This window comes from Oppia nitens, unplaced genomic scaffold (genome assembly GCF_028296485.1).
Source record: "Oppia nitens isolate AA-2021 unplaced genomic scaffold, nextdenovo-longstitch-racon4-pilon3 scaffold2_pilon_pilon_pilon, whole genome shotgun sequence".
NCBI classification, from domain to species: domain Eukaryota; kingdom Metazoa; phylum Arthropoda; class Arachnida; order Sarcoptiformes; family Oppiidae; genus Oppia; species Oppia nitens.
This window is the reverse complement of record NW_026533210.1, coordinates 8,389,043-8,521,163: the sequence shown is the minus strand read 5'-3', so window position 1 is coordinate 8,521,163 and position 132,121 is coordinate 8,389,043. Positions and strand designations below refer to the sequence as shown.

The 132,121-nt window shown below is 24.8% G+C and overlaps 15 protein-coding genes across 18 annotated transcripts; 6 read left to right on the top strand and 9 right to left on the bottom strand.

Moving 5' to 3' along the window:
• Nucleotides 1-1,882: 1,882 nt before the first annotated feature.
• LOC128956018 (equilibrative nucleobase transporter 1-like) lies at nt 1,883-5,490 on the bottom strand. Its single transcript, XM_054301698.1, has 6 exons — nt 5,044-5,490; nt 4,028-4,167; nt 3,865-3,911; nt 2,351-3,458; nt 2,162-2,282; nt 1,883-2,011 (listed from the first exon to the last, which is right to left on the bottom strand). The coding sequence occupies exons 1-6, from the start codon at nt 5,488-5,490 to the stop codon at nt 1,883-1,885; spliced, it is 1,992 nt and encodes a 663-aa protein (XP_054157673.1).
• A 5,617-nt stretch (nt 5,491-11,107) lies between these two features.
• LOC128956347 (frequenin-1-like) lies at nt 11,108-20,291 on the top strand. Of its 2 annotated transcripts, none has more exons than XM_054302064.1 (9): nt 11,108-11,171; nt 18,769-18,793; nt 18,908-18,926; nt 19,044-19,073; nt 19,287-19,376; nt 19,584-19,662; nt 19,785-19,818; nt 19,913-20,042; nt 20,145-20,291. In XM_054302064.1, the coding sequence occupies exons 1-9, from the start codon at nt 11,108-11,110 to the stop codon at nt 20,247-20,249; spliced, it is 576 nt and encodes a 191-aa protein (XP_054158039.1). In that variant the 3' UTR covers nt 20,250-20,291. The 2 variants fall into 2 exon arrangements, with proteins under 2 accessions (XP_054158039.1, XP_054158042.1); XM_054302067.1 differs by having other exon boundaries at nt 11,143-11,171; nt 18,908-18,945.
• Nucleotides 20,292-20,580: 289 nt separating this feature from the next.
• LOC128956017 (protein GPR107-like) lies at nt 20,581-23,595 on the bottom strand. The gene is made up of 9 exons (XM_054301697.1): nt 23,102-23,595; nt 22,895-23,005; nt 22,771-22,821; nt 22,579-22,682; nt 21,981-22,497; nt 21,573-21,902; nt 21,305-21,496; nt 20,797-21,227; nt 20,581-20,716 (listed from the first exon to the last, which is right to left on the bottom strand). The coding sequence occupies exons 1-9, from the start codon at nt 23,219-23,221 to the stop codon at nt 20,581-20,583; spliced, it is 1,992 nt and encodes a 663-aa protein (XP_054157672.1). The 5' UTR covers nt 23,222-23,595.
• Nucleotides 23,596-23,929: 334 nt separating this feature from the next.
• On the bottom strand, nt 23,930-26,899 carry LOC128956016 (protein GPR107-like). The gene is made up of 8 exons (XM_054301696.1): nt 26,547-26,899; nt 26,353-26,463; nt 26,228-26,278; nt 26,033-26,136; nt 25,571-25,943; nt 25,176-25,487; nt 24,937-25,104; nt 23,930-24,829 (listed from the first exon to the last, which is right to left on the bottom strand). Exons 1-8 carry the CDS (start codon nt 26,628-26,630, stop codon nt 24,386-24,388), a joined length of 1,647 nt encoding a protein of 548 aa, XP_054157671.1. The 5' UTR covers nt 26,631-26,899; the 3' UTR covers nt 23,930-24,385.
• A 1,321-nt stretch (nt 26,900-28,220) lies between these two features.
• On the bottom strand, nt 28,221-35,161 carry LOC128956261 (unconventional myosin-Ic-like). Of its 2 annotated transcripts, none has more exons than XM_054301954.1 (13): nt 35,106-35,161; nt 32,561-32,753; nt 32,353-32,468; nt 31,223-32,261; nt 31,007-31,088; nt 30,662-30,798; nt 29,729-30,529; nt 29,546-29,650; nt 29,298-29,475; nt 28,941-29,224; nt 28,736-28,839; nt 28,539-28,638; nt 28,221-28,427 (listed from the first exon to the last, which is right to left on the bottom strand). In XM_054301954.1, exons 2-13 carry the CDS (start codon nt 32,702-32,704, stop codon nt 28,410-28,412), a joined length of 3,108 nt encoding a protein of 1,035 aa, XP_054157929.1. In that variant the 5' UTR covers nt 32,705-32,753; nt 35,106-35,161; the 3' UTR covers nt 28,221-28,409. The 2 variants fall into 2 exon arrangements, with proteins under 2 accessions (XP_054157929.1, XP_054157930.1); XM_054301955.1 differs by lacking the exon at nt 35,106-35,161 and adding an exon at nt 33,010-33,039.
• A 4,540-nt stretch (nt 35,162-39,701) lies between these two features.
• LOC128956014 (TATA box-binding protein-like 2) lies at nt 39,702-40,244 on the bottom strand. Its single transcript, XM_054301695.1, has one exon. The coding sequence runs from the start codon at nt 40,242-40,244 to the stop codon at nt 39,702-39,704; it is 543 nt and encodes a 180-aa protein (XP_054157670.1).
• Nucleotides 40,245-42,274: 2,030 nt separating this feature from the next.
• LOC128956013 (uncharacterized protein F54H12.2-like) lies at nt 42,275-43,612 on the bottom strand. Its single transcript, XM_054301694.1, has one exon. The coding sequence runs from the start codon at nt 43,610-43,612 to the stop codon at nt 42,275-42,277; it is 1,338 nt and encodes a 445-aa protein (XP_054157669.1).
• Nucleotides 43,613-55,760: 12,148 nt separating this feature from the next.
• Nucleotides 55,761-59,704, top strand: LOC128955092 (putative glycerophosphocholine phosphodiesterase GPCPD1 homolog 2). The gene is made up of 11 exons (XM_054300728.1): nt 55,761-56,207; nt 56,322-56,644; nt 56,731-56,878; nt 56,990-57,180; nt 58,212-58,304; nt 58,383-58,475; nt 58,580-58,598; nt 58,696-58,835; nt 58,930-59,060; nt 59,166-59,462; nt 59,566-59,704. Exons 1-11 carry the CDS (start codon nt 56,114-56,116, stop codon nt 59,606-59,608), a joined length of 1,572 nt encoding a protein of 523 aa, XP_054156703.1. The 5' UTR covers nt 55,761-56,113; the 3' UTR covers nt 59,609-59,704.
• A 3,079-nt stretch (nt 59,705-62,783) lies between these two features.
• On the top strand, nt 62,784-67,646 carry LOC128954879 (uncharacterized). Its single transcript, XM_054300484.1, has 9 exons — nt 62,784-62,836; nt 64,913-65,203; nt 65,281-65,382; nt 65,474-65,710; nt 65,815-65,964; nt 66,039-66,134; nt 66,217-66,368; nt 66,439-67,059; nt 67,152-67,646. Exons 2-9 carry the CDS (start codon nt 65,000-65,002, stop codon nt 67,471-67,473), a joined length of 1,884 nt encoding a protein of 627 aa, XP_054156459.1. The 5' UTR covers nt 62,784-62,836; nt 64,913-64,999; the 3' UTR covers nt 67,474-67,646.
• Nucleotides 67,647-69,401: 1,755 nt separating this feature from the next.
• On the bottom strand, nt 69,402-71,357 carry LOC128955259 (crossover junction endonuclease EME1-like). Its single transcript, XM_054300908.1, has one exon. It carries the CDS (start codon nt 71,266-71,268, stop codon nt 69,460-69,462), a length of 1,809 nt encoding a protein of 602 aa, XP_054156883.1. The 5' UTR covers nt 71,269-71,357; the 3' UTR covers nt 69,402-69,459.
• A 581-nt stretch (nt 71,358-71,938) lies between these two features.
• Nucleotides 71,939-74,050, top strand: LOC128955459 (cell division cycle 7-related protein kinase-like). The gene is made up of 2 exons (XM_054301131.1): nt 71,939-72,219; nt 72,278-74,050. Exons 1-2 carry the CDS (start codon nt 71,964-71,966, stop codon nt 73,912-73,914), a joined length of 1,893 nt encoding a protein of 630 aa, XP_054157106.1. The 5' UTR covers nt 71,939-71,963; the 3' UTR covers nt 73,915-74,050.
• Nucleotides 74,051-74,108: 58 nt separating this feature from the next.
• LOC128956012 (nucleoporin NUP188-like) lies at nt 74,109-79,773 on the bottom strand. Its single transcript, XM_054301693.1, has 6 exons — nt 79,595-79,773; nt 76,367-79,531; nt 76,101-76,287; nt 74,602-76,032; nt 74,342-74,527; nt 74,109-74,264 (listed from the first exon to the last, which is right to left on the bottom strand). The coding sequence occupies exons 1-6, from the start codon at nt 79,639-79,641 to the stop codon at nt 74,109-74,111; spliced, it is 5,172 nt and encodes a 1,723-aa protein (XP_054157668.1). The 5' UTR covers nt 79,642-79,773.
• A 2,549-nt stretch (nt 79,774-82,322) lies between these two features.
• LOC128955460 (frequenin-1-like) lies at nt 82,323-116,568 on the top strand. Its single transcript, XM_054301132.1, has 8 exons — nt 82,323-82,502; nt 108,489-108,513; nt 108,916-108,964; nt 110,192-110,281; nt 111,014-111,092; nt 111,527-111,560; nt 111,760-111,895; nt 116,446-116,568. Exons 1-8 carry the CDS (start codon nt 82,439-82,441, stop codon nt 116,536-116,538), a joined length of 570 nt encoding a protein of 189 aa, XP_054157107.1. The 5' UTR covers nt 82,323-82,438; the 3' UTR covers nt 116,539-116,568.
• A 3,120-nt stretch (nt 116,569-119,688) lies between these two features.
• On the bottom strand, nt 119,689-122,274 carry LOC128955457 (very low-density lipoprotein receptor-like). 2 transcript variants are annotated; one of them, XM_054301129.1, is made up of 3 exons: nt 122,057-122,274; nt 120,014-121,976; nt 119,689-119,968 (listed from the first exon to the last, which is right to left on the bottom strand). In XM_054301129.1, the coding sequence occupies exons 1-3, from the start codon at nt 122,106-122,108 to the stop codon at nt 119,794-119,796; spliced, it is 2,190 nt and encodes a 729-aa protein (XP_054157104.1). In that variant the 5' UTR covers nt 122,109-122,274; the 3' UTR covers nt 119,689-119,793. The 2 variants fall into 2 exon arrangements, with proteins under 2 accessions (XP_054157104.1, XP_054157105.1); XM_054301130.1 differs by having other exon boundaries at nt 119,689-119,953; nt 122,057-122,273.
• Nucleotides 122,275-122,449: 175 nt separating this feature from the next.
• LOC128956011 (low-density lipoprotein receptor-related protein 4-like) lies at nt 122,450-129,177 on the top strand. Its single transcript, XM_054301692.1, has 3 exons — nt 122,450-122,453; nt 123,593-125,149; nt 127,349-129,177. The coding sequence occupies exons 1-3, from the start codon at nt 122,450-122,452 to the stop codon at nt 129,160-129,162; spliced, it is 3,375 nt and encodes a 1,124-aa protein (XP_054157667.1). The 3' UTR covers nt 129,163-129,177.
• Nucleotides 129,178-132,121: the final 2,944 nt, after the last annotated feature.

Sequence of the window (132,121 nt, the reverse complement as noted above, 5' to 3'; positions counted from 1 at the left end):
GTCTGAATCGCGAAATTCTTATAATTAAATGTTTAAAAAAAATTATTAATTTTTTTTTAATTATTAAAATATTCTGTATACTACTATATGACTAAAAAAAGTAAAATTATTATTATTTTTTCAAAATAAAAAATCAAATAAAAAATCTGATCCATACTATCGCACGAAGAATCGCAGAAATTGGTATTATTTTTGCGTCCGTTTGACTGACAAAACATTAGATCACTGATCTGAAGTATACCATAATTACTGCTGCCATCAAAGTTACCGATACGATGGGCTTTAGTATCCAAACCGCTTTCCCAAAACATTATACACAACCCTTAAAACCGATTAATAAATTATATAATAATAATAATTTATATTAATTTTCAAATAATATATAAAATTGTTTTTCCTCTCAAAAAAATAATTATAAGATAATTAAAAATAAATTAATAGACATTCAATCGGAGACATACAATCACCCAAATCTTCATCTGGTATCTCATGTTTGGTACTCAACTCTCTTAAGAGATCACATCGTCGAAAAATTTTACCACAAATTAAATTAATTTCGCAAACAATACATAAATAATAAATTATTAGTAATTTTCTGATCATTTTTTGTTGTTTATAAATATTTCAAACTAAAATTTTCATAAAATTAGTTATTAAATATACAACAAAAACTTTTTTTTTTTGGTGACAATTATGTGTTACACTTTCAAAAATAAATTTAACATTAATTTTTTGTCCATAAAAATTTGACTAATTTTTTTTTAATAAGTTATTTTAACTATTAATATAAATATTTAATTAATTCATAACATTATGTCTAACAAATATGTAGTAATGTACAGATCAGTATCAATGTTTTTTTTAAATAAATATTTTAATGATATAAAAGTAAATATATATAATAATGTTAAATACAAAATCAACAATAACAAAAAATAAAATATTCAATTAACCCATTTTAAGGATACACACAAAAAAAATTACAAAATTTTAATATTTAGGTATAAAGATGCAATAAAATGCAATAAAATAATTTAAAGGCAATTATTTTCTCATCTCCTGTTAATTTCTAAACAAATTTTTTTTTGTCACAAAATTAGATAACATTTAAAGCAATTCTAGTGTAACCAGAAATATGTAACATTTTTTTAATAACAAAAAATTATTAAATAAAATCATATGATTTTTGTAATAAAATAAAACCCAGTTTTTTGTTTGTTTCCACACCTAAATTATTCAATTATTATTAAATATTAAGTCAAACAACAAAATTCAGTTGTTAGTAATTACAATGATTATTGTTTTGAAACTAATTTTTTATTGATAATAAATATATAATATATATATATTGTATATTTAAAAATTAAGATAAATGTCTATAAATATTAATAATTATGTCTACTAATAATAATATTGATAAATTTTTGTTGTTGAATTATTAACAAATAATTAATAAAATAGATTTTTTGTTTTAAAAAACTACAAATATTTGCAAATAAAAAACAAAATAATAAAAGTTGTTCAGCTCTTAACTAATCTCATCAAAAAACAAAAAAAAACAAAACAATTATCAATAATATAATCCAAGTTCAAGGATTCATTATGCAGTATAATATAAATTTATATTAATTTTTTAATATTATTATTTTATAATTATTAAAATTTATTATTTAATATATTAAAATAATATTAAACATAGTTTTTATGACATAGAAAGTTAATAAAACAATATTAACATTTAAAAAATAAGTATACATGTACTATTAAATATAAAACATAAATGATTAATATATTAAATAGTATATTAAATATTATAAAAAAACAATTTATTTTATTTAAATATAATAAATAATTTTTAAAAATAAAAAAATCAATTAATTAATTAATTATATTTGGCTTCAGCTTCCAGTTCCTCCTCTTTTCGCAACAAATATGTTTGCAAAGGAGTTATTAATAAATATAATGGATTTATAAATGCAATTGCAGTACAAAAACAGTTAAATATATTCACCTAAAAACAAAATCACAAAATAACAGAAAAAAAACATTTGATTAAACATATGATTACCATAATTAAGGTCAAAATGTTTTATATATTATTTTTATTATCCTATTATATAATATAATATTATAAGTTAATTAATAGTAATATTATTGTTACCCATAATGCACTGCTGGGATATTGAGATTCCCAAACAAATAGAGGGAACTGGAGTATTGACACTATGGAGGCACTGGTGCTCATAATACCCAACAGTCGATTAAAATGTTGTCCATTAAATCTGTTTCAATTAAATTAAAATTTTAAAAATATATTTTTGATACAAAAAAAACAAAACAAAATTCAAACCTAATCCTGATATAAGATGTGGCGACGGCTACCATAAATGCCCGAAATATTGTCATAAATACAATCGATGTATAAATGGCAGACTCGGTGTCAAAGAATCGACACAACAGACAAACGCTGACAAACAAAGAGGTGGCAAACAGTGGCCAAAAGCCGGCTCTCACGCGCTTTAGTTTCCTAACAAACAGATCCGTCTCTTTGTTGGCTTTGTCGACACTCCAGTCCAACAGCAGTCCGGCAATCGGTGACAATACCAGTGCCAGGATTTGTGCGACTCCGTAGACTTTGACAAAATTACCGGCAATAGTCAAATCGGTGGTCACCCGCTGTAGCCAGAGATTCAGTGAACCGACATATAAGACCATATAAGTTATGAACCACGAGAACCACCAGTTGTGTAGATTGAATGCCAACGAATACAATGATATCTTAAGCGGAACACTGGTGTCAGCGACGGTAACAACTTTTTCCGGTACTGAAGACATCTTATTTGGGGTCTCTTTAATGTCATTATTATTGTAATGATTTATATTATAAATATGATTTTTACTATTAATATTATTATTACTATTGGTATTATTGTTGAAATAATTGAGATCAGAATTTTTTATATTATTAACATTTAATTCATTAATAGCCGAAAAATTTGTCAATTTTCTAGTAGCCATCGGTGACGACGATATAAATGTAAACTTTTCAAGAGTTACCGGTGCTATAAATGAAAGACTGGATCGCATATGATTTCTGGCAAATAGTGATAATTTTTGTTTAGTTTTTCCATCAGATTTGATATTGTTATCGTCATCTGAAGCATCGGCGGTCTCTTCGTGTATTTTATCGGCGGGTAATACCAGAAATGTAAAGACAAACATCGATAGACTGTATAGGAATAGCAATGAGACGGCAGAAAAATAGGAGAAGCCTATGTCGTACAGGTATTTGAGTCCGACAAATATGATGGCCGACGCACAGAAAGCACCCGAATATAGACTGATAATAGTTGACCGACGATTGGGGTATAGGTTAGCAAATTGCATGTTTGCTATGCGTAGGGGTACTCCACCCAAACATAACAATACTATTGCCGGAAATATTAGATGCGGTCTATCTATTAGATAATAAACATATCGATTATTTATTTTTTTTAATGGCTATCGCATGATAAATATTAAAATCTGACTAATATTATTAATAATCTAATAGTAAATAAATATTATATTAGATTATTTTTGATTTTTGTTAGTTTTTTTTAAATATACAAATATTTTTTTTTGTAATATCATGATTATATGTTTGTTTTTTTTTAAATACTACAGTATATACAGTGCATAAAGTAAAACAATTACTATGTTTAAACCATTGTACAGTAAAATCATTTATACAAATCAAACTAATTATTGTAATTTCAAAGTCAAATTATATATTAATATACATTGCATATACATGTACTGTACTATTATAATACCTAATATTTAATAAAACAAAAAAATAAATATAAATATATTTATAAATACCTCGATTTGTCAAACATAGAAACAATGATCCAAATGCTAGTAAACAACTAGAAATAATAAAAATAATATATTAATTATAATTAGATAGAAAATTAAGACAATTATTATTTAACATTATTATTAAATATATTATACTAAGTGTTATATAAAATAAAATGATTACCTGATAATAATCCTGACCACCCGGAGCCCCCATTTGTCGAGTAAAAAGCCCCAAATAAATGCAGACAATCCCATACAAAATATTCCTATAGTGAACACCAGGTTTAGCACTTTGTCTTGAGCTATACATCCCGTTTGTTTCTAAATTAATAAAACAATTAATTTATTTATGTTTATAAAATAATTGATTTTAGTTTATTATTATTTGAAAAAAAACTATTTTATTATACAAAAAAAGCATCTATATAATAAAACTAATTTTACATATATACTGATATATATATATATATATATATAAATTTATTTATACTGAATATTGAAATATTGATCAAATATAAATTTTAGTAAACGTTAGAAAATTGATTATTAATATAACAAAAAAATGGTTGCAATTACTACAATATATTATTACATATTATTAATCAATACATAAACTTATATTGATTAGTTGTCTGACTGATTGATTGATTGATTAGATATTTATGTGAACATACATTTTTATAGTAACAATAATTTATTTTTAAAATAACTAGTATTAAAAATTATAAACTATAGAAATGTAAAGTTAATATTTATATCGATTATTGCAATTTCAACAAAATTTATTACAATATATTAGCAAATATTTTTGACTTAAAAACTATTTAAATTTTTTAAAGAAATAATTTTGACAGTTATGTGACACTTTTGCATGTTTTGAGCAAATAAAGTAGTTTTTAGATATTTAATTTTGTTTTTCAAAAATTATATGCAATTCAGCAATTGATATATATATATATATATATATACAGTATATAAATATATAAATTGCAAATATAATATTTTCTAATTAAATAATTTAATTATAATAAATAATGCAATGTCCTAAAAAATTATTTATTGTAAATTTTAATAAATTAAAGTAAAAAAACAAAATTTGTGCATGTCCTTTTAAATTAAAAGGTCTACAATGTTAAATTAAAAGATAAATATTATTATATTAATAAAAAAATAACAAACAAACAAACAAATACTTACATATATAAGTGAAAATGTAGTCTCGACCTGATAGGCCTCAAATTGTTGCAATAGAGACCCATTATTATTACTATTATTACTATTATTACTATTATTATTATCAGTTTTATTATTATTATTATAATCATTGTCTTCATCGATAAGCAATAGATTTACAAACTCTTTATTCAAATTATTTAATGTTTGCATAAAACGATTGCTTCTTTCATCGCTATTCCGCTTCATTATCACTGCTTTTTCTGTTTCATTATTATTATTATTATTGAAATATTTGACATTTTTGTATTGAAATTGAGGCAATTGTTGATCACAGACATCCAGATAGATCCGCTCGGATTTAAGCATATAATTCATGGCAGACCAGCCAAATATAGTCCCACTAAACACCAGGTTCTCGATTAGACCCAACAATAATATTAATCGCTTTTTCCAAACAGGAGTCGACATAATTTATTATTAATATTATTATTAGTTAATGTAATTGTTTGCTAAAAAATAAATATATATATATAACGGTATAAACAAAAAATATTTAGTAACTTTATAACTAATAGTAACTAATTATAAACAATATTGCAATTATTATAATTAACACACAATTGGGACACTATTTTGAAGACAATCAGACACTTATTATTATTGTTGTTATTAATACCGGATCATCATTTTTTTGGTGATAATTTTATTATAGTATATGAAATATTTCACGAAAAACTAAAAAACCCATTGAATAGTGTGTTAACCCATTGAGGAGTTTTCATGTTGACTCAAAAAATTAACTTTATTATTAGTATTATTATTATTAATAGTAGCAATAATTATTGCAAACTTTATCATTATAATAGTTGAATATATTTTTAACTTAAATAATAAAGGATATGATTTAAAACATTTAGAAAATCGTGTATAAGTTAGAAAAGTTGCAGCAAAAAGATGCCTAACCGGTCAGCACAGGTAGTTGTTTTTAATTAGGTAGTGTTGCTTTCAGTTTAGCTAATACTGGGGATAATACTATATATAATATTATATTTATATATAAACTTTGCTTTTTCTTAGTATAAAACTTATCACTTGGATTTTGCATAAAATTAAAAAAATTAAAATAAATCAGCATCATATTATTAGTTATTAATTATTATTAAATAATTAAAATTCAATAAATTAATTGACATAAAATTTATTTATTTTTTTAAAGAATTAATTAATTAAAAAAAAATCTAACTAACTATGATAACTACATTGGGCTTAACTAGTGTGGGGTTCAACAAATTGATAGTCAAAAAAAACTACAGGTTTTTTTATTTGCTTGAAAATACTAATTTCTAAGAAACTTTTGCATTCAATATACAGACATACAGTATATGTATGTATTTTTTTGGGGATTTTTTGTTGTCGGTGTTAATTATGTCTCCTAATCGATGCAAACATTCAATTATTGTATGTTTGTTTGTATTTAACAAAACAAACAAAAAATACATTATTTTAAACTATTCAACAATGACTTTGAAAAGTGTAAGTAAATAAAAAAAGGTAATAATTGAAAAAATACTAATATTACTAATAATAATAATAATAACACATTAGGTGATAAAAATTTGTCACAATTGATTGGCGATGCATTAAAATTGGGTCATTTTAGGTTCAAATTTAATATTTTGATCAATTTTTACTATTTATAGCATATGTTTTTTAAATATTATATATATAATATATATATATATTAGTAAAATATATAGCAGTAGTTATATTATGCAAAGAGAGAGAAAAAATCACATTTAAATATACACTTAAAGAATATCAATACTAACCTCAATATTAAATGTGAATTAATTTTTTTACTACTTTTATAATAATAATAACACTATTGATATATAATTAAATTAATGCACTTTTTGTCATTTTATTGCAATGTCTATTAATATTTATTATTTGTTTGTTTGTATCGCTATTGTAAATCTTAAATATAGCAATAAATTTTGATATTTGAAAACTAAGCAACAAAAATAGTAAAAATATGCAAATATAGTTTATATTTTTATAAAAATAAATTGCCCAGGACACCTAATTTGACAATTAAGATAAAATTTATTAATTATAAATGTATTAATTAATAATTAATTATAATGACAAATGTGTAAGTGTAAATTAAAAAAAACAATTAAGTTGGAAAATAGCCAATTATTTTAACTTTATTTAAAAAATTAACTTAAAATATTTTATTTATTTATCTATTAATAGCAAATAGTTTTTTTGCAGACTTTTAAACAATCTTGTGATGTCTCAACTATTATATAATATTAAAAAACTTTTTATTATAAAATAAATCAATAAATATTAATTATTACTTTTAATATATGAACTAAAATTTAAGTTTTTAAAAATGTTATTTTTAATTTGTAATTAAACTAATAAAAAAAAGTCGTATATATTATTTTAAATATTTTTTATTTTTTTAACCAGTAGTTACTATTTTAAAAATTAAAGATAATAATCATAACTATTTATATATTACTTAATTTATTATATTGAATAACGCTATAAAATTTATTCAATTTAGTCATATCATACTTTAAAAAATATTTTAATGATTTAAACAAAAAAAAATTATCAATCATAATACATTTTTATATTCAGTATTTATAATTAAAAGCACCTATAATATAATTTTCTAAAAAATAAACAAAAAATTATTTATTTATTATAAAAGATTAAATTTTCATTATATAACATTGAAATTTAAATTATATCAATAGTAAAATTTTTATTTAATTTCAAAAATAGTAATTTAATTTCCTATTAAGATATCAATATAATAATTTATCTAAAAAACAAATATAATATTTATTTTAATTACAATTATAATAATCATTGGCATAATTACATATGATCAACAACAAACAACAAATAATAATAAAATCTTGAACTTGGACTGCAATTATTTAATATTTAATAATTACTTTAAAAAATCTACGATATCAATGTTAGATAACTTAAAAATGAGTAATTTAAAGCTATTAAAAAATATAAATATTTATTACATACTAGTGAAGAAAGATAATATCATTTTATTTTATTTTATTTATTTGCGTAAATGCTTATTATTTTAATGTAAAGTATATAACAATTAAATAATCAGTCAAACTGTAAATGCACTTTACTGTAATAATTAAGTGACAACAATATTATTAGATAGTATATTATTATCATCATTATAAAATATTATAAGATTTAAAATTAAAAACATCATTAAACATGGGTAAATTTTTCAACAACAAAAAAAAGTTATATAAATACACTAAAAAGTTTATACCAATTATCATCCAATCGTTCAAAATTTAATTTATAAATTGTCCTTGATTTAATGTTAGACTAATTGACGATTACTATATTTATATATTACTTATATACGGTATATATTGTATATTAATAGATATAGACAATTGAAAGTTTGTTTGAAAGTTTTATTAGTAGTAGTATAAAATAAATTGAAAATATAGCTAAAATACTATTGTATTTATCTAATGATAAATATATATAAATATAAAGTAAGTTATAAATGCAGGATATCTTTAGTCTTAAATTGTTTTATCTATATTAATGTGTATATACGTTATACACAGTATATTGTTTTAAATAAAATACTATTAAATAACTAACAAACAGATATTGCCTTCAATACCAATCACTTAATTAATTAGTGAATATACGGAAACTAAAACTAATTTATAAAAAAAAATCATTTCTAGTGGATAATATTTTTAAGTAATTTTTTAATGTTTCAAATATAATGTAACATGTATCTTTAAAATTAAAACAAAAACTTATATTAATCAATTACTTAGTGCAAGTTTATATTGCTATTTAGATAATTAAATTACTAAAATTACTTAAAAGTATTTAGACATTTAGACATTATAAATTGAATTTACTGTACAATTATTAATATATGATAAAATAAAAATTTAATTCATATTAATTAGTTGCTTAATAAATAAAAATTTAAAAAAAGATATTATAATTTGATTTAACACAATATTTTATAGTTATAATCTATTTTTATAATTTAAACTTATAAATATTCTAGACTACTAATAAAAATAAAAGCATTTTATCTAAATTAAAAATCATGTAAATTAAAATATTAAAGTCTATTATATATTTAAAAAAACAAATACTAACTTTAATTTATTTTAATTTATTTATGTTAAATATACATATAATATGTTAAAAATATAAATTGCATTCAAAATCTTATTATAATAATTATTTTTAAAATCTATTTAACTAATTTACTTTCAATATTGAAAATTACAAAAATATTCAATAAAATTATATAATTATATAAATGGGCTTTTATTAGTATAATTAAATTTGTGTGCATTTATTTATAAAAACATCTATAAAAATCTATTATACTGTATATATTTGCAAATATTTATGCATAAACATTATTATAAATATTGATTTTATTTAAAATGTAACAACAAATATATACATATATAAAAGGAAATTTTGATTAATAATGTAAATATTATTTTTCAACATTTTAATACCTAATATTATTTTATTATATAACAAAAAATATGTAGAAATGTAAATGTATTTATAATTTTTTGTTTTAAAACATTTAAATGTGATTGATTGTATTTTTAGACTCAAAATATATATACCTATATATAATAATATAACATGTATATTAAGTTTATACACTGTTATATACCGTATATATTTTATAAAGTTATAAATTATTTAGTACAAATACAGTTACCAAAAAAAAATCAATTGCAAAAATTTAATTGTTTATTAATTAATTATATTTAAGTGTATATGTATTATATACTACAATTGAAAATTAAATATATACAATATATAATGTATATATTAAACAACAATACACCTACATAATAACGTTTTATATTTGATAGTAATAATAATAATAATAATAATTGTTAAAAAAAAATAATAAACTAAATAATTGGTTGAAATATATTAGATTTATACGCATAACTAAAGCTAATATAATAGATTGGATAATATAAATATAATACAGTATTAAATACTGTATAGTCTATCATACAGTAAAAAATTAATATATAGTTTGAAAAAAACTTTAGTATACTGTAGTGTTCATGAAATCAATAAAATCTGACACAACTGGCAGTAACTATGCATTTACTGGTGGTATACACACCACTGACACACAATAATAATAATAATAATCTTAAAACACCAACAAAAACATCAGAAAAATATTTAATAAATAAATTCAATTCAATACCTTTAAGAGAGACTTAAAAAAATTATGTTTATATTATTATTTAGTAGAAGAGATAGTAATCATTCAGTCACTAGTAGTATAGTATTGTGGACACACCTGAAGACAATATAATCTAATAATAATAATAATATAATTATAAAAAAGTTTACAACAATCGATGTCATAATAATAATAATAATAAATTAAAGAGAAATTATTCATTGATTTTTATTTTATCATTTTTTATGATAAATAGCACAATCCTATTATCATTATTAAGTTACTATCTCTCTCTCTTTCTCTCTCTCTCTCTCTCTCTCTCTCTCTCTCTCTCTCTCTCTCTCTCTCTCTCTCTATCTATCTCTATCTCACTCACTCACTCACTCACTCACTCACTCACTCACTCACTCACTCACTCACTCACTCACTATCTATCTATCTTTTTATCGACAATAATAATAAAGTGCGAATAAAAATAACAATAAATGTCTAATTTTTTTTATTTAATAACTTTATTAAAATCTAATTAATAAATAAAAATAAATTCAAAATTAAATAATTATCTATTAATTTAAATTCATTTACTAAACAACTATTTATTTTTGTTTAAAAATTATTATTAAATATTAATTATTTAGATGTCTTTTGTTTGTGGATTAAAAAACAATGTGTTAATAATGTTGTTGTCGTTTGTTATTATTATTAGTTATAATTGTAATAATAGTAATAATAGTAATAATAATAACAATAATAAATATAAAAATAATTGTCAAAATCAATTGATTTAATTAATCAATGTTGAGATTAATGGGAAACAAGAGTAGCAAAGCTAAGAGACAACTGATCGTTAAGTTAGCGGAAGAAACTTATTGTAAGTAAATATGAAATATTTTTTTATTTCATTTATGTTTATTAATTCACAATTTATTTTTATTATTGTTTATATACCGTATATTTAATTATTTCAAACAAAAAAAACATTTCATTAAATATTTACAAAAAATTACTTATTGAGTAAAAAAGATTATTAGCCTTCAAATGAAAATTTTCTAAACAATTGATTGACTGACTAATTGTTTGTTGAATTTAGCCAAATGTTTTCAATGCACGATATATTTATAACCCACACTATGTATTGTTATATACACTAAACATACTATTAATAATATTATTCTCAATATATTAAAAAATATTAAATTACAATATTAAATATACATAACTATATATACTCTCACTTTTTTTTGTTTGATTATAATTTGAATTAAAGTCATAGTTATAATTAATAATAATTAATTCTTATTATAATAATTTCTTTAAAAATTATTGAAATAATGCACACTATATATAAAAACATAATGACTTAATTTTGAAAAATTTTGAATTTTATTAAACTATTTACATAAATAAATACAAAATAAATTAGTTTATAAAAAAGTAAGTCCTGTTTGTTTGTATCAAATATTTGCAAATATTAAATTTATCAATGATTTTAATTAATTAAAAAATAAAATTATTAGCCATTTATTTAACTTTTTACATTTTGGTATTAGTTATCTAATAAAACATAAAATTATAGATTATACATCAATTAAATTAATAAAATATGTCATCTTTATCTATTGCTTAATTATATTAAATTAACTGTATTTATAATATTTTTTTGATAAATCTAAAAAATTAATTTATCAAATTTATATTTAAAAAAAATTGTCATCAAAAATAATAAAATAATGTAAGCTTTTAGTGTTATTGCATAACTGATTGATAATTTTAGTTATTATAATGTAGTTTAAGTACAGAATTACATTGAAAAACAACAAAACTAAACAAAACTATTGAAAATAGTGACTAAATTTCTGTTTAACCACAAAAATTTACTCCACCTTTAATACAATAAATTATAAATAAATATCTTATAATGTAATAATACAACCAACTAAACAACTAATAAAACAACTTATAATACATACTGAGAAAATCATTTAAAATACATTAGCTATAAAAATATTATTATAAAGTTATATACTATACTGCATTTTTTTTATTAAATAATAGTCATTACTAAATAATATTACTGTATAACAAAATTAGATACCAATTAATAGTAATACAAAGTAAATAATTAATATTATCCTTAAACTAAAATGCTTAAACTATGTATATGATAATGATGATACGTTTTTTATAAAAAAAAATAATAACTAATATTTTGTTTTAACAAAAGCAACTCTCGTTAAAATATTTTAAATAACATCATCGCTAATAGTTTCCAATTCATTGGTATAATTGGTTATTATTATTATTTTTGATAAATGAATACCACAATAAAATAATAATAATAATTATTATTATTTCTATGATAGACGTATAGATAATAAAAATATATACAATAATAATAATATTATACTTAATTTAGTTATTAATATATACTATATATATAATATATTATTTTGTCTGTAATGATTGTTTGTCTAGAATATTTAGTAATATTAAAAATTATATTGTAATAATTACATTGGTTAAATTTAGGTATTTAATATATAATTTAGATATTGTATACAGTACAATTATTATTATTATTATTGAATTTAGTTAATGTTTTAGAAGTTTATATATTTTTAAAAAATTTATAAATAATTAAAAAATTACTTACAATTGATATCCAATTGAAACACCAGAAGCTCTAACTTATTAGTTTCGACACAAAGATCTGCTTAAAGATCTCTTGAGATTTTGGATGTTAACAAATGATATCAAATGTATAGTTGTTATCATAGTTTTAATTAAGAAAAAAAAATGATTATATACTCTGATAATTGGCTAAATATTGAATTAATTTAAAAAAAAAAGTTTGTTTCATAAATATCAAACACGTGTTACATATTTTTCTTTTTCAATACGATATATCATTGAATTATATATAAAAAAATAATTTTAACCGTATTATTATAATTTTGGACAAACAAACATTAAAAAAAATTATTAACTGTAATCAAAAATATCAAACAGTATATAAATATTTGTTTGTAAAAAAATTAATCTAATTTGTAAATTATTTTATAAACTTTAATTTTGTCTATTGAGATATTATTACATAATTATACTAATTATATTGACCTTGAACTAACAAAATAAGATAATTTTTATACATTTTGTTTGTTTGTATAGTACAGTAGATGTATTAAAATGTGTATAATTTCAGGGTCAATATCAACACAAAAAAAGATTACCCTTTATTTTTTAGTGCAACTTTATAATGAAAAAGTTTTTTTTAATAAAATTATTAGTACCCCAATAATTAGCATATAATTGATGATTAAAAAAAAATTATACTTAAATTAGAGTATAATTATGTTATTTTTGAAAAATTACTTATTTTTATAATAATAATTAATAAACATATTTTATGATAATACAAAATATATTATACAGACTTTATTTAAAATTTTTGTTGTTGTAAATCATCTGTCATGTAAATTATAATATTATTTTTGATTTATTAAAAAAAATAATAAGTTAGTTGATAATAATAATAGTAATAATAGTAAATATTTTATAATTAGATATAAATGTGTTTAATAAATATATTTAAAAATTAATTATTTATTATATAAATAGATTTATATTGATTTTGCTATTTTTATAGTTTAATTTACTTTATTATTACTATATTTTATATTTTTGTTTTAGTATATTACGATAAACTAATAGCAGAGTAGATCTAATTGAGGACACAATTTATAATATATATATATATATATATATAGTATACTGTATATATATATATTATACAATATAAAATCTATACTATAGGCATATAGATTAATAAAAATCAATTTTCATTTTGTTTATGGCATATAAATAAATTATATATAAGTTAATAATATGACACAAAAATACTTAACTAAAAATAAAAATTTGTCTAAAATAACGAAAAGCGCAAAAAATTGAAAGTGAAATAAATGACAGAGAAATGTGTAACTAATTGAGTTCCCGTCTTATTATTATTATTATTGTTATTATATATAATATTTTGATACATTAAAAACAAAAATAAAATATAACTAATTTTAGTTACAAATAATAACTAAATTGTTGTCATATTTTTATTTTTGTATTTTATTTTGAGATGTGATTCGCCACACAAACCTATTTGCTATACAAATCATTGTCACGCAATGTATTTGATATAAAATTTTTATTTTATCTATATTTATTGTACAAATATATATATATATATATATAAATTTTATGCTTAATTCATAGAAAATTATAGAAAATTGCATTTATGTTTAAACTACATTTTATTTTGATTATTGTTAGTATAGACCAAAAAAATTTCTATTGAATATATCGTATATTTTTAATTTTGAAATATCTTATATGTTTGATAATTAACAATATATTTGATGTATATTTAAATTAGATTTTGCACTCTTATAACAAATCGATATAAATATAAATTATATATTATAATAATATGTACTTAGAGTATGGCATTTACTTCAACACTATAATTATGACAAATTAATTAACTAATTACAGTATATTTGGTTAGATTTAGATAAATAACGAAAATAAAAATATATTATAATTATATTAAATTATATACTATAAATTGAAAACACAAGTGATTATTATTTTAAAATAAAAAAATCTTTTTTATTAAAATTTAAGTTCAAGTTTAAACATTTGCAAATTACAAATATAATAATATATACTAGAAAATAATATGTATTTATATGTACTGTATATACTAATATAGACTATCGTCAAAAAGCATTGAAATTTCAGTATATATTGAATATTTTAATTAATAGTTGACATATAAAAAAATTATGTATATAAATAGATTTCAAATAAAATATTAAAAATAAAATATATAATTTTTTTGCAGATATAATTGATTTATTATTGTTGTAATAATTATAGATTTTCAAAACATTTTAATGATAACTTTTATTGACAATATTTTATACTACTATTGCTAATAATTACTACAACTAATAATAATAATATAGTAATATAAAAACTGATACAATGTAGTAATTTATAATTTAATACTATATTGAGATAACAATAGTTTAAAAAATTACTTGAATGCGAAAAATTGCGAAAATCTATTGAATTTCTCGTGCAATCAAATAATCATTCAAATAAATAATTGTTATTTTATTTTTTTTATGTTAAACACATAGAAAATTAAATTAAAATATACAATATATATATATAGTACTATTTATGGATGTATTACTGATTGGTTTAAATTTAGTAAATATCATAATTTCATCATATTTTATGTACATTTCAAGAGTCTATTATTATCATCGATTGTCAGTATTATTATTGATAATTACTGTTTGTATCATTCAATGTCTACTAATACACACGTGTATGTAAACGTAAAACTTTTAATTTAATAGATATTTATAAGTTTTTATAAGTTATATATTATTATTAATAATAATTAATATTTTGTCAGTTGGCTCTCTGTTATTCTGTATTGAAGTGCACTTTCAGGTGTACTTAAAATAATAATAAGTAATATATTAACTCAATCTTATTATTATTATTACTCCTATTATATTCATTATTAAATAATAAAAATAACTTTATGAGTCAAAATCAATACAGAATAAAAACAATTGAAATGACAAAAAAATAGACATTAATAAGTAATATAATAATTAATATAATAAATATATAATAATAATTACAGCCGTTTTAGATAAAGTGAATACAAGTAACATATCTAAGCCATTGTTAAGTGTATTCAAACACCAAAATAGCAAACAAACAGATGAATGCATTTATATTCACAACACTCATGAAATAAATGGTAAAATCCAACAAAAAACACTTGAGATATAATAATAATAATTATTATTATTAATATTATTACCAAAATAACCAATTAATTGATTGTTTTATTTTTTTACAATTATATTGTGTAATCAACAAAAAATCTATTTGTATTTTATTTTTGTCGCTAAAATAAATTCAGACAACGATGAAAATCATTGTTCAAACAATGTAACCAAAAGAGAGGGCTTTTATCGGAATAGACTAATCAAATGGCAAAGAATTGTTAGAAATAAAAGACAAAGATTTCTGAATGCCATTCGTGTCGTTAGCATTATCTTTGCCATCACTACCATTGCGGCCATTGTTTCTGTTTGTTATGTCTTTTATAAGGAATTTCTTAAATAAATTCCTGATATAAACATACCGTAGATTTTTGTATATCATATTTGATATGATTTTATTTTTTAATTATTTTTTATTTTGTTTTTACTAAATAAGTACAGTATTTGTTCGTTAAGTTTTTTGTTTCATTAATAGTAATATAAAAAAAAGAAAATAAATTTTACTTAAATACTGATATATTTTTGTTTTTTTTAATTATTGCAAAGACAACTACTGAAAAATCCAGACACAAAATAAATTGTCTCAAACAGTGTAAGGGGTTGTTTAGCACTGGTATCTCTTTGTGCTACCAGTTCTATGAATCAGTTTATACAGAAACAAAAAATTTATTTTACAATTTCACAAAATTATGATATAATCTCCACAAAAAAATCTAAAATTCTAAGATTCTAAAGGATATCAACAAAAAATATTTCTAAATTTAATTTTCAAAAAAAACTAATTAAAGATTTCTAATTAACTTATTCATAATACTATAGTTACATAATATTTTTAATTAAATCAACAACAAAAATTTTTAGTGATAAAAAAATATAATTAATTATTTTTAAAATTGTGTGAATATTTTTATGAATATTTTTATTTTTGAAATAATTATATATTAAAACCTAAATAAAAAAAAGTATTTTTAACCACAAATTCAAGTTTTCAATTGATTATATAACAGGATCATCAAAATTAGATCATCATATGTGTGATAATTATAATGATTTATTAAATTTTAAAAATTATATTTATCTTTAGAAGTTATATGCTATAACTTGTAATATTAATAATTACCAAACAATATAAATAAATTGATACTTTATTTTTATGAACAATTTTTAAAAAATTATTTTTGACAATAATAATAATAAAAAAAATATTACTTACATTTGTATAAATAGATTGAATCAAAATATCGATTTTATTATTATTCTTTAGACAGAAAATGTCTCATTAATTAATATATGAAACTGTAATATACTTTTATATATATATATGAAAAGAAAAAAAAATTTCTGTAAGTTATTAAAAATTGCAATTAATTTGGTCTTTACAGACACTTATCCAACAAAAAGAGAGAAAAAGTTTTTAGTATTAGATTTATAAGTGAAGAGACTTATAGACAACGAGTGAGATGTCTGGATGAGTGTATCTTTTCTTATGAAACACTTGTAGCCTTTGATAGGACTGGTATTATATATGTAGTTATTATATATATATATAGATATTAACAAAAAAGGGAAATCCAATGCTTTATTTATATATAATTTTTCGGATGTTGTGATCATTTTTATAATGAATACATTTTTTTGTATGTATTTCTCAATAATTTTTTCAAATGTCATTATTATTGTGTTGCAAAAACTTATGTCTAATTAAAGCAATTAGTTTTAAATTATTTATTTAGTTTTTTTTGATAACGAATTCAATATAACTTCTATCCAGAAAAAAATCTAATATATAAATATTTATTACTTAATATACGGTATAAATAGTATAAATATTTTTAAATTTATAATTAGTTATTATATAAAATTGTTATATTGTAAACACTAAGTTTTCTGAGTATTATTTTAAAGTTGATAATAATACTGTACTAAATGATAAATAATGATAAAATAATTTTAATGATTGTAACTAAAAAATATTATCATATTAATTGATAAATTTAACTTTTTAAAATTTAAATATTTGTTACTAAATTTTATACAATTAATAATTATACTATTACTATATACATAAATATTGAATCATATTATCAGTATTTAAATTAATAGATACATAAATATGATATAAACATATTAATTATCGGTATATTAAAATAAAATAAAAAATATTTAATATTGTTATTGATGTTTTTCATTATTATAATTATTATTTATTTATTTCAATAATTGATGACAAACGATAATAATTTATATTTCTAGGAATAAAAAAAACATTTTGTATATAACTTTTTATGATAATATAATTTATATATAAAATTGAAAACAATTATATAGTAGTGAAATGTTTATCTACTGTATATTATTAAAATTTTATTGAATATATTGCCCTAAATTGTTTATAATTTAGAAATCGATAAATTATATCTAAAAAATAATAATAGTAAACAACAAATCATTATAAAATGATAAATATTTTCTAATAATACTAATAATAACAATTATTATTTATTTAAACATTATTTAATTTATATTAAGCAATAAATAATATTTTAAAATTAATTATTTTATTGTTTTTTTTTATTATTTTATATATTAAAAAACAAAAAGTTACGGAGGATGAAGTTAAAAAATGGTATGAATTTTATTTATAAATTTAATATTTTTTAAAAATGTAACAATTATTGATCTGTTTATTAGATTTTAATATTTTGTTTTCCCCTCTATTTATATATATCCATATATTAAGGTATACGGGATTTTCAAAGGTGTGCCAAAATTAAACAGGTATTACAATTGACGACAACTTAATCGATAACAAAATGTTTTTTTTGTGTGTATTTTGTTTGAAAATAAATGAAAAACACAAAACAAATTAACAATAGGATTGTCCTAATGGTCGGCTTACTGAACAAGTAAGTCATATATATAAGATATAATCATTATATACTATATGTATACCATATACAGTATATATTAATTGAATACTTAATTTTATATAACTTTTTAAAATAAATTAATATAAAATCTTATTGCATATATAATAAAATGATTTTGAAGTGTGATTTAGTTATTTATTCAAATAAATATAATATATATATAAATTTTTTATTTTCATATAATTTTAGGCGTTTTACAAAATATATCAACAATTTTTTCCAAAAGGAAACCCAAAAAAATTTGCATCGTTTGTCTTCAGGGTGTTTGATGAAGATAAAGTATAGTATTTATATTTACCCCCCGTTTTACCCCTCTAGTATTTTTAATGTACATTTGTATATATTTAGTGTATATTTATATAAACATAAAATTTATATAACAGTTATTTTATTTTATTATTTTTTGTTGTTGTTGTTGATAATCATTTTGTTATCAAAAAATCTTTTTTTTATTTTATTTTTTTTGATAAAATCTTTGAAACATAGGACGGAATGATAACGTTTGAAGAGTTTATTAAAGCACTGTCGACAACAACCAGAGGGACGTTAGAGGAAAAACTTTTGTGTCAGTGTCTCTCAAATAATATCTCAATTTATATTCATATATTTATAAACAATAGTTTTTATTTATATTTATAAAATTTATCATTTTATTTCTATTGTATTCAATAACAACAAAAAATTTAGGGACTTTTAAACTCTACGATTTAGATAATGACGGGTAAGTTATCTCTATAAAAAAAGTAGTGTCTAAAACATATATATATTTATAAAAATGATTTATAAAATTTGAAAACAAACAAACAAACAAAAAGGTATATAACTCGCGATGAAATGAATAGTATTATCGATGCTATCTATCAAATGTTGGGACCAAATATAGTGGACACCAATGATGACGATCCAGTAAAAAGAGTAGACATGATATTCACTCATTTGGATACTGTATGTCATATATATATATACATATCATAGCCATTAAAATTTAAATTTAAAAAAATTATTATTTAAGATTTTATAATAAATTTTTGTTTAAAAAAATCCTAGAATAAAGACAATAAGCTATCGATGGATGAGTTTATGGTTGGCTCACAACAGGATCCGAAAATAGTTGCCGCACTTTCTCTATACAACATTCACAATAATAATTAACTTATTATACCATATATTATAGATTGTAAATAATATATATAAATATATACTGTATATTAAACTTTTATCTCAATTATGATTACAATTTTACGAGAAAAATACAATTTTATTATTTTGTTTGGTTTGATTGCCTAACTAGTAATCAAATCAAAATTTTAGTGTTCTTCCAAAACGAATTAATAAATTATTATTAAATCAAATAAAAATTTTTAAAGACATATAATAATTTAAAATAATAATAAATAAATGACATATAATTATTTCATTTGTAAAACAAACAGAGAAACTAATGTATTATTATAATAAATAAAATACAATACAAAATAATTCACTAATCAAAGTCATGACTACTTTCCCTTTTGGTAATCAGCCGTTCCGTATCGGATGTGTTGGAATCGATCACTTCCCGGTCCTTGATATGGCCGCGTTTTTTAGTGTCGAACCCACTGCTCGGTTGAACAAATAAGCTGATAAAATAAACATAAATATATGAAAAATAGATAAACATTGATAAAAAACATTAGTCATTTAGATAGACTATACTAACACTTCTTCGAGTTCTAAGTCATCATCGCTTTGACCCAATTGAAAGTATGGATTGGTTGATGTCGGCTGAAAGTAATAGCCGGTTAATATGAAAAATAGTAGTGTAGCCGAATGCTCAAAGAAAACGTCGAGCCATTCGTACTGAAACGGAACCGTTATCTTCAACAGATAGACAATGATTCGGGTGAAGTAGATATAGCAGACAATCATTACGTAGAAATGGCGGAATAATTTGAGTTTTCGCAAATTAATGGCAGCCTTGCCGTCCGTTTGTGACGCCTCCTGCAGGTGGCGTATGGACCAAACTACTGGAAACAGTATAGCACCGCAACACAACAGATCCACTAGAATGAAGACTTCGCGCCACATATTATGCTTCAATTCTCCTTCTTCGCTCTCTTCGGTTATTATGTCAGCAATATTTGCCAAAACCTAAGATATTTTTGTTGTTGATTTAAAACTCAATTTAATAAACATTTCATAAATAATAATAAACAAAAAATTATTACTTGAAGTGGAATCACAATCATAAATATTTTCTTGTCTTTATCACTGAGTATATGCTTAACAAATGACCAGCCGGTGCCGATCAGTACAATGGTTATGAATAGTAGGGCGCCTTTCAGTAAATGAGTGACATAGTAGAGGACAGCCCACGTTTCCACTTGTGAGCCCTCAGTTGATATGAAATGATAGTTGATCTGTAAATAGATTTTTTAAAATCATGAAATTAATGGGACAGTTAGCTTAATATCATTGATATCAAATGAGACAAACCCCGTGAAACATTAAGGACAGCGCTTTGACAAACACAAGGCCAGCCATCAGGTAATGTAGTTTAAAGGCATCGTTGTGTTTGTTTCGGATAACGTTAAGCCATACAATTCCCAACAAGAAAAATATGACCGACAGTGCAAAATAAAGTTGCGGTAATGGTATCTCACCGGCCGATAGATAATTGCCTAAATTGTCTTCGTTTATAGTCATATTGAGATTGAAAGATGTCATATTGCGTCGGAATCCTCCGTGAGGTCTATAGTTGGGACAGTTATGAAAGAATAGACTATAGAGACCTTCCTGGGAGTCTTCGGCAATCACTGCCTGAATCTAATGATAAGTATATAATAAATTAAATCCAAAATTAATTTCAAATAACAGTCTAAAGTAAACCATTTAAAAACTAACTTTAAAACTATATTCTGCATGATTTGGATCACCACTTCTGATGAGTTTGACGTACGGTATTGAACATGATTTGTCTTCAATGTCTTCGTCATTATTGTCTTCACTTGGAACTGATTTTTTTTCATCGACAGGTAATGTCTTATCTTTTTCGTCGTTTTTGATGTCATCGGCATTGTTAAGAACATTAACATCATTTGCATTATTACCGATAATCTTATTATTATTATCACTTAAATTATCATTTTGTTTGTTGTCACCAATTTGTTTATCACTTTGATCCTTATTATCACTATTATTATTATTATTGGTATTGGTATTGATTTTTGTCATATTAACTGAAACTTTCGGTTTATTTTCATTATTATTATTATTAATTTCAGATTTATTAGAAACGATTGATTTATTTTTGACATCATTTAAGATATATGAGATTACTTTATCTTCGCGTTTAGGCCTTAAGCCGATCCCATCGGAAAATCTCAACTTCGACAACAATTTATTGCACTTCAATACAACACTAAATAAATTATTTAAATATATATATATATAACTAAAGTTTGTTAACAAATATGTTTTTCGTATACAAACAACTACTGACCGATTTTTCTTGAAATCAAATATCATTGAAACTAATCCAATATTTTCGTCATTATTAATGGTTACGACATCATCCTTGAGTAGACATCGGTCTTCATGTCCTTCCTGTTTAAGAGACATTAATTAAATAATAAAAATAATGGCATAAGTAATGATCCACAAAAAAAACTCCCGAAAAACAAATATCACTTACAAGATATGGTGTAAGACTATCGCTCATTGTTTTGGCTAATGTGAAGCCAAACTACAAAATAAATAATTTAAAAAATATCAATCAATTTCTGTAAAAAGTAATCACAAAAAGATAGATCCCATACAATAGAGTTGTCATTATGTGGTCGATCACTGAATTTGTTTACTTCAATACTGAGGTGACCGCCGATGAAATAGCCAAACGTACTGATAGTTATATACTTGCGCTCATCATTCTGTAGATTTGTTGGACAATAATAATAATAATAAAATAATCATTGAATTCATACACATTGTCTTCACAGACACAAAACAATTCATTAGATAATTACCGTCAAAACTAAATGATGTTTTCGGCAATCGGTCAGTTGATTCAATTGTAAAACAATTATCATTAATGTCACCAATATCTTCATATTTGTGTTGATAGACACGATGGCCGAGATATCCATATTTTTTGTTGATAATCGAAACAAATAATATCTTCAGCACTGAACAGATGATCCACAAAACTAATGAGTTAATCAATTGGTGGTTAAACACGCGGACGGGTCGGACGCGCGTCCAGTGATCGGTACAATTGTATGGCCCGATGTGTGTGTGTGTGTCTGCTTCAGTCAATTCAAATTACTAACCATCCGATGAATGTGTTGGCCAACGATGTGTGTGTTTTTGGTGGTCAAAGAGCTGATCCACAGAATGACAAACAAATGATTTTTATTGATTACATATCATATTATGTAATGAAATGTAAATCATATTTAAATGATAACAAAAACAACACAACTATTACTTGTCATTACATTTACAGTATATTTATGTGTCGATTGTCGCGACTATTGGCGACCAATTCAGGCAAAAAACAATGCATTCAATTCAATAACACTGTGTTTGCAATACATTAAACTTCAAACACACAGTATATTAGAGTCAATGATGGATACATTCAATTGACAAATACGTGACTTTTATTTAAAATAATTTTTTGATTATCCAACAAATTATTTATGAGATAATACTGTATAAATCAAATGTTTGTTTGTTTTTTTTAATAAAATACTTTTAATTAAATTAATAAACTAATAAATTGTTTAAAACATAGTGTAAATTATAATACTGTAGTGTAATAGTTACTACCCCTGGTATTTTTAAGCTACTTGTGTTATACATGTACATTTTTAATAAAGTTATAAATTTATGAATTTTTATAATTTATTCAAAATTAAGTAAAATATTAATTATTTTTTTTTTTGAAAAATAAGACTAATTGGCATTATTACCTTAGAGGGCTTCGTTTTTTATATTGTTTTTAAAGTGTAATATAAAACAATTAAACTTATCTTTATATTTGGGTTAGTTTGGGGAGTGGGTGTGGGAGGTTAGGAAGTGGTAGTGGGGTGGGTGAGGTTAGATAGTAGTGTGTTAGGTAGGGGTGGTGTGGAGTCATATTATGATTTTATTTTAAAAAAAAAATTTCTAATGTGAATACAATCGAGTGATTTCACGTGCAAATAGTTTTATTAATACATTTAATACAGTGTTGTAATACACGCGCAAACAATATAAAAAACGAAACCCTCTCTAAGGTAAGCGTTGCCGACTAATTATCATTAACATTATGATTGGATCAGTTTATAGTTTAAGTAATCATTGCTTTGATCCAATTGAAAGTATGGATTGATTGTTGATGTCGGCTGAAAGTAATAGCCGGTTAGTATGAAAAATACTAATGAAACCAAATATTGAAAGAAAATAATAAGCCATTCGTACGAAAACGGAATCGTTATCTTCAATAGATAGACAACGATTCGGGTGAAGTAGATATAGGAGACAATCATTATAAAGAAATGTCGCAATAGTTTCAGTTTTCGTAAATTAATGGCCGAATTGCCGACGGTTTTGGATGCCTTCTGCAGGTGACGTATGGACCAAAATATGGGAAACAATACGACACCGGAACACAACAGATCCACTAGAATGAAGATTTCGCGCCACATATTATACTTGAGTTCTCCTTTTTCGATCTCTTCGGTTATTATGTCAGCGATATTCGCTAAAACCTAATATAAAAAAATATTATGCGGTTTAAGACTCATTTGCTTTAAAACTTACGGTAAAATTTAATATAATAACAACATTTCATTAATAAAAACAACAAAATGATTACTTGAAGCGGAATCACAATCATTAATATTTTCTTGTCAAATGACCCGCCGGTGCCGATCAGTACAATGATTATGTATAATAGGATGCCATTCATTAAATGGGTGACATAGTAGAGGACAGCCCATGTTTCCACTTTTGAGCCCTCAATCGATATGTAGTAATTGTTGATCTGTAAATATAATGAAAAATAAAAATCATGAAATTAATTGGTTAGTTAACTCAGCTATCAATAAGACAAACCCCGTCAAACATTAAGCACAACGCTTTGACAAACACAAAGCCAGCCATCAGATAATGTAGTTTAAAGGCATAGTTGTGTTTGTTTCGGATAACATCAATCATTACGATTCCCAACAATAAAAATATGACCGACAGTGCAAAATACAGTCCCGGTAATGGTATTTCACCGGCTGATAGATAATTGCCTAAATTGTCTTCATTTATAGTCATATTGAGATTAACAGATCCTCTGTTAGGTCCATAGTTGGGACAGTTGTGAAACAATAGACTATAAAGACCTTCCTGTGAGTCTTCGGCAATCACTGCCTGAATCTAATAACAAGTTTAAGTGTTTATCAAAAATTAATTCCGATTATTCATAATAACAGTCTAAAGTAAACCAATTAAAAACTAACTTTAAAACTATATTCTGCATGATTTGGATCACCACTTCTGATGAGTTTGACGTACGGTATTGAACACGATTTGTCTTCAATGTCTTCGTCATTATTGTCGTCAATTGCAACTGATTTGTAATCATCTTTTTCATCGATTTTTGTGTCAATTGGTTTGTAATCGAAATTATTGATAACATTAATATCATTTGCATTATTACCGATAATCTTATTATAATAAATTAAATTATTATTTTCTTTATTGTTTTCATTATTATTATTATTAATTTCAAATTTATTAGAAACGATTGATTTATTTTCGCGTTTATGCCTTAAGCCGAAACCATCGGAAAATCGCAATTTGGATAACAATTTATTGCACTTCAATACAACACTAAATAAATTATTTATAAAAAATAAAATTTTAAACTAATATTTAGTTATGAATAATTATCGGTAATTAAAAAAACAGTAATTACTGACCGATTTTTCTTGAAATCAAATATCATCGAAACTAATCCAATATTTTCATCATTATTAATGGTTACGACATCATCCTTGAGTAAACATCTGTCTTCATGTCCTTCCTGTTTAAGAGACATTAATTAAATAATAAAAATAATGGCATAAGAATTGATCAAAAAAAAACTCCTGAAGAATAAATATACTGTCATTTACAAGATATGGTGTAAGACTATCACTCATTGTTTTGGCTAATGTGAAGCCAAACTGCAAAATAAATAATTTAAAAAAATATCAATCAATTTATGTAAAAAGTGATCACAAAGAGATAGATCCCATACAATAGAGTTGTCATTATGTGGTCGATCACTGAATTTGTTGACTTCGATACTAAGGTGACCGCCGATGAAATAGCCAAACGTACTGATAGTTATATACCTGCGCTCATCATTCTGTAGATTTGTTGGACAATAATAATAATAAAATAATCATTGAATTCATACACAAAATGATTATCAATTCATTAGATAATTACCGTCAAAACTAAACGATGTTTTCGACAATCGGTCAGTTGATTCAATTGTAAAACAATTATCATTAATGTCATCAATATCTTCATATTTTTGATGTGTTGATGTCGATGATGACCGATATTTTCATATATTTTTTATTTAATTATTAAATCAAATAACTTAATATAACTCAAATAATCTTCAGCATTGAAGTTGTGTCCACCTAATGACATATCATATGTGTGGCCCGATGTTTGTTCACTCAATTCAAATTACTACCGCCCGATGAAAGTGTTTTTTTTGGTGGTCAAAGAGCTGATCCCCAGATGACAAGTGTTTTTTTATATATTTTTTAGTGATTTTTTTTAGATTACATATTATTAAATTAATATTTAAATTATTACATTACTTATCATACATTATATTCATATGAAATGACGTCATTATTCTGTAATTATCATATATTTAACACTTTTACTAATATTATGATTGAATATAATGTAAACTTAATACATGTTTTTCCATACATTACATCCTTTATACACAAAAGGGATATAAAAACTGTTTTTTAAAAATTATTTTAAGTACTGTTTATTGAGATAATGATATCAAATGTTTGTTAGTTTTTGTTTTTTAAAAATACTGTTAATTAAATTAATAACTAATAAAATTATTTAAAAGTTTTAAAATAGTTTGTTAAAACTGTATAAACAAAGTACCCCTAGTATATTTTCAAGCTACTTGTGTTATACATGTACATTTTCAATAAAGTTTTATGATTTTTTTTATAATTTATTCAAAATCAAGCTAGATAATTTTCTAAATAAGACTAGCTAGAATTATCATTATAAATTAATTAATCATTAATTTAATTCTATTGAATAACTTAATTGTACATAAATAATAAAATTTAATTTATTCTACATATCTAACAACTCTAGTTTTAATATTGATCTAATATTTATTATAGATTGTAAAATAATTATTTTAAAATATTTGATTAATTTTAATAATAATGTAATAATTAAATTACAGTAAAATAATTTAACCTTGTGTAACTTATTATGTAGAAAAATTAGTATGTAAATTATACATAAATTACACATACAGTAAATTATCTAACGCTAGAAATATTTTTTTAAAAATATATACCAAATATTAAATTATATGAAAATTTAATATTATAATAATATACTGTATATATATATATATACAGTAATTTATTACAGATAACTTATTAATGTACTTTATTTATAAAAAATAATAGCATTAATATTAGGTAACAATTATAGCTAAAATAATAAAATTATTGTTTATTTATTATAATCTTTAAATAAAAAATTTCATTAGTTTTATCTTAAATATTGTAACAAATGATTCATCAATAAAATAAAAATATCATTTACACACCATATAAGGTATTTAAAAAAAACTATTTTTTATTTATACTAATATAATAAAGTTAATTAATTATTATTTTTTATTATTTGATAAACTTTTGATAAAATTTATACAAATTGTGTTGTTAATAATAACAGTTATTTTTTCGCAACTATTTAATTATAATTATTTAATTATCATCAAATTATTATTTTTCTAAATAAATCATTAAAATTAGAAATTAATTAATTTTTATTGGATTTAATAGTCTGGAATGCATATTAATTAGTTGAAACAAAAAAACATAATTATAGGTAATTCAGGTAATAATTAATAATAATAAATATAAATTTTAAATAGATTTGTAAATCAATTAATGTGTTTATTATAATATGTTTGGCACTAATCTCTTGTCTATAACGGTAGTGATAATTATTTTTTTAAAAATGTGTGCCTTTTTTATTTGAAGACTAGATTTAGTATTTTAGTAGAAAAATATGCGATTTTTATGGCGATTTTGATGTCTAAAAACAAAAATAAATAAATAATTTTAAAAATCACATTTTTTATAAATATTTTAAAATTATTATAAACTTTATAAATATTTAAATTTAAAACAAAAATATAAAACAAACCACTTGTAAGACTCCATCCTTTCTCTTAATGATACCGTTTTCAATGCCTTTACTAAACGAAATTTGTCCCACTTTTCCATCGCTACTTAAATGTGTAATACTTTTTTTTATTGTTGATTTGAATAAATAAATAATAATAATAAGATTAGTTAATAATTTTATTATTTAAAAAATAAATGAATCATTAAACTAAATACCTGCCAGTGTTGACAACATTTAATTTACTGTTATCTTTGTTCATAATAATGATTTTAGTCACCACTTCGATAATATGTTGCTTACAATCAAGTATTAGGTCTCCCTTTAAATTATTCAATTGATAAAAAAAAGTATTTAACAATTAATATCATAATATATTTTAGAGATATATATATATATATATATATATATATATATATATACCTTGTCTTGTTTAAGCTCAGCGGGAATTTTGATTATCATTAGGTCATCCATTAGATCGCTGACCACTATTTCGGTAATCGATTTATACGGTAACCGGTGTTTAGGTTTCATATCCTTTTCGTTTAGTAAATAAATGGCACTATTGGTCAACAATAATATCCGCGGCCTTTGTTTATAGCCGTGTCGATCAAATTTGACGACTTGTGTACAATAGATGGTCTTTTCGTCACTTCTTATATGTTTTGTTTCAAATATACTTCGTCTAAGTGTTTCCAATTCGGAACCTATTAATGATAATCAAAGATAATTAAAATCTTGTTTTCAAAAAAAAATAATAAATAAATTTAGTCTTTTTACTCAATCGATTCTCTTTAAACATATATCTAATACTCGATGGATAGCTAATCTTCTTTCCGCGGAACAGCTCTTCGGCCACAACTTTTTCATCCATCAGACGTTTCCTTTCGGGACTAATACTTTTGATATATTTCCTGACGAGCCATCGCTGATGCAATTTTCTCAACAATTCCGATGTCTTAATAATAATAATTAATTAATTTTTTTAGAAAAATAAAATCAGATATTAATATCAGATAAAGTCATACTTCTAGACAACATTTCGGTGCATTTGACCAACTCTTATCCAAAACACTTTTCGGCAATTGTTTTGATAATCTTTTCAACCACTCGGCCCTTACATTCTTCACAAACTATCAAAAAAAAGTTATTATTGGTAATTAAAATCATATATCTATATAAATAAAATATATTATTAACAAATAACTCACTGCACGGTTGCAATCATTTTCGGGTTCATTGCGTGTAATAAAACCCTTAATAAACGTCCGAATAATATGGGCGGCCAGTCGTCTTCTGGCCAACAATTTGATGGCCAAAAATCTACGCCAATAGCTGGCTATCACAGTAACGGCTTGTCTCATCTCCAGATACCTCTTTCTCTGTTGTCTACCCTTAACTCTTGCCTGTATTATAGCCACCAATTCGTGTTTCTTCTGCTGGAATGCGTCTTCGATGTCGAACAAAGTTCTTGGAAATCGTATAAACAATTTGGTTTTACCCATACGATATTGATCCAGGTCATAGCCCAAGTAATTGACTAACACGCGAACACCATCTTTGGCCGTACCGTTAAAGTGTGGCCAAGTCTGTGGGCATAGACTTTTGTAGCGATGAAGAAACGCATCATAAGTGCGCCGATAAGCAAAACCGGCTCTTCTGACTCTCAGATTCTCAATCAGTCCCAAGTACTTGACCTGATGTCTGACCACTTGTTCGTCAAACTGATTGGGCATCTTATTGTCGTTAGGTTTGATACATCGGACATACCAGGGCTCCTTCGATAACAGTGCGTCCATCAGTTTAGATAAACTATTCTTGAATTGAGTGCCAGCAGTCAACGGCCGCTTTTTGCTATTGATTTCATTTTGTGTAAACACTTTCTGTATAATCGGATTACCCGATGAATTCATGGCTCGTTTCAAATCCCTGTACAATAGGTCATTGTTTTTGTCGAGAAAACCAGATATATTGTAGACAACTTCGCCCGCATAGTGACTGAGTCTGAATTGCTATATTTATAAGTAGTAATAAATCAATCATAAAAAACAATGGTGTTTATTATGTATGGTGTGTGTGTGATATTAATATCTAAATATAAAATTTGATATATTATATAATTTTTTTTTAATAAAAACACATACATTTCTTTCAATGATTTTCTTGGTTTTGTTGTCACCGGTATTATGGCTACAGAAGTGTGGATGAGTGCCAACATTGAGCTCCAACTTCTCTAAAAAGGTATCATCGCTGGCATCTCCGGGACGAAGACATTCCTCATCTGAAATTATAATATTGAAAAATACATAAAAACTTTTTAAAATTCATTATTCAATATTTATGGGTAAAAGAAAAAATTAGTTAAAATATTGTGTAATAAATTATAACTATTGATAAAAATATAGATATATATATAAATTATGTAATTATAGATTAAAATATCTAAAAAATTATTAGTCTATTATATTAGTGTACAAATCAATTATTACCCAACAGTGCTATAATTCCTTTATGCCGTTCCTCAATGAGATCACAGATAATGCGATTATTGAAATACTCGATTGGCTCCCACTTTATATATAGTAGTAATAATTACATTAATATAATTAAATTTTGCGAAAGAGAGAGAGAGAAAGAGAGAAAAAATTAATAACAATTTTTGCAATCATTTAAAAAAAAAACAAAATTCACGGATGAATTCATACTTCAATTTCTTCGCGTCGATACTCTTCCTGTTCTGATTTGAGGGTCAGTTCGATAAACAATTGCTGAAGTTTTTCATTACAATAATTGATACAAAACTGTTCAAAACTATTTTTCGTAAATATTTCAAAACCATAGATATCAAGCAAACCCATCAGTGTTTTTCGTGACCGATGACCCTTACTTTCCAACGATTCGTTCAGTTTGTTCACCAACCAAGTGAACAGTCTTTCGTAGACAGCCTTAGCCAATGCATCTCTAGCATAGATAGCCTGATCTCTGGTTAATGGTGTACTCACGGACTCACCTCTGGCCTCAATTGTCCGATTGGTCAGAGCTTCCTGTAGTAAATCTTCTTTGCATTTCAATAGTTTGCAAATATGCGACACAGTCTTCAACTGTGCGATCACTGCTTCGCCGTTCTCTTCGTAAAACCCGGTGTTTCCCAAATGAAGAACTGAGGCCACAATCGACAACAGATTCATTTCGTCGTTGTCTTTGAAATCAAATGCTTTGAACGCATTCGTGACAATACTGTATTGTTTTGCATCGTCGGTACCGATGATGTCATCACTATCTCCTTGATTCAGATAATAATAACTTTGAGGATCTCTTCGGAGAAACAATTGACCCAAAGTCTCATCGTCGGCACCGTTGATGAGCTGATAGAAAATATGGAAATTTCTTTCACCCTTATTCTGGTGAATAACTCTTGACTTTTCCAACAAATAGTTGTTGATATGTCCGCCCAAAGGAGTACCCAAATAGTCAAACTCGATGTCCATATATTTTCCAAAACGACTCGAGTTGTCGTTTCTGTTTGTCTTTGCATTGCCAAACGCTTCCAGTACTGGATTAGATAGAAGTAGTCTGTCTTTGACCGACTCGACAGTGGGATTGTGATGACTGGCGGCCGCCAAGAATTGCAATATCTTTTTCGATGCCTCTGTTTTGCCGGAACCGCTTTCGCCAGATATTAGGATACATTGATCTCTGCATTCTTCACGCATCAAACGATAAGATACGTCGGAAATGGCAAAACTATTTACAAAAAAAAAATAATAATAAAATAAATAAATAAATCAAATTAAAGATATAATAAATAATTAGATAACTTTTATATATCACATACATATGTGGTGGCAGTTCATAGAGATTGACATTTCTGTACGTCTCTATCATATCATTTGAATAGATATCCAAATTTTTGTACGGATTAACCGATACTAATACTTGTCCGATAAATGTCTAATTAATTAATTAATAATAATAATTTGAAAATAAATTTTTAGTTTTTTAAAAATTTTGATTAATAAAAGTTTCCTTTAAAAAAAACTTACATAAATCAAGTTTTCTTTGGACCGTTTCTTAAGATTGTCCATAAAAGCATTCGGATCGGTATAATCCTCGAGTAGGACAAAGTCTTCGACACCGACCCGATCTCTGGCGTGTAATTCACTCTCCATTCGTGTTAATAAAACCATTTTTTTGGTTAGTTGTTATTATCGACTAATTTACTGATTATAACAATTGCTATATTAAAGAGTAAAAAAACAACTTATTTTTAAAAAAATAAATTCAAGACAATAGTCACATATTGTTGAAAAAAGTGAGAGAAAAGAGAGTGAGAAACTATTCCGTATATATAAAAAAAAAAGTTTAAGTACTTATAACACACTAATTATAATACAACTAACTATTGATATTATGCTCAGTATTATTGCTTACACAGAAATAATAATAATTATTATTTTTTATATTAATATTAGATTAAAGATAAGACACATACAGAGAAAATTTGTTGGTTGCCGTCGATACAGACTATTAATATTGAAGTGTTTTTTATCACAATTAACGCAAATGAGAGAAAGAGAGATAAGAAACTAAAAAATAGTAAAATATTTTTATTTCTTTATATTCCCTATAATAAAGTGAAAATTGCAATCAAATAAAAAACTTGATTATACATTATATATATATATATATATGAAATACAAAAGTTATAATAAAATACAAATATAGTTTTAAGAAAATAAATGTTTGAATTTAGTTTTTTAGTAAGAGATTATAATAACAATAAAATAACAATAACTAGTTTATCAATTAATAACAAAAAATAAAGTTAACATATATTTAGATTTTCACCAACAATAACAACAACAACAAAAGCAAAATTATGATATTAATATTATTTCAACATTATAATAATAATATCACCATAAATAATATCACTTAACAATAAAAATAATTATTTGCATAATAATTATAATTTTTCTTTTAATATTTTTTTATGAATATATTTAACTATAATAATAATAATGAACACAGTGTGTAGTCCACAAAGTTATTAAATGATACAAACTATATATATATTTATTATGATTATTATTATTAATAGTAGTTAACATAAAATTATATAAATATAACTAATACATAACTAGTTATTTTAGAAAAATAGTTCAAAACAAGATATAATACAATAGCAACAAAAAAAATTATGCATTAATTTTTTTATGTATGTATTTAATAATAACACCTGTAGTTGTGAAATATGGGATAAATGTTATAGATAAAATTTATTTTTTTAAAAACGTATCAATTTTTACGTATTATATATGTTATTAAAAAATATTTTTCAAATAAAATAAACAAGTATTTATATTTTAAAAGTCAATTGTATTTTAAAATTTTTATGGATATTATATTTTTATTCATAATCAAAAAAAATTTTACGGTATATATATATATTACTTATATTTTTTAAATGCAATTTCCTATGCCTTCCCTATAAAGCTAATCCTTAATTTACTGTGAAAACACAACTTATCAAAACAATGCATTATTTCCTTATAAACAATATATATATTAAATTATAATATATATATAATAATAATAATTTTTGTCGGTTTTTAATTGCAAAAACATTGCAAACATTTAGCTTCAATAAAAAAACACTGTTGTATCAAATTTGAATAAATTTCCTTAACTCAATACAGTGTATATATATATATTATATATATTATCAATCATTGTGTTAATAATTTTTATATTAAAAAAAATTATAATAAATTGTAATTACATTGCACGACAGTAAAATGTTAATATTTAAATTTATATATAAAAACAAAATTTTATATAACAACTAAATTAATAGCTTAGATATAATCAAATATATATTCAACATAAAATAGTTTGATAATAAATTATTTTATAAGCTAATAATAATAATAAAAATATTTTTACTATTATTATATTATAAATGTCACAGTAATGTATATCTATTAAAACATTTGTTTTGGCACAATAATTGAGATATTAATATTATCATTATAAAAATAACACATTATTAACACATTTTTTTATATATAAGTTATTTAATGTGCACACACAGTATTATATACATTATGTATTATTTATGGCATTATATATATAAAAAATAAATAAATACAGACAAAAAACTTTTAATTAAGCAAATAGTTTTAAAAATTGTTTGGATATATCATATTTACTATAATTACAATACTTACTTATATTTTTCAGAAAAAAAATTATTAAAAGTTATTTGTAATAATAATCAAATTACAAGACACGATTAACTACATATAAGTGAAAAATTTAATTACTAAACATATTTAACATTAAAAAATATTATAATATTTTATATATACTGTATATAATATATATAAGTATTTTAACATAATGTTTAACATTTTAGACAACAAAATATTTTAATTTTTTTTGCAAATAAACATCATTACAATGCAATTATCTATAGTAGTAGTGTATATCTATACCTATGTATAATAAACGTTAAAAAATATAATGATATAGCTTAAAAAAAAGTGTAGACAACAATAAAAAATAATAATATTAGTAAAAAATTACCTTTATAATTAGTTGAATTCAAAAATTTAGTTATTGCATTTGATGAATAATCACATATAGATTTTTTTTATAAAGTTTAAAGTCACTTATATAAAGTCACATATAAATAAATTTTTAAAATATTAAATTATTATACAAATGATAATAATTGCAATATAATTAATAATATTTCTAGTAGTAATCATTAGTATAAAATGTAATGATAATATTACATTTATCGTATACACACACACTTTTTCCAATAGCGCACAATTCAATAGATGATGATTTTAAAATCTAAAAAATATCATAATAAACAATAATATGATAATAATAATAATAATTAAACACTTTTAACATCATATTCACAGATAGTCATAGTTTGGTTCAAATCTAGTATTTTGTTTCAAAAAAATATGTTTTTCACAAATATAGTAAAAATTTCATAATAATAATAATAAAGTTGAAAAAAATATAAATTATATAATTAAATTACATTAACACCAATTTATGTATATAATGTTATATATAATATATCATGTATGAAAACAAATTGAATAATTTTTCCAAACAAAATGGGTTTACACTGTGTGTGTGTGTGTATGTTGTTGTTTAAGATACCCCACGCTTATAAACTACACAAACAACACACACACTCACATTGATATACATGTATATATGGTATATATATATATATATAAACATTAATACAATTTTTTAGAGATCAAGTATTTTTAAAGAGAGAGAGAGAGAGAGAGAGAGAGAGAGAGAGAGAGAGAGAGAGACTGTATGGGCTGTTATTGAGATGATGTTTAAAAATGTCTTCAAAACACACACAAGATTTATATGAATATATTTATATATACATACATACAATAAATATAGTTATATTTTGGTCACGTTTTTTTGTTGTTGAGAATATTTTTTTAAAAAAATTAAAAAAAAGTTTTTTTTGGCATACAGTGCCAATATATATATATATATATATATATATATATATATATATATGGATACAAAACACTTATTATACCCTAAAAAATTTCTATTATATAAAACTTTTGGCGTTTCTTTAGGCCAAACACACTGCATAACACAAGCACAGGGAGTTTAAGAAAAAGGGAGAACACATTTTATGATGATGGCTGTAGAGGGGGATTGGGACTCAAAATACAGGCACACATAGTATCATAGAAACATTGAGCTCTCTCTCTCTCTCTCTCTCTCTCTCTCTCTTCCAGACACCCTTTTCCTCTACCAATAGGCACTGCATAACTATCCACCGCCACCACCAACTCTACACCACCGACACCACACACACAACAAACTGGCAATGGATTATCAAAAAAAAAATTGATGAGTAAACAGAAAACCGGTGTTTCAAAATACGACTGTCCTTGACTTAAAAAAAATTCAGTTTACCTAAACTTTTTGAACACTTAATAACCGAAACTGAATATATATTTATATATTATTAATAAAAATAAAATTTACTTTCTGTTGAAAATCTCTTTATATCTATTAAAAGCCAAATATTATAATCTCTTTAGTTATTTGTTTGTAATATTATTGTTTGTTTAAATAATTGTAAGCACTTTTTCAACAACAAAAACAAATATACAATAGATATAATGAATATATAAACTGTGAATATATTATTTATTTATTTTTTGTTGAAAAAAACCAACCAATTATCAATATTTAAATATATATATAATTTTATTGATAATAATTTATATAATAGTCGGACGAAAAATAAAACTAAGACATTGTGTGTTCTCATTATATTTGAATGCAATGAAACTTTTGTTTTGTCTACTATTTTTAAAAAAAAATTTCGCTTATTTTAAAACAGATATTTTACTTAACAAACATAAATGTTAATTTAAATTGAAATCATTTACTAACAAATTATTTCATACATCAAAGAGTTTTTTTTGGTATTCAATACTACTACTACTACTACTACTACTACTAGAAAATCTAATGCTAAAAATATATATCATATGAAATAAGTAGTTATTTTTTTCAACAAAAAAAATTTAGTCATTTATTTTCATAGCTCGTACCGCAACTCAAATTGCGAAACATCTGCTCTGTTACTGAGGAATTGACATTCAAAATAAATATAGATATATATTATATATTATAGATATAAATCATTATATAGTTATTATAAGTTAGATGTAATTAAAATTACAATAATTAAAGCAATTTTAAAAACGCATTATATGTTTTTTTTTGTTTAATGAAATTAATCGCTAATTAAAACTGCTTTCCTGTGACTCCTATTTTTTTTGAAAAAAAACAAAACAAAAATAGAGTTACAAATTAATTCATTTGTAAAATAAAAAAAAATAAACAAACAACTCAGTCACACACATATATATACATATAATCTATTATATCATATATATACACATAATTTACATACACACGCACACGCACACACACACACACACACACACACACACACACACACACACACACACATACATACATACATACATACATTCACACACATACGCACACATACATGCAGTACTACACATGCATACAATTACATATACACATAATTTACATATACACACACACATATACACACAAATTATTGGCACCAATTGACGAAGTGTTTTATTTGAAAATTATAATATTAATATTGAAATTATAATAATGTTTGCCTAATGTGTGTCTGTCTGTCTAAACTACAGTATAGTCTTTATTCTTGATATTCCCATAATTTTGAAAATAACTTCCACTTCAGAGAGTGAGTTGAATGACTTGAAGAATAAAATATATATAAAAAACATTAAACAAAGACAGGTCTTTCATCGGATATTTTTATGCACTTATATTATATATATATATAAAGAGATAATCATTATATTTAACACTAACAGCAAACTGTATAAATCTGTGTGAATCTAAAAAAAATTAATTTGTTATTTAAATTTATTTAAACAACAAATTTTGTTTTGTTTGTTAACTTCATTGTTGTTATTGTTATTTAGCTTTCTTTCTCTTTTCACTTCACTTATAATAATAACTCTTTTTTTGTGTGAATTATTTTCTTTGAAAATTATTTGCTTAAAAAAAAGAAATATTTAAAAAATAATAAAAATATATATAATTTATAAATCGATTCACTAGTCGTTGTCGTTGTTGTTAATCGTTTCTCATTTAGAAATATCTATTCTAATCAATCATCCGCTGTTTTAATCGTATATATAAATACTTATTTATACTTAAAGTTAAGTTAAAAGTTAAACTAATTTAAAATACATTTTTATTTATTTATTGTTAGTTTTTTTTGTTAAACATTACGCCTGATTTGCCAGTGCTGTCTGCAGTACTGTATATTGTAGAGTATATACAGTATATATACTGTATATTGTTTATGTCAAATGACATTATCGTTAATTTTTTTCAAAACAAAAAAATCATTAATATATAAATTTATGTGCTTTTAATATACCTGTTATTATTCAATTTTAAGCACTTTTAAGTACAGTACAGTCAGTATATATATATATATTAAAAATATTATTAATATTAATGATATAATGTATTTAAGAGGTCAATGCCGCTATGGATTCAGACAAATTGAGTGCCGAACCTCTCATTTAATTATTATTAATATTATTTTTTTACAAAACTAAAACCAGAAACCAATAACACTATACTTATTATAAATATTATTATTATTGTCTGCTTAAGGATAAGTACTGTATTTCTTCATATAATAACTTATAAATAATAAATTATATTATAATATATAAAGTTATAATTCATTGGTTTAAAACTTTTTTAACTCGTTGTTAGGATACTTAAATAATAATAGTAGTTACGACATAAGGGTGACGGAAGGGGAAAGCACAGTGCTTTCCCCCATATAACAGTATGACGGAGAATAGGTGACGGAGATCACGTGACTCCACCTAACCTAACCTAAGTGTACTACACCAATGACGTCACCACTACCTCTACCTGAACCTTACCTACCCGAACTGACCAATTACCCGAACTGACCAACTACCCGAACCTTACCTACCCGAACTGACCAACTTACCGAACTGGCCAATTACCCGAACCTTACCTACCCGAACTGACCAACTTACCGAACTGACCAATTACCCGAACCTAACCCAACCTAAGTGTATATCAATGACGTCACCACTACCTTTAACCGAACCCAACCTAACCTGACCAACTAACCGATCTGACCACCTACCCGATCTGACCAACTTACCGATCTGACCAACTTACCATACTGGTCAACCTTCCGATGTATTAGCGGAGAGGGGATAGCGGAAATCATATGACCTAACATGAGTGTAGATGTAAACAAAATAAATATAAATACATTTATTTTTAAAATAATATTTATAATTTATTTGCATTTTATTTATTTACAAAAGCGTTCATTAAATATTTTCTCTCTAAAATTTTTATCTAATACATATGATATATTTTCTTCAATTAGTTTACACTTATATTCATGAATACGTCTGTTAAAAACTATCCAATGCCAGTTAGATATACGAGCCTGTCTTGAAGCATATGACCAAACATACATAGTCTTTATCTGTATTTTGTCATCAAATCTAACTTTCTTCATATTTATTTGTTTATTAAGTAATCAAAGTATTTAAACATAAACTCTTCATATAATTCATTCAATGCTTTTCTAGTATAAACACCAGTCAATATCATTTTCCCTTTTCTAGTGAGAGTTATATGTCTTTTATTACCACAATTGATCCTCAAATGTGGAAATATTTCCAACTCATAATTACTGCTCCAATTAAATTGATTCATCAGTTTCTCTACATTCAAGTCGTTTTTCAGGTTATGTGACGCAGCAATGTTAGTCACACGTAAGTTATGTAATTTGATATCATATCCGAGTTTTTGTATTATGCGAGCAGTCTTTCGTAATGCTATTCGACCATCATTTTTTGATTTTGCACCCACACATACTAGTTTACCAGAGTCGTATATCATAACCGTGGCATTAGGGTTACGATACCGTTTAATTACTCTCACAAATGGGTAATTGTGATATACACAATTACAACAGTTGTTACACAATTTTCTTAAATCAATAAAACCAATCATATCAAAGAGATCAGCAGTCATCGAAACATTAGTTATCACAGGCATATTGATAATGCAAATTGTATTACTATAATAAATGTTGATGTAGTTATAAACTCATAAACTATTGCATCAACTATTACAAAAACAGTTGAAACAAGTTGTTTAACAACTATTGCTTCAATTATTGCAACATCTGTTGCAATAAGTAGTTTAACTACTATTGCAACAACAAATAGTGTATTACACTATCGTAAATCCTGTTTACTCTATAAAATATTAACTTATAAAAGCAAAGTGTATACACTATTATTGTATTAGTGTTTATTAGTTTTGTTATAACTGATTATTATTGTAAATTAAATTTTTCATCATCAAAATGGTTGGCAAAACATTGTTTCAAAAATCCATTTTCACCAAATCTGATGGTGAAAACAAATTTGACAAATTTGTTCGTGTATTGGAACACGAAAACGGTGAAAAATTTGTGGACATCCGACTGACTGTTTGCAATGATGGAGAAGATGTCTTCTACACCAAACATGGCGTTTATTTATATGGTAATGAATTCAAAGAATTGTTGAAAAAGATGGAAACCCAAGACTTTGGTTCTTTTGGAGATCTTCGAGTTATCTCATTCATGCATTTGAAAAAACAATTGTATTGTTTTAGTATCATTAGTAATGGTAACATTAAAAAATTAAATGTCATATTCCCTGAAATTGACATTATATTGTCATTGAAAGATGAAATCATTAAATATCTTAATTAAAGTAATTATTGTATATTATAAAACAAATATTGTAATAAATAAACAAAACAAATTAATTGAATAAAATAAATTTTATTAATAAATAAAAAATGTATAATTATTTACATTTTAATATGAAAACAAATAGTAATTTTTAATCCATTTCCACAATAGCTCACATTTGTGTTGAGCGCATCTCATATCTGATTTATCGGGTATGATACGTTCATGAAAATGACATGAACGGCCTCCATACATTCTCTTTAATGTCTTAAGACTAGGACATCTATACTGATCCAATTCAACGTAAGGTATAGCGCACATGTCCAATAGATCAGCCAATTGTAGACACTTAATACCAATGTATGGCTTTTCTTTGCTTTTGATTTTCTCATACATCTCAATAATTATCTGTTTGGCATCCATTGTTGAGTTTTGTGTAATCTCAGTGTTCACTGTACGTAACGATAGTCCCAATAAGTTGTTGGCCAAATAAAGGTTAGTAATCCGATCTTTCAATTCCATATCTCTATAAGTTAGGTTTGTCTCACACAACTCAGACATTTTACAAGTGTGAGATATTATTGCAATCTCACGCGGGACAAAGATATTGTTATAAACAAAGCCTTGTGCGTCCATTACACCACAGATTTGATTAATTTTACTCATTTTAGAGATTAAGTTTGTTTACTATAAAAAGTAAATCGTGTTCGTTGTTGAGGGGAAACCCTTCTTCTATAAAATAGCGCTCAATGCGATGTCTATATGTTGACGCAATATTTGCTAACGTACCATTAATTACGTTTACATTAGTCATAACAATAAGAAACTTTTCATTATAAATATCTTTTATTTTAATGTATATTCTATAATAATCACTAAAATTTTTATACACATCTGATAAATGACATTTACCAGTTACATAATAATTTGGCAACACAATCATTAATGTGAGGATTAAAACCAAACACAGTTTGGATTTGTTCAAATGATCCGCCATTAAAATAATTAGTTAAAAAATAAATACAATATAATCCACAAGTATTAGAGTATACACTTTGAAAATTAATACAGTTGTAATACCAACCGTTTACAGTATTGTCTTTTATAAAATTTAAGATATCATTATGTAGTGGTTGTAATCCAAATGAATCAAAATATATAATGCTATCATTATTTGTTTTGTATACACTAACCCAGTGTTCACCAGCATCACTAGCTTTATCTGTATTAATAATAACACCACTATCTTTTGGTATAATATTTGGTAACATATCTCTCGGATATGTACCATAATATTTATTACAATTTTTAAAATAGTTATTTATTTGTAATGTATTCATATTTATTGAAAATTTTTAATAGCAAATCTTGAGCTCTCTATTTCTACACAACTATCATATTCGCAGAATATGATTGCAGTTACAGTCTCTTGTATAGGGTAGGCAAACTTTAGTTCAACTCGTAAGTTACCTCTAACCACAGTTGATACATAACCACTTTTTGCTACTCCATCAGATAAATCCGGTGTAAAATTGAATCCAAATAGTGTATAACCTTCAGCATACTCTTCCCGTGTTATGTCAATATCTGTTGAGTGTTTGATTTGATTTGCTGTTTCAAATAATCCAAAATATTCACGCATATATTTTTTATTTGCAAAGTCTGGTGTGTATGGTCTGTGTGGATATTGAGTCCCATCAACATAGCATGCAATGTGTCGGATATTGTAATTTTTAAAATAAAATGGGTTCATATTATATGAACCATTATATGCTTCGTTACTAACAAAACCAATATATATTTTTCTAGGAATCACTCCATTGATGACATTATTTAAATAACAATCTAATGTGTCTTTAGCTATAATTGATGTCTTTACTTCCTTTCGTGTAATAAAATAGCGGGCATTAGCACTTTCAAGTGCTCTATTGTGTGCCACAACTACTTGCGGGTTAACAATAGATTTATGCATAAACAGTCTTACGTCCATTATTTCAACTGTTGGTATCAATGTTTTATCATAAATTAAATAAAACTTGGGATCTTGTGGATAGATTTTAATATTCAGTGTGACTCCTCCAAGTAATGACTTTACTTGTGATGCTAAATCAATGTGCAAATTGCCATACATTTCAACTTCACACCCGTCAGATAACGAGTTACCTGACGGTCGTATACGACTACTTCTTATTTCATTTACCGAATCCATAGGTGTCTCATCTTTATGCCAAAATGCAGTCTCTAAATGAGTTTTTCTTGCATCTCTATTACTGTTAAGTAATGTGTCAATATATGACACATATGAATAATTCACTGATGATGTTGTAACAGTTGTTTGACCAATATTAACATCAATTTGTTTAATAAATGAATGCATTAAGTAATTGATTGGAGATATTAGTTTCCAGTCTTCTTGTTTAACTTCAGGGGTTGTTGATACAGTAGATTTTTGTAGTTTAAATTTTAAACACAAATATAGCTCACTTTTGCTTAAATTAATATATTCATTTAAACCTGTATGCACTTCAAACTCAATAGTATTTGTTGAATTAGATAATGTACTTATTGGACGGTGTTCAGTTTGAACATCTCGTTCAATCATTAGTTGGGTAGGTGGTACTCCAAAGACATCCATTTCTGGAAGTGTCATTAGAGATGATAATTCGTGTATTGTAGACATTTTTAGTATTTTCTTTGTTTTTTCTTAACTGTTTTACGTCTTTTATAAGATTTTGGTTTAGTTTTTGTTTTTAATTTACGTTTACGTCCTAAACCTTTTTGTTGTCTAACATTTGAAACTTTATTTTTAACATCTGTTAAAATTGTATCAGCTGATCGTATCAGCTGATTTGTGCCGGCTTCTTTGAATGATTTACCAGATAGTATATCATTACCAATACCGTTAAATGCATCCCATCCTTTAGTTGCTACATATTTTAATGCAGGTTTAATGTGTTTAAATATTTTTCCAAATATACCATTTCCGGACTGGTATCTATGTCCAGCATAAGATACAATACCGTTACCGGCTTGGATTTTATAGTAATCAATATATGGATTATTCATACTTTAATAAAATGCAAAGTTATAGTTACTCTACCAAATTTAAATGGTATAGATAAACCACTATCATCTTTTATAGATATTTCAAGTGTTTCAAATTCATTGAGTCTTACAGGTCTATATTGAGGTCTTTCATAATTTAAATGTACTGTATCTCCAAATTTATATTTTCTAGGTATTTCAACTACTCTCAGTAGAGGTGCAAATGTATCACCAACTAGTGATGGGTATACAATATCACTATATAAATATAGTGAATGAAAACCGCCACTAATCTCTACAGGATGATAGCCTTTAATAATATTTTTATTTTCAATTCCATTGAATACTATATTAACCAAGCTATTGCTACCATAATAATAATTATGTGTAGCTTTTCTATCTTTTAAACCTAAAATGTTTTCAATTTCATCGCCCAAATCAGGAAATATTTTAACTACATTTTCAACTATACCAACATGAATTGTAATAAAATTATTAATCTCGTTATAAGCTAATTTTGGTGGTTTAATGTCAGTAAATAAAGTCAAAATATTGTTAATTTCATTAACTAATTTCTGTGGTGTTTCATAATAGCCAGCTTTAAGTGTAAACTTATCATCATATTCATTAGACTGTTTACCATATATACGTCCCATTTCATCAAATAATGTAATTTTATGATCATTTAGTATATTATACCATGACTTGGTATAAGTTATTTCAGATATACCAACACACCAACTATCATCAAGTTTAACGGTTTTGCCTAATTTTGTCCTAAAATCAGACATTGTATTGTCAAATGTTTTGACATTATTAACTAAAGTAATATATTTACTCATTATTCGCAGAGTTTCATTTGTGTATTGTTATCAAAATAACAATTCCAAATAATTTTTTCTTTATCTCTTAAAAATAATAACACAACAATAAATATAATAAATAAAATAAAACACAGTATGTTAATTAGTAAACAATTCATTTTTATTTTTAAAATACAGTATCAGTGCCTTTTATAACATTTTTACATAACTTTAGTTTTGGATTAGGCATTATATATCCAATACAACTAGTTAAAATAATTGCCCATAAATTTTTGTTGCCAATTTCAAAAGTTAAGTTAATTAAACTAACAAATATTACAATTGTCATTAATGACATTTGAATAGTAAACAAAATTAATTCAGTTTTACACAATTTATTTAGTATAGACATCTTGAATGCTATCAACCCAACTGTTGTATTCGTCCGGATAGTTTAACCACTTAACAAAATACTGCCTACGACCACGTCTAACACGACTTCTAATAACTCTTTCAATACGGTATAGATTTTCTTTGATCTTTTGGATCTCTTGTGGATAAAATCGTTGTTCAATAATATTTCCTTGTCCATCACTTAGTCTAAACACATATTGATTATCACCTTTTATAGTCTTTACTACAGTAAAGACTTGATCAGTCCAGTTAGGGTAATAACCTTTATCAAATTTAGACATTTCGTACACTTTACGTACTAAATCTCCTGTAGCGACATCTGGTGTTTTAAGCTTTTTAGATTTAACATATAAGTTATTGTATACTTGTTTTGTATTTTCTGTAGTCACTTCAATAGGTGACATACCTATAGATCTGTGATATGATGTATTGTATGCATTAACAAGTTTTTGTAGTACATCTACATATCTTCGCGTACCATTAGCAGTAAAGTATTTAAACATACGTGACTTTAATGTACGATTAAAGCGTTCAACTATAGCACATTTTATTTTATAATCATTTGAGTGAAAGTAGTTAACTCTATTTAATTTCAGATATTTTTGAAATATTTCATTTAAAAACTCTTTTCCTTTATCTGTACGTAAAGATAATGGTTTTCTGTTTTTAAATAGTGTTTTAAAAGCATTTGTAATGCTTTTTCCTGTTTTAACTTTCAATGGAACAGTAAATGCAAATTTAGAAAAGCAGTCAATTACTGTTAAAATATAATTATATTTATCATTTTTATTAGCAAATTCTCTCATATCAGCTAAATCTGCTTCCCATTGCTCATCAATATATGTCACAACAATAGGATTTCGTATAAATTTTCTGTGTACTTGTTTATGTAGAGTATAAGTTAACTCTCCTTTTAACCAATCTTTTACTAATTTTAATGTTATATTTGGATTTAATTGTTTAGCAGTTTTATACAAATTATTTACACCACTAAATGATCCACTATTTTGTGGATCATAATATATTATATTCAACAACTCATTTATATTTTGATCCATTGTATAGATTTTTTAGATTTAGATTTTTTAACAGTCTTTTTATTTACTACTTTTTTAACAACTTTTTTGTTAGGTTTATGAACTTTTGTAGTAACTTTGCTTTGTTTTTTAGTTGTACTGATTAAATTATTTTTAATTAATACTTTAAAAACCATATCTTCTATTATACTTAGAAATGAATTATTAATATTCGGCAAATTATTTTTAATATTGTTATCATTTGTAACATTGTCAACAATGTTTTTAGTTACTAATGTATTTTGTTTAATTTTTTCAAATGGTTTACTATCCACACTCATTGAAGATATATCCATATCGATGTCATCATCACTATCATTAGTAACCAATTCAACTTTTCTGAATGACATTATTTTGTTATTAATTCGTATACAGTTGTTAGTAACGGTATTAACCACATCCAAGCGTTTCCTTTTTGTACAACACTTTTACAAGTTTTTAAACTTTGTTTCCTTTCAAACTTTTTAAGTAAAAGTTTTTTACTTTTATTCAATTTTTTAGTTTTTATATTTCCTTTTATAACATTTAATCCAATTTCTTTTATAGCTAAATATACTTTTGGGTCTTTAGCTAAATAATTCAATAATGTTTTTTGTGTTTTCTTACATTTTATTTTAGAAACAAACTGCAAGTCTCTAAAATATTTTTTCAAATTATCAGACATTACTTAGGTATATAGCAAATAATTTTCAATTTATTATTAATTGGTATAATATTTGTTTGTACTCTATATTTTTCAGGTGTATCCTGTTTTAGGTCTACTTTAATATAACCATATTGAACAGATGTGGCGTCAGTATACACTTCTATAAAGTATTTTGAGTTTTCCGGATATATCTGTGAGGCTAAGCTAATTATCTGTCTTTTATCTCTTGGGTTTTTAAGCAATATCAAATAGTGACAATTTAAACTAATTGTCCTCATTTGGGACCCTTGATGAAATATATTTTGTGATATAAATATCACACTTATATTCATATGATGACTACCTTTAGTAAATAAATTTGCTAATTTAACATTATTTCCCAACTCAGTCATCAAATCATCAATAACTATGAGATGAGGTTTAATCTCTTTTACTTCTTCTTCATTGGGTAGGCCTTCAATATATTGTATATCACAGTCAGCAATAGATTTAGTGTACAAATCTTGCCATTGTCCGTATGCCCACACAATTTTTAACTTATTTGGTATATCAGTAAAATATAAAGTTTGTTTATAATTCTCCAATATATTTCTAAGTAGTACAGTTTTACCACTACTTGTAGGTCCAGCGACCATACAAGTGAATGGGTGTTTAAATGAAATGTGTTTTCGATCCACTTTAATGCAATTCATTTTAAATAAATAAAACATAGGTTTAATAATAAAAAAATTTATTCATCTTTTATAAAATTTTATACATTTGATTTTGTATCAAATTTCCATTCACAGGTAGCCAATTCAGACAAGTATTTTACTAATTTGTTAGTATCTTCTGTTATACCATTTTTATGTCCAATTGCAGTCAGTCTATCGACGATGATTTTCAATCCCGGCTCTGACAACATATAAAATTTCATGTTTTTCAAACGAATCAATTCAGTTTGAATGCACTGGTCTTGTTTTGGTCTTTTTATCGGTGGCTCTGAAATAATATAAAAATTTCAATATATAATTAATAAAATATATTAATTTAAAATACAATACCTTCCAATAGTTTTCTTAAATAACTGTCTTTGAAGTGTCGTTTAGCCATAGTTGTTAGTGAATATAAAATAATTTTATTGAAAACATTACTTTATATAGTCAATAATGACCTGAATATGTATACTTAGTTTTATTTTTAGATGCTAATTAATAGTAAATGTAAATAAATTAATCATAAAATAGTTTTTAATCACATTTTATTTTAAATAATTTCAAATAATTAGTACAATATTATAAATAGAAATAGTATTAAATAGTTAAAATAAACAATTTATTCAAATAATTGCAAATCTCTAAACAATAGTATAATAAAGTTAATATATTTTTAACATTTATTCATAAAATCCATAGGGAACTGTTTGATAAATAGGGTGTCCCCTAACAATCCTACGTTTTTCAGACACTGCTTGATATATCTTATTTACTTTTGATGTCGTCACATTGTGCAGTTGATCGGCCCTGAAGCATAATTGTGGAGCCAGTGTTGTGATTGGTGTATTGTTAAAGTAGTGCTGAGCAGTCTCTTTAACTCTTTCAAAGTTTATTTTATGTTTCACTTCCTCAGTGATTGAGATGCCTTTTACTTTAACTTTTTGAATCACACGGCCATCACCAGTAACGACTTGATATCCATAGTTTTTGGGTCCACATGAAGTAAATGAGTTGATATACGACCCTTCTCTGTAATCCTTTTCAATCTCATCGGTCATATCTCCGAGGAAATCACCGATCGGAGGGTCGTACCAACCTTTGGTAGGGTCGTGACGGTAGATTACAGAGTCTGTATCAAAATACAGTACTCGTCCCTTTGCTGAATTTTCAATTCCGTGTAATTCACGATACAGATGTATACGTGCATTACCGGTAACCATAGATGCCAATGCAATGTTTGTATTACCAGCAGATGAGTAGTTGTCGTCAATATATTGATAGTTGACTAAAATAGTCTCATCATTGGGCATAATTTCTCCTAATGTATTGTATAATTTATAAATTAGTATTTTATTATATTTTTAAATTATATTTAAACTAACCTTTTATTTGAATTTTAGCATCCGATATAATACTACGGTATGCGTCATATGTTTTACAAAGTTTAGTTTGTTTTTGATTGGGTCTTTGAGCCAGTTTTCCCCACAAACTATTAAGCATTAACTTTGCAATAAAGCGAAGACCCGGATTTGGTGACATCTTATCGAACTCCAAATCCACACCTTCTCGTCTTTGATACTCACTGATGTAGTTTTGTTTCAACTCATCAGTAGTACAATTATCAGGCCATCCACTTGCCTCTGTCTTGAGTTTAAGCCATTGTTGTATGTATGGCTTAAATATTTCATTTGTTTTGCGATCGTAATGCAAAACCTCATATATTTTGATAATTTTGTATCCCATTTCAATTGCTAATTTAAGCTCTTCTGAGTACCAAGTACTGCTGATAGCTCTCTCTTTATCGCTATGACTACATTTGTTAGGGCTCATATCTTTTGCACATTGATTGCATAATGCAAACACTAACTTTTTGGTCTCTGATTTTAATGGTAATACAGGAATGTATAGATCTTTAGGTGGTAATACTTTACATTTAATGAATCCAAAGTAATTATAAATTGAGGTGTCGATAAATTTACTGATTATAGATGGATGACCAATAGGGTATTCGCATTTTGAAAGTACAGTCGGATACAGACTGCACACATCTTTATATTTAATCAACTCTGTACCGGTACTGTCGGCGTTGAAGTACAAATTGTTTGTACGACCACCATAAAACGACTCACGTATGTTTGCGTGACCTATTTTGTCAATTGTTTTATAGTATGCCATACGTTTTTTGTGGAATGCTTTGAACTCAACATCAGTTGTCAACAGTTTATCGAAGTCGTGCTCCCAAATAGATGTCACTTTGAAACCTCTAGACTTGTAATATGTTTCCTAAAAATATATAAATGTAAGTAAAATTGTATAAATACAATTATTTATATAAATACCTTTTCAATTGTTCGTTGATAATCTTTAATAGGATCTACTTGCTCATTGCCATCATAGGTGTTTCTATGACTAAACAGATGGGTACATTTTTGACATCCATGCCAATAGCAACCATTGAACTCAAATATCTCTCCGAGTACACCATCTCGAATACAACCATCAGCATAGTTCTGTCCAATTCTCATCTCTCTACAGATCTTCACACCTCTCTTCTCCTCCATCCAATCAAGCCATACATTGCCTTTGTTTGACTTGTGGCGCCCGTCAATATATCCATTGATGGGTGTGACACCAATCATGTCATCCTTTAGTATTTTAGCTCTAAAATACTCAAGTCCAACACCTGCTAGTGTAAATCTACGTGTGATTGGATCCAATCCGGTGAATCCTTTGAAAAGTTTGCGGAACTCCATGACAGCAATTGTGAGTACAATTACATCATTTAGACAATACTTTTTGATTTGTTGTTCAAAATCCCATAAGTAATTGTTTGCTTTGAAGTCATTGTACCACTCCACACACTCTTTTGATGATCTCATTTCATCAATACCAAAGTGTTTGATATCTGGTATCTGACCCGAGTAGTTGTAGTTTTCTTTTCTGTTGAAGTGATGGGGAAAAAATCCTTTACTGACAATGTGTTGAAATCCAAACGATTTAGGAAGTGAAGCCAATGGTTGTTGGAAATAACTCAGTGAGTCGATGAATGACGTGTTGTTGTTTGTAATTTTGAGTATTTTCATACCATTCATAATGATATCACTCGGATCACCAAATTGTCTTTCAAACATTTCCTGGAATATGAAATGACCATCATATCCTCGGAAATTGTGTGCTATGACGTATAGCTGTGCTTTAATTTTTGAAGCTCTGATAGCGACATCTTTGAACAAATAGTCTGAAAACTGTTCAACTACATTATCTTTATAAAATGTACGGATACCATATCCGCACACTTTACACCCATCATTTGGTTCATCGATAGAGACATCGCATCTTTTCGCCATTTGTTGGTAATCCCAACACTTGTCGCAAACACATACTTTGTAATAAAAAAGTAATTTATATATATTATTAATTTTAATATAAATATAATATGTAATAATAACTTACATGAAATAAGAAGATTAGGTTTGTGATCATAAAAACCGTTATTTTGGGCTATTTGTTCACTTTCAATGTCAAAACAAACTATTAGTTTGTTTTCTTTGTCCTCTTTTTCCAACTTTTTTACATTCAAAGGTTTTATATAACATAAATGAGGTGTTTCAGTATAATAAACTTTACATTTATTACATTTGAGGTGATAGCAAACATGTTTTGCTCTTCTATCAGTCGAGTATTCAACATTACAATTAGCGCATGTTTTAGACTTAACTTTGCAGATATTGTTATTTTTATGATTTTGATAACATATATCATTTGCATAACTGCGATTGCATAAATCGCAATCTACTTTATCACCTCCGTTGTCACATTTGGGATAAGTAGAACAGTAGTTACACACATACTTACATGTGTGATTAATTTTTTGATGTTTTGTTAAACAATATTTACACAAATCAGATATCTGTGTGTATGCATTGATGTCTTTAATAAAATTATAATGTCCAGTGTTTTTACTGTAGTCGATGTGTTCAATGAATAATTTGTTGGGAAAGTCTGTAGAGCCTTGAAATAAATAGTTGTCAACATTTGATGAATCAATAATTATTAACTGTAATCCTTGAGAACCGTCAGTCAATGCAATAGTGTTAAGATACTCTTGCATTTGAGCCCAATGTTTTTCTCCGAAAGGTTTGTTGAAATCAAGACCGGCCAAATTACACAGCTTTTCAGATTCTTCTTTTTGATATTTGTCTGAATATTTGTTTGCAGTTATTTTTTGCCATTTTCTATTTCCATGAAGTTTTTGATTAGAATAGCTTTCGAGAAACCACATAACTCCAACCCAAACAGCTCTATAACCGCAACCGACATCTGAAATTATATTAATAGAAATATTTGTAAATATAAATTAAAAATTAATGAATAATCTTTTAAATACCATTTTTGTTATCAATCCTAACAATGCATTTTATACGTTTACTTCTTTCACTTGATGTTTCCGGTGGTAGTTGTCTTTTGTTTTTCATATTAGGTCCAGATCCTTCTAGCGATTCAGTTACATAAACTTTCATTTTAAATACGGAGAGCAAAAACTCTGTATTTGATTGAATTAATCCAAATATTCTGTTTGCAAACTCATTTTTATCAAACTGTGAGATTGCTTTACCACCCATATATAGTGGTTTATTCAAACCCTGTGCTTCAATTACCACACTATAATAATCATTTGGTGAATGATTACGGAACGCCGGTCGTACCAACGACTCATACATCTCATTTATTTGGTCATTTAATTGAAGCAAATTATCTATTGAACCCAAATTATGTTGAAATCGGATGTCTTTACGGTGCTCTTGTCTCTTAAGTTTAATGTATGAATGGGTAGACTCATTCAATACATGAAACTTGACTAATTGTTTAACTAAACAAAAAATTTAATTATAATAATTGCATAATAAGTTATATAATTTTTAATACATACCTGTATTGTCATTGTTGTCATTGTTGTCATTGTTGTCATTGTTGTCATTGTTGTCATTGTTGTCATTGTTGTCATTGTTGTCATTGTTGTCATTGTTGTCATTGTTGTCATTGTTGTCATTGTTGTCATTGTTATCATTGTTGTCATTGTTATTGATTGCTATGTAGTCGGGTGGTGTATCCACGAGTGAGTCCTGACTTTGATTATATGACTCATCAGCACCAGCACCCTCTTGTACTGGTAAACCATAATTATTGTTGACCAATAAATTAAGGTTCACGTAGAAGTCGTCAGTGAAATCATCGCTAAACATGTCGTCCATTACATCAGGTATTTCGTCATCCAATTGTTCTCTAGGGTCAGGTATTGCGTCGTCCATAGGGACATCCGACTCGACCGTTGACTCTGGGATATGCGCGTTGTCCATTGCGTTGAATTGATCGATAAAAATAATAGTTGAAATACTGTAAAGTATACTTTTATAAAATTTGTTAAAATATTAGATTTTATAGAATAATTTATTATTTTATAATTAATTAATAAAAATAATTTTTATTTTTATTAAGTAATTATTTTTTAATTTTTCTTAATATTTTTCTATTTATTTTCTGAATTCTGAGTTTTTTAAAATTATTTTTTTAAATATTTTAAAAATAATTTTTTTTGAAGTTTTTTTTTTGAAAAGTTTTTTTTTGAAGTTTTTTTTGAAAAGTTTTTTTTTTCAAAAGTTTTTTTTGAAAAGTTTTTTTTTTGAAGTTTTTTTTTTGAAGTTTTTTTTGAAAAGTTTTTTTGAAATTTTTTTTTGAAAAGTTTTTTTTTTTGAAAATTTTTTTTTTGAAAATTTTTTTTTGAAAATTTTTTTTTTGAAAAGTTTTTTTTTGAAAGTTTTTTTTTTTTTTAAAATTTTTTTTTGAAAATTTTTTTTTGAAAATTTTTTTTTGAAAAGTTTTTTTTGAAAGTTTTTTTTGTGCTTACTTTATTTTTTTTTATAAATAATCACAAATTATAAATTCAAGACTCAGTTATACACTGATATCTTCCACTGGCGAGTTAATTTGATGTATGTTTGAATACAATGCTAGCCTCAATCCAATGTATTCCGTACTACAGTCTATAAGACACTAATTTGTTAATTTGACCGCTTAATAGTTAATTTTTCATAATTATTTTTTTATTAGTTTAAACATCATATTTTTAAGCATCTTTTAAGAATAAAAAATTTTAATTTTAATTACAATTAAAAAAGTTATTAACAATTTAAGTTAATTAATATATACAGTATATGTAATATTATTGCAATACAGTATGTACATATTATTTCAATACAGTGATGTCATTATATTACATGTATTGTATGCAATAATTAATGTTAGTTCGGGTAGTTGGTCAGTTCGGGTAGTTGATCAGTTCGGTTAGTTGGTTAGTTCGGTAAGTTGGTCAGTTCGGTAAGTTAACCAGTTCGGGTAGGTGGCCAGTTCAGGTATGTGGTCACTTCGGGTGGTTGGTCAGTTTGGGTATTTGGTCAGTACGGGTGGTTGGTCAGTACGGGTGGTTGGTCAGTTCGGGTATTTGGTCAGTTCGGGTGGTTGGTCAGTTCGGGTAGTTGGTCATCAGTACGGGTAGTTGGTCAGGTTAGGTTCGGGTAAGGTTCAGGTAGAGGTAGTGGTGACGTCATTGGTGTAGTACACTTAGGTTAGGTTAGGTGGAGTCACGTGATCTCCGTCACCTATTCTCCGTCATACTGTTATATGGGGGAAAGCACTGTGCTTTCCCCTTCCGTCACCCTTATGTCGTAACTACTAATAATAATAATTTTATTTTAATTTTCTTTAATTTATATCACTAAATATTTATGTCACAAAATATAAAAACCTGATATATTTTAATAATTATGTATAAATGTTATCTATAAATGCTATCTGTAATAATAATAATAATAATAATAATATGCTTAATTTGTGATATCAATTTTATAAATCTAAGTTTATATAAGTTTAATTTTTAATCTTTATAAATTAAATTGGTAAAGTTTATTTTAGTTATTTTTAAAAATTCAAATTAAAAATCTCAATTTTTTGTTATCAAAATTAGTTTAATAGTTTAAACTAAAATTTTACTTTAATTTCATTTAATCTATTAAATCATATGATAATATTTGACAAACTAAAATATGTTATTTATTTTAAATTACTATATTTGGTAGAAACTTAGTAAAAAGTTTAAAAATATAAAACTACAAATACATATTACTATACTTATAATAGTACTGTATATATATATATATATATATTAATCTAGAATTTTTCCAATAATTTCAAAACAATATTATCATTAAGTAAAGCAAACAATTTTTGTCAATAAAACATTTTTAAAAAATAGATAAAAACATTTTTGCTTTAATCTAATGATGATTTCCTTTAAACAAAAAAAAAATTTGACAAATAAAATCATTAATTGCTTATCATAACAAATTTTTTTATAAAAAATCATACAGTTTATTAGATAATAAGCATAAACATTGTAACTTAATAAAAAAAATATTTTTAAAAATATTAAATAAATGTACAAAATTTCTTATATATTACTACTATATTAATACAATGATAGTAAATTAAATATGTATTAAAATTTAAAGCATAAATAGAGATTTATTAATATGTAATATTATATATATATAGTATACATTATATACTATATATATAAAAATAAATAAAAAATAATATATTTATAATATCTGTTATATATTTATAGTATATTCTGTGTATACAGAGCTGTCAATTGAAAAATCGCGCCACAAATGGTGTGTTTGAAGTATAAAAACATCATTTGAATGAAAATGTGTGACGAAATGTGTTGTCATTTTTTAAATAACAGTTTAGAGTTGAAAACTTTTATGTTGTTTTGTGTATATAAAATAAACAATCTTTTTAATAGTATCCGATCCGATAGTTTTTTAAAATTTAATTTAAAAAAACTATTACTCTGGTAATCCAAAAATGAATTATTTTTATAAACACTATTAATTAACACTTGAATTTTATAATTATTTTTTTTGATACTGATTTGTAACTGTATTATCCGATCATTTTTTAAAACCATAAATTCACAATTACCCGATCCGGTTAATCCACTCCCGGTTTCTGTCATCTCTAGTTGCTATCATTATTACAGTATATACACAGTGACTGAGTTTCAATGATTTACTACAACTGTATTATAACTTAGAGTTTAACTACAATTTGTGTCAAACAAACTGATTGTATATTTTGTTTGATATTATTATTATTATTAGTCAAACATTTTATAGTCAATCAATCAATCAATTGATAACCAGTTTTATTGGTCTATCATTGGATCACTTGATATATCACTCAAATAATTGTGATTCAAATCACTTGATATTTGTTTGACAATACAGACAAAAAAATAATGAATTGATTGAGTTGTTTGATATATCACTTCCAGAGTGTCTTCAAAAGCTTTAGAGTTGTGTTTTTAAGAGGTCTTTCCACAGATTTTTTTTTGGTCCATCATTTGGTTTGTGACCACAAGACTCGTTTGACATCCTTCTCATGATTGCCACAGAGATGACCACTCAAATGGATACGACAACGACAACAACAATTGGCAACAGAATCGAAGAGAATATCATTAATATCATCAAAAGTAAGACCACAACAACAACCACACCATCTATTCTTCAGTTTCTTATATATATATATATATGATATTTAACAATACAATTATCGCCACTTCTTATTATTCATTCGTAACCAATAGCCGACAAATGTCTTGATTCGGATCTATTTATAAAACGAAATGAAATACAAATCCATCTCAAACTCTACAACTCTATAGATATTACATCCCGTAGTCTGAAGTCATCGGCCGTCAGACTACGGGTATCGATGTATCAGATGTTGCCGAAAGATGCCGAAGCCTCTAACGATGGATCAAATTTTGGTCTCCAATTGACGCCAATCGAGTTGTCCGTTCAGAACGACAAGGAATCGCTGTTTGCACCGCAGGAACCGTTCGGACGTCTGTATTCACCGAAAGAATATCTGATATATCGGACAAAATTTACCGAAATGGACGAAGTGGTACATTAATATTAATTGATGATAATATGGAATCAGATGATTATTAGGTGATTATTATGTGATGTTTTTGCTATTCTTTACTAAAGGCGTTCACAATTGAACTCTTGACCGACGATTCCGATCCGAAACGGATTGCATTTTGCAATCTGTTTGCCTCGCATTTGAAGGACACTAATGGAGTCATATCGATGTCATTTAATACCGAAAACGGCAAAATTGTCGCTCAATTGCACTGTATTTTAGACATTTGTTTTTTATCATTATCTGTATTATAAGATTTTTGTTTGTAATTTGTTGTTATTGTTATTGTTTTTTTATTTGTGATCACAAAAACAAATCATTTAGTTGAATATCTGATTATGAATCCGATTAAGTGTACCGAAGATTTTCACGAAAAAGTATCGGTCGAGAGTTGGCTGACACACGCCAAGGGCTACGATGTTGGCCATCGGGGCGCCGGTATTGCCCGTCGGACCGATCGTATTGAGAATATTCTGGAGAATACTATCGCTTCATTCAATTTTGCAAGTCTTCACGTAAGTCGTAGTCGTTATTATTCAAAAAAAAAAAAAAAAAATAATTAAAATATCATTGCGTGGCAACAGATTCGATGATTTTTGATTTTATATTTTGTTTGTTTGATGTCATTATTTATTATAAAAAATATTTCATAAATTTTTATAATAGTTTATTTTTTTATAAACGATAAACTGTTTTGCTTGTAATTAATATCAATTGAAATATTATGTAAATAATTTAATTCATGGCCTAACATATTAGATACAAGTATTTATTATACAGATGTTTTGCTAATTTAAAAAAAGATTAATTTACTATTTAATAAGTTAGACTATATAGAATAAAAGTATAAAATTAGCTATTTTTTTGAGGAGATATTTATTTATTGTAAAGCAAATATTTATTGTCAATCATAAAAATTAAATGTTAATGTATAACGACTTTATCGGCAATTATCGCAAAAATTTAAATGACATATCTCTTCGATAGCATTAATGATAATCACATCAAAAAAAAAAAAAGTTTTATAAAAATTATTATTATTTTTTTTTTTTAAAAACTACCTAATTGATTTTTATAAATTCAAGGCTAAGCTTAATTTTTTACAATTATTATTATATTAGTAATTTAAATTTTAGCATTTAATAATGACATATATTTTTTTAATTATTATAATAACAACATTTAATTTGCTTTTATATAAACATTTTATTAGTGGAAAGTTTATCATAATTATCATAGTTATCATAATTACATCAAAACATTGCTTGAATAGATAATTATAGAAACTTTTCTAATAGATTATAAACAAACAAAACTTAAGTTGAATAAATTTTTAGTAAATATCTTTTATATTACGGTATTTTTAAATGATTTACAAAATAATTACTTAAATTTAATAAAAAAAATATAGGCGATAATTAATTGTACATTTAAAAAATGATATAGCGCAGTTGACCAACAACAAAAAATGAGCCAGTAACTTAATATTATTTATTATATAATTAATTATTATTATTATTATTATTATCCATGGTTACATTAATAGGGCGCCGACATGGTTGAGCTGGATGTCCAACTATCCAAAGATAAGATACCTATCGTTTACCACGACTTTAATGTCAATATTATAATGAAAAATGTATGCAAATTATAATTCATTAATATCTAATTATCTGTAATTGTTTTAATTAATTAAACGAAATAAAATAAAACACAGAAACGTACAAAACTGGACTCAGGAAGACCATCGACAGAAGTACATACAATGGCTATTAAAGATCTGACATTCAGTCAACTACAGAGTCTTCAGGTAATTTGATTTGGTTTTGATTGACAATTATAGCGAATGATTGTATTTTTTTCAAAATAAAACAAAATATTAATACATGTTTTTTGTTTGTTTGTTAATTACAGTCTATGCCTGTCATTAAAGGTATATTAAATCTAATTAAAATAGTTTTAAATTACATTTATAATAATTAACTCTTAAATGTTTGTCTCATTTATTTATTTACTTAAAAAAATAAAAGAAAATAAAGTTTACTACGATTTTGGTGACGAAGACCAGAGCGAAGAGCACCTACCGTTTGCTAGTCTTCAGAAGGTCTTGGAAATGGTTGATCCAAAATGTGGTGCAAACGTTGAGATTAAATATCCTCAAGAAAAAGTCGTAAGTTTTATATGAAAATATGTTTTTTGTTATTGTTGTGTTTATTATTTTATTATTATTATTATTAACTATTTATTATTGTTATATATAAAAGTGCGGTCAATGGGAGGCGGATAAGACATTTGATTTGAACGAATACGTGGACATAATATTGTCGATTGTCTTCGAGTTTGGCGGCGCTCGCAATATAATGTTTTCATCGTTTCATCCGGATATCTGTGCCCTGTATGTGACTGAACTGATCACATACAGCATGTTTGACTAATACAAGAATCTGAATGACACTAAAACTTTCTGTTTTTTATTGTTGTTGTTGTCCTCACCTTTTAGGCTCAAATACAAACAAACCCGATATCCGGTACTATTCCTAACACAGGGACTGACCGCAAAATGGCCGCCATTTAAAGATTACCGTGGTAGTTCTATTGAAATGGCCGCATATTTTGCCCAATGTGTAGGCCTGGAGGGTGTCAATGTTCACGCAGAAGATATCATCAAAGATCGATCACTAATCGGTTTTGTCAAATCAAAGAATTTGATTCTGTTCTGTTGGGGCGATGATCTCAATGATACCAAACTCATATCGGAGCTCAAAGGACAGGGTGTCGATGGTGTCATTTATGATCGGTTTGTTTAGTGTTTGTTATTATTGTAATTATTGTGTCATATATTATAATATACAGTAAAATTAATTATCAATAATTGATATATATTTTTGTTTAATTAACAGAATCGACATTCTTTGCGCTAAAGGTTTTTCAAACTCCAAGTAAATTGAAATCATCGGAAAAAATATTACCGTAAACTCTAAAATTGTTGGTCACATTGGTTTACTAATTGGTTTATTGTTTAATATATATATATAGAATAATCAAAGTTTGATTGATTAATTTTGTTTATAAGCAAATATTTTTTAAAAAATATATAATATTACCGATATATTCGGGGTTTTCAATATTATTATAATTAATTAATGTAGAGATATATAAGACTACTAAAAAAATAATTGTTACATTTTTTTTATTTATTTTTCTATCAATGCATTTATCTATCTCTGAATAACTATCAATGTTTCAATTTAATCTTACAATAATAATTTGAAGACATGTTATTTTTAGGTTACTAGTCTTTTAGATATTTTTTCACACATAAAAATATTTAATTGGTTTTAAATTTTTGATTTTATTTTAATAATGTGTTTACTATTTTTACTCTTCTATAATATACTATAGGAAATAATTCTTTGATATTTATTTTTATAGTTATCTTATTTTTTAAAATTAATTATTACTTAATTTATTATTATGTTTGTTTGTTTGTTTGTTTGTTTACTATACATATATTTGTAAATAATTTATACTTTAGTAGAAAAATTTCTATTATAAATTTTAAATTAAGATTTTAAAAAAATACATTACTTTTAGGGATTAAGTGAATTATATCATGAGATTTGTATATAATTCACAAAACACAGGTCAATGCTATGCAATATCATCTTTATTTAAGATTATTTTATGACATTAAAAATATTATTCACAAATAAAACTATTATTATTATTATAAATTATATTATGAAAAAGTGTGTGTTCTTTGTTTTATGAAAATAATATTTATAAAAATAAGAAAAAACATTTTATTACTGATATTTTACATAATATGTTTGCATACATTATAAATAAATATAAGTTCATTATTTTTTATTATTATTGCAATTTTATTGTTTGTTGCTCTCTCTCTCTCTCTCTCTCTCTCTCTCTCTCTCTCTCTCTCTCTCTCTCTCTCTCTCTCTCGCTCTCGCTCTCTCTCTCGCGGTTGTCATTCATTGAAATAAAACACATCATTAAGATATTAAGTTCAATGGACTATAATTTCAGTGCGTTTTTTGTGTCTAAAAGTTTTTATTTTATTTTTTAATTTGAAGATCATTTTTGTCTCTCATTGATGGATACCAGTAATATATAATTTTATATATAATAATTTTTTTTATATAATTATACATATAATTTAATACCATTATATAAATTACTAAAAAATAAATATTTCCAGTAAAGTGTGCATATATAATATTATTAAATATTGCAATATATGTAAATGTATAAAAAAAGCATTAAAATAGATAAAATATTTTATCTAAATTTTAGTAAACAATTTAGTTTATTGTACTTGAATTTATATTACCGTAAATGAATAAATTAAATAAAACTAATTAAAACAAAAATGTCAAAATATTTATCATAAACAATAATATGAGTCAATAAGTACAGGTAATTATTAGTTATTATTATTATTTTTTTAGTACAATAAGTAATAAAATGTACTCTTTATACAGATTTTTATATCTGGGTACTAATAATATATATCACCTGTATATCATAAATATAAATAACTATTTAGCCAATAACTTATATAAAATTTATATATATATTTTAAAATCATATATTGTGTAAATGTTATATTTTTGTGAAAAAAAGTTTCATTGATTAACATACACTATATATTGTATTTGATTAAACAATGAATCATTTTTTAAATAAAATATTTACACAACAAATATGTTTAGCACTTTAAGTGCTTAATAATTTTTTTTGATGATTAATTAACATAAGTTTTAATTTTTATAATGTATTACAGTTTTAAATTTATATGTATATAAACCATATATAAAAAGTGATTATTAAAATATTTTTATATAATGCATATAATTGATGACATTAGATGACAATGAATATAAATTTATATATATATATATATATATATATATATATATATATATATATATATATCTACAGTATTTAAAATATAATAAATTATTATCATTACAATTATTGCATAGTAAATTGCTAATAATATGACTATATATAAAAATAAAAATGTGTATAAATTTATTAGATATATGCAATTTTATTAATTTTAATTTTTTTTTGTAAAATAGAAAATTTATTCAAATTTTTGTTTGTTTGTTAACTTATCTAATATAACATTTTTAATTTATAATATAATAAATATAAAAATAATAAAATATTTTTTTCCAAACAATTATTGGTGCAAATGTATTGTGACGTATGGTTTAAATGTCAAACATATGTAACTAAAAAATATATAATTTTTTTTGTGACAATTTGTTTCACATTACTGTACAGTACTTATTGATAGTTACTGTATTGTATAAATATATCACTGTATCTCATATAAACAATTTTAGTACTATTTTATATATATGGAAAAATATGTTAAATATTATGCAATTATATAATAACAAATAGGTACAAATTGTTTACTGTTAGTTAACAGGTATATATAAAATATTATTTTTTAGTAGTGATGTACAGACAAGAGTTTTTTACTGATATAATACTATAATTTACAGTAAAATCTGTTTACTGATTACACACACACACATACTTGTAATTAATATATATATATTTAATTAATTAACTAATTAGTAGCAAATTTACACATAAACAATACAATAATTTTAATTAATAATAAAAACAAAATATTTACTACAAAATAAAATACTATTAATAAACAGATTAACCACTAAATGGTTTGTAATGTAATAAATGTATAGATACTGTAAATTACAAATAATATTGTGTATGTGATTGAGTAGTAGTAGTATTACTACAGTAATACATACTTACAGTGTTTAAGACAATTGTTTTTTAGTGATATTAATACACAAATAGTACTCTAAATGTAATAATCATTGTTATTATTGTCGTCTAAACAAAAAATACATACTTTTATTAAACACAACATTAAATGAGTAATACATTAGTTAACGACAACAACAATACAAGTGTTTTGTTTTTTTGTTTGTATAATACAGTCATTTAATCGTTAAATTTTATGTTTTAATTAATAAATAATCGCCAATTTATTAGTGAAAAATATATATAATTAAAATAAAAAACATTTATATATGATTTTATAAATATTTATTTATTTATTATATGTTTATTTAATTAAATTGTTTGGTATAATAAAGTAAACAAACGGTAAGTCATTTTTTTTAAATAAAATAAAATAATGTATACATTGTTTATATTATTATAATTTTGACAATAAAATTGATCTAGATTACTTCACTAATTATCTATTAATTATGTGTGTATGCTAATAAGCTAATAAATATAAACATGGTAATTTAATTATTATTATTAGTAGTAGTATTTAGTTTTATGATATCATAGTATATGTGGTATTTAAAGCTAATATGAATTATTGAATTAAAAATAATGTATTAATATTTTGTTGTTGTTAATTAAATCTATGTTTTTAATTACAATTTAATTTAACAGACAATTATAGTGTGTTTGTCCCCAAACAATGAGTTCAATGTGTTTATATATAAGTCATATATTTAAATATTTAAGTCATTTTTAATTGATATAATGAACTCTTAATATATTTTGTTTTTTGGATATATTTTTAATTTATTGTCTGATTATTTTGTTTATATATGTTGTATATATAATATATATATATATATATATATCATATATAAGTGTTAAAAATTATGTTTATATCTTAATAAACTCAATTTCCTGGAAAAATAAACATAAATTTATATTAATATATAGATCATAGTTTTATATACAGTATATTAACATATATATGATAGATAACAAAATATTTTTTTGTCAATTGAATAAATTTAATGTTGTATTTATAAAAAATTAAATATTGAAAACTCATACAAATAATAAGTAAAATATATTTTAGTATTAATATAAAAATTTATATGTAGTTAAATGTATATTAAATCGTATGTATTATAATATTATTATTATTATAAAACTTGAATCCTATAAAAAAATTGTATTTTTATAATAACAACAAATAGTTTTAATATCTTATCATTTAATTGTTAACTTTTATTTTTTTAAATAATAACAAATGGTTTTTGCAATTTATAGTCAATTTTGTTATTTTTAACAATAAAGTGCAAATATGTACATTAAATGATATAATTGAACTCATTTTTTATATTAAATAATATATATGTGGGGTATTTACCTGTGTATTAATTTTATTTATTTTTGTTGACACTTATATTCAATCATTTATGTATAAAACAAAACAATTGGATTATTAATTATCATTAAGTTTATGATTACGTAATGAACTGACTTTAATAATTATTGTTTATTTTTAAATAATTATTTTGATATTAATTAGTGAAAAAATAAGTAAATTTTTCTATATTTTACTTATCATGTGTTTTTTAAGTTACAAATTTATTTTAAAATCTAATTGTTAATTTAGATGACTATAATAAATGCAAAATAAGTTTTGTGAATACAGTATAACTTTTAAAAATATTATTAAAATTAAAATATCTACTATCGACTACTTTTATTTATTTATTTATATTAATTTAATCATATAATTTCCTCATGTAATGATGAGATAAAATTATAATTAAAACCATTTGCAATTAAAGTAAAAAATAATATTAAGTGTAGTAAATATTCAATTGAAGGTTTTTATTTTTAAAAAACACATTTGACTTATTAACAGCAAATTTTAATATATAATTATACGCTTATATTAATAGAGTTATGTAAATGTATTCAATTAATGCAATTACGTAAAAGTATTTAATGTTGTGTCTAAAAGTATTTAATGAATAAAATTTTTATATATTATGCTTAAAATTTTCAGTGTATTTAGCATTTTATGCTTTATATTATTATTATTATTACTAATAATTTAGTTGACATTAATTTAAATAACCATTTATGGACCCTAAAAAATTATTAGATAACACAAAAAACTATTAGCATAATTGAAGTTTGATATAAAAATCTTATAATAATAATAATAATACTTTACTGTGTGATTGGTGTTCATAATTAATATTAGTTTTGTTGTTAATAGAGAGAGACAATAGTTTTTTTAACTTTAAATTACAAATTATTTTTATTAATTATCATTATTTAGAGATAAAATAATGATTAAATAGTGATTAAATAGTGATATGCCGTATATTTATGTCGAAAATATTTTTTTTAATGATAACATTAATTAATTATTATTTTTTTAAAAATGTCAATTTTTTATCAATTAAGACTAAGAAAACTGGAAAAATCAATCGACATAACAGTGTTCGCCTTTGTGTGCGATTCTTCATATAATTCTTTAAGACATCACCAAAGATGTCGGCCGATGTAAACTCTTTGTCGTCAATCGCTTCAATGATTAAATGCGATGACAAACCTATTATTTATGATTATAACCAAAGAAGTAGTAGTAAATTATTAGCCTTTGGGCTGACAAACAATATGTTTTCCAATGATACTTCTTGTGCTCTGAACTGTTCCGGACACGGCGACTGCTACAATGGTACCTGTTTTTGTGAGGTATTACCATCGATGACTAATGGATTATCTTTTTTTAAAGCAATTAATTACAACCTGTTTTTTGTTCATTCAAATAGGTTGAATATAGTGGCGGCGCCTGTAATGACCCGAACTTACGCTATTATATTGCTTTTTCGACCGTATTTTATATGATATGTGCCGTGTCTTTCATTCAATTGGTATTTATTTATTTTTTGTTTGTTTAATAAATAACTATAAAATAATGAATGAATTATTGATTTTGTATTTTTTGTTTTAATTAATTAACAGATACTTTGTATAAACTCTGAATTCTCACGACTTAAGCCGCGATCTTTCATACGAGCGCTAAGAATAACGACACAAAAGGCTCTCTATTTTTTCATATGTCTGGCGACAGCCATCCGTGGCTTTTATTTTTCTTCGCCAACAAACGCCAGTCTCGGCTTTTGGGCAGAAAGTCTAATGAGTGCTTATTATCCGGTAGTGTTGAGCGGCTCGTCATTAGTAGTCTGTTTTTGGGCTGAGGTATGTTTTTTTTGTTGTTGTCAACAAAAACCAATAAATCCAATCAAATTAATTGAACAAAAATAGATTTTTAAGTTTTATAATTAATTTTTTTTATTGTAAAGGTTTTTCATTTGCATGACGTGAATGTCGAGAGACCGACATTTTTGAGCAAATCTTTTACCGGATTTATACTCTTCAATGTTGTCACGTATTCCTTATTGATGGCCGAGTTAGTACTGCTCACGTTTGCTAACCCGACTGCAACTGATAAGGTATTGAAACTATTTATTACCAATTAATTTAGTTTAATAATTTGTTTGTCTTTTTTCTCTCTATAATTATCCAGAATTTGTTTTTAAGCATTTTTAATAGCATTTATGCTCTATTGATGCTAATTGTGGTGATATTCTTCCTCATCTATGGTGTCGAAGTCTACTTTAAAGTAAGCAATTTTGATTATAGAGAGAGTAGAGTGATGATGATTATGGTAAGTGATAATATTATTGTTATTATCAATTTATTAGGTGAGAGGCGCTTTCATTCAAGAGGAATCAATTCCTCAAGACTTATCTCAATTACAACAGTCAAGACTCGGTCTCATATCTCAAGCTGTTCTGCTATTAATAACAGTTTTGTTTATGTTTTCCGAGGTTTTGGGCAGTTTCTGGAAAGACAAGTAAACAAATAATTTAAGAAATATTTTTAAAAATCTAATCTTTGATGTGTTTTTATTTTTGTAATAAAAGAGTTCCCGTCTTAAGTCGAAACTATCATCAAATAATGTTTCGAGTGGTCGAACTGGGAGTCGCTCTTTGGTTTCCATGTGTTCTCTGGAATTGCATTCGACCTGAAAGACTATGGATTTTGAATCCACGAAGAATTCTTAAGAGAGAGCCGTCGCGAGACTTTGCATTGACTCATATCAGAGAAGCTGAAGCCCTGGTTTCTGGCAATAATGTAACAATAGTTCGTACCGAACAAAATGGATCGACGCGGACACTGCCCGAGTGCTGGATCTGTTACGATGTCGACCGTAAAGACAGTGGTCCACTGATCCAGCCGTGCGCGTGCAAAGGCGATGTGTCGGCCGTACATCACGACTGTCTTCGCAAATGGCTAATGGAGTCCTACTCTAATCCGGAGAACGTGCGCTGCAAAGTGTGCAACGAGTTGTATGAAGTGGAAAGAGGACACGTTTGGATAACATCGGGTCTAACAATAACCCATTGGTTCAAAACAGCAGCAATAATATCGATAATGTGCAGCGCAGCTGCCGGCACCTGTCTTGTCATCAAAATCTTTGAGCACATGTATGTCAAGACCATTAGCGTCGGCTGCGCTATACTTGTGGAGTATGTGTGTCTCAGGTACGGGTGTTTGTTGTTGTTGTTGATTCAGTGATATACTGTTTTTATAATTGTCATTAATTTGATTTTCTTCTCTATAAATTTAATAATAGATTTTTAGGCTTCAATATGATATCGGCCTACCAACGGGCCAAGTTCTCAGCCATCAAAATAATTGGCCAAAAAATATCAATCGGTAGTACACATAATCATCCAATGATGACGACAATGATGACCACTGTCAGTCAAACGATTCCACACCATCAGCTATGCACGTCGTGTGTGTCAAAACAAGAGTCAATAGATGAATCCATGACATCGTTGTCGTCATCGTCGTCCTCATCGCGCAATGACGACAAAGAACCAAACGTTGAACCAATGGTCATACAAAGTGATCAACCAATCGATACGACAACTATTGTCTGCAATACGTGATTTGGTTTTGGTAAATGGTTTTTTGTTTGTGTCATTGTATTGTATTTTTTTGTGTGTTTGGTTGACAGCCACCTCAAAAAAATGTTTGAAAGTCCATTGCGTTAACCGCTCTAATCGATTGATAATATAATTATAGTATGTATTTGTGTGTATATATTAATATATATAAGTTATTACGTATATATGATTTATTAAAAGCTATTTAAATATTTAAGAGCAGACTTTGGTATTTCATTAAAAGTTGATTAATTAAAAAAAATATATACATTAATTACAAATATGAATTTGTAGTAGTATTGCATGAATACAAATATATTAATACAGTAGTTTTGTAGTATTTTTTGGTTAAATTATTTTTTCCATTTTTTTTTAATAAGCTATGAGTCAACTTAATTAGATAATTATATTTGTCGATTATTAACTAATATATTATATATGAAATAAAATTATTTAGTAATATTCAGTAGTACCTAATATATACTGTACACTGTCTACAGTATATAATGTAAATAATTTACAGATTTATTGTAATAATTTATGTATGTATGTGTTATTTATAGTAGTAGTCTATAATATATTACTAATATACCTGTATAGTGGTAACTTGTGATTACCTTGATAAAATATTACCTGTGTAAAATATATGAGTTGACTCAATTATTAATATTTATTAATCGTAACTTTTCGTATCTGCTAATGATCTATAGATTTTAAAAGTAGTATTTATTATAATTATTATCATTACTGTATTATACAGTAATTAATGATTTAAATATGATAATTATTATTAATATTATTAGATAATTTTTAGCAAATTTTAAATTATAATATAATTATACAAAGCTACTGTACTCTAAATATTTTTTAAAAATAGCTAACTTCATATATATGTACGATTTAGTACTAATAGAAATTATTTTCACTTTTTAATTTAATTTAATTTAGCATATATTTTCATTTCAATTTTATATTTTGATATATAATTTTTATTAGTATTGTTATTATGTCACTTAAACTGTTTGTTAATACTAATAATAATAATCATAATAATGATTATTATTAATGGAGTTATATGTAATATTCCGGTCCAGACATAATCGTTAATATATTATACAAAACTTATCATTTATTTAAAATATTGTAATTTATAATATATTAATATTATATTATATATACACACACATAAAAAATTCATTAGTTTATTCATTATTTGATACCCATATTATATATATATATATTAAATATATAAAACTTATATTTCTATTAAATATAAAAAATATGCGAACAAATCCCTTATAACAAAACAAAAAAACTAATGTTTGAATTCCAATAATTTTATGAATATATTTGATTGCATTGCATCCTGTGATCAAATAATATATATATGATATATAAATAATTTATAATTAATTATTATTATAATAACAATTTGCGTGAAATATATTCATAAAACTAATAATAAGTTTTTTCTATTAGAAAATTTTTAGTCATTAGTATTATTATTATTATATTATAGATAATTTTTTAGATAATCTGTATTTTGAATGACATGGATATTGTGTTTTTAAGGGTTTATTATTATTACTATTAAACGGTTTGGATTTTTTTGGAGAGAGACAAAAAAAAGTTTGAACTTTTAAAGAGCAATCAAAAACAAAAATTTATATAAATTATACTATATTTACAAACAAAACAATAATATAATCAAATTTAAAAATTGTTGAAATTTTAATGTAATTTTTAAATGACAAGCAAATAATATAGGTTTTTATTGACTTAATAAAAATATAGAGTATATATCAATAAAATTATATATATATATATATACAGTACATCTAATGTATTTACAGTGTATATGATATATACATTATATGTAATGAGGTTTAAAATATATATATTTAAAAAAAACTAAAAATAAAATTTACCCGACATTTAAAAAAATATTTGTATCTAATTATTTACATTATTATCATTTCGTCATTTAAATTATAAACTATCCAACATTTTATGACAATCGCGTGAAGTCATAAATGCGTGAATACGTACCGATAGTTCGCGACCAACTTTACGTTCGGTATTTGCACCGTTCGGTCGCTGTCTGGCAATGACCACATCGGCCAACAATAGCTGCGGATTTGACTGTCGGCCGTAAGCTTTCAACAATGATTGAGGAGTCGGATATTGAACGGCAATAGCGTTGGCCACATCGTAGCTAACTCTTGGAAATTGCATTAACTGTCGTTTCCATAGTTTTTCGTGCGATTGTCTATCTATTGGGTCGATAGTTCCTCTTTTGTCGGCCTCAGCGAACCAACCGATATCGTTGTCGAGGTTTTTCTGTTTTCGTGCCACCGACTCGGCCACCGAACGTGTATATCGGTAAACATAAGTGGCCACTTCGGCGACATCGTTAGCCTTAATGACACATACTTTATACTGTGAATCCAATTGCAATAATTGAAATTCCATGTCAATGATGGCCAAATCGAGGTCTTCTCTAGTAATCTCTGGCAACGAATCTCTTCGTCTAACTTGTCGTCTACTGCTCTGATGACCACCAGTTTCTTCAGTGGCATTCAATTCATTAAGTCGTCGTCTGAACTGATTTTGGGCCTTATTTTTCTGTTTTCGGAAATATTGCTCTAATTTTAGTACAACAAGTGTTACGTTTGTTATATCAGTCTTTTTGATTAGTTGTTCAACAAAATTGTAAAGTGTTTCACCAGTTTTCGATACAAATGAATGAACCCATTGTATAAAATCGTTGCCATCGATGACAACCATTATATGATTTTCTTGTACTTCACGATCGGTGACACTTACTTGTGATAATTGACTACTACTTTGGTGTTGTTGTTGTTCAACAATATTCAGACGCTTCCTAATCCACGTAACACTCATTGGCACTACTGGTGTATCAGTTGTACGATAGTTACACTCATTTGTGGCAAACAATTCAATTAACACATCTTTAGTCAAATCATATAATTTGGTATCAATTATTGAAAAACAATATTTATGCGACTCTTTAACTCCTTTACTCTTAAGCACCTCTTTGTGAGCCCTGTCCGCCACTTTCATCAACTCTTTCTTCTCTTTATTTAATATCCTAAGTCTTTCTCTTTCTTGTCTATCATTCAACAACTCTTCGCTAGTCTTTTTCGTTTTCTTTTTATTCAAAATATCTATACTCTTCTTCAGTGAATTTCTGATCATATTTTGAGTCTTTTTTGAACACAAAGGAGTTCTGTTGATAAACGAAGGCTTAATTGGTGTCCAATCGCTGCCTAACGATCGCATCGACTGATTGCCATCAAACGTCTTAAACGATAGATCGCCAACAATCAAAGCGTCGTTATTAACGTCATCTTCGGCGATATCATTGGTATTATTGTCATCGATGTCTTTGTTGTTATTGTCATTGTTTTTGTTGTTATCAACGGGCGAACAGAAAACGATTTCAATTGAATCGTTTGATTTGTCACTTTTGTTGTCGTTGTTGACCATCAAGTGATCTTCATCGTCATCCGAGTCCAATGTAAACGTTTCGTTAGACTTATCGTTGATCTGCTGTACAACCGTTGGCTGAATAGCTATGAAACCAATGGCATCGAGACTATCGCCGAACGGATCGTTTCCATTGGTGTCCACTTCTTCTGTTAACTCTTTGGTCAGTTTTGGCGTTAATTTCGGCGTCAATTTCGGCGACGACTCGTGAGATGTTTTGTCTTTGATTCTCGAAAACAGTGGTAACTCGAGGACCGAGTCGTCGCTATTGTCGTCAAATAAACTCATATTTTATTATTTAAAAGTAATTAAATTATTCATTGATTTATTAAATTTAATTCAATTCATGCATTCATTCATTCAATTGTCGCAAACTTTTTCTCAAAAAATAAACAAAACATTAATTTATACAAAAAATATTTTAAAAAAATAACGTTAAAAATGAATATTAAAAAAACTTAAATTATATAATAGTTTTACAAATCATTGCTATAATAATAATATTATTGTCAAACATTTTGTGTCAAAAAAATAATATAATTAACACAAAAAAAAAATTAATAATATTTACTTTTTTTTTGAAAAAATTGGTTAAACATTACAATAACAATCAAAAACCATTGCTATTGAAAACCCCAAAAATCATTGATAAAAGTAATGCCAGAAAAATAAAAATAAAACTTTTTTCGTCCCAAAAGTAAAACAGGTTTTCAAAACTAAAGGCGCGAATCGATTGGCGCTTAAAAAGTTGTGCCAAAACATTGGGCGCACTATTAATATACAGACAAACAGTGGACTCAAAGCCCGCTATAAAAGACATGAGTTTTTGATTTTATTATAAATAAAAGAAAAATGTTTTTTCAATTAAATTAAATTTGATTTTATTTACAAATTATAAGATATTTATTATTATTATTATTATAAATATTATTATATTTTCATTTATTCAAATCAATTGATGTCATAAACAAACGGATAAAAAAATGTTTGAAAGCGAAAACTCCATTGAATTGATTGAAAATCTGAAAATCAAGAGTCGGATAATGAATCGATTGGCCTCAAAGCCGTCGGATTCGGTTTTCGGCTGTAAACCGCTGACCGGACAATTGATTGGCTGCCGACAGATACCCACCGGCCAGACACTGAAGCCGTTAACGCCGACAAACAACAGCTGTTCCCGATATGTACTCAACGGTAACACCAATTTCTGTTCGCTTCGTATCGAAGATCCGAAAAAAGGTATTCATTTTTTTGATGAATGATTTGATTAATAATAATAATTAATTTGTTGACACAGTTGAGGACACCCACGATAAAGATGTGAAGCTAATGTTGACCAATATTCCCGAAATTAGCCGGCATTTGGTCGTCTGCGGCAAACTCGGAGAGGGAACCTTCTCGAAGGTGTTTCGCGCCAAACATTTGCATAATTCAAGCAAAGAATACGCCCTGAAGTATGTCATACCAACCATACGGCCGTCGAGAATAGCGTCAGAGTTGAGATATCTGAGAGATTTGGGCGGATCCAAGAATATCATCGAATTGCAGACCTGTTTCTTCTCGAAAGGCCATACCGTACTGGTTATGCCTATATTTCCGCACCAAAAGTTTACCGATTATGTCAGCCAATTATCATGCGATGAAGTCAGACATTATATGAAGAATTTGTTGATTTCGCTCGAAAGAGTCCACTCGTTTCATGTGATTCATCGCGACATAAAACCGGCCAACTTTTTGTACGACCGAAAGACCCGACGCTATGCTTTAGTTGATTTCGGTTTAGCCCAAAATCAAAGAGAATTATTGGTCAGAACTTATACGACGGGTGCGTTCAGAAAAATACATTCAACTAAAGAACATTTAAACGACAATAAGTTCAAAATACCAGAAAACACGACTAATAATTGCAAACAGTTGTTGTTGTCGTCATCAACGACAAAGAAGACAGCATTGAATGATTGTACGACTGCGGCGGCAAATAATATGGCCATTAATAATAATTCGTTGATAAAATCGGAGACCAAATGGCAAATTAGAAAACGATCGCGAAATGAGGCGCAACTCGTTGAACGATCAAAAGTGGCGCCGAAACGGCCGCGAATGGACGAGTCAAGTGTTTTCCATTCGCCGCTAACGCCTACTGTTTTCAAATCGCCGGGCAATACGACGACAGCGGCGGCAACAACAACCATTGCCGACACCTTAACAACTCCGGTCAAATGCGGCGGTCTCTCAGTTATACCCGAAACGCCACCAAAAACATTGCAAAAAAATTTAATCAATGAATTCAATGGACACATGAATATTAGCGATACAAATAATAATGAAGCGATGATTCCCAATGAAGTCAACGAAACGCCTAAATCGCGTTTCAAGAAAGTGCCAAAAAAGTGCCGAACTCTGGCCAATAAAACCGCTGCTGATCTCAAATGCGATTGTATGGGCGCTGATCAGGTTTGCAGTGTTTGCAAATCCAAGCCCGAACTGGTGGCTCCCAGAGCCGGAACACCAGGTTTTCGAGCGCCAGAAGTACTGTTAAAATATTTATTACAAACCACTCTAATAGACGTCTGGAGTGCTGGCGTTATAATGGCTTCACTATTGACCGGCAGATATCCGTTCTTTCGTAACACTGACGACATGACATCGTTGGCCGAAATTGTAACGGTTTTCGGTTCAAAACGGGTCCTAAAAACTGCCAAAGATTTAGACAAAACTCTACTAATTTCGGTTAATTATCAGCCGATGGATCTCAAAGAGCTGTGCGAACGTCTTAGGGGAAAGACATCGACATTCAAAGCGCCTGATTCTGCCTATGATTTGTTGGACAAACTATTAGATCCAAATCCCAGATCCAGATGGAGTGCATCCAAGGCTTTAACTCATCCGTTCTTTACTGAAGACATAGATCACAGCAGTCATTCCAATAACTAATTAATCATTCATTTAGTTTTAGATCTGTATTGAAATTATTATTTTGATTTTTATAACATACAGTTTACATTACATTACATTTGAAAATAGGAAAAAATAGATTTCATTTATATTTTATTTAATTTTTTTTATAAAACCAAGCAATTAGTATATATATATAGTATATAAAAATTTATAATTGATTTATTATAAAATTATTGTGAAATTTTTTCGACAAATTGCAATAAAAATTTAACAAACGATCGCTCGATTAGAGTAGTTGTTGGACTTTTCGGACTACTCGACGATCCCGTAAACGATTGTGAGATACGTTTTTGACGACCTCCGCCAACACTGGACAATATGGTACTCTATAAATAATAAATCAAACAATAAGTTTATAAACAACAAAAATTGTTATAAAAAATGATTATGAAATATGACTTACGAGTTCCGATTTAATTTCACGGACTATCTTCTGTTTCTCGACGTCGGGAACAGTGGCTGATAGTTGAGCCACAATTGTCTGCGAGACCATAAAAGATAGAGTGGTCTCGAAAATTAATGGCAATAAATCAGATGTAGTCGTCTGAGAGCTCTGTTTGACTCTTTCGGATTCTGATGTTTTCTCCGACTTAAGACATTAACAATTAATTAATCCAATTATTTATAATAAATCCATTTTATGAAATCATTTATTATACTTACTCTGGTTATACTCTTTATGCACATATGTATACAATTGATTAGTGAACCGAAGCTTAGCGTCAAATTGGGATCAATGTTTGGCACAGAAAAGCTACTGTTTAGCAATAGTGTCCACTGATTGCCATCGTATCCCTGTCTCTCCATTAGTTCCAATATATTGGGCGAAATATTTTGTAGAAAAGCTAATGAAAATGCTTGAAATGTAAAGAAAAGGTCAACTAGTTTGGCATCGACTGACTGAAGTCTAAACTCGTGATCTAATGTGTGAAGAGGTTTGCCATCAATGGTTTGCGTTGTTGTCAAACCTTTCTTTGGTGTCATATTTGACGCCACAATCTTTGCCGCCGAAGTGTTGGGATTTTCCATTATGTATGACAATAGATTAGGACGAATAAGAAATGCAATCACAGAATTGCTTGTCTTTAGTATCTGTTCCCTAATCTTATTGAATGATAACAAATGATTTGTTTGCCATAATTTATGATAACGTGATACTGAATGACAAAGAGTGACAATTTTAATCGACTCGTAGATGTCCTGACTTTTCGGTGAAGTGGCAACTCTTATCAATGTTTCTAAAATATGATCCAAATGTATGGCAATGAAAGTGATGACAATGTCGATGAAATGATGCTTCAATTGATTAACTAAATTAGTCATCAATTGTAGTGATAAATGAAAGACATTAATCCAATTGATATTCAGATTAAATTTGCATTTTTTGGTGACATTCTCGCTGGTAGTCATATAAGTATTTTGAAGTGATAGACAAAGATTTTCGATAAAACCGATTAAATATAAAGTTTCGGCCGATGTTTGTATTGACGACAACTCAATAAAGAAACTCATTATATGAGCGGCCAATTCAACGCCCATTCTGTTCTCAATTAAATAAATCAATAGATTGGCCAACGATTCCAATACAAAATGTCCTCTAAGTGTTTGCGTCCAAACAGTCACTTGGGAACTGTTTTCTTCAATCAATGTCTGCAATAACGAGATGGATGTCATCGATAATTTAAATTCAGTTTCCAATCGATTTACAGGACTCTTGATTTGTTTTTCAATTATTCTTAAACATTGATTCAATAGTTTACACGAATAACTGGTCCAATCACAAGAATTTAATTCATTCGGATAGAGCTTCAAGAACTGGATGACTGATATCTCAATCGAATTTAAGACATTAAATGTCAGATTTTCTTTCGATTCGTCAACACTTTTCAATAGATCTTCAAATTTTTCAAATAAATCATCTTTAGATTTAATACAGGTTTCACTCCATTTGTTTAATAATAGTAGCAATAGTTCGGCAAAAATTCCGATGATTTTATTATCAATAGTTGGTCTCTGAATCTGATGCAATAGACAATCGATTATATCATCGATTAATTGGATTTTTGATTCATTATTTAAAGCGAAGGGATTAAACTATATAATAATAAATAGTTATAATATTAAAATTTAAAATCAAATTAAATATAATTAATATAACAAACCCTAGCAATCGATATAATGAATTCCTTCCATGCATTCAACAATAGTCGCGAGTTTTGGTCGATGACAACAACAACATCATCATCGGTGGTCGTAAATATCTGATGAATATGTTTAGACAAATCATTGAGTCGATGGTCATCTCCAAGTAGTTTAAACTTTGCCTCCAAATCACTGTCAAACTTATCTCTAAACAAAACAAAAAAAAATAAATTTATAATCAAATTATTAATTACAATCAACTCATATAATAATAATTATATCAAACCTTTCGAGTGTCTTCACGTAAAACACTTCGCGCGCCAATATTTTCAGTATATAAACACATAGAATATCATCGAAAACAGTGGTGTTCTCGAAGAGCGGGAATGTTATTAATGTCCAGACATTGGTTGTCTTTTTTAGCGAATCAATAGCAAGAAGATGAGGTCCAATCCAAAAGGTGTACAAGAATTTAAGTGAAGCCAAATGCAATTCATGAGGATATGTGTATTTGGCGTCACGTTTTTCAGATAGGATTTCCAGAACGGTTTGCAAACAACCGGTAGTATTGCTGTTATCGTCTTTGTTGTCAACATTAAGAAACATTTCCATCAGACCGGGTTGTCGTTCAACACAAGAGGACAAAAAGTTTAACAAAGCAATCTTAAAGTTAAGATCTTCGGTAACCTGATCCAAACGAAATAGAAAATTTTCGCGCATTGCTTCGGCATCCGAACCGAGACAGGCCAACATCGACATAGGAAAACATTTGGCCAATTGTTCCAACAGTTTTACAGCCAAAGTGGCCAAATGCGGATCGTATCGCTGCAAAACATATTGGGAGATCACGAACAACATGTTTGGCTGGCTTTGTGTCGAAAACAGTGAACTTTCGATGACATTTGACACTTGAGATGTGGTGGTGATGATGGTAGTGGTGCTGGCGTTGGTGTCGACACTCAACACTAGCAACGAAGTTAATACAGATAGTGAACGCCGAATGATCACAATTTGGTCGTCATCTACGAGTGAGCTATCATTACCGGCACTAAGAATCACATTCCGGACACTGGTTTCGCCGGTTTTGATGGCATTCAACAGTGTTTGCGATGCTTTGCCATCTTTGAGAGCAGTGATCAATACTTGCCCTAATTTTGAGTTTTTGTCGATTTTGGTTAATATTGTATCAAATATATCGTAACAAAGTCTTCCGACTTTGAATAAGTCGTTTTGTTGTTTAAAATTCCAGAAATAATGCGACGGATATATTTCGTTAACAATATAGACCAGCGATGCCATCAAATTGTTGTCGTCTTTTATCGGATCAATTTTAATCAATTCGGCAAACAATTTCAGAAATGCAATACACAGCTCATAGTGACCTTTTATCCGTTCTTCGGTAGCTATAAGTTGTCCCAACAGTGATGTATTTGTATCGCTTCCCATCATTATATCTTTTAGATCGGATGTCAATCCAATCATATAAGGCATAAATGATTTTCTGGTAATTCTTTGCCAAAGATTTATCACATCACTGGTGTATTTATATTTGATTAAAGTCGACGACAGTTCAATAATGGCGGCCATTAGAAGACGGTTTGGGGTTTCATTAGCCGATAGCAAGTCATAAGTTTCTAAACAAATAATTATTATTCTGTTAAATGATGGGATGTGTTGATAACAATTGTTGGCAATCAGATTGGAACAAATGGTAGTGATTTCGCTCAGTTCAATAAAAGCCGATTCAGAGATCTGATGCAATTGTCCTCTACTAATGAGTTCATAGTGTTGTCTGAAACGATGATAAATCAATGTCCAGCCATCGATATTGACTTCTTGCCATTCAATTACACGTTTATTGCTAACCATTTTCAACAAACCATTGGTATTCTTCTTAATAATTAGTTCTGTATTTCTGTATAACATTTTATCTCTTATTAGTGAATATATTGAATCAGTTTCTGTGGGAACATAGTTGGTGAGTGATGTATCAAATGGTTCCGTATAAGACCGTAAATTGGATAAAATCATAAGATATTCATAGATTTTCTTGCAGTTTGCTGTTTCTGATAGTGATAGACAAAAACAGAGGACAGGATTTGTTTTGAATGGAAAGTTCAGAAGTGCTGAACTAATGATTAATCCCAAACCGGAATCCAAACCATTTTCATATAAATCTTTAGCAATGTTATCGTTTTTGAATAGCTTTATACATAAATGATTGAGTGCGGGAACCGACTGGCCTAACATTTCAATATCAAATACATTGAATAACAAGTGAAGTAAATCACCGATTGTTTGGTATAACAAATCTAAGACAACTGTTCCCTTTAGTTGAATGGTTTGCGACAAAGAGAGACACTTTTCCAGATAATTGAATACATTTAGTTGGACAGCATTTGAACCCAAAAGTGATACAACTTGACTGCCGGTTTCATTCAGGTCGGTATCAGTGGTTACCCAACTGCGGACAATCATCCACATCAAGAATATCGGTGAGTGTTCGACGACCAATGAATTCATGTTTGTTATCTTTGAATCTAATTTCTTGAACAGTTGGACGTTAGTCGTCTTGAATAATTGACTTTCGATGTCTTTTTGTTGACACTCAGCCAACCACTTCAGGTCAATGCCTTCGACAATAATCATTGACTGCAAGAATCCAATAAATTTGAAGATCTCGTCGCTACCGATAAAATCACAATCATTGTGTGTAAAGTGTGAATAGTTTAGTCCAAAACTGTTTCGTTCAAAGAGTGTTAACAACTCGACAATGTTGTCGACCGATGTCTCAAAACCTTTGTAATACAGCAGCAATAGCTGCAAGACTTCTGTCTGTTCTTTGACATTGTTTTTGAGCCATTCTTTGGCCAACGCATCGGTAAAATACGGACCGTTTGACAGTTTTGACGGAACAGGCGTTTCGTTCAAGTGTACCAATTGTTGGAAAAGTTTCGGATAGAGTTGATTATTATCGTTGATGGTCTCGAGGAATGATAGAAATATCTGTTGATAGACGTGTACTGATGATGACTTCCAATGGCTTAGGATTTGTTTCAAACAAAATAACGAAAATAGTCTTTCGCTGTAATAATAGTCAAACAAATCGTTTAATAGTTGTTTGCTTTGCTTTTCATTAGTGAACAACTGTTTGACCGATTCGGGTGATCCGCGAAATTCAAAAAGAAGATACGAATTAAACAAATCAATACAATCGGTGGCCGACAAGTCCAACAATTGGCTTGTTTTGGCCAACAGTTCGGCCGGTAAAACACTTGTCGACTCTTTTTTCTTGAGTTCGGCCAACGAGTCGGCCAATCGATTGTGTGGCCGATAGTGTAGCAAACCATTGGTCAGTTGTCGGGTGTTTTTGTCTAGTTCTTCGCCTACAAACTCTTTGGTCTTCAGATTCAGTGATCCCGACAATAGTGTAAACAATATTTTCATTGATCTGTCAAAAAAAAGTTATCGGTTAAACAAAACGGCCGCAAAAAAACAATCAATTAATACATACTTGGGTTCGTCGACCGTATCGTTGGCCAAACCGTTAGTGGCCGACATTATGTGTGTGTGTGTGTATGTGTGTGCTATCGGGAGAATCTACTTAGTGGTCACCAATTGAGGGTAAAATTAAAAGACTATAACTATTAGCAATGCATTTATTTTTAATACATTATTATTGTTATTATTATCGCAATTGATATGACTTTTCAAAAACAATTCAACACATGTTTATTGGGTCTCATGTTTGCTATGTATTGCCGACAATAATAACGCTTATTATTACCGGTATTATGATTGCAGTACTTATTGCATAAAATACAGGTAATTATAAAATTATTATTCAATAAATACCTATAAATTCCAGATATAAGTTAATATTATTAATATTAATGTTTTAAAAAATATTAATGTTTAAATAATTGTTTAATTTGTTTATAAAAATTAAGTGTTTCTTTAACAACAAAAAAAACTAAAAATTTCGGTTAAAAACTTTAAACTATAAGTTAATTATATTATATGAATATTTTAACCTTTAATATATCTTTATATAGAAATAAAGCAAATTATTTAATTTTCATATTATTTTTTATTAATGTCTTAATTAAAAAAAAATAAAATTAACCTAACTTACTATTAACCCTTACCAATATAATTAAACTTGACAATTTTTTGGGTTTAAATATAATATTTTATCAACAAAATCATTATTATTGTGAAAAAAATAATTAATCGCTTAAAATAACAATTGATTTATTTTCGTAATAATTTTTATCTAAACTAAATATACTACTGAATACCAATTGACTGTTTTTAAAAAAATTTATATAGTGTTAAAGTTCAACACTACTAAAACTTTATTTTATTACCAAAAAGTAAATTGTTTTAATCGTTTTATTGTAATTGCATCAAAAAAAAAAAATGTTTTAATAGATTGTTAATATTTTTTCTGTTTAAACAAATTGTACACTTTTTGTGTGTGTTTTATTGAACATTATCTATATTTTTTATTAATAAAACGTGCTTGATAAATAAATAATAAACAATTATCCGATGATAATAATAATAAGATGATGATTAATTATTTATATATTGTTTATATATAATAAAATAATTCAAACATTTTTATTTTATTTACAAAATAAAATAGAAATAATAATAGTAATAATACTGTTTAATACATATTTAATGATGTCGTACCAGTATGTAAATCAATGATATTATATACCGTATATTATATTTTACTAATGTATTTAAAAATATATATAATTGTGAAAACTAGGTATTTATTACATATTACACAACCTGAGTCTTGTGTGGAAATATTGACTTATTATATATATATATATATCATTAAAAACCTACTATTGAATCGTTAAGAAAAAAAAATAATAATCATTAATTGATAAATAATAGTTTGTAGATATTATACTGTACTGTACGGTAGATTGCCATACATTGTAAGTCAATAGTTATACTATAGTATCCATTATCAAGTCTATGATATATTAATAGAAAAAATTAAATACCAATCGATAGGATCAGACTATCAGCTAACTAACAAACAACTACATCACTAGTTGTTTAAACAATTTTTTTTATTATATATATAATATATAAATTGATAAGTGATTCAAGAGATGTCATGGCTTAGTGAGAGTGTATGTGAGAGGTCGGCGTTTAAATGTTATTCACTGTATATTGTGTATCTGTATATGTATTATACATGTATTATATCACATACGTGTGTGTGTAGAGTGAGTGCCTGTTGTGCCATCAGTTTTATTGTACAGTTAGAGTACAGTAGTATTATTATTATTGAGGAGGAAAGCAGTCGTGAATATTATCTAAAGAGTGTGTGTGTGAGTGAAAACTCCGGTGTTTTTATCCAGTGTTGTGTTTATAGCAAACTCTATACACACTTCTATTCAATAGAAGATTCTCTCTCTGTATGTGTATTCAAGAATATTCTGTATTCAAGAATATTCTTGAAGTTTATTATATTTGTTTGGAAAGAGAGATTAGTGTCACCTAAAAAAGTCTCTGAAATTTGAATACTAATACTAATTATTAATAATATAATTATTTAAAATCTAAGTTTTGAAAATATTGTTGTGTTATATTTTGAAAAACTTTTTTTTATATCTGACTGTGTTTTTTGTTGTTTGTATGAACCAGTGATTCAACTAAACTTTATTTATCAATATATTTTTTGTGGTAAAATCACACCAAAAAATATATATATTATATGACTTTTATTGTTTGCATCGCTGTTTCTTTAGAAATAGTTATTTGATAAGTTGATAGATATTATTGTTGTTTACATCAAACAAATTTATATTATTTGAATCAAGTATTAGATTCATAAATATAATGTTGCAAATTCAACTTTATATTATTTATTATTTATATTAATACAATATTAATATTGTTATTATTATTATAACACAGTAAACTTATTGCGGTGTTTATATTTAGTGAATAATATACCAAATTATACCAACAAAAACAAAAAACAAATATATATATATATATATACAGTATATGTATAATAAATATTTATTATCATTAATGTCATATAAGTTTACAGTACATGAATTGTTATCTATTGAATGGATTGTTACAGTGATCTTAAATTATTATTATTATTATTATTATCAAACATATATCGTACATAACAACAGAAGCAATTGTATGAAAAAAACGATATAAAATATATATTATTCAAACACACCAACAATAAACAATTGAATCATATAAATCATCGGAGGACTAACTTTTATATATATATTTGTTGGGCACTTACATACATACATACATACATACAGTACATCCATACATATATATATCCAGAAGAATGGGCAAAAAGAATAGTAAACTCAACTCAGAAGTGGTTCAAAAGCTTACAAAAGACACATATTGTAAGTGAATCACGTATTTCCTCCAAAAAACTACTTTTCATTTCTCTCTCTCTTTCTCTCTCTTTCTCTCTCTTTCTCTCTCTTTCTCTCTCTCTTTCTCTCTTTTTCTCTCTCTTTCTCTCTCTTTCTCTCTCTCTTTCTCTCTCTTTCTCTCTCTTTCTCTCTCTGTCTGTCTATATATATATATATATATATAATTTATATATATATGCCTTACTTTACTAAATTAAACTAAAAACTTACATATATTATTAATATTATTACAGTATTATATAATATAAATATACAGTACTCAACAAAAATCTTAAGTAGACTTCCAAGTACTGTATATACTGATGAATGCATTTAACATATATATACAGTATATATATATAATGTATATTTTGTGTGTATCTAATTCAATGTCCTCCAGATATACATAGATATGCTTTAATACTATACAGAAGTATACTGTATATGATATAAAATTCTTGTGTGTGTTGTTTATGATAGAAATGCTGATTATAAGAGCCCTAAAGTATTACACTTTTTTCAGCTGAAAATAATCGGATAAAATGTCAAAAACTAATTTTTTGTTACTATATTTTCATCAACAAAAAAATATGTATAACATTTAAGATTTATAAATTTCAAAATTATTATTTACATGTATATGTAAAATATTATTTATATATTATATGACTATATACTACAATATAAATAAATATCGTATAAACTATTTATTTATTTACAATCCAATTGTAAATCACTGCACTTGTTTTTTCACAAAATTATTAAACCATTAGTTTATCAAACTGCATATATTGCATAAGATTTTTTAAATACTGTATTTATATAATGTACATATATTATATAATAACAGCAATTTTTTTATCATATAATACCAAATATATAAACATTATGTATAATAGTAATATGTAAATACTGTATGTTGTTTGCCATATGTAGTTTAAGTATATATATTTTACTTTTATTATTATTAGTATTTTATTGATAATATAATACCATTAAAAAATTTATATACAATATACAGTACATATACTAATATAATATTGGATGAATAAACCGATTTTTTGTCGCTATAATATAAGCCAACATTTTATTGTCGTATCCTTTTTTCTCCCGTTTACGACATTACTGTTTAAACAAGAATATTGTAAAATAAACAGAAAATTTTTATATTTATTTTAGAGCCGAGACTGTAATAAATAGGATTTTGTTAGCAGATATATATTGACATTAATATATACGGTATATATATATATATATATTTATATGTATATTATATTTTCAATATATTGAACGATAACTGAGATGGTATAGCAAAATGTCTTAATTCTATCGAAAAACATGACTCTCTCTCTCTCTCTCTCTCTCTCTCTCTCTCTCTAACAGTTTCTACAATATCACTAATGTATAACTAAAATATATAATATTGTAATCTAATAAAAAAAAACATTTTTTAATAGCATTTATTATTTCATATATGAAAATATTATACACAAAATATTTTTTATGACTTAGGCAACATATTTTATTTAATATACAGTATAATAATAATACTGTACATATTTTTATTAAATATTTAAATATATATTATATATATATTAATTGTATATGCAATGTATTATAAAAATTTATTGACGTTATAAATTATAATTATTTAGTGCATAAAATCACTATTTTATTTGAATTATACAAAAAAATATATATATATAAAACAATTATCACTTAATTTTTTATAATCTCTTTATAGTATAATTTATATATTTTATAAATAAAACCGCACCTAAAAATATAATAATAATTTTTTTAAATACACTCAAAATAGACATTTAAAAAATTCATATATTTATTTATGCTAATTATTCTGTAGGTTATATAGTATATAACATTTGTTTACCACAACATTTACATTGAATATTGAATATACAATATATATGTATTATATATATATATATATATATATATATATATATATATATATATATATATTGATATATGTAATAGTATTTTATATGTACCATTAATATAAATAATCTAATTATTTTATTATCTATTATTGTGCTTAAAATCAATAATAATAGTCAAAGAAAGTAATATCAATAATAGAAATAATAGAAATACTACTAATCGAAGGGATTCTTCTCAATAAAATAATAATAATATTATATATATTTTAATATAAAAATTTACATTTACTTTATTCATTACACATTCAATTTTGCTATTGTGGTGAATATTATTATTATTATTATATTTTTAATTATCTATCTATTGTTTTGCTCCATTTAATCATTTTATCAAAACAATTAAAATTATAGTATTTGAAAAAACATTGTCTGAATGTATATACTGTATATAGATATATATATTAATATAACTATATATAAATTTATATTAACACATTAACTATATATATATATATATTAGAATTAATATTTATTAATATAATTATCATATAATATAATAAATATAATAAAAATATGGACAAAAAATATTACATTTGCAATCATATACAGTATATATTTATGATATTTATTTTATCATATTTTGACTTATTTTAATGCTAGTGTTATTGACAAGTACTGTATATACTGTATTAGATATAAGGATATTGCAAATATTGTATTATATAAATACAGTATATATTATATCATAAATTAATACAATTTGATAATCTCACAGTATATAAAATGTGACATACAATATAAATAATAGACGTATATATTAATATAAGTTATATACAGTATACGAAATGTACTAACATTTGTACAAATATAATATATATTTTGTGTTATTTACAGTACAGTATACAATGTATATATAGCTAATAGAAATAGCGCTTTAATCTTAAATTAAAATATATATATATAGATAAAGATTAAGCAAAAATTTAATTATAATATTAAATAATCGATTGAGAAAAACACAAACACACAGATTAGCTTATAATTTAATATACTGTTTATTGATTTTCACTATAATATTGAGTTAAAAATATATTATTGTATTAATATATACAGTATTATGACCTATGTTTCTAAGTGTTGTACAGTTTATTTTAGATAACTTGACATTTGAAGTGATTATTAGCAAAATAATAATAATAAATAACTAGATATTAATTAATTTCGGATTATTTATTTATTTTTATTGCTTATTTTACATAAAATTCAAATTACTTGTACCTAATTAATTTAAAAATTATTATTATTGTATATTACATATTAAAAAATATATTAGTTGTATACAATTTTTGTTTATATTTTTTTAGCAATTTTTAAATATGTATTAACTAAGCTACAATTTATTTTTAATCAATAATAATTTTTTTTAAAATTTATTCATTTAATTTTAATTATTAAATTAGCATACATATACTGTATATATTTGCATTTCTATTGTATAGTATATTATTAAATTGTAGTGTCCACTACATTACCTTAAGCTAATTTAGTTATAAAGTATTTTTGTATTTAAATTCCCAATAATTTTGTATACATTTATTTTATATCCTATTTTTGTGCTAAATTCTTAGTATTGCTTTTCAATCGGTTATACAGTTCCTTATACTTACCGGTTGCTGACCTCAGACCTCTGGCACCAAACTAACTGTTCAACGGTTCCCACATTCAAACTATCCAATGATAGCTAACCATTCCCTATACCTACCCGTCCTCTCTCAAACACTATAAATACTGTACTACAGTATACACATACTTTAGTACAGTGCCAGCCGTCATACACAACAGTCATACCTGACTCTCACATATCATACTGTACTCACATCATACATGTGCTCCACTGATAGCACCATTTTAACCATACAATCCATTGTATCCTCAATTGTCTTAAACTAATCAATAAATTGTTATAATTATCTTATACCTGTGTTAATCATACGATTCATTACCATCGCTATTATCATCATAGAAACTATCACTTCAAGAGTCCAACCGGTTGTTCACATCATTAAAGACATACATACAACCCGGTTGTCCATCAACTCTAACCTACCGTTCCGTATCGCGTGATATCAAGAGATAGTACAGACATCCAGATTGGGATCAGCTCTAGCTTTACGCTTGGCCACCACTACTGCAAGTGATCTACCCTTTTATCATCCGATAGGTCTCATACCGACCCTTCAGGTGATAATCTATAAGGAATTGGTTGATAATCGGTTGTAGGCCTCATACCGACCCACGCATAACAACCGGTGCTCTCCTATTCCTCTAAGTTGTGTCCAAACATACAAACTCAGGCACAACAATTGGCGCAGTCAGTAGGATCATTAAAAGATCCTTATCTTCGCGTATTGGATGACGACTATCAATACAGGGTTCACTAGACACGGAACTCCATATCTTCGACGAGATATCTCAACTAATAGCGATTCAGACAACACAGTAACCAACAACACATCAGACATGTCCATCAATGGTGAAGACAACGATACACTAAATCTGGTTAATGCCATCGCAGACAACACAACCGGTATCTCATCTAATTGTGTACCAATCGGTACAACCGGTAACTCAGCCACCAACGGATCCTCTACCACTGGCTCAGCACCGATGCTCTCAGTGAAGATACCAAAGTTTAATGGTACTAAAGACTCATCTCTACGTATCGAAGCATTCCTCTTAATCTTCGACAGAGTCTTCGCTCATCTCACAGATGATAACAAACTCATCAAAATCGTTGAGTTCCTCGAATCAGACGCAGCCAACTATTACGGCTCAGACCTACTCATCGACACATCCATCAACTGGATCAAAGCTAAGCAACTGCTTACCAACAGATATACCCGACTGGACATTCCTCCAGAAGTGGCCGCCAACCGCCGGCGCCAACAACGATCGGAGTCAATCCGCGCATACTTCGATGACAAAATGGAGATTTTAAGACGCCTCCAAAACTACACCGACAATCAAAGAGCAAACCTACTCACGGAAGGCCTACTCCCTGAATACCGTGAATACTTCTATGGCCGACGCTTCAAGACTCCCAGTCAATGGCTCGAGATGGCTCAGGACATCGAGACCGACAAGCAACGAACCGGTAACCGCATCAACCGACCTCACGGATCATCACATTACACAGATGACAAACGAAATGACAACCGGTTACCTAAGCGCGACAACAAAGACAAACTACGTCCGCCCTATTCCTGCCGCATCTGCAGAGATCTTGGCATCACTTCATGGCATTACCATAAAGATTGCCCAAATAAATCTTGTCCTCCAGCAGCCATCAATCCAAACACAGGATCCACAGACGGTCCACCTACTCGTATAACAGCCGCATCATCACATATAATACGTAGTAAAGTCATGGCTACCGAAGCCACACCACTGGATATGATATTGATCCCGGGCCGCATCAATCGGTTCGAGTTATCAGCATTCGCCGATCCCGGATCAACTGTAGACATCATACCATTAGATGTCGTCAAACACCTCCGACTCCATATCGACCGCCGCCGCTCTACCGACGTATCACTGGCGCGTGGATCAGCTCGTACTCTCGGAGAAGTCACATTTGACTTAACCATCAATCGGATGACCCGCACCATCAAAGCACAGGTCATCAACGGATTTCATTACACATTACTGCTATCTCTCCAATCTCTTGGCCAATACGGTGTCATCATTGACACACAGACACAAACCGTATCATTCAAATGGCAACAACAGAGAAACTCATCCACTTCAGGGACATCAACCGGTTACTGCAATCTCATCAGTCGTATACCTTCTCCAAACCGGTTGCCTAACAAATCCAATGGCCATATATACAAACAAAAGCACCGCATCGTAAAGATAGACCAACAGTCCACCGCACAGCGCACCCGTCAATCGCATCCATTTGCAGCCAAAGCTGCACGTCAAGTGAAGGATCACCAAATCCATGTTTCTCGGGACAGCCGTAACGCTTTACCGATCACTTCGACGATGAATACAGACGGAAAACCTCGCTTGTGTAAAGACTACCGTCCAATCAATACGACTTCTAATGCCGCAAAACCATCGCATCCATACAAACATCGGCATTACTTAAGGGACATCACACCTACTATTACCGTTACACCACTACGCGCTGTACATCCGGTTATTCGCCCTCAACAGTCCCGACTCTCACGCATCGATACATACAACAAACATATTTCCGGTAATATCCATCGCATCCCATCCAACTCTCCCATTCTACGATTCCGTAACACACGACTCCAATTACCGGACTCTCAACGCGGACATCCATCACAACCGGCTAAACGTCTCACTCCTGGTCCACATCGTCTCACTCAACCGTTTAACTCTTTGACCAGTCTTAAACCGCCGGGGAGTGTAGTGTCCACTACATTACCTTAAGCTAATTTAGTTATAAAGTATTTTTGTATTTAAATTCCCAATAATTTTGTATACATTTATTTTATATCCTATTTTTGTGCTAAATTCTTAGTATTGCTTTTCAATCGGTTATACAGTTCCTTATACTTACCGGTTGCTGACCTCAGACCTCTGGCACCAAACTAACTGTTCAACGGTTCCCACATTCAAACTATCCAATGATAGCTAACCATTCCCTATACCTACCCGTCCTCTCTCAAACACTATAAATACTGTACTACAGTATACACATACTTTAGTACAGTGCCAGCCGTCATACACAACAGTCATACCTGACTCTCACATATCATACTGTACTCACATCATACATGTGCTCCACTGATAGCACCATTTTAACCATACAATCCATTGTATCCTCAATTGTCTTAAACTAATCAATAAATTGTTATAATTATCTTATACCTGTGTTAATCATACGATTCATTACCATCGCTATTATCATCATAGAAACTATCACTTCAAGAGTCCAACCGGTTGTTCACATCATTAAAGACATACATACAACCCGGTTGTCCATCAACTCTAACCTACCGTTCCGTATCGCGTGATATCAAGAGATAGTACAGACATCCAGATTGGGATCAGCTCTAGCTTTACGCTTGGCCACCACTACTGCAAGTGATCTACCCTTTTATCATCCGATAGGTCTCATACCGACCCTTCAGGTGATAATCTATAAGGAATTGGTTGATAATCGGTTGTAGGCCTCATACCGACCCACGCATAACAACCGGTGCTCTCCTATTCCTCTAAGTTGTGTCCAAACATACAAACTCAGGCACAACAAAATAATTAACAAACAAAACATATATATAAAGTACTAAATTCATATTAAATGTATATAATTTAAATATAAACTTTTTTATATTAAATACTATACAGTGTATAAATACTGTAGTTAAATATTACAAAATACTATGTATAATGTGCTTAACATTTAGTTTTTATTAAAATAAATGAATAATTTCTAAAAATATGATGAAAAAATGAAAATATCAATAAAATTAACATTTATTATACACAAACATTAAACACACACACACACACACACACACACACACACACACACACACACACACACACACACACATAAATACATACATACATAAACATTATACATCAAAATGTTAAAAAATACTAAAATTTAATTATAGTAAAAATACAAATAGCATGAATAGTGTGCGAAATATATACGATATATATATATTTTACGATCACGAGTACCCAGAAGTCAACATATTTTTTTATCCAGTAGTAGTAATAATCATTGAAAGTGCTTTACTTTTAAGTACAGTATAATATGTATAAATATATATATATATATATATATATATATACAGTATATATATTGTTTATTATTGTGGGTATAAATAAAATGTCTTTATTTTATCTGAGGAAACTATTTTTTGTATTATTATAAATTAACTTAATTTATAGCAAATAAGATCATTGTTATAATATTTACTGTAATTTCTTTGTTTGTTTGTTGCGTTAAAACAAAAAATGTTAGATTAAATAGAAAATTTCTGTTTAATTTTACTAATAAAATTATTTAATGCTAACAAATATAATGATTTTTAAAAAAATATATGTTTTTACTAAACACAGATATTGTTATCTAAATTTTCAGAAAAGTTAAATTAATTATATTTTTCTAAATAATGATTTAATAATAATAATAATAAAAAAAACCAATAAATAATCTAGTTATATTTCAATTATTTTATTTTTTATGTGTGCTTTTATGTTTGTAATGGGAGTCCCAAATAAATAGATTATAATAAGAAACTCATAACAATATTATTTTATTGTTATTTTTATTCTAGAAGTTTTCTTGTATTTTTTCAACAAAAATTTCTATTTATCTAACACTTTATATATATAAAGGAATGAGAGAGAGAGAGAGAGAGAGAGAGAGAGAGAGAGAGAGAGAGAGAGAGAAATCACACAAAACAATCAGTTTATCCATTACTTACAGCAATAAGTTTTGAGATACAATTTTTTAAGAGAAAAAATTATAGCATTATTAATATTTTTATTATCATTATTATTATTATTATCGCCATTATTATTATTATCCACATTATTTTTATAATAATAATAATAATAATAATAATAATAACTTTACATTTAGAAGATTTAATTTTTGAGAAAAAAAAATGTTTTATGTCATATTTGTGATCTGTTTTTTTTTTAATTAAAAGACATTTATTTTTTCAATTTTATTTTTAAATGTGATTTTTATAAGTGATTAAGTGCAATAGTGTACGTAATATACTATTAAAAATCTTTTTAAATTTAAAAAAATAAAATGTAAAAAAATATATTTAATGAATTAAATGGTTATAAAAGTGAATACACTAAAGTATAACAACAACAACAAAATCAACTAAAATATTATAACAGATATATTATATATACTGTATATATTGTACAGTGTTTTTAGAGTAATCTCTTTATATAACATAATGTATCAATTATTTACAGCTCTTTGAAAACAACATTATTTTACTTATAATCACTCAGTTGTCTTAATATGCCATAAGAGAGCACAGACATCATGTTTACAGTATATATATATATATATAAGTTAAATATATTGTGGGCTTATATGGGCTCTTAAGATATTTTATAAGAAAGACTAATCAATTATATTATTATTGTAATAATTTTTCATAACAGATAAATTGTAATTGTTTTGATGGTATGTGTGTGTGTGTGTAAATGTGCCTAACAAATCATGAACTGTATTTAACACTGGGTATTGTATTTATATACAATATATATATAGATAGATAAACTCTGATATTTGGGGTCAGCTAGTTGTGAATTAGCCCGGAGCCCAGCAATAGGATCACTACGAGTCAGTAGTAGTCAAAAAAGACAATAAATCCCAAAAGTCTATACACACAGTGAAAAAAAATAATGTTCAGACAATTTCCCAAAGTTTTATGATTGACCAACAAAATTGTTTGGCATATATATAGAGGAAAAATTTCAATCGATAAAACAACTCAATTTGTTGTCAACAAAAAAAATCATATTTTTCTATATATATATATATATATTCTAGAAAATAAAAACTTTAAGCATGGTCAAATAAAAAAATAAAAGTAATAACTGATCAATGAACTATACTATAAAAATGTCACTTTTTATAATAAAGAATATAAAACTAGTATTATATGATATTTATATATAGCATATATATATACAGTATATATTTTTATATATTTATTATTTTTAATTTATTGTTTTTTATATTGAACCTCTAATATTTTTTTATTTAGCCTAAAACATCTGGATAATATACTAGTAGTTTAAATCAAAGATTTTGTTGTTTGTTTGTTTGTTTGTTTGATAGTATAATATTTATAGTAATATTTCAATTGAAAAATATATCTCTAAACAAGTATTTCTTATTTGAAATATTTGAACTGAATTTATTATTATGAAAGCTTTTTTTAAAAACAAACAAAACTATTGTGTAAAATATTTTATAAAAAATCAATGGATTGTAACAAAAAGTAAAAAATGTTTAGTTTATATCACATATAACTGCATCTATTATTCTACTTTTATTTTCAGATTTTATTTTGTGTGTGTATTTGATAACAGCATTTAGATCTTATGGTTTTGTATTTTTATAAAATGGTTTATAAATATATTATGAAACAATATGATAATAAAAATAGTAGTAATAGTAATAATAGTGCATCTAGGTAGATGGATTAGATGGGTTATATAAAAAAATTCATGAAAAAATATATAATAGCTATAAATCCCTTCAAAAAAGTAGGAATAAATAAAATATCACAATTGCATTTTTATTTATTATAATATAAAAAAAATTGGAAAAACTATTATATTTATATGAATTATATCAGACAAATGTGTTGTGAAACCCGATTGTATTATGCATTTGAGCCAAAACTTTATGGATAATAATAATACTAATATTGAAAGTCGAAATAAAATATTTTGCTATATGTTATATACTGTATATTTATTATGAATTATTGAGATAAATAATATCGTGTAGGGTAATATTATATATATATATATATATATATATATATATATATATGATGTGTTGAATGTGCAAGCATTATATAATGATACTGTATATAAGCACAAGTATGTTTGTTAGAGCACCGGGAGGTAATATTTATTCTTATGCTGCTATTATAGATATTCTTGATAGTGATTTGACAAGAAAATAGAGTATATATATACAGTAAACATTTCGATTTATGCAGTATAGGAAAGCACTGTTTATACTATGCTTATATGAAATCCACTAAAAGTTCATTAAAATAAACAAATTTATTAAATATTAAAAATATTATTTTCAAATTAACTAATATTATACTAATCTTTAATTTATCAATTATATTAATATTCTATCAATTATAAAGATTATTTTAAGAAATAACATAAACATTAAAAATAATAATAACTATAATCACTAATTAATTAATAAGGTTGTGTATCGTAATCAGGAAATAATAATCAAATTAAATATAAATAACTAAATATAAATAATAACTAAATATAAATAATAACTAAATATAAATAATAACTAAATTTTAGTAATAACTAAATATGTCTGAATTCTATCAACTAATTTTCTAACCAAATTATTCAAATTAAAAAATAAAAATAATGTATAATTAGAAATAATTAAAATAGTAATATTTTTTGTTATAATTAATAAATAATGGAATAATTTTATACTTTATTAATTTTTAGATTGCTACAAGTATTTAAAAATATTTGTTTATTAATATTTCATAAAAATATAATCATTACATACATTAACAAATACAAAGACAAAATGATTTATTTTATTAAGTAATTTTTCATATTAATTGTTTAAACTTCAAAAATTTAAAAATAATGTTATTATAAACTAATATCTTATAAATAATTTAACAAAATTTAACTAAAATTACAATATTTAAATTAAAAATAACGAATTATTAAAATTAATGTCTATAAATTTAATTATATTATAAGCATTAATGTGATAAAAGTAGTTAAAAAATACTACGTTTTTATTTAATTTTTTTAATTAAATTATTTTTATAATCTAGTTTTTAATGATTTCATAACTATTATTTTATGCATTTTTATAATTACACAGTAACTAAAATACATTACCTATAAATAAAAATTAAAATGTTTTAAATAATTAGATCACATTTTTCAGTCAAATTTAATTTTAATATTTTAGTTAGAAAAGAATTATTAAAAATAATACTTAAAACAGATTTCAAAACAAATAACAAAATAAATATTAAGTGTTAATAATTTGCAGGATGATTATTAATTATTAATAATAAAGCTACATTAAATTTCCTGATAACGTTACACCAACCGTCAATTTTTTGTTAATTTTTAATTGCATTAAATTATCAGAAAATTAAATATTTAAGACACTTTAATATTTATTTATTATATGGTGTAATAATAATTTAATTTTTGAGACAAATTAAGTTAATTAATTAATTAATATATTACTGTATTAGTTGTTAGGTTTTATTGTACCCACTCCTATACTGCATAAATAGAAATGTTTACTGTATAACTATAGACTACATAGTGTATAGTTAACTCCTAAAATGTAATTTACAAAATATGGTTTGTAAATTGTTACTTTATTTCAGCAATAATAATAAGTAAAATAAATAAAAATTAAAAGAAAATAATTTAATCAATTACTATTAAAATTACACAATTATATTGTCTAGAAATTATTATTTATTAATAATATATTTTTTAAAATTATAAAAAATAGAAATGTATAGAAATTTGTCTGTTTATATTGTATTCACATTATAGTTTTTTTAATTGTCTAATTTATAAATTATATCATAAACATGTTTACAAATGGTACAATTTATTTTTATAAAAAAAATAGTTTAGTTAAATTAACTAGATAATTAATTTCTATGCCAATGTTTGAAAATTACCAAAAAGTTTTAATTTTTAATACAACAATTTTCTAACACTATTAATTAAAAACAAGTTTCAGTGATAAAAATATTTCAAACTAATTAAATAATTCATTTACTTGTATAGCTTAGCACTAACTGTATGCTAAAACTTTCACAATAGATTTGGTAATAAGATTTAATTTAAATTAATTTATTAATTTTAATCTAACTCTAGATAGTTATAATGATAATAATAATAATAAATTGAGATAAATAATTAATACGGTATATAATTAACTCTATTAATAATTAAAATGGCCAAATGTTGTTATTGTTGTTGTCATTATTTTACTCTATTATTCAATGGTTATTATGTGAAATTGAAATTAATTTAAATGAAATTTATTATAATAACCTGATTATATATATAACATACTAATGTTTGACTATAAGAATAATTGGACAGTTAGTTCAATAATAATGCTACTGTTCTGTCACTATAGTAGTATATTTTATTAGAGAAATTGCGCAATTGTTAGGAATTGTTAGACAAAGAAGGAAAGAGAGAGAGAGAGACTAACAATAAATATAATATCTTATTAATAAATAAATAGTGAATGTTGTGTGTGTGTGTGTGTGTGTGTGTGTGTGTGTGTGTGTGTGTGTGTGTGTGTGTGTGTGTGTGTGTGTGTGTGTGAAACAACCAATTTTTGCAAACATATATACAATTTTCAAAGGCATCAAATCATTGGATTTTCTTACGATTGTAGAAATTAATACTTAATGGGAAGATATAGTGATATAGTAATGAAATGATATCCACAGAGAGTGAGAGACAAGTCATTGCATTTTGGTTTTGGATATCAGTGCCAAAAACAAACTGATTATTGTATTGATTATAATCACTAAATATATGTTGCTTTATGTATGATTGCAATAAATTATTTCTATTTACTCCATCACTTACTCGCTATAACTCACTCACTCACTCACTCACCCACTCACCCACTCACCCACTCACCCACTCACCCACTCACCCACTCACTCAATCACATTAAAACATATCAATAATATCTTTCAAATATTATTTTTATAAGTTAGACTCTTTTGAATCGTTATATAATATATACACTATGTATATAAATTAATTTCGTATCACAAAAAATGTTGAAAAATACATTTTAGGCTTAAAACTCTTTCCCAAATAATTGCCTATCAGTATCCTATTTGATGTTTTTTTGTTATTGAATACAAAAAAATACTATTGTTTAGATACAGTAATAATAATAATAATGCTGATAATGTTTAAATTTAATAATGCTAATATCAAAGTACATATAAACTGGGGTATTTAGTAGATAATATATTTATTTATTTATAGTTTTACTAATTACAATAAGTAAATAATTTGTTATTTTTTGTATTTGTATATTTAAAATATTATATTAGTATTTACATGTAAAATATATATTAATTGTCATAATTTTTAACTCAATGCTTATTGTAATAATATGTTTAATAATAACTAATTTGCATAAATACATAATTATATAATAAATTTTATTTTATTTATAGCTATTTGTTATTTTAATTAATACAGTGTACAAGTTTTTATTAAAAAAAACAATATTTAATTGATAGATAGTATATAAATATTGTATATGGCATACGATTAAAATTTATTTAATTTTAAAAATATTATTTTGTACATCAAATAAAATGTTACAAAATATAGCAATTAAAGTACATATATTATTATTATAAGTTAAGATTTTATATAAAATCATAGAATTATTGGTTGTTTAAGTCTATATAATCATAAAATTCAATTAAGAGGTTTACTAATAAAAAAATTAATTAACATTGCAATTAAATATTTTATTTTATGATGAATTTATATTAGAGTAATAGTTATACACTAAAGACTATACTTAACTACTACTACTGTACTATACTACTGTATATATAAATTTATATTTAATAAGTTTTATTTTGGAGAATCACTTAATATATACTGTATATATAAATTTATATAAAATCTCAGGTGAATTGATTTGGAAATATAAATACAGTAGAGTTAATGTGAATGAAACTCTCCATTTTTTCGTAATATCCATTATTATTATTATTTTATTTATAAAATAGTTATACACTTTTATTGATAATGTATGTGCACAACGAATAATGGGGTAAAATTCAATAGAAACACTATAATGAATAGACAGTATATAATAGTTATAAATACATTATATACTGTATGCTATATACTATCATATATACAGTATATGGTATACTATACAGTACTGTATAATATACACATAGTTTTATGCATAAGTAAAGTGAAAATATTTGCTCAGAAGTGATACGAATTTCATTTATCATTGGCTTTGAGTTAACACACAGTGTATACTACTGTAGATTTTCTATGCAATTCTCTATACGATTCTCTATGCGATTCCTTCAATACATTAGTAAAACTCTGTATACGGTTTTGAGTCTCTCTCTCTCTCTCTCTCTCTCTCTCTTTCTTTCTTTCTTTCTTTCTCTCGTTATGTCTCTAATAGTGAGTGGTTTTGAAGCACAAGAATAGTTGAGAAATTCTTTGCCAAACAAGTACTATATAGTGGTCTCTCTCTCTCTCTCTCTCTCTTTCACACACACACACACACACACACACACACACACACACACACTGTGTGAATGGCATTCATTACATTGATATAGTAAATGTTGTATATATAATGATATAATATATATATATTATAAGTATATATATTAATGGTTATTCTATAGTACAGTAAAGTCAAAGTGTGTGTATGTATGTATTGAACACACGGTTTGTATGGGAAAGGAAATGTCTTATTGCCGCTCTTTGTGTCCAAAAAAAGATAAAACAAACGTGAGATGAACAGACAATAAACCTATCGGTGATCTCTCTTTCTCTCCTATTATTTTTGATGACAACTACTGACTAATTCAGTACGTGATGAGTGTTTTATAGGATTGTAGGACTACCCTCTTTCTCTCATATAATACTATCAAAAAGTAATGTTAACTACAAAACATATAAATTCCTCAATTAAATGATGAGAGAAACCGTTGTTATCAAATAGTGGCGGTGTTTTACAGACACACACACACCAGTCCTCTATACTTAACAGACCAACACTTGAAAATAGTATACTATAATAAAGTTGAGTTCACTCTTGATTACAATGAATGGTATCTTTAATGTTGAGAAGCACTCAAATTATCACTTGTAATCAGATTAGTTGACACATTTGTTATATACTATTATATATAAAATATTGGTATTGTTTTTTGTTTCTCTCTCCCTCCTCTCTCTCTCTCTCTCTCTCTCTCTCTCTCTCCCTCTCTCTCTCTTTCTCTCTCTTTCTCTCTCTCTCTCTCTCTCTTCTCTTTAAAATTACAATTCATTTTATTAGGCTATATATTAATTTTTATTATATAATAATAATACTGCATTATAAGTTACCACAGTTTACAAATGATATAGAAATTATTATAAATTTTTTATATATATAATTAATTTATACCCCAAAAAATAAAAATCTCAATTTCATGTCACATATAATAGTGTATATTAAATTTATATTAAATTTAATGTATTTTCTGACAATAATAATCAATTGTCACTTGGTTGTTTTTGAAAAATAATAATAATAAATTGTTTACTTTATTTATATAGAAAATTTATTTTTTTAATATAAAAGTAATTTTTTAATTTATTATTCATGTTTTATTTTTCTTTAAAAAACAACAAATCTAGGATATTGTTTTTTTAAATTAATTAATTAATTAATTATATACTATACATATTTAATGGTAAAAAACTAGTGGGAGTAAATAGTATTACATTACACACACACACACGTATATAAGCAAACAATGACATACGTATACTCTATAATAAAATTCTATAGTTAATGGTATGTTTAACTAGAGTCGACTGTATTGTCAGAATCGATTGTATGGCACACACATACACTTGAAAACAGGTTTCCCATTGAGATAAAAGTTAAAGTAAAGTATTAGATATACAACTGGTATTATTCCTAATACTTAATTCTAAACCATAGGTTATATACAATATATATCAATATAATATATATATATATATATATATATATATATATATATATATATATAAATAAAAAGAGATTTTATTTGTTGAATACCAACACTTGAATGACAATCGATTGTCGCTTATATATCAATATATATATATATATATACAGTAGTAATATTAGCTTCATTGCCATTATAACCATAACTGCAAAAAATATATCAATATAACCCATTAGATATATCATATATCGTATAAAGTTATCTCCATATTTCAGCCAAAATGATTAATTTAGGATAAATATATTGTGAGTGAACATTCAATATATTTCTATCATATATATATAATATATACATTGTATATCTCTATACTACTAGTGTACTATATATTTAAACAACACCGTATTGGAGTAAAATATAATTGTTAGCAAACTCTAGTAAGCTTAAGATTTTAGTTAAGACACCTAACACTTACACACACACACACACACACACACACACACACACACACACACACACACACACACACACACACACAACACACACACACACACACACACACCTGAGCTTAACCATGATTTATAAAAAAAATCTATTGATCTTATATTCAGTCCTTTTGCTTAAAACCTTTATTTCTTTCTCTCTTTTTTCTCTATATTCTCAATATTGATCTGTTGTTAGGTTTAAGTTATAACATTCACACATAAAAATCTTACTATTTTTTTGGCTCTCTCTCTCTCTCTCTCTCTTTTTATCTTTTATTTATATATTTTCTACACAATTGTATATTTATTTTTCAATTGTTTCTATTTTAGTTTAGTTTTAGATTTTACAAACACTTTTAGACTTTTGTTTTATATATTTACAATATTAATATAATCAGAGTGTATAGTATTTACTTATATAAATATATTTATATCATTAATAACATCTTATATAAATAATATCCAACATTTCTAATTGATTTTTTCTTATAAATTATTTTTTCAAATGTAAATTATTGTTTGTTTTAGTAAAAAAAATAATCAATTCTAGTTGTTTTATGTTATTTGCATTATTATTATTATTATTAAATGTAAAATAGTGTTTATTAACATATATCACACATACCAGTGCTTTGAAAATAGCTGTACACTCTCAGGAAAAGTATGTTTTCTATCGTTAAAACATGACTTATATGTCAGTCTCTCTCTCTCTCTCTCTCTCTCTCTCTCTCTCTCTCTCTCTCTCTCTCTCTCTCTCTATTTGTGTAAAATTAAAAAAACCTTTGAGATGTATATATTAATATTACAATGCATAATACAGTAAATACAGTATATGCTATACATATAAATTAAGAAAACTCATATTAACTTTGACATAATATATTCATATATAATATTTTAGTATATTTTATAGTTAACAGCAGAGATAGATAGATAGATAGATAGATAGATAGATAGATAGATAGATAGATAGATAGATAGATAGATAGATAGATAGATAGATAGATAGATAGATAGATAGATAGATAGATAGATAGATAGATAGATAGATAGATAGATAGATAGATAGATAGATAGATAGATAGATAGATAGATAGATAGATAGATAGATAGATAGATAGATAGATAGATAGATAGATAGATAGATAGATAGATAGATAGATAGATAGATAGATAGATAGATAGATAGATAGATAGATAGATAGATAGATAGATAGATAGATAGATAGATAGATAGATAGATAGATAGATAGATAGATAGATAGATAGATAGATAGATAGATAGATAGATAGATAGATAGATAGATAGATAGATAGATAGATAGATAGATAGATAGATAGATAGATAGATAGATAGATAGATAGATAGATAGATAGATAGATAGATAGATAGATAGATAGATAGATAGATAGATAGATAGAGAGAGAGAGAGAGAGAGAGAGAGAGAGAGGAGAAGAGGTCTAGTCGTATGTTAGCAATACATCATATATTTATTTACATAATATGATAGATACCGTATATAAATGGGAAAAAATAATATGTATTTAGTATATGTAATCGATTTTTGTTGTTTTGTAAATAACTCCGGATTTATAATGTATTTTTTCCCTCTACTAATAGTAGTGCAACTATTATAAAAAGCATTATTATTAACATAATAATAATTATACAATAATAATATGATTATTTGATGAAATTTTTATATATTACGTAAAAAACAATAGCCTTATCTGCATATTGTATAATATTAATAATATTGACATGTACAAGTTATTTTACACGCAATTATTATATTATTATTATTATATAATTATAAACATTTTGTAACAATTATGTATGTATTTTTTGTTTTTGTTTATGATTAATTTATTTTTGACTATTATTTGTCCATATAATAAACACTTATATAAATATCTATTATTATTATTATAAAGTATATAGTGAAATATGTTAAACAATTAAACATAACAATCGATAATTATCTGAAAACAACAATTTTTATTAGTAATAATAATAATAACAACGACAGCAACTAATTAATTAATAATGATTTATATAGAAAACATAGTTTGATAAGAAAGATAATCTGTGGGCACAGGTATGTCATTGTTGATAATCTTTATGACAAATGACAATTAGGATCAAACATAAGGGTTCAAATAAGCACACAATTTATCAAATATAAGTTATATATATGTATGAGAAATGATGAATATGTTGTTATATATAATTATGGCAAATGTGTCAAAAAAGATGATAAATATAAATGTTATGTACATTACATGTAATATGTAATTGTATGTATGTAACTGTGTGTGTGTGTGTGTGTGTGTGTGTGTGTGTGTGTGTGTGTGTGTCATGTGTGTATGAGTGAGTGGATGTGATTTTTTATATACAATTTTCAATAACACCCAATTTAAATAATACTGATTTTCAATATACATGTGATTGACAAATAAAAAAAATTAATGTGAAAAATTTGTTTATATTAAATATTAATCTTATAATAGAAAAAAATCTTATATTCATATTTCTAAAGTTTTATTTATATGATTTTATTATTGAATATCTTTTTAGTAATATGAATTAAAAAATTTTTTTTATTAAACTTTTTAAAATGATTAAAATTTACATAAATACTTTTAAAAATATAGTTTAGTTTACTAGTCATAACTGATATAAACATTTTATTAATGTTATAATAATTTTCATTTAAAATGGTTTCGAAATTTTGTTTATTGGTTTAGAAAAAACTATTAAATATAATATTATTTATTTATACACTAGTATTAATAATATTATTATTATGATATTATAATAATCAATTACAGATTAATTAAAGTAAAATATCAAATGTGTGTTTAAAAAGGTAATACACATATAAACACACATTTATTTACAGTTAAATTGAAGCCTGAAATGCCACTCACTTACATAACTGCACATAAAATGTTATATAATTGCTATCTGAATGTTATATATGTATGATATGTTTGGGGCATATAATGTATTTAAATAGTAAAATAGTATGCAGTATAATATATATATATAGTAAATATCGTATATACTGTATATAATATCATTTAAATGAGAGAGAAAAAACTCTATAGACATACATAACATAACAAATCAATTTTGATTTCAAACAGATATAGTCTAGAAGTACTGATATTTTTACTAATAAATAAAAATTGTTACAACAAATTAATGCTTAAATTATTTAAACTGTTTTTCTTTTTTCTTTTTTTTACTTTATTATTATTATTCGCTTTTATTACAATTCATGAGAGTGTCGTTTAATTAGTTATATAGTTTAACACTAACATAGACATAGACATACAGTACACTCACTCACACAACCTATTGAATGATTACATGAAAAGTCAATATAAATTAATATTATTATTCAACTAAATACCAAATATATAACAACAGTTTGAATTTGTTAAAGACTGGGTGAGTGAGTGAATAGAGAGTGTTTGAGTGAGTGAGTGAGAGAAAGAGAGAGAGAGAGAGAGAGAGAGAGAGARAGAGAGAGAGAGAGAGAGAGAGAGAGAGAGAGAGAGAGAGAGAGCGGATCAATAAATTGATTTTATACACAATTCATGAATAAAAAAGAAAATATTGCTAAACATTAAAATAGTTTTTTTCGGACTTATATTTCATTAGTTTGTATTATATTCAAGTACTATGTATATTATATATATATATATATTATACAATTTATTATAAATATAATATAACTTGTATGTATATATAGATAGATAAATAAAATAATATATTTTTATGAAACGACAAGTATGTTTGCACTAATGCCTATCGTTTTTATGTAATAATATTTGTTTTGTTTGAAATGATAATATATATATATATATATATATTGTTTCAAAAATATGTTATATTTTTTTGTTACATAATTTCAGTTATTTTTGTTATTTCGTTAATTCGCTATTGATTTTGAACATTTGTAAATATTGAATACATTGAATACTACTGGTTTTTTGACGATAAAATACTAAATAATATACTTAGACACACACACACATACATACACACACACACACAAACACACACACAAACACACACACACACACAAACACACACACACACACAAACACACACACACACACACACACACACATACATACATACATACATACATACATACATACATACATACATACATACATACATACATACATACATACATACATACATACATACATACACACACACACACACACACACACACACACACACACACACACACACACACACACACACACACACACACACACACACACACACACACACACACACACACACACACACACACACACACACACACACACACACAAACACACACACAAACATACATACAGTACAATCTTTTTTATTATATATATATATATTTTGTTAACAGTGTGTAAAATAATCAAAGTTTTTTATCATAAATATATTTTTATTGTAATAATATATATATATATAGTCTCCGTAGGGATTATATTTAAGAAATTTTTTTATTAACAATTTTTTTATATTTTGTCGATGATATGGATATAAAAACAACTCCTCCCGTTAAACAACTGACGCACCCTTTATTTTGTCAATTGTTATAAATATATATTAATATATACAGTATTTTCTTTATATTTTGGTTTTTCTATATTTACATTATATTTCTATATATACAATATTTAAATAATTTATGACATGTTAAGTCAACCTATTATTTTTAAAAAAAATCTCATTCAAATTGATGGTCAAAATAGCATAATATTATTAGATTTTGTATTTAGTAAAAGACATATATATTTACGTAAAACTCTATTTTTGTGATTTAATATGGTTTGATGATACTGCAAATATTTAGCAAAAATGTTATATATAAATAGAGAATTATATTTAATATATAGATTTTATATTAAAATAAAATTGTTGTTGTATTTACTATTTATAGTACAATAGTGTAACGGTTAGTCAATAATAGGGAAAGTTTGTATTGTTTATAATGCAGGTGTTATACTGATATATACTGTATATATATAGTATAAAAGTATTATATATATATATATATATATACAAGTACTTTTATACTATATATATATACCAGTATATACAGTAATATATATTGTATATAGACTTTTATATAACAATAAATTAAACCGGCATAACGCGCCAATAATTTAATTTTATCAGATATTTCATTAAGTTTCAAATGGGTATCTATTATATTATATTAGAAGTTATGGGTTTTAGTGATTGTGTGGGTATTACGGTATTAATACTATAATCATATTTTTTGTGGACACATTTAAAGCTAAGCATTTCATTGTATAAATAGATATAATCTTTGAATTAATTTTTTTTTGTTATCTATAATATTGATATTATTAACCAAATATGGCAAACATTTTGCAGACACACACACAAGTGTATGAAATATGAAATATTTTAATTGTCGTGCGTAACAGTCATTATGACAGCACACCCACCCAAACAACAATGACCACACGGTTTTCCACTTAAGTATTATAATAAAAAAAAGTTATATATATATATGATATAGAAATTAAAATATGATATTATATATTATTACACTTAAGGTTTTATTATATCTATTGTATATATATATGTCAATATATCTTATTACATCACATTTTGTTTTACTGCTATTAATAATTATTAATTAACAACAACAACAAATTATTATAGCAATAAAATTTTATTAATTTTTTTTTGATATCATAGTTACTCTATTAGAATAGGATCAGTAATGTTGCCTAAAGTATAAATAAATATCAACTGTATTCATACTGTTTATTTCAATTGATCCGATTTTGCACTTATTTAATATAATGTTTGCACGAAATATACTTTAAAAAATTATATTACTTTTTATTATAAAATAAAATATATTTTTTTAGAAATAATCTAAATAATATAATTTTATTTATTTTTGTAATTTTCAATTTAAATACAGTGTGTGTGTGTGTGTGTGTGTGTGTGTGTGTTTCATATAAATAATTTTAATAAAAACAGCTATTATATTATATACAGTATAATGTTCATCATTTATAAACACTCTTTGCATTTATAATTCAATGTATTTTTTTATTGGCTTTATTTACTTAAAAAATTAGACTTACAAATACTGTCTAGAAATCTAAATAATTAATATTAATTTTATACCCAACTATTTATTTAAATAAAATTTATTTATTTCATTAACTTCATTTGGTATTATCATTTTAATTTAAATACATAATAAAAATTAAAATACATTTATAGTCATTTCGCTGTCTAATTGTTATCTTTTACAATAAATTAACAAATTATTAACATTAATTCAGGTTTAATGTTAATTTTTTTAGAAATATAATGTATATATATATATAGATGAAAAATTGTCAAAACTCTAATTATTATTAACTGAATTGTAGGAAAACAATCAAACCAATTATTCACAGCTAATCAAAAATAATAATAATAATATACCAGCATTATTATTGTTATTATTATTATTAAACTAATATATAAAATTTATATTAGTCTTTCTAAAAAAATAACTACAAAAACGGCATATATTTACAGTTAATGAGCCCTTATTTTTCTCTGTCGTTAAATCTGCTATTTTATTGTTTTAATTTTCTCTTCCATTTAATCCTCAAACATATTGAGAGAGAGAGAGAGAGAGAGAGAGAGAGAGAGAGAGTTTATAGATTTTATTATCAAACATATATATGTAAAAAAATCTAATTAACTAAAGTAATTAACAAATGATTTATAAACATAAAGGCTATACTATATGTCATATGTTACATATAGTAGTATATGTATACTTATATTTTATATAAATTTCTATATATTGCTTATGTTTGTAATTAATAGGCAAATTAGGGATAAAGGATTTAGTGTATGTATATGTGTTGTGCTATACTATAGGCTATAGTATAGTACTGTTAAGTGTGTTAGTGTTTATTATTAAGTTCACAATTAACAGACATGATATACACATACAGATGATATAATATTCAAAATATACATTACTTGCAATACAAACACAACACATCTAATCTAATAATTTATTATATTATAGCAAAAAATTTTGCTTACTGTTTCATATATTACATTATATATCACTGGTGATCAGCAAAGTGATTTTTGATTATTTTGATTAAAATGCACTGTCGAAGCTTATGGTTTATTAAAATATATTTCATCTAGCTCAAATACACTGTTACATATTTATTTTAATTAAGTGGTATATTTTATTTAATATTATATAAAAAAGGTTATTAAATTTGTGTATTAGAATTTTTTTGTTTTTTATCTTGGTCAGTAATTATGTTTTCAAGTAAGGGACCGTATAATCATTGTGATAACGGCTGTTATATATAATAATAATAATTATTATTATTATTATAACACTAAACATTGTGTGTTTTCAATTTAATATATTACTGTGCATTGCGTGTGAATAATAGTTGATAAACTATGTACAGTATAAGCGCACTGTTGTTTAATGCTCAATATAAGTATATTAATAGTGCCCAGGGTTATTGTTTGAATGACATAATTGTAATTAACTAAACTTATATACAGTATATATGGATATAAAATAAAAATTTCAGTTAAAAAGTGTTTGCATGACTGATATTTACACCTAAAAAATTCTTATGTATTATTTATTAAACGTTATATTTATAGTATAGTATAATATAGTACTATATTATTATACAGTATTACACTACTACTACTACTACTACTACTACTACTACTACTACTACTACTACTACTACTACTACTACTACTACTACTACTACTACTACTACTGTATGTTAGTACGGTATTAGTCAAACTGATCAATAGTTGTTAAGTTTTGAAAAATTTAGTAAAATTTTTTTTATTAAAAAAAATTTCAATCAATCCATTGTGTGTATGTATGTATGTGTGTGTATGTATGTGTGTATGTATGTGTGTATGTATGTGTGTATGTATGTGTGTATGTATGTGTGTATGTATGTGTGTATGTATGTGTGTATGTATGTGTGTATGTATGTGTGTATGTATGTGTATTCAATTGTGTGTAAGTGTGTTCAATATCCATACAAACATAATAATGTTTGCTATGAATTGCAAACTCGATATTTAGATAATAATTGTATCCTCGAGTAAAAGTTTTGAAGTAATTGAAATTTTTTTATCTCTCTCTCTCTCTCTCTCTCTCTCTCTCTCTCTCTCTCTCAATAAATACTTTGGATATGTCTCTAAAATCTATTAAAACCTTATCCTTTATATATATATACTGTACAGCAATTTATTAAGTGTTAACGCGCTGTTACTAAGTAATTACTTACTTACATTATATACATTATATTTTTGCTCACATTTAAATCACATTTAAATCAAATTATGTGATAAAATAAAATTATTTAAAAAACAATTTGAATCTCTTTTTTTGAAACTCTAAATTCTTAAGTATTAAACTAAGATTTTTATTTTTAACAAAAAAATTATTGATTTTAGTTTATCATCTATGATTTTAATTTAATCTATATACATTTACCAATAATTTGTTATAATGGCTTCATATACAGTACATAATAATATTGATATATAAAATATATCTCTATTAACTGTATAAATAATGTTGCATAATTATGCACTTGAAAATCTAATTAATTATTAATAATTATTTATTATATTATCTAATTATAGACAATATAAAAATAGTACAAAAAATATAGTACACAATAGAGAAACGATATAATAACTAAATAGTTAATTTGACACAAAATTAAAATATATTTTAATATAATCAAATGCAATGGCAATACAGTACTATTAATTACTATTACACATGTTATTACACAAATTATATAGAAATACTGTATATATAGCTAAGAATATTAAGATATTTATAGTATTTAAATATTTTTTCTTCAAATATCTCACAAAATAATAATAATTAATTAATTGTTTGTTTTTTATCATTTTCTTTATCTATGTCTACCATTTCATATGTCTGGTCATATCGTTTTGGATTTTGATCTCAGTTTCGGAGAAAGAGATCCGTCAGTGGTATGTATTTAACTGTATTTTTATTATACAATATATTATTATTATTATATTTTTATAATATTATTATATGAATTTATAGATAAAATTTTCTATTGCATAATACATTTATAGTTTATTTTATGCATGATTTACAATTAATCGTATAGTATTATAATATATATATACAGTATTATATATTATATAATTTTACTATACTAAATCCTATCATGCTATTGTTAGTAATAGCTATAGTAATTGGTAGATTAATATATATATACTATTAAATTTAATATTAATTTAAAAAAGATTGTCTTTTTTAATAAAATGTAACAATAAATGTAGATAATTTCAATTTTGTATGAAAAAATTGTTTTAAATTATTTAAAAAAAACTAATTAAAATTGTATTTTGTTTAAACAATAGGTATAAAGGCTTTAAAAAGGATTGCCCTAATGGACAGCTTACTGAACAGGTATAGAGAGAAAAAAATTTTATTGAAAATTTACACAAAAATAACATATATTTTTAGTATTTCAATGTTTTGAGTTCAAAAATAATACTGTTTATTATATAACATATTATACAACAACTACTACTAATACTCTATTTTTACATAAAAATGTATTAATTTTTAATTTTTATGCAACTCTTGTTATTGCAACTACAGTATAATATAATCATTAATGTTAAAAATTGAAATTTTTAGATATATATTTAGTAGTCGTTTATATAAAAATATTTCTATATAAAAAAAATTATTCAGAGATTACCAGTCATTTAATTTATAATTTATATAAATATTATGCCATATACAGTATATTATATTATCCATATGTATTGAATACATAATAATATTTATATTATATAATAGTGATATTAATATAAAAATATAATTTTATCTCTTAAAATAATATTAGCTTTTAAATTTCAATCTTCAAGTCTATATAAATATTGTTAAATATGTTTACAATACATATTAACAATTAATTTGATAGATAATTAGTTAGTTATTAAATTATATTAAATATAAAAGCAAATTTAAAATAATTGCCAATTAATTAAGAAAATAATTTTTAGATGATATAAACGGATTAATAAAACGACAATATATACAATATATAAACTGTTTATTATTACTGTATTATTAATACATGTAAATTGATGGCAATAATTAGCAGTATCAGCAAAAATATTATATGTATAATGTCAAATGGCAATGATGTAATGTTATTTTAATTAAATTTTTTCAAAATATAATAGTAATCTTATCAACAACAAAAAATATTTTTAATATAAATATACAATAACTAATATATAGAAAAAATTTTGTGATTAAAATAATTTAACCTTTAAAATAACTAAATATTTATTTATGCCTTTATTATTAAGTCACCATAAATACTAAAATATTAAAACACATTTTTGTTATATTATAAAACAAAATACAAAAATAGACTAACAATTTGATGTTTAATTTATTTATTTTTTTGTGTTCATCAAAGACATACAACTAGTGTTCACTTGATTTTTGTTTTGCACACAAAAAAACTAACTGTCTTTCTCTTTCTCTCTTTCTCTCTTTCTCTCTTTCTTTCTCTTTTTCTCTCTCTCTCTCTCTCTCTCTCTCTCTCTCTCTCTCTCTTTCTATTTTGTAGTCATTTTAGTTTATATTTTTTTATATTGTATTTGTCTATTACAGGGCTTTTTGCGAATATATAAGCAATTCTTCCCACACGGAGATCCATCCAAATTTGCATCCCTTGTCTTCAGGGTTTTCGATGAAAATAAAGTATATTTACACTTTATATTAGATATATTATAAGTTATATATTTAGACTATTTTTTCTATCAGTATATGTATATTATATTATTAGTTCACAATATTTATATAATCTGTAAAATACGAAATAACCAAATAATATGTAAATATAAATCATTTTTTTTCTTTACTGAACAACAAAAGCTATTAATTTAATAGCATTTTCTTCTATTTTTGTATATTTTCCTTAAGAATATTCTTTATTATAATATAAAATGTATGCAATTTAATAATTTTTGAGATAAAAATATTAGATTATACATATATTTTAAAATATGTTTTATAAATATATGTTTGCATATATTCAATATATATATAAAATATTAAATTAACTAGATTATTTTAAAATATAATGTATTATGTCTATTATTATTAGTATTATTATAATAAGTACAATTAGATAGAGTAATTTGGCATTATTAGTATTATTATGGCAATTTAATATCATTAATCTATTAATTTAATACTGTATATTATGACTTTAAAAAACAATATTATATTTACAATAATGATATATTATAATAATAATAATCATATTATAAAATAAAAAACAATTATTATATACAAAAAAAAACTAATAATAACTGATAATTGTTTTAAATAAATTGCATTTTAAATTATTATAATATAAATATATATATGTATATAAATAATTGCATTAAATATTATTATCATTATTATTATTATCTGATCCATTAAAAGGACGGCTCAATTGAATTTGAAGAGTTTATAAAAGCACTTTCAGTGACTTCCAGAGGAAATTTAGAAGAAAAGCTCGTTTGTATGTATTATTGTTTCTAACATATTATTTACCTGTAATTAATTATTTTTTAACATTAGATTAGATCTTATATTTCCTTAATTAATTTGTTTTAACTATACTTATTATTTTTATTATTATTCGTTATTATTGTAAATAGTAATTGTATTTTGTAGATGTACTGTATTATATTATATTACAGTTGTATACTAATAATCATATTAATCATATTATTGTTTCAGAAGTAATAGTTTAATATAATGTTTTTTTGGTTTGTTTATTTGTTGAACATCTATATTAATTAAATATAAAATAATCTAAATTAACATTTAGATTATAAATTTTTATTTTATTTATATTATTATTATTATTATTAAGCAATCTAAATATATTATATTATATTGTATTTATGGTATTTATTTTGTGTGTTTGTGTATTACTACTATATTTTTCAGGGGCTTTCAAATTATACGATGTAGACAATGATGGGTATGTATATATATACATATATATATATGTTTTATTTTATTTTATTTTCTTTCTAAATATTTATTTGTTTTATCTTATTTTTTTGTGTTGTTGATAAAATTTGTATTTATTTATTTATTTCAACTGTTATTTTAAAAAGCTAATGATTGCTACAAAAAAAACTAAAGTTGTATATATTTTTTATTTATTTTTTTTATAGATATATAACTAGAGAAGAGATGTATAATATAGTGGACGCTATCTATCAAATGCTGGGAAATCAGGCAAAAATAGCCGAAGACGACGATGAAAATCCTAAAGAAAGAGTCGACAGAATTTTTGAACAGTTGGATAAAGTAAGACATATATATATATAATCTGTATATATATATAAATCAACACATTTATAGCAAATATATATATATATATATAAACCTTAATCTATAAGTTAATTTAAATTCAAATAACATTTTCGTTTTGATCACAAATTTTTGTTTATTTTGTTTTATAGCAACTAAACAGTTGTTTTATTATATGACTTCTTATATCAAAACATATATACAGTATATAAATTTATATATATTTTTGTAAAGTAAATAACATATAAAACAAATTTTTTTTTGATTAGAAATTTTTAGGTTCTCTTGTTTGCTATATATTTGTAAAATTTGTTTTTTTTGTATTATTATTTTTTTTGGAAAAGCAATTTTAAATTTTATATTACAATAATGAAAGCTTATAAATTTATTTATTTATAAAAATTCTTTTATTTTAGTAAATTTATATATATATATATAATATTGTTTCATTAATTTATAATAAATATTTAATATCAAACTAATACTGTATAATATACTGTATAAACTTGTACAGTATTTCTGGTAAACAGTTACTGTATTAAAGTATATACAGGTATATTAATGTATATATTGATATAAATTATTAATTAAGTTAAATGACACTATTATGTCTATCTAGTTATAATGATTTATTATTTAAATTTAATTGTCTATAATATATTAGAATCTATAAATTATAAAAATAGGTTACTTTTAAAATTTACATTTATATATTTATTTCATTAACTTGAATTACTAGTAAACATATATAGAAATTATATATTGTATAATTTTATAAAAATTTAATGTATGGTTAGACTTATTATTTTTGCTCTTTGAAAATTGCATAACTCTCTCTCTCTCTCTCTCTCTCTCTCTCTCTCTCTTTCTCTCTCTTTCATTCTCTGTTACTATTTTGATAGGCAATTGACTTTTAAGTAGAAATACAGCAAAATATGCAGTTTTATTTATAAGAGCTCATGTAAATGAAAAAACGATAAAATAACAATATTATTGGAAAATTTTTATATTATATTTGTATTTATAAATTTTGTTGACATTTGTCACATTCAATAATATTGTAAAATAATATTATATTTTTTTATGAAAAAATCTTGTTATAAATATATATATATATTATATATATATAGTTTTATTCGGACAATATTGTATGGCAGAGATCGTGTATGTGTTTATATGTATGAATGTGAAACTATAGGTTAATTGTATTTTTGTTTTATATGTATATATATTTATCCGTATATTCAAAGTGATCGATAGGGATAGTTGTCTCAACTGTTAAAAAAATAAATAAATATATAATAGGAAAGAAATACAGCATTTGATAATAAGCTGAAAATAAAAAAAAATTTGATTAATGGCTATTGCGGTCAAACTGCTACTAGATTTTTTGTTATGGCATAAATCATTTATTATTATTATACAAAAAATTTTCAGTATATAACTTATATACTGTATATATTGTTCATGGTTTTTATGGTTGCAACAAATAAATAATAATAAAATAATAATAATTTTAAAATAAAATATATTTATAAATTTTTTTCAAAGATTTTTAAAAGAAAAAAGAGTGAATTGAGAGAAAAGAAAAAATGGTTTAAAATTATTAAATAATTTAAAATTTTATGTATACTGTAGTAGTTTAGTATTTTTTTTGTTAAATAACAAAAATAAATAAATAAAAATATTATATATTGATTTATTTTTCTATTTCAATTCAATTTTTTCTTATATTTATATTATAATTTTTATGTTTATATATATAATATATATATAAACTTTATGAGTTTATATTTAATTCATATGTTGATTGAACAACATTTTTTTCATAATGTCATGAAATATTTTTTTATATACATTTATAAAAATAACAAACTTTTGCATTTAAATGAAATGATTGAAAGTTTGTTGAAAAAAAATAATTTTATTATACAAACAAACATAAAATATTTATATATATATAAATATCACTGTTTATAATTGATTTTTGATTTTTTTTGCTCAAAATAAAATATGAATAAATAATAAACTGTCTATTATGCATTATATTATAATATAAACAATTTTTTTGTAAATATATAAAAATCATATATTGACTTTTTATTTTATATAGTTTAATAATGATAGAAAAATGCAAAAGATATTATTATTGATTTCAATTTTGTTGTCACATATGATATATCAAGCAAACAACAAAAACAAAAATATTAAAGTAATTTTTTGTTTGCAACAAAATATTTTGCACAAATTGAATAGACTTTAGGGAATATTTTTGTTGTATATATATATACTATTGTATATAAAATTTATATTAATACTGTTTATTAAATTATATTTTAGGTATTTTGTTTTATGGAAAATTAAAATTATGCTCAATTGCAACAACAAAAATTTACTTTACTTTTTCATAGTATTTAATGAAACTGTATATGAAAAAATGACAATAATAATAATAATCTCATATTATTTATTATGTCTAAACAATTTTTTAATAAATATTAAATTAATGTTAATTAATTTATATTTGTATAAAAAATTAATTTAATCTAAATTACAGTATTATTATTATTATTATTATTATGAATTTATTGATATTTATATACACTGTTTATTATATACCAGTATTTTAGTGTTTGTTATTTAATAAACTAACAAATATTAGTTCAACAAATATTATCTATTTAATTATTTACTTATAAAAGTTTATCTCAAAGGGCAATAGGATATACAGTATATAATATTATTGTTAAATATATATATTTCCCTTAGAGTTACACACATAAGCCTTATTGACTTATGTTTTTTTTCGATACACAATTTAATATAATAATAATAATAATAATATATAAATATTACGATTATATCAATAGTTGTAATTACAAATATTAAAATTTTATTATTGTTTCTGTATTATTTATATACTGTATTTATTATTAATGTAATTCCTTTAAATTAATTATTATTATGTCATATCTAATATTTATTATAATATGGTTGATATAAATAGATTTAATGATGGTAGTTTTTCATAATTTAAAGTTGACAGCTAATATATATACAGCATAATAACGTATTAAAATAATAAGTATAATATTTATATATATATTAATTTAGTAATTCAAAAATTGTCGTCATTATTTTACTTATAGTACATAAAACTAATATACATTATAAATTTAATATTATAATATATAAGATAGTTTGTAATCTACTGTAATGTGAATATGAAAATGTATTATTCATATACTGTAAAAAAGTATATAAAATTTTTTATTAGTATTTTAAAATAATATATAATTTTTTATAAAAATATAAATTTATATTTTATACAATACACTCTGTAATAATGTTCAAATCGGTTTCAAAAAAGCACAACAACAACAATAATAATAATGTAATCATAATAATAATAATAACATGAAAACAATTGAAGGCTGAGTTTAGTCCACTCCGGAGACACTCCATAGCCATTACAAAGACAACTATCGATGCCATTAGCCATTCATTGACATAATTTGATGCCAAATAGTATATTATAATCTATTATATGATATTTTTATCATATAAAATACAGTATATTGTCCATAATATACAGAATATATATATATATATATATATATATATAATAGAAAATAATATACAGACAATGTGTACATTACCTACATATAAGTTTATATAAAGTATATAATATACTGTATATATATATATATAAACATATATTTCCTAACTATGACATTGCGTGAGAAATACATATTTAATAGATAATCATAACATATATAACCGATCGTTCAATTTGATGAGCAGTTTTTATATACCACATAAATATAAAATCTATTTTTAATTTGTGTGTGAGTGTGTGTATGTGTGTGAGTGTGTGTATGTGAAAGAGAGAGAGAGAGAGAGAGAGAGAGAGAGAGAGAGATAGGTTTATAAATATAAAGTTTGACACATAAGTTATTTCTTATATCAGTATCAATATTTTTTTATGCCGATAAAAATATAAATTTTTATTGAAAATAATATTTTTATTTATTTTTTGACTACTCTAAAGAAAAAGTTTAAAATATTTTTTAATATTAAATGACAATGCTAAACTTTTATAGATACAAATACAATGTAATATAAATTTTCAATTTTCAATTTCAATTCAAGAATTTGATTAGACGTTTGTTGTATAAAAAAATATAATTTTAAAATTTAAAGAAAATCATACCTTTTTGTTATTATATTTCCAAAAATATATTAAATATTTTTTTTTATAAATTCTTTATATATATATTCAATAGATATATAAATAAATATGTAATGAATTTTAGAGTTGGATTATATCATATAAATGTGAGACATTGAGAAATAAATATTTAACTTGAATTTATGTATTTTCGTTTATTTCTATCTATGTTTAGTTGATATAATTTATATATAAATGAAAATTTGTGACAAAAAAACTAACAAATAATATTTTCCAAAAATATTTATATTAATTTAATATCTCTATAATTTTTTCCACAATTATCTAATCCCAACCCCTACTCAACTCCCCCCAGAACCAGGACAACAAACTAACTCTGGAGGAGTTCAAAGAGGGCTCAAAACAGGACCCGAAGATAGTACAGGCGCTATCACTGTATGCACCATAAGTTGCTGATGGATAGGATAGGACTGTCAACAACAATATATGCCATACAAATCAATAATTTTTAATATAAAACAGTATATATATTATCATATAAGTTATGATACAACCATTGTTTTCAATCATCAGTTAAGACAGAACTTAAACCATTATAAAATATATACTATATATAAACATATCTTATTTGCTCATTTACTAAGTAATTATTTATTAGTTAATTTTGTAATATATAAATGATACAATAATAATTTAAACTATATTATTATTATAAATATAACTATGAAAAAATAATAATTTTGTTTGTTATATATATAAATATTTAGTTAGAATTTTGTTTATTTATCAATCTATTGATTTTTAAAAGCAAAAAATTATTGTTTTAAAGTTAATTTAAAATTTAACTGTATTATTAACATATAATTTATATATGATATTAATATTTAACTGATTAAATGACATTTAACAATAAAAGCTGACCTATCGGTGCTCAGTAAAAAGGATATTACAATAAACATACAGTTTATTAATATTACTTGAAAATTAATATTATTTGAAAAGTGTGTATTTGTTAATAACATTTTTAGATTCACTCCATAAGCAAAGTTTAAATGACTTTTTCTCTCATATAAATAATTAACAATAACTTAACTACTCATTATATTATCAGTATTTTACATCAAATATTATTTATTAAAAAATATAATCAAATATTATATAATGCACTTGATATTTATTAAAAAAACTATTATTAAAAGTCAAGTTAATTTAGTCAAATATATAATATATTGCAAATCTCTGTAAATATTACATTAAAATTATTAAAAGCCAAACAATTATTATTATTATTATTATCATTAATATATATAAATTATATGATAATATTTAAAATGTTAACATTTTTGTGTCAAAAATGCTTTACATGTTTTGGCACCATTTGTTTGTTTCAATACATAGTTTATATATATAGATATAACAATTGCTTTATTTGTTGAGTTTAATTTAATTATAGTAATATTTTGTATGGAAATTTTAAAAATTTTGTTTGAAAATGTTATTTTCATTATGCAGTTTATTCAACATATTAAATAAACATAGTGTTATAATAAAAGAGACATTTTAATTAAAATTAATATATAAAGTAAATTATAGTTATTGTGTTAACTCTCAAAAAATTATTTGAATTTTTATGAATATATTAAAAATATATATATAATTAAATTTAATTTTCAACATTAGTAGATATTAATGCGAAGGACAAATTGTAGGAAAATTTTTATATAAATTTTAATAAATTAATTTAATTTATAATTGTACAGTACATATATATATATATATACACAAATATACACAATTATAAAAATTATCATATTATTATTATTATTATTAATGAAAATTATTATGTTAGCAAATAAAGAAATTGTAAATAATTTATATATAAATAATACAAAAAATAATACACAAAATCATAATAAATTATTAGCAAATATTTCAATTTATATTATTATTTTTGTTTTTAACATGCTTATAAAAATATGTTAATTATTTTTTATTTATTTAAATTAAAGTTTGCACACATACGGTATTATAAATTGATTAAAATATTATAATCATAGTTTAAAACAATTTATTAACTAATAATAATAATATAATTATTATTTCTTATGCAATAAAGTTTTTAAAATGTTTTCTTGACAAATATAATAAACAAAAATATTAAATTTATTTTTTTTAATAATAATATATTATTTAATTAACACATTTGTCTTCACAAAAAAGGTTGACTATATCTAACCAAACCCTAATATATCTTTAAAAATATTTTATTTTCTAATTTTCAAAAAAGATATATAAATTATATATATAGTATTAATAAATATATAATTTAATTATGGTAATAAAAATACACTTTGATATTTCCAAACTCACACAACTATTTTCACACAAAATGTTTTTGAAACTTTTGATAAATTTTTGTTAAATTACAAAAAAAAATTGACAATAATTCATAAAAGACAACAATATGTGTTATACCTGCCTTGATTAAGCACCTATTAATCACTTCCTTTATTATTATTATTATTAGTATCTCACTTAAAATTTATTGATGATTTACCCATTTGACATTTGTATGATACAATATATCAATAAATTATTGTATGACTATATATCCATAACCCATATATACAGTATATACACACACAGAGAGACACACATACACACCCATCAAATATAATGCCACATATTATGTCGTCAAACAATTTAAAACTATACAGTAAATAATTTAATTATCTAATATATTAATAATAATATATTAGTGATTTTTAACATTTAAATTATATAATTAATTTACACTATTTTGCATATTGTATATAATTAAAGCACATGTAAAATAACTAAAAGTAACATTTTGTTTTTATTATTAATTATATTTATTTATTATAAAAGTATTACTGTATTACAGTATTATTATTATATAATTTATCAATAATTATTATAAACATTTTAATTAATTTTTTCATATACATACATACAATATATCTTTATATATATAGTTATTCTTTTATTGATTATAATCTTAATGTTGATAATAAAAATAATAATAATAATAACAATAATGAACATGAATTATATAAAAGTATTAACATTATATCATATATATATATATTGTTCACTATTATGATATTGATATCATTATAGAGGAACCGATAAACTTATAAATAAAATGTAATACAAAGAGCACAATAATATCAAAAAATAAACTCAATTTATATTATATATAAATAGTATTTATTATATTAATTTCTATTTTCAATTTAATTCTAATAGTCAATTAAGATTACTTATATAACATTATAAAAATAATAACTGTTTTAAAACTTTTATTAAATAAAACTATAAAATTTATTATATATTAGTATTAGTATATATTTATATATTAAGAGCTAAATTTAGCTTAAATATTGTTCAATAATAATGAAATTAAAAAATCAAATAATTGCCATTACTTGTAATGGTAAAAAAGCACAGTATATTAAAGATATTATTAAAAAATAAAATCAATTTTATTAATGTGTTATTTTTAAATTAAATACAGTGTAAATAAATGTATATATATATATATATATAAATTATAAATTATGCTAATGTTTTAAATAATAATAATAATAATATAATCAAATATAATATAATAAAACTCTAAAAACTCAATAATAAAATCATTTATAAACTATATATACATATGACATGTCTATAGAGGAGATCAGTATTTGTTGTCTTCGGGTTGACTATTGATGTCATCGTCTATGAGCTGTTCGTCGTCATCGACGTGACGACCGAAAGCCTTATTAAAAACAGGATTATTGAAACTGATTGCAGTCCTGATTTGGTCGCCACGACTGTACAGTACGTTACGGATCTCACTGGGAGTCAGAAAACTTAATAAACAAATTATTTAAATTTAATTTTCAAATTTTAATTACCTGTAATCATCTCTTTTGATGACAATGTAGACCAAAACAACTATTAGGGTAACAATACCAACAGCTATACCAAAAGTAAGCCAACCCTTCTTGTCATCACTGGATTGGTTCACAACAATCGCTGACTGTTCATCAGTGGTGCGATTCATCAACATTTTGTGCTCTTTCTTAATGATATCGAGTTCATCGGGAAGTTCATCGACAACACCTTTGATGGTAAGCATATCGTGCGATATATTTAATACTTTTTCTTTAATCTCATAAACTTCTTCCGGTATGTTCTCACAAGTCTTCTTGTCTTTAGAAAGGACCAAATTGTCGGGACAGACACAAGTATGTCGTCGATTGGGTGCCAATACACACATATGGGAACATTTGTGTACATAACACGGATTATACGATTGCTTTTGAATTAACGGATGATATATATGGACACCCATTATTTGTTCATCCCTTTCCCGTATGAGTATTGACTGATTATGTCCCGTCAGTTTATGGCTTTTATCCAATGAGTATGTCATCCAATCGCTCCAATAAACCCAGTCTTCAAATACGTCTAATGAAAATGGATGAAAAACTTTGTCTGATAATACAATTACTCTTTGATTTGTCTTCAGATCCATGTATTCAATTCTACCGACTTTAGCATCTGACCAATACAATCGATTAGTTGCCGAGTCTAATGCAATACCGTTTGGCCAGATCAAATTATTGTTTATTAAGTGATGTTTGTTTGAACCATCCATTCCCGCCATATATATTCCCGGATGTTCTCCCCATTCAGTCCAATATACAGTTCCGTTTGATGGGTCGACAACTATGGCTCGTGGCTTATCTAAGACACCAAATAAACCCGAAGCACACATATCTCCATCAATATTACAGACTATTATTTCATGTAAGTCTCCGTCTGTTATGTATATGTTTTCTCCGACCCAATCAATAGCCAAATCTTCAGGTGCTTTAAAGTTTTTTGTGACAATAGGTTTGAAGTAATCACCCATAAGAGTGGATGAATATATTCCAGGAGTTTCGTCTAATTCAACCCAATAAACCCTATCTTTTTTGGCTAAATAGTCGATTCCAATGGTTTGTTTGGATGAGTGAAAAACGGGAAAGAATTGTTTGCTTCGGAGCCAAAAACCACGAATACCTTCACTATTTGAGAACAACAGAAGTGGTTCCTCTTCAGCTGCAATACAACTCCTATTGTTAATCAATTTGTATCCTTCACTACATTTGCATTTATATCCACCATAAATATTGACACACTTTTGACTGCATAGTCCTTTCAAACCGTCATCACATTCATCGATATCAAAACAAGTTGTGTTATCACTACCCAAACTGAAACCTTCGCGACAATAACATTGTGGTCCATCTGATTCAACAAAGCATAGTTGTGAACAATTCTTGGTATGGCATCCACTCGATCGACATTCAGTTCCCTCGTCGTCTCCTTGCGGACAGTCTTTACGTTTGTCGCACAGCTTATAGATGGGAATACATTCTCCGGTAAGACATTTATAAAATCCGTGCTCTTTATCACAAATGTCGTGTTTTGGTTTTGACGGACAGTTAGTCTCATCGGAGGCATCTTCGCAATCGGGAATACCGTCACATCTCCAGCGCGAAGGAATACATTCAAAGGTATTGCATAAAAATCCCGAACACTGGGCCCTGTCTTTTGTACAATTTTTTTCATCGTTTCCATTGGAACAGTCTTCCATACCATCGCACAGCCATTTATTTGGTATACATGTGCCGTAGGTATCATTACAGTGGGTGTGATTAACAGCACAGTGCTTCTCAATGATTTCGTGTCGTGTCTTAGCTGTGGGACTTCCGCACGACTGTTCATCGGCCCAATTGCCACAATCGTCTTCGCCATCACATCGCCAAAAATGACCGATACATCTATCATTACCGCAGTCAAAGAAATTTGACGGACATTTGCTATAAACTAAAATCATAATTAATATTAATTTTTTGAAAAATATTATTATTATTAAATTTAATTAAATGATTTTGTTTAACAATTACCTAAACTACAGCCAACAATCAGAGCAAACACAAAGAGCTTTATGTTTAGCATTATTTCCAAATTAAATTAAATTAAAAAACTAAACAATAATTATTAAATTAAAACTATATATTAAAGAGAGAAATAATGCTTTTTTAAAGTATAAGACACTCTCTGTGCTCTCGAGTGAGGTTTGAAATTAAACTAAAATATTTTTATAAGACAGGTCAATTTATCACAATTTTTTTGTAATGATATTTAAGCAAAAAAACTAGTAATTATTATAAAAATTTTGTAATATAAATCATACACTATTGGACACAATAAAAATTTTCAACTATAACTTTTTAATATTTTCCGTTCATAAGTCAAAATAATAATAATAATAATTTAATAGTTTAGATCTAAAATTCATGAGTGAACTAATTAATAATTAGTAATTCAAAATACAAATATGTGATAAAATTTAGATTAAACAAATAATAACTTAAATATAAAAGTTTTTAAATTTTCTTATCATTTATTATATTCTATGCACAATACTATTGAGTATACAAAAGATTTAAATTTTAATGTGTTTTATTTAATTAATATAAAATTTCCATTAGATATATACAGTATATATTCATATAATATTAATATTTATTAATTTTTTGGTCTAAACATAGTTTATTTTTACATTATATAAACTTAATTAACAATATAAATGTAAACAATATATTGTATTATGGATACATATATTGAGTATATATAAACATTTTACAGTATATGATTCACATAATATATTATTACAATTAATTAATAAATTAAGTTAACAATATAAATTTTTAGATCCTAACAGGATATTGATTAATTTTAGCTAACATTTTAGTCATTAATGTTTTAAAATTATTGAAATAAAACTTTACAAACAAAAGTAATAATAATTAAAAGTAATTATTTAATTTTACAGTTACTTATTTCTAAATATATAATACTTAAGGTTATTCATACTTTGCTTGCATTGTATTTTATGTTTAATTTTTAAATACATTTCATATAAATAATATTTATATGACTATTAACTATATTTATTAATAATCTGTTATAAAACACATTTAGTTTTAAAAAATTATTTTTTAATTTTCATGTAATTGTATAGTTTATAATATGTAAATTAAACTTATATTAAGAAATATAAACTAAATTTACTCATTATCCTGTTTGATAATGCAAAAGTTTATACATATTGTATTACAGAATATTTCAATATAATATATATATATATATAATATACAATTACATTAAAAACATTTCAAATGTTTTGATTAATATAATTTTATTAAGATTTTCTTTAAATACATTTTATATATAAAACATTTAATTCAATAAAAGTTTGTTATATTTAGTTAATAGATTCTAATAATTTTCTTAATTAATCTGATTAAAATATTTAAGTAAAATTATGTTTAATTTAAAATTATTATTACTATTGATAATTACTAATATTTGTTTAGGTAACTAAAAAATTAATACTAAAATTATTGAATAAACTTTTTTTTGATAATATTACTTAGTTTATAGCATTTTCTTTGACTGCGGTAACGGAAAATATATTGGACACTACTTGACATGCGATGGCCTGGATGATTGTGGCAATTGGGCCGATGAACTGTCGTGTACTAAAAGTCCCAGTGCTAAGACACGACCTGTTATTGTTGACGAAAGTCTCATTAATTGTAATGATAGCTACAATACATGTATACCTAATAAGTGGCTGTGCGATGGTCTTAGAGACTGTTCCAATGGTAACGACGAGATGAACTGTACGAAAGAAAAATCTTGTAGCAAAGGGTTCAGTTTGGGTGGTAGTGATAACACAACTTGTATTGATATCAATGAATGCGATGACATTTTGAAAGGACAGTGCAGTCAAGAGTGTATCAATACTTATGGTGGATATAAATGCAAATGTAGTGAAGGATACAAATTGATTAACAATAGGAGTTGTATTGCCGCTGAAGAGGAACCACTTCTGTTTTTCTCAAATAGTAAAGGCATTCGTGGTTTTTGGCTCCGAAGCAAACAATTCTTTCCCGTTTATCAAACATCCAAACAGACCATTGGAATAGATTTTTTAGCCAAAAAAGATAGGGTTTATTGGATTGAATTAGACTCGTCTTACAGAGTCTACTCAACCACTCTTATGGTTAATTACTTCAAAACTATTGTCACAAAAGGTCTTAAAGCACCTGAAGATTTGGCTATTGATTGGGTCGGAGAAAATATATATATATCTGACGGAGAATTAAATAAAATAATAGTCTGTAATATTGATGGAGATATATGTGCTTCGGATTTATTTGGTGTCTTAGATAAGCCACGAGCCATAGTTGTCGACCCATCAAACGGAACTATATATTGGACTGAATGGGGAGAGCATCCGGGCATATATGTGGCGGGAATGGATGGTTCAAACAAACATCACTTAATAAACAATAATTTGATCCGTCCAAACGGTATTACATTGGATTCGGTGACTAACCGATTGTATTGGTCTGACGTCAAAATAAGCAAAATTGAATACTTGGATCTGAAGACAAATCAAAGAGTAATTGTAATATCAGACAAAGTTTTTTATCCATTTTCATTAGACGTATTCGAAGACTGGATTTATTGGAGCGATTGGGCGACAGATTCATTGGATAAGAGCTACAAACTGACGGGACATAACCAGACTGTACTCATAAGGGACGGGAATGAAAAAATTATGAGTCTTCATATATATCATCCATTAATACAAAAGCAATCGTATAATCCGTGTTTTGTACACCACTGTTCGCATTTGTGTGTATTGGCACCCAATAGACGACATACGTGTGTCTGTCCCGATAATTTGGTCCTTTCTAAAGACAAGAAGACCTGTGAGAATAGATCCAAAATTATAAATATTCAACAATTTCTTAATGATCAGCAAATATTTATGGATCGCACCGATAATGACCACTCAGACATAGATGAAAATGAATCCAATGATATTATAAGGGATTGGCTTATGTTTGGTATCGTTGTTGTTATAATTGTCTTAATTGCTGTTTTTGTCTTTATTTTCGTCAAAAGAGACGATTACAGGTAATAATAGTCGAAGTAATAGTTTTTTTGTAATAATTTTTATATTTTTGTTATCTCCCAGAGTTTTGCCTAACGTAATATACATTCGTAACAATTAAACCAGTAGTGCTAAACTATTAGACATTAAATTAATTTTTTAATAATTTTATATCATTTTTAAAATTATTTTTATATGATATATAATTTTATTAGTATTGAATACTTAAAAAATAATATAATGTTTAATAAAAGTTTTTATTAAAATGATTACTAATTATTTATTAATTTCAAATAATATATAAATATATATTTATTTTATATAATTTCTATTTTTATATACAATAAGTTTTTAATTACAAAATGTGTGTTTTAAAATAAAAAGTTTTTTAAGTTTACTATTTAAAAATCATTTATTATTTCAGATCTAATTGCTAGTTAGCATACTATTAATGTCATAAAAATTTTAATAAAACTTTCTCTTTTTTTAGTATTACTTTATACAAACGTTTACTTATGTGTTTTGTCTTATGAATCAATTAGAGAGAGAGAGAGAGAGAAAGAGAGAGAGAGAGAGAGAGAAAGAGAGAGAGAGAGAGAGAGAGAGAGAGAGAGAGAAAGAAAGAAAGAGAGAGAGACAACTAAATTATTTTAAATAAATTTTTAAAGAATAATATTAAAAGATTGCATTTGTAAAAAAATAATTGAATAAAATTTTTATTTCTACTTAATAATAAAAATAATTACAAAAAATATTAATATATTATATTTATAAACTATATATTCATACAATATTAATATTTAATGAAATTTTAGTTTAAACATATTTTTTAAAAATATAGTTTATTTTATATCATATAAACTTAATTAACAATATAAATTTAAACAATATATTATACATATATAATTTACAGAATATAGAGTATAATGTATATATATATATATATACTATAATATAAACATATTATTACACTTAATTAATAAAATAAGTTTACAATTTAAGATTTTAAAATTATTGAAATAAAATTAACAAACAAATGTAATAATCTGAAAAAAATAATTATAATTTTAGAGTAAAATAATTCTAAATATTCTTAAGCTTACTATTATCAAATCAGATAATAACTTTTGAAATTATAAATTTAGATTTCAAAATAATATTTAAAATATTATTTAAATACCTTTCAATAAAATTTTATAAACTAATCATTTTTTTTAAAAATCGAAAGTTATTTGCAAGACTGTATAATATACAGTGTATATATTAATACTATATTTTGTTACATACATATCATGTAATTTAAATAACAATAATATTTATAAAAAAATATTAACTATATTTAACTAGAATTCGTTATAAAATACATTTAGTTTAAAATATCATTTATGATTAGCAAATAAATGTATCAATTTATCTTGTTTATGATAATTAAAAATTTTATATACATCCATATTGTACAGTATTACTTAATAATGCATTATAATATAAATATTGAATAATATATATATATATAATTTTATATATTCAAGCAAACATTTTTTAAAAATTTGTTTTATGAAATCTATATTCTGTCTGTCTGTCTGTCCGTCTGTAGCATTTCATTTTACGAACTAAACAATATTTCTTTTAATAAATTTTAATAAATTTTGCATGCAATAAGATAAAAATATATTAATAAGTTTAGACTAATTTCATATATATATTATTTTTACTTACTATAATTTTAGTAATTAAAATGTGGGATATATTATTAGGTGTTTGGAGAAAATTTGAAAATAAAATTAATCATTATCCTGTTATGATAATGTAAAGTTTTATACATCCAAATTATTACTGATATTACTAACTATTTAATAACAATACAAATTATATTTATAAAATATTTAAAAATGTTTTTCATTGATATTATTTTGGATTTTGTTAAAAACATTTCAGTTATATAAAAACATTTTAATTCAGTATATGTTTGTTATATTAAGTTTTAATAATTTGATTTATACGTTTCATATTTTAACATATTTTAATTTTTACTTAAATTTAACATATTGTTAATTTGAAATCCAGTTAAACGTTTAAATAAATTAATTGTTTATTAAAATTATGTATATTTTTAAATTATTAATATTTTTGTTAATTACTAACATTTGTTTAGGTAATAAAAGAAATTAATTATTAATAAAAAAATACGAAAACTAATGAATTAACTTATGATAATATTGTTTAGTTTATAGCAAATGTCCGTCAAATTTCTTCGACTGCGGTAATGATAGATGTATCGGTCATTTTTGGCGATGCGATGGCGAAGACGATTGTGGCAATTGGGCCGATGAACAGTCGTGCGGAAGTCCAATAGTTAAGACAGGACACGAAATCATTGAGAAGCACTGTGCTGTTAATCACACCCACTGTAATGATACCTACGGCACATGTATACCAAATAAATGGCTGTGCGATGGTATGGAAGACTGTTCCAATGGAAACGATGAAAAAAATTGTACAAAAGACAGGGCCCAGTGTTCGGGATTTTTATGCAATACCTTTGAATGTATTCCTTCGCGCTGGAGATGTGACGGTATTCCCGATTGCGAAGATGCCTCCGATGAGACTAACTGTCCGTCAAAACCAAAACACGACATTTGTGATAAAGAGCACGGATTTTATAAATGTCTTACCGGAGAATGTATTCCCATCTATAAGCTGTGCGACAAACGTAAAGACTGTCCGCAAGGAGACGACGAGGGAACTGAATGTCGATCGAGTGGATGCCATACCAAGAATTGTTCACAACTATGCTTTGTTGAATCAGATGGACCACAATGTTATTGTCGCGAAGGTTTCAGTTTGGGTAGTGATAACACAACTTGTTTTGATATCGATGAATGTGATGACGGTTTGAAAGGACTATGCAGTCAAAAGTGTGTCAATATTTATGGTGGATATAAATGCAAATGTAGTGAAGGATACAAATTGATTAACAATAGGAGTTGTATTGCAGCTGAAGAGGAACCACTTCTGTTGTTCTCAAATAGTGAAGGTATTCGTGGTTTTTGGCTCCGAAGCAAACAATTCTTTCCCGTTTTTCACTCATCCAAACAAACCATTGGAATCGACTATTTAGCCAAAAAAGATAGGGTTTATTGGGTTGAATTAGACGAAACTCCTGGAATATATTCATCCACTCTTATGGGTGATTACTTCAAACCTATTGTCACAAAAAACTTTAAAGCACCTGAAGATTTGGCTATTGATTGGGTCGGAGAAAACATATACATAACAGACGGAGACTTACATGAAATAATAGTCTGTAATATTGATGGAGATATGTGTGCTTCGGGTTTATTTGGTGTCTTAGATAAGCCACGAGCCATAGTTGTCGACCCATCAAACGGAACTGTATATTGGACTGAATGGGGAGAACATCCGGGAATATATATGGCGGGAATGGATGGTTCAAACAAACATCACTTAATAAACAATAATTTGATCTGGCCAAACGGTATTGCATTAGACTCGGTGACTAACCGATTATATTGGTCAGATGCTAAAGTCGGTAGAATTGAATACATGGATCTGAAGACAAATCAAAGAGTAATTGTAATATCAGACAAAGTTTTTCATCCATTTTCATTAGACGTATTTGAAGACTGGGTTTATTGGAGCGATTGGATGACATACTCATTGGATAAAAGCCATAAACTGACGGGACATAATCAGTCAGTACTCATACGGGAAAGGGATGAACAGATAATGGGTGTCCATATATATCATCCGTTAATTCAAAATCAATCGTATAATCCGTGTTATGTAAACCATTGTTCGCATTTATGTGTATTGGCACCCAATCGACGACATACTTGTGTCTGTACCGACAATTTGGTTCTTTCTAAAGACAAGAAGACCTGTGAGAACATACCGGAAGAAATCCATGAGATTAAAGAGAAAGTACTGAATATATCACACGATATGCTTACCATTAAAGACGATGTCAAACATATTCCCGATGAAATCAATTTCATTAAAAAAAGCATAAACTATTGATGAATGGCACCAATGATGAACAGTTAGCTCAGAATATAACTCAAGACAATCATACCATCAGTGTTTTTGTCGAAGACATTCCCCATGAAATCAAAATGATTCAGAAAAAATACAAACTATTTATAAATTTTATTAATACTACCGATAAATCAGCGGTAGATATAATCCAATCTAATAATAATAATAATAACAATGGATCTGATATTCATATCATCAAAAATCTTGTCGATGACATTCCTAATGATATGAAAATTGATGGAAAAAATGTCAAAATATTAACGATTCATACATTTGATTATCACATAATGGCTTGGCTTATGTTTGTTATCGTTGTACTTATAATTGTCTTAATAATTGTTTTGGTCATCAAAAGAGATGATTATAAGTATTAATAATAATTTAGTAGTTTTTTTGTATTCATTTTTAATTATATTTTTTCTTTCAGATTGTTTCGTAACATATTATACGGTCACCGATCCCGTAGTGCTAAACGAAACATTGTATTATTTTATAAATAATTTTTATTAATTAATTAAATTATTATTTTTAAAATATTATGTTTATGATTTATATATATAGTATATATTGATTATATATTTTTGTTTTTGGTATTAAAAATTATTTATATATTTTTATAGATTAATACAGTACTTACTAAAGTATAATATAATATTTTATTTAAATATTTTTTGTATAAATAATTACTAATTAAAATAAGTATGACATTGATAAATTTTAGCTTATACCACTAACCATTTTATTTTATATATTTGCTATTTATATATAGTAATTATTACATTATTGTCATTTTTAATTACAAAATATGTGTTTTTAAGAAAAATAAAATGCTTTTCAAGTGTTCAATTTAAAAATCAGATATTATGTCAGATCTAATTGTTAGTGTTAGCATACTATTAATGTCATAAACATTTTAAATTAAATAAAAAATTTTATATTAAGTACTAACTTTATTTATACAGACATTTATAATAAATAATAAAATAGTTATAAAATAAGTTTTTTGTCTTATTAATCGATTATTAGAGACATAACAAATTTATTTTAAATAATTTTCTTATTTTTTTTTTAAAATAACATTAAAAGATTGCATTTGCATAAATAAGTGAATGAATTTTTATTTCCACTCAACAAAAAAACAAATAGTTAAGCAATTTGTGTTTATATAATAAATCAAAAAACGATAAGTTGTTGGCAAAAATATTTGTTTGTCATCTTTTCCGACAACAAAAACGAGATAAAAAAAATATTAATATATATATATATATTTGTATTCACTAAATTAAACATTATTTTAAGCAAATCTTTATCTCTCTCTCCCTCTCTTTCTCTCTGTTTTTTTTCTCAAGAGGAGTAGTTGTACAGTAGATATGATATTTAAATATTTAGCAGAAAAAAATTATTATTATTATTATTATTATTATTATTATTATTATTATTATTATTACAAACATTATATTGCATTTTTTAATTAGCAATTCATGTTTATTCTCAAAACATTTATTATTAGTTTTTTGTCAATCGTTTGTTGAGATAATATATAAATTTAAATGATATATAAAGTAAATGAAAGGAAACAGAGCTGAAGTGTTTCCGTTACTGATTCAGACCATTGATTATTATTAGTATTATTATACTCAATAAATCCGGTCTTTTATATATATATTGAATATTACATCAATTAATAAATCAATATTAATAATATTAAATATGTAAACTATGGCTTATCTATTATCTATATATATAAATGAAATCATTGAGCAATTAAAAATCATACACACAATTGAAGTTAATGAGTAATTGCTAAATTAAACATCAAAAAATAATACAGCAATAAATAAATCCTATCAATTAAATTAACCTACACTTCAAACTAATAATATACTGTAAAATTAGTTTATATATACAAAATAACTACTGTTATTATTATTATTATCTGTTATTATTTTATTTGTTTTTTTTTCACTACGCTAAATGTAATGTGTTTTATTTTATTTTTTAATTAATTTTATTTCCCAATAAAAAATAAAAATAAAATAGTAACTGCAAGGCATTGAAAATTAACAATAATAATAAAAAAAATTATATAAAAAATTATTTATCGATATTCACGTTTAAACTATTTAAAACAATTTGTAAAGTAGATTTTTAAACAAAACAAAACAAAAAAAAATTGAATATAAATAATTTGTTGTTTAGAGTGAAAAAAGAAATTATTACTGAATTTGATAATTTGCTAAAAACCTATAATAATAATTTATTTACATGAAAAAACATGCCTTTATTTATCAGCATTTTTAAATAACAGGGCTATCCATTATAAAACCAAAAATTTTATATATAAATATTGAATATATTTAAAGCAATAGCCAAATGGCTTATCACATGAAAAACATGACATTCCGATCAATTGACTATTTTGTTTGTTAATAATAATAATAATAATCACTAAAATATTTTTGTTTTAATTTTTTTTCTCCCAATCATCTATCAGTAATTTATTAATATTTACAATAAAACAAACAACAAAAAACATTTTTAGTCATATTGCTATTACTAATTGAAAAATTATTATTAATTTTTAATTGACAGTAATTACTAAATCATTGATTGAGAGAGTGTGTGTGTGTGTGTGTATCACATGAGAGATTGATATCTATACTGTATATACAATTATTTATTTATTTAATAAAATGTTATTAGCCTTTCATGATATTCACTGAATATTATTCACACACAAAAATTTTTTGTTTTTGTTGTTATTGTAACAAAAAATTTCATTTTACTGTATATTATATTATCATAAATATGAGGCCAGAAATTCTGTCCCCAATAATGTAAAAATGATTACAAAATTATAATATTATTTTTAATGTCTGGCATTCTCTCTCTCTCTTTCTTTCTTTCTTTCTTTCTCTGTCTCTCTCTATACAACAAACAC

Excerpts from the sequence above, each read along its gene's own strand:
- LOC128956014 (XM_054301695.1), bottom strand. The coding sequence starts at position 40,244 with ATGCCTGTGATAACTAATGTTTCGATGACTGCTGATCTCTTTGATATG.
- LOC128956016 (XM_054301696.1), bottom strand. The coding sequence starts at position 26,630 with ATGAAGATATTGATGACATTAATGATAATTGTTTTACAATTGAATCAA. Across the intron at positions 26,279-26,352 it reads CACATAATGACAACTCTATT|TTTGGCTTCACATTAGCCAA; the intron begins GTATGGGATCTA and ends TTTATTTTGCAG. Across the intron at positions 25,944-26,032 it reads TTTGATTTCAAGAAAAATCG|TGTTGTATTGAAGTGCAATA; the intron begins GTCAGTAATTAC and ends TAATTTATTTAG.
- LOC128954879 (XM_054300484.1), top strand. The coding sequence starts at position 65,000 with ATGTCGGCCGATGTAAACTCTTTGTCGTCAATCGCTTCAATGATTAAA. Across the intron at positions 65,204-65,280 it reads ATGGTACCTGTTTTTGTGAG|GTTGAATATAGTGGCGGCGC; the intron begins GTATTACCATCG and ends TCATTCAAATAG. Across the intron at positions 66,135-66,216 it reads GTGTCGAAGTCTACTTTAAA|GTGAGAGGCGCTTTCATTCA; the intron begins GTAAGCAATTTT and ends TCAATTTATTAG.
- LOC128956018 (XM_054301698.1), bottom strand. The coding sequence starts at position 5,490 with ATGTCGACTCCTGTTTGGAAAAAGCGATTAATATTATTGTTGGGTCTA. Across the intron at positions 2,283-2,350 it reads ACATCTTATATCAGGATTAG|ATTTAATGGACAACATTTTA; the intron begins GTTTGAATTTTG and ends TAATTGAAACAG. Across the intron at positions 2,012-2,161 it reads ATCCCAGCAGTGCATTATGG|GTGAATATATTTAACTGTTT; the intron begins GTAACAATAATA and ends TTTTGTTTTTAG.
- LOC128956011 (XM_054301692.1), top strand. Across the intron at positions 125,150-127,348 it reads CAAAAGAGACGATTACAGGT|TTTATAGCAAATGTCCGTCA; the intron begins AATAATAGTCGA and ends AATATTGTTTAG.
- LOC128955457 (XM_054301129.1), bottom strand. The coding sequence starts at position 122,108 with ATGCTAAACATAAAGCTCTTTGTGTTTGCTCTGATTGTTGGCTGTAGT. Across the intron at positions 121,977-122,056 it reads GATTGTTGGCTGTAGTTTAG|TTTATAGCAAATGTCCGTCA; the intron begins GTAATTGTTAAA and ends TTATGATTTTAG. Across the intron at positions 119,969-120,013 it reads ATCAAAAGAGATGATTACAG|TTTTCTGACTCCCAGTGAGA; the intron begins GTAATTAAAATT and ends TTGTTTATTAAG.
- LOC128956012 (XM_054301693.1), bottom strand. The coding sequence starts at position 79,641 with ATGTCGGCCACTAACGGTTTGGCCAACGATACGGTCGACGAACCCAA. Across the intron at positions 76,288-76,366 it reads TACGTGAAGACACTCGAAAG|AGATAAGTTTGACAGTGATT; the intron begins GTTTGATATAAT and ends TGTTTTGTTTAG. Across the intron at positions 74,528-74,601 it reads GCATAAAGAGTATAACCAGA|TCGGAGAAAACATCAGAATC; the intron begins GTAAGTATAATA and ends TAATGTCTTAAG.
- LOC128955460 (XM_054301132.1), top strand. The coding sequence starts at position 82,439 with ATGGGCAAAAAGAATAGTAAACTCAACTCAGAAGTGGTTCAAAAGCTT. Across the intron at positions 111,093-111,526 it reads TTTAGAAGAAAAGCTCGTTT|GGGCTTTCAAATTATACGAT; the intron begins GTATGTATTATT and ends TATATTTTTCAG. Across the intron at positions 111,896-116,445 it reads TTTTTGAACAGTTGGATAAA|AACCAGGACAACAAACTAAC; the intron begins GTAAGACATATA and ends AACTCCCCCCAG.
- LOC128956261 (XM_054301954.1), bottom strand. The coding sequence starts at position 32,704 with ATGGTTTTATTAACACGAATGGAGAGTGAATTACACGCCAGAGATCGG. Across the intron at positions 31,089-31,222 it reads ATCGACGCGAAGAAATTGAA|TGGGAGCCAATCGAGTATTT; the intron begins GTATGAATTCAT and ends CTATATATAAAG. Across the intron at positions 29,225-29,297 it reads GTTTAAAGAGAATCGATTGA|GTTCCGAATTGGAAACACTT; the intron begins GTAAAAAGACTA and ends TATCATTAATAG.
- LOC128956017 (XM_054301697.1), bottom strand. The coding sequence starts at position 23,221 with ATGGATATCTCGGCCATCGTGTCTATCAACACAAATATGAAGATATTG. Across the intron at positions 22,822-22,894 it reads CACATAATGACAACTCTATT|TTTGGCTTCACATTAGCCAA; the intron begins GTATGGGATCTA and ends TTTATTTTGTAG. Across the intron at positions 21,903-21,980 it reads ATGCAGAATATAGTTTTAAA|ATTCAGGCAGTGATTGCCGA; the intron begins GTTAGTTTTTAA and ends ACTTATCATTAG.
- LOC128955092 (XM_054300728.1), top strand. The coding sequence starts at position 56,114 with ATGATTGCCACAGAGATGACCACTCAAATGGATACGACAACGACAACA. Across the intron at positions 56,645-56,730 it reads TTACCGAAATGGACGAAGTG|GCGTTCACAATTGAACTCTT; the intron begins GTACATTAATAT and ends TCTTTACTAAAG. Across the intron at positions 57,181-58,211 it reads TCAATTTTGCAAGTCTTCAC|GGCGCCGACATGGTTGAGCT; the intron begins GTAAGTCGTAGT and ends TTACATTAATAG.
- LOC128956013 (XM_054301694.1), bottom strand. The coding sequence starts at position 43,612 with ATGTCTACAATACACGAATTATCATCTCTAATGACACTTCCAGAAATG.
- LOC128955459 (XM_054301131.1), top strand. The coding sequence starts at position 71,964 with ATGTTTGAAAGCGAAAACTCCATTGAATTGATTGAAAATCTGAAAATC. Across the intron at positions 72,220-72,277 it reads TATCGAAGATCCGAAAAAAG|TTGAGGACACCCACGATAAA; the intron begins GTATTCATTTTT and ends TTGTTGACACAG.
- LOC128956347 (XM_054302064.1), top strand. The coding sequence starts at position 11,108 with ATGGGAAACAAGAGTAGCAAAGCTAAGAGACAACTGATCGTTAAGTTA. Across the intron at positions 19,074-19,286 it reads ATGGTCGGCTTACTGAACAA|GCGTTTTACAAAATATATCA; the intron begins GTAAGTCATATA and ends ATATAATTTTAG. Across the intron at positions 19,377-19,583 it reads GGGTGTTTGATGAAGATAAA|GACGGAATGATAACGTTTGA; the intron begins GTATAGTATTTA and ends TTTGAAACATAG.
- LOC128955259 (XM_054300908.1), bottom strand. The coding sequence starts at position 71,268 with ATGAGTTTATTTGACGACAATAGCGACGACTCGGTCCTCGAGTTACCA.